The sequence below is a fragment of the Arctopsyche grandis genome, chromosome 12, assembly GCF_051622035.1.
Source record: "Arctopsyche grandis isolate Sample6627 chromosome 12, ASM5162203v2, whole genome shotgun sequence".
Lineage (NCBI taxonomy): Eukaryota > Metazoa > Arthropoda > Insecta > Trichoptera > Hydropsychidae > Arctopsyche > Arctopsyche grandis.
Window position 1 is genome coordinate 18453474 of NC_135366.1, and position 144179 is coordinate 18597652.

The 144179-nt window shown below is 37.9% G+C and overlaps 1 protein-coding gene across 1 annotated transcript; it reads left to right on the forward strand.

Annotated features, from left to right (window-relative positions):
* The first annotated feature begins 31658 nt into the window (after positions 1–31658).
* On the forward strand, positions 31659–106035 carry LOC143920451 (uncharacterized). The gene is made up of 2 exons (XM_077443341.1): positions 31659–32324; positions 105964–106035. The coding sequence occupies exons 1-2, from the start codon at positions 31659–31661 to the stop codon at positions 106033–106035; spliced, it is 738 nt and encodes a 245-aa protein (XP_077299467.1).
* Positions 106036–144179: the final 38144 nt, after the last annotated feature.

Consider the following 144179-nt stretch of genomic DNA (forward strand, 5'->3'; position numbering starts at 1 on the left):
TGTGAATATTTTGGCAATGTCGAATTCATTGATTTCGGTGATGGTTAGGTTAGGTTGGGTTAAATATGGTGAGGTAAGCACGTTTTTTGGATATTTTGGCAATGTCGAATTCTTTGATGTCGGTGATGGTTAGGTTAGGTTGGGTTGGGTTTGGTGAGGTTAGCACGTTTTGTGTATATTTTGCAATGTAGAATTTTTTGATTTCGGTGATGGTTAGGTTAGGTTGGGTTGGGTTTGGTGAGGTAAGCACGTTTTGTGGATATTTTGGCAATGTCGAATTCTTTGATTTTGGTGATGGTTAGGTTAGGTTGGATTAGGTATGGTGAGGTAAGCAGGTTTTGTGTATATGTTTGCAATGTCCAATTCTTTGATTTCGGTGATGGTTAGGTAAGGTTGGGTTAGGTATGTTGAGGCAAGCACGTTTTGTGGATATTTTGGCAATGTCGAATTTTTCGATTTCGGTGATAGTTAGGTTAGGTTGGGTTAGGTTTGGTGAGGTTAGCACGTTTTGTGTATATTTTGCAATGTCGAATTTTTTGATTTCGGTGATGGTTAGGTTAGGTTGGGTTAGGTTTGGTGAGGTTAGCACGTTTTGTGTATATTTTGCATTGTCGAATTTTTTGTTTTCGGTGATGGTTAGGTTAGGTTGGGTTAGGTTTGGTGGGGTAAGAACGTTTTGTCGATATTTTGGCTATGTCAAATTCTTTGATTTCGGTGATGGTTAGGTTAGGTTGGATTAGGTATGGTGAGGTAAGCAGGTTTTGTGTATATGTTTGCAATGTCCAATTCTTTGATTTCGGTGATGGTTAGGTAAGGTTGGGTTAGGTATGTTGAGGCAAGCACGTTTTGTGGATATTTTGGCAATGTCGAATTTTTCGATTTCGGTGATAGTTAGGTTAGGTTGGGTTAGGTTTGGTGAGGTTAGCACGTTTTGTGTATATTTTGCAATGTCGAATTTTTTGATTTCGGTGATGGTTAGGTTAGGTTGGGTTAGGTTTGGTGAGGTTAGCACGTTTTGTGTATATTTTGCATTGTCGAATTTTTTGTTTTCGGTGATGGTTAGGTTAGGTTGGGTTAGGTTTGGTGGGGTAAGAACGTTTTGTCGATATTTTGGCAATGTCGAATTCTTTGATTTCGGTGATAGTTAGGTTAGGTTGGGTTAGGTTTGGTGAGGTTTGCACGCTTTGTGTATATGTTTGCAATGTCCATTTCTTTGATTTCGGTGATGGTAAGGTTAGGTTGGGTTAGGTTTGGTGGGGTAAGAACGTTTTGTGAATATTTTGGCAATGTCGAATTCATTGATTTCGGTGATGGTTAGGTTAGGTTGGGTTTAATATGGTGAGCTAAGCACGTTTTGTGGATATTTTGGCAATGTCTAATTCTTTGATGTCGGTTAATGTTAGGTTAGGTTGGGTTGGGTTTGGTGAGGTTAGCACGTTTTGTGTATATTTTGCAATGTAGAATTTTTTGATTTCGGTGATGGTTTGGTTAGGTTGGGTTAGGTTTGGTGAGGTTAGCACGTTTTGTGTATATTTTGCAATGTCGAATTTTTTGATTTCGGTGATGGTTAGGTTAGGTTGGGTTAGGTTTGGTGTGGTTAGCACGTTTTGTGTATATTTTGTAATGTCGAATTTTTTGATTTCGGTGATGGTAAGTAAGGTTAAGTTAGGTTTGGTGGGGTAAGAACGTTTTGTGGATATTTTGGCAATGTCGAATTCTTTGATGTCGGTGATGGTTAGGTTAGGTTGGGTTGGGTTTGGTGAGGTAAGCACGTTTTGTGTATATTTTGCAATGTAGAATTTTTTGATTTCGGTGATGGTTAGGTTAGGTTGGGTTGGGTTTGGTGAGGTAAGCACGTTTTGTGGATATTTTGGCAATGTCGAATTCTTTGATTTTGGTGATGGTTAGGTTAGGTTGGGTTAGGTATGGTGAGGTAAGCAGGTTTTGTGTATATGTTTGCAATGTCCAATTCTTTGATTTCGGTGATGGTTAGGTAAGGTTGGGTTAGGTATGTTGAGGCAAGCACGTTTTGTGGATATTTTGGCAATGTCGAATTTTTCGATTTCGGTGATAGTTAGGTTAGGTTGGGTTAGGTTTGGTGAGGTTAGCACGTTTTGTGTATATTTTGCAATGTCGAATTTTTTGATTTCGGTGATGGTTAGGTTAGGTTGGGTTAGGTTTGGTGAGGTTAGCACGTTTTGTGTATATTTTGCATTGTCGAATTTTTTGTTTTCGGTGATGGTTAGGTTAGGTTGGGTTAGGTTTGGTGGGGTAAGAACGTTTTGTGGATATTTTGGCTATGTCAAATTCTTTGATTTCGGTGATGGTTAGGTTAGGTTGGATTAGGTATGGTGAGGTAAGCAGGTTTTGTGTATATGTTTACAAAGTCCAATTCTTTGATTTCGGTGATGGTTAGGTTATGTTGGGTTAGTTATGTTGAGGTAAGCACGTTTTATGGATATTTTGGCAATGTCGAATTCTTTGATTTCGGTGATAGTTAGGTTAGGTTGGGTTAGGTTTGGTGAGGTTTGCACGCTTTGTGTATATGTTTGCAATGTCCATTTCTTTGATTTCGGTGATGGTAAGGTTAGGTTGGGTTAAATATGGTGGGGTAAGAACGTTTTGTGAATATTTTGGCAATGTCGAATACATTGATTTCGGTGATGGTTAGGTTAGGTTGGGTTAAATATGGTGAGGTAAGCACGTTTTGTGGATATTTTGGCAATGTCGAATTCTTTGATGTCGGTGATGGTTAGGTTTGGTTGGGTTGGGTTTGGTGAGGTTAGCACGTTTTGTGTATATTTTGCAATGTAGAATTTTTTGATTTCGGTGATGGTTAGGTTAGGTTGGGTTAGGTTTGGTGAGGTAAGCACGTTTTGTGTATATTTTGCAATGTCGAATTTTTTGATTTCGGTGATGGTTAGGTTAGGTTAGGTTAGGTTCGGTGGTGTAAGAACGTTTTGTGGATATTTTGGCAATGTCAAATTCTTTGATTTCGGTGATGGTTAGGTTAGGTTGGGTTAGGTTTGGTGTGGTAAGCACGTTTTGTGTATATTTTGCAATGTCGAATTTTTTGATTTCAGTGATGGTTAGGTTAGGTTGGGTGAGGTTTGGTGTGGTTAGCACGTTTTGTGTATATTTTGCAATGTCGAATTTTTTGATTTCGGTGATGGTTAGGGTAGGTTAACTTAGGTTTGGTGGGGTAAGAACGTTTTGTGGATATTTTGGCAATGTCAAATTTTTTGAATTCGGTGTTGGTAAGGTTAGGTTGGATTAGGTATGGTGAGGTAAGCAGGTTTTGTGTATTTGTTTGCAATGTCCAATTCTTTGATATCGGTGATGGTTAGGTTAGGTTGGGTTAGGTTTGGTGAGGTTTGCACGCTTTGTGTATATGTTTGCAATGTCCATTTCTTTGATTTCGGTAATGGTAAGGTTAGGTTGGGTTAGGTTTGGTGGGGTAAGAACGTTTTGTGAATATTTTGGCAATGTCGAATTCTTTGATTTCGGTGATGGTTAGGTTAGGTTGGATTAGGTATGGTGAGGTAAGCAGGTTTTGTGTATATGTTTGCAATGTCCAATTCTTTGATATCGGTGATGGTTAGGTTAGGTTGGGTGAGATTTGGTGAGGTTTGCACGCTTTTTGTATATTTTGGCAATGTCGAATTCATTGATTTCGGTAATGGTTAGGTTAGGTTGGGTTAAATATGGTGAGGTAAGCACGTTTTTTGGATATTTTGGCAATGTCGAATTCTTTGATGTCGGTGATGGTTAGGTTAGGTTGGGTTGGGTTTGGTGAGGTTAGCACGTTTTGTGTATATTTTGCAATGTAGAATTTTTTGATTTCGGTGATGGTTAGGTTAGGTTGGGTTGGGTTTGGTGAGGTAAGCACGTTTTGTGGATATTTTGGCAATGTCGAATTCTTTGATTTTGGTGATGGTTAGGTTAGGTTGGATTAGGAATGGTGAGGTAAGCAGGTTTTGTGTATATGTTTGCAATGTCCAATTCTTTGATTTCGGAGATGGTTAGGTAAGGTTGGGTTAGGTATGTTGAGGCAAGCACGTTTTGTGGATATTTTGGCAATGTCGAATTTTTCGATTTCGGTGATAGTTAGGTTAGGTTGGGTTAGGTTTGGTGAGGTAAGCACGTTTTGTGTATATTTTGCAATGTCGAATTTTTTGATTTCGGTGATGGTAAGGTTAGGTTGGGTTAGGTTTGGTGAGGTTAGCACGTTTTGTGTATATTTTGCATTGTCGAATTTTTTGTTTTCGGTGATGGTTAGGTTAGGTTGGGTTAGGTTTGGTGGGGTAAGAACGTTTTGTGGATATTTTGGCTATGTCAAATTCTTTGATTTCGGTGATGGTTAGGTTAGGTTGGATTAGGTATGGTGAGGTAAGCAGGTTTTGTGTATATGTTTGCAATGTCCAATTCTTTGTTTTCGGTGATGGTTAGGTTATGTTGGGTTAGTTATGTTGAGGTAAGCACGTTTTATGGATATTTTGGCAATGTCGAATTCTTTGATTTCGGTTTTAGTTAGGTTAGGTTGGGTTAGGTTTGGTGAGGTTTGCACGCTTTGTGTATATGTTTGCAATGTCCATTTCTTTGATTTCGGTGATGGTAAGGTTAGGTTGGGTTAAATATGGTGGGGTAAGAACGTTTTGTGAATATTTTGGCAATGTCGAATACATTGATTTCGGTGATGGTTAGGTTAGGTTGGGTTAAATATGGTGAGGTAAGCACGTTTTGTGGATATTTTGGCAATGTCGAATTCTTTGATGTCGGTGATGGTTAGGTTTGGTTGGGTTGGGTTTGGTGAGGTTAGCACGTTTTGTGTATATTTTGCAATGTAGAATTTTTTGATTTCGGTGATGGTTAGGTTAGGTTGGGTTAGGTTTGGTGAGGTAAGCACCTTTTTGTGTATATTTTGCAATGTCGAATTTTTTGATTTCGGTGATGGTTAGGTTAGGTTAGGTTAGGTTCGGTGGTGTAAGAACGTTTTGTGGATATTTTGGCAATGTCAAATTCTTTGATTTCGGTGATGGTTAGGTTAGGTTGGGTTAGGTTTGGTGTGGTAAGCACGTTTTGTGTATATTTTGCAATGTCGAATTTTTTGATTTCAGTGATGGTTAGGTTAGGTTGGATTAGGTATGGTGAGGTAAGCAGGTTTTGTGTATTTGTTTGCAATGTCCAATTCTTTGATATCGGTGATGGTTAGGTTAGGTTGGGTTAGGTTTGGTGAGGTTTGCACGCTTTGTGTATATGTTTGCAATGTCCATTTCTTTGATTTCGGTAATGGTTAGGTTAGGTTGGGTTAGGTTTGGTGTGGTTAGCACGTTTTGTGTATATTTTGTAATGTCGAATTTTTTGATTTCGGTGATGGTAAGTAAGGTTAAGTTAGGTTTGGTGGGGTAAGAACGTTTTGTGGATATTTTGGCAATGTCAAATTCTTTGATTTCGGTGATAGTAAGTTAGGTTGGATTAGGTATGGTGAGGTAAGCAGGTTTTGTGTATATGTTTGCAATGTCCAATTCTTTGATTTCGGTGATGGTTAGGTTAGGTTGGGTTAGGTTTGGTGTGGTTAGCACGTTTTGTGTATATTTTGTAATGTCGAATTTTTTGATTTCGGTGATGGTTAGGTAAGGTTAAGTTAGGTTTGGTGGGGTATAAACGTTTTGTGGATATTTTGGCAATGTCAAATTCTTTGATTTCGGTGATAGTATGTTAGGTTGGATTAGGTATGGTGAGGTAAGCAGGTTTTGTGTATATATTTGCAATGTCCAATTCTTTGATTTCGGTGATGGTTAGGTAAGGTTGGGTTAGGTATGTTGAGGTAAGCACGTTTTGTGGATATTTTGGCAATGTCGAATTTTTCGATTTCGGTGATAGTTAGGTTAGGTTGGGTTAGGTTTGGTGAGGTTAGCACGTTTTGTGTATATTTTGCAATGTCGAATTTTATGATTTCGGTGATGGTTAGGTTAGGTTGGGTTAGGTTTGGTGAGGTTAGCACGTTTTGTGTATATTTTGCAATGTCGAATTTTTTGATTTCGGTGATGGTAAGGTTAGGTTGGGTTAGTTATCTTGAGGTAAGCACGTTTTATGGATATTTTGGCAATGTCGAATTCTTTGATTTCGGTGATAGTTAGGTTAGGTTGGGTTAGGTTTGGTGAGGTTTGCATGCTTTGTGTATATGTTTGCAATGTCCATTTCTTTGATTTCGGTGATGGAAAGGTTAGGTTGGGTTAGGTTTGGTGGGGTAAGAACGTTTCGTGAATATTTTGGCAATGTCGAATTCATTGATTTCGGTGATGGTTAGGTTAGGTTGGGTTAAATATGGTGAGGTAAGCACGTTTTGTGGATATTTTGGCAATGTCGAATTCTTTGATGTCGGTGATGGTTAGGTTAGGTTGGGTTGGGTTTGGTGAGGTTAGCACGTTTTGTGTATATTTTGCAATGTCGAATTTTTTTATTTCGGTGATGGTTAGTTTAGGTTGGGTTAAGTTGGGTGGGGTAAGAACGTTTTGTGGATATTTTGGCAATGTCAAATTCTTTGATTTCGGTGATGGTAAAGTTAGGTTGGATTAGGTATGGTGAGGTAAGCAGGTTTTGTGTATATGTTTGCAATGTCCAATTCTTTGATATCGGTGATGGTTAGGTTAGGTTGGGTTAGGTATTTTGATGTAAGCACGTTTTTTTGGATAATTTGCAATGTTGAATTTTTTGATTTCGGTGATGGTAAGGTTAGGTTGGGTGAGGTATGTTGAGGTAAGCACGTTTTGTGGATATTTTGGCAATGTCGAATTTTTTGATTTCGGTGATGGTTAGGTTAGGTTGGGTTGGGTTTGGTGAGGTTAGCACGTTTTGTGTATATTTTGCAATGTAGAATTTTTTGATTTCGGTGATGGTTAGGTTAGGTTGGGTTAGGTTTGGTGAGGTTAGCACGTTTTGTGTATATTTTGCAATGTCGAATTTTTTGATTTCGGTGATGGTTAGTTTAGGTTGGGTTAAGTTGGGTGGGGTAAGAACGTTTTGTGGATATTTTCGCAATGTCAAATTCTTTGATTTCCGTGATGGTTAGGTTAGGTTGGGTTGGGTTTGGTGAGGTTAGCACGTTTTGTGTATATTTTGCAATGTAGAATTTTTTGTTTTCGGTGATGGTTAGGTTAGGTTGGATTAGGTATGGTGAGGTAAGCAGGTTTTGTGTATATGTTTGCAATGTTCAATTCCTTTGATTTCGGTGATGGTTAGGTAAGGTTGGGTTAAATATGGTGAGGTAAGCACGTTTTGTGGATATTTTGGCAATGTCGAATTCTTTGATGTCGGTGATGGTTAGGTTAGGTTGGGTTGGGTTTGGTGAGGTAAGCACGTTTTGTGGATATTTTGGCAATGTCGAATTCTTTGATTTCGGTGATGGTTAGGTTAGGTTGGGTTGGGTTTGGTGAGGTTAGCACGTTTTGTGTATATTTTGCAATGTAGAATTTTTTGATTTCGGTGATGGTTAGGTTAGGTTGGGTTAGGTTTGGTGAGGTTAGCACGTTTTGTGTATATTTTGCAATGTCGAATTTTTTGATTTCGGTGATGGTTAGTTTAGGTTGGGTTAAGTTGGGTGGGGTAAGAACGTTTTGTGGATATTTTGGCAATGTCAAATTCTTTGATTTCGGTGACGGTTAGGTTAGGTTGGATTAGGTATGGTGAGGTAAGCAGGTTTTGTGTATATGTTTGCAATGTCCAATTCTTTGATATCGGTGATGGTTAGGTTAGGTTGGGTTAGGTATGTTGAGGTAAGCACGTTTTGTGTAAATTTTGCAATGTCGAATTTTTGATTTCGGTGATGGTAAGGTAAGGTTGGGTTAGGTTTGTTGGGGTAAGAACGTTTTGTGAATATTTTGGCAATGTCGAATTCATTGATTTCGGTGATGGTTAGGTTAGGTTGGGTTAAATATGGTGAGGTAAGCACGTTTTTTGGATATTTTGGCAATGTCGAATTCTTTGATGTCGGTGATGGTTAGGTTAGGTTGGGTTGGGTTTGGTGAGGTTAGCACGTTTTGTGTATATTTTGCGATGTAGAATTTTTTGATTTCGGTGATGGTTAGGTTAGGTTGGGTTGGGTTTGGTGAGGTAAGCACGTTTTGTGGATATTTTGGCAATGTCGAATTCTTTGATTTTGGTGATGGTTAGGTTAGGTTGGATTAGGTATGGTGAGGTAAGAAGGTTTTGTGTATATGTTTGCAATGTCCAATTCTTTGATTTCGGTGATGGTTAGGTAAGGTTGGGTTAGGTATGTTGAGGCAAGCACGTTTTGTGGATATTTTGGCAATGTCGAATTTTTCGATTTCGGTGATAGTTAGGTTAGGTTGGGTTAGGTTTGGTGAGGTTAGCACGTTTTGTGTATATTTTGCAATGTCGAATTTTTTGATTTCGGTGATGGTTAGGTTAGGTTGGGTTAGGTTTGGTGAGGTAAGCACGTTTTGTGTATATTTTGCAATGTCGAATTTTTTGATTTCGGTGATGGTTAGTTTAGGTTGGGTTAAGTTGGGTGGGGTAAGAACGTTTTGTGGATATTTTGGCAATGTCAAATTCTTTGATTTCGGTGATGGTTAGGTTAGGTTGGATTAGGTATGGTGATGTAAGCAGGTTTTGTGTATATGTTTGCAATGTCCAATTCTTTGATTTCGGTGATGGTTAGGTGAGATTGGGTTAGGTATGTTGAGGTAAGCACGTTTTGTGGATATTTTGGCAATGTCGAATTTTTCGATTTCGGTGATAGTTAGGTTAGGTTCGGTTAGGTTTGGTGGGGTAAGAACGTTTTGTGAATATTTTGGCAATGTCGAATTCATTGATTTCGGTGATGGTTAGGTTAGGTTGGGTTAAATATGGTGAGGTAAGCACGTTTTTTGGATATTTTGGCAATGTCGAATTCTTTGATGTCGGTGATGGTTAGGTTAGGTTGGGTTGGGTTTGGTGAGGTTAGCACGTTTTGTGTATATTTTGCGATGTAGAATTTTTTGATTTCGGTGATGGTTAGGTTAGGTTGGGTTGGGTTTGGTGAGGTAAGCACGTTTTGTGGATATTTTGGCAATGTCGAATTCTTTGATTTTGGTGATGGTTAGGTTAGGTTGGATTAGGTATGGTGAGGTAAGCAGGTTTTGTGTATATGTTTGCAATGTCCAATTCTTTGATTTCGGTGATGGTTAGGTAAGGTTGGGTTAGGTATGTTGAGGCAAGCACGTTTTGTGGATATTTTGGCAATGTCGAATTTTTCGATTTCGGTGATAGTTAGGTTAGGTTGGGTTAGGTTTGGTGAGGTTAGCACGTTTTGTGTATATTTTGCAATGTCGAATTTTTTGATTTCGGTGATGGTTAGGTTAGGTTGGGTTAGGTTTGGTGAGGTTAGCACGTTTTGTGTATATTTTGCATTGTCGAATTTTTTGTTTTCGGTGATGGTTAGGTTAGGTTGGGTTAGGTTTGGTGGGGTAAGAACGTTTTGTCGATATTTTGGCTATGTCAAATTCTTTGATTTCGGTGATGGTTAGGTTAGGTTGGATTAGGTATGGTGAGGTAAGCAGGTTTTGTGTATATGTTTGCAATGTCCAATTCTTTGATTTCGGTGATGGTTAGGTAAGGTTGGGTTAGGTATGTTGAGGCAAGCACGTTTTGTGGATATTTTGGCAATGTCGAATTTTTCGATTTCGGTGATAGTTAGGTTAGGTTGGGTTAGGTTTGGTGAGGTTTGCACGCTTTGTGTATATGTTTGCAATGTCCATTTCTTTGATTTCGGTGATGGTAAGGTTAGGTTGGGTTAAATATGGTGGGGTAAGAACGTTTTGTGAATATTTTGGCAATGTCGAATTCTTTGATTTCGGTGATGGTTAGGTTAGGTTGGGTTGGGTTTGGTGAGGTTAGCACGTTTTGTGTATATTTTGCAATGTAGAATTTTTTGATTTCGGTGATGGTTAGGTTAGGTTGGGTTAGGTTTGGTGAGGTTAGCACGTTTTGTGTATATTTTGCAATGTCGAATTTTTTGATTTCGGTGATGGTTAGTTTAGGTTGGGTTAAGTTGGGTGGGGTAAGAACGTTTTGTGGATATTTTGGCAATGTCAAATTCTTTGATTTCGGTGACGGTTAGGTTAGGTTGGATTAGGTATGGTGAGGTAAGCAGGTTTTGTGTATATGTTTGCAATGTCCAATTCTTTGATATCGGTGATGGTTAGGTTAGGTTGGGTTAGGTATGTTGAGGTAAGCACGTTTTGTGTAAATTTTGCAATGTCGAATTTTTGATTTCGGTGATGGTAAGGTAAGGTTGGGTTAGGTTTGTTGGGGTAAGAACGTTTTGTGAATATTTTGGCAATGTCGAATTCATTGATTTCGGTGATGGTTAGGTTAGGTTGGGTTAAATATGGTGAGGTAAGCACGTTTTTTGGATATTTTGGCAATGTCGAATTCTTTGATGTCGGTGATGGTTAGGTTAGGTTGGGTTGGGTTTGGTGAGGTTAGCACGTTTTGTGTATATTTTGCGATGTAGAATTTTTTGATTTCGGTGATGGTTAGGTTAGGTTGGGTTGGGTTTGGTGAGGTAAGCACGTTTTGTGGATATTTTGGCAATGTCGAATTCTTTGATTTTGGTGATGGTTAGGTTAGGTTGGATTAGGTATGGTGAGGTAAGCAGGTTTTGTGTATATGTTTGCAATGTCCAATTCTTTGATTTCGGTGATGGTTAGGTAAGGTTGGGTTAGGTATGTTGAGGCAAGCACGTTTTGTGGATATTTTGGCAATGTCGAATTTTTCGATTTCGGTGATAGTTAGGTTAGGTTGGGTTAGGTTTGGTGAGGTCAGCACGTTTTGTGTATATTTTGCAATGTCGAATTTTTTGATTTCGGTGATGGTTAGGTTAGGTTGGGTTAGGTTTGGTGAGGTAAGCACGTTTTGTGTATATTTTGCAATGTCGAATTTTTTGATTTCGGTGATGGTTAGTTTAGGTTGGGTTAAGTTGGGTGGGGTAAGAACGTTTTGTGGATATTTTGGCAATGTCAAATTCTTTGATTTCGGTGATGGTAAGGTTAGGTTGGATTAGGTATGGTGATGTAAGCAGGTTTTGTGTATATGTTTGCAATGTCCAATTCTTTGATTTCGGTGATGGTTAGGTGAGATTGGGTTAGGTATGTTGAGGTAAGCACGTTTTGTGGATATTTTGGCAATGTCGAATTTTTCGATTTCGGTGATAGTTAGGTTAGGTTCGGTTAGGTTTGGTGGGGTAAGAACGTTTTGTGAATATTTTGGCAATGTCGAATTCATTGATTTCGGTGATGGTTAGGTTAGGTTGGGTTAAATATGGTGAGGTAAGCACGTTTTTTGGATATTTTGGCAATGTCGAATTCTTTGATGTCGGTGATGGTTAGGTTAGGTTGGGTTGGGTTTGGTGAGGTTAGCACGTTTTGTGTATATTTTGCGATGTAGAATTTTTTGATTTCGGTGATGGTTAGGTTAGGTTGGGTTGGGTTTGGTGAGGTAAGCACGTTTTGTGGATATTTTGGCAATGTCGAATTCTTTGATTTTGGTGATGGTTAGGTTAGGTTGGATTAGGTATGGTGAGGTAAGCAGGTTTTGTGTATATGTTTGCAATGTCCAATTCTTTGATTTCGGTGATGGTTAGGTAAGGTTGGGTTAGGTATGTTGAGGCAAGCACGTTTTGTGGATATTTTGGCAATGTCGAATTTTTCGATTTCGGTGATAGTTAGGTTAGGTTGGGTTAGGTTTGGTGAGGTTAGCACGTTTTGTGTATATTTTGCAATGTCGAATTTTTTGATTTCGGTGATGGTTAGGTTAGGTTGGGTTAGGTTTGGTGAGGTTAGCACGTTTTGTGTATATTTTGCATTGTCGAATTTTTTGTTTTCGGTGATGGTTAGGTTAGGTTGGGTTAGGTTTGGTGGGGTAAGAACGTTTTGTCGATATTTTGGCTATGTCAAATTCTTTGATTTCGGTGATGGTTAGGTTAGGTTGGATTAGGTATGGTGAGGTAAGCAGGTTTTGTGTATATGTTTGCAATGTCCAATTCTTTGATTTCGGTGATGGTTAGGTAAGGTTGGGTTAGGTATGTTGAGGCAAGCACGTTTTGTGGATATTTTGGCAATGTCGAATTTTTCGATTTCGGTGATAGTTAGGTTAGGTTGGGTTAGGTTTGGTGAGGTTTGCACGCTTTGTGTATATGTTTGCAATGTCCATTTCTTTGATTTCGGTGATGGTAAGGTTAGGTTGGGTTAAATATGGTGGGGTAAGAACGTTTTGTGAATATTTTGGCAATGTCGAATACATTGATTTCGGTGATGGTTAGGTTAGGTTGGGTTAAATATGGTGAGGTAAGCACGTTTTGTGGATATTTTGGCAATGTCGAATTCTTTGATGTCGGTGATGGTTAGGTTTGGTTGGGTTGGGTTTGGTGAGGCTAGCACGTTTTGTGTATATTTTGCAATGTAGAATTTTTTGATTTCGGTGATGGTTAGGTTAGGTTGGGTTAGGTTTGGTGAGGTTAGCACGTTTTGTGTATATTTTGCAATGTCGAATTTTTTGATTTCGGTGATGGTTAGTTTAGGTTGGGTTAAGTTGGGTGGGGTAAGAACGTTTTGTGGATATTTTCGCAATGTCAAATTCTTTGATTTCCGTGATGGTTAGGTTAGGTTGGGTTGGGTTTGGTGAGGTTAGCACGTTTTGTGTATATTTTGCAATGTAGAATTTTTTGTTTTCGGTGATGGTTAGGTTAGGTTGGATTAGGTATGGTGAGGTAAGCAGGTTTTGTGTATATGTTTGCAATGTTCAATTCCTTTGATTTCGGTGATGGTTTGGTAAGGTTGGGTTAAATATGGTGAGGTAAGCACGTTTTGTGGATATTTTGGCAATGTCGAATTCTTTCATGTCGGTGATGGTTAGGTTAGGTTGGGTTGGGTTTGGTGAGGTAAGCACGTTTTGTGGATATTTTGGCAATGTCGAATTTTTCGATTTCGGTGATAGTTAGGTTAGGTTGGGTTAGGTTTGGTGGGGTAAGAACGTTTTGTGAATATTTTGGCAATGTCGAATTCATTGATTTCGGTGATGGTTAGGTTAGGTTGGGTTAAATATGGTGAGGTAAGCACGTTTTTTGGATATTTTGGCAATGTCGAATTCTTTGATGTCGGTGATGGTTAGGTTAGGTTGGGTTGGGTTTGGTGAGGTTAGCACGGTTTGTGTATATTTTGCAATGTAGAATTTTTTGATTTCGGTGATGGTTAGGTTAGGTTGGGTTGGGTTTGGTGAGATAAGCACGTTTTGTGGATATTTTGGCAATGTCGAATTCTTTGATTTTGGTGATGGTTAGGTTAGGTTGGATTAGGTATGGTGAGGTAAGCAGGTTTTGTGTATATGTTTGCAATGTCCAATTCATTGATTTCGGTGATGGTTAGGTAAGGTTGGGTTAGGTATGTTGAGGCAAGCACGTTTTGTGGATATTTTGGCAATGTCGAATTTTTCGATTTCGGTGATAGTTAGGTTAGGTTGGGTTAGGTTTGGTGAGGTTAGCACGTTTTGTGTATATTTTGCAATGTCGAATTTTTTGATTTCGGTGATGGTTAGGTTAGGTTGGGTTAGGTTTGGTGAGGTTAGCACGTTTTGTGTATATTTTGCATTGTCGAATTTTTTGTTTTCGGTGATGGTTAGGTTAGGTTGGGTTAGGTTTGGTGGGGTAAGAACGTTTTGTGGATATTTTGGCTATGTCAAATTCTTTGATTTCGGTGATGGTTAGGTTAGGTTGGATTAGGTATGGTGAGGTAAGCAGGTTTTGTGTATATGTTTGCAATGTCCAATTCTTTGATATCGGTGATGGTTAGGTTAGGTTGGGTTAGGTATGTTGAGGTAAGCACGTTTTGTGTAAATTTTGCAATGTCGAATTTTTGATTTCGGTGATGGTAAGGTAAGGTTGGGTTAGGTTTGTTGGGGTAAGAACGTTTTGTGGATATTTTGGCAATGTCAAATTCTTTGATTTCGGTGACGGTTAGGTTAGGTTGGATTAGGTATGGTGAGGTAAGCAGGTTTTGTGTATATGTTTGCAATGTCCAATTCTTTGATATCGGTGATGGTTAGGTTAGGTTGGGTTAGGTATGTTGAGGTAAGCACGTTTTGTTTAAATTTTGCAATGTCGAATTTTTGATTTCGGTGATGGTAAGGTAAGGTTGGGTTAGGTTTGTTGGGGTAAGAACGTTTTGTGGATATTTTGGCAATGTCAAATTCTTTGATTTCGGTGATGGTTAGGTTAGGTTGGATTAGGTATGGTGATGTAAGCAGGTTTTGTGTATATGTTTGCAATGTCCAATTCTTTGATTTCGGTGATGGTTAGGTGAGATTGGGTTAGGTATGTTGAGGTAAGCACGTTTTGTGGATATTTTGGCAATGTCGAATTTTTCGATTTCGGTGATAGTTAGGTTAGGTTGGGTTAGGTTTGGTGGGGTAAGAACGTTTTGTGAATATTTTGGCAATGTCGAATTCATTGATTTCGGTGATGGTTAGGTTAGGTTGGGTTAAATATGGTGAGGTAAGCACGTTTTTTGGATATTTTGGCAATGTCGAATTCTTTGATGTCGGTGATGGTTAGGTTAGGTTGGGTTGGGTTTGGTGAGGTTAGCACGTTTTGTGTATATTTTGCAATGTAGAATTTTTTGATTTCGGTGATGGTTAGGTTAGGTTGGGTTGGGTTTGGTGAGGTAAGCACGTTTTGTGGATATTTTGGCAATGTCGAATTCTTTGATTTTGGTGATGGTTAGGTTAGGTTGGATTAGGTATGGTGAGGTAAGCAGGTTTTGTGTATATGTTTGCAATGTCCAATTCATTGATTTCGGTGATGGTTAGGTAAGGTTGGGTTAGGTATGTTGAGGCAAGCACGTTTTGTGGATATTTTGGCAATGTCGAATTTTTCGATTTCGGTGATAGTTAGGTTAGGTTGGGTTAGGTTTGGTGAGGTTAGCACGTTTTGTGTATATTTTGCAATGTCGAATTTTTTGATTTCGGTGATGGTTAGGTTAGGTTGGGTTAGGTTTGGTGAGGTTAGCACGTTTTGTGTATATTTTGCATTGTCGAATTTTTTGTTTTCGGTGATGGTTAGGTTAGGTTGGGTTAGGTTTGGTGGGGTAAGAACGTTTTGTGGATATTTTGGCTATGTCAAATTCTTTGATTTCGGTGATGGTTAGGTTAGGTTGGATTAGGTATGGTGAGGTAAGCAGGTTTTGTGTATATGTTTGCAATGTCCAATTCTTTGATTTCGGTGATGGTTAGGTTATGTTGGGTTAGTTATGTTGAGGTAAGCACGTTTTATGGATATTTTGGCAATGTCGAATTCTTTGATTTGGGTGATAGTTAGGTTAGGTTGGGTTAGGTTTGGCGAGGTTTGCACGCTTTGTGTATATGTTTGCAATGTCCATTTCTTTGATTTCGGTGATGGTAAGGTTAGGTTGGGTTAAATATGGTGGGGTAAGAACGTTTTGTGAATATTTTGGCAATGTCGAATACATTGATTTCGGTGATGGTTAGGTTAGGTTGGGTTAAATATGGTGAGGTAAGCACGTTTTGTGGATATTTTGGCAATGTCGAATTCTTTGATGTCGGTGATGGTTAGGTTTGGTTGGGTTGGGTTTGGTGAGGTTAGCACGTTTTGTGTATATTTTGCAATGTAGAATTTTTTGATTTCGGTGATGGTTAGGTTAGGTTGGGTTAGGTTTGGTGAGGTAAGCACCTTTTTGTGTATATTTTGCAATGTCGAATTTTTTGATTTCGGTGATGGTTAGGTTAGGTTAGGTTAGGTTCGGTGGTGTAAGAACGTTTTGTGGATATTTTGGCAATGTCAAATTCTTTGATTTCGGTGATGGTTAGGTTAGGTTGGGTTAGGTTTGGTGTGGTAAGCACGTTTTGTGTATATTTTGCAATGTCGAATTTTTTGATTTCAGTGATGGTTAGGTTAGGTTGGATTAGGTATGGTGAGGTAAGCAGGTTTTGTGTATTTGTTTGCAATGTCCAATTCTTTGATATCGGTGATGGTTAGGTTAGGTTGGGTTAGGTTTGGTGAGGTTTGCACGCTTTGTGTATATGTTTGCAATGTCCATTTCTTTGATTTCGGTAATGGTTAGGTTAGGTTGGGTTAGGTTTGGTGTGGTTAGCACGTTTTGTGTATATTTTGTAATGTCGAATTTTTTGATTTCGGTGATGGTAAGTAAGGTTAAGTTAGGTTTGGTGGGGTAAGAACGTTTTGTGGATATTTTGGCAATGTCAAATTCTTTGATTTCGGTGATAGTAAGTTAGGTTGGATTAGGTATGGTGAGGTAAGCAGGTTTTGTGTATATGTTTGCAATGTCCAATTCTTTGATTTCGGTGATGGTTAGGTTAGGTTGGGTTAGGTTTGGTGTGGTTAGCACGTTTTGTGTATATTTTGTAATGTCGAATTTTTTGATTTCGGTGATGGTTAGGTAAGGTTAAGTTAGGTTTGGTGGGGTATAAACGTTTTGTGGATATTTTGGCAATGTCAAATTCTTTGATTTCGGTGATAGTATGTTAGGTTGGATTAGGTATGGTGAGGTAAGCAGGTTTTGTGTATATATTTGCAATGTCCAATTCTTTGATTTCGGTGATGGTTAGGTAAGGTTGGGTTAGGTATGTTGAGGTAAGCACGTTTTGTGGATATTTTGGCAATGTCGAATTTTTCGATTTCGGTGATAGTTAGGTTAGGTTGGGTTAGGTTTGGTGAGGTTAGCACGTTTTGTGTATATTTTGCAATGTCGAATTTTATGATTTCGGTGATGGTTAGGTTAGGTTGGGTTAGGTTTGGTGAGGTTAGCACGTTTTGTGTATATTTTGCAATGTCGAATTTTTTGATTTCGGTGATGGTAAGGTTAGGTTGGGTTAGTTATCTTGAGGTAAGCACGTTTTATGGATATTTTGGCAATGTCGAATTCTTTGATTTCGGTGATAGTTAGGTTAGGTTGGGTTAGGTTTGGTGAGGTTTGCATGCTTTGTGTATATGTTTGCAATGTCCATTTCTTTGATTTCGGTGATGGAAAGGTTAGGTTGGGTTAGGTTTGGTGGGGTAAGAACGTTTCGTGAATATTTTGGCAATGTCGAATTCATTGATTTCGGTGATGGTTAGGTTAGGTTGGGTTAAATATGGTGAGGTAAGCACGTTTTGTGGATATTTTGGCAATGTCGAATTCTTTGATGTCGGTGATGGTTAGGTTAGGTTGGGTTGGGTTTGGTGAGGTTAGCACGTTTTGTGTATATTTTGCAATGTCGAATTTTTTTATTTCGGTGATGGTTAGTTTAGGTTGGGTTAAGTTGGGTGGGGTAAGAACGTTTTGTGGATATTTTGGCAATGTCAAATTCTTTGATTTCGGTGATGGTAAAGTTAGGTTGGATTAGGTATGGTGAGGTAAGCAGGTTTTGTGTATATGTTTGCAATGTCCAATTCTTTGATATCGGTGATGGTTAGGTTAGGTTGGGTTAGGTATGTTGATGTAAGCACGTTTTTTTGGATAATTTGCAATGTTGAATTTTTTGATTTCGGTGATGGTAAGGTTAGGTTGGGTGAGGTATGTTGAGGTAAGCACGTTTTGTGGATATTTTGGCAATGTCGAATTTTTTGATTTCGGTGATGGTTAGGTTAGGTTGGGTTGGGTTTGGTGAGGTTAGCACGTTTTGTGTATATTTTGCAATGTAGAATTTTTTGATTTCGGTGATGGTTAGGTTAGGTTGGGTTAGGTTCGGTGAGGTTAGCACGTTTTGTGTATATTTTGCAATGTCGAATTTTTTGATTTCGGTGATGGTTAGTTTAGGTTGGGTTAAGTTGGGTGGGGTAAGAACGTTTTGTGGATATTTTCGCAATGTCAAATTCTTTGATTTCCGTGATGGTTAGGTTAGGTTGGGTTGGGTTTGGTGAGGTTAGCACGTTTTGTGTATATTTTGCAATGTAGAATTTTTTGTTTTCGGTGATGGTTAGGTTAGGTTGGATTAGGTATGGTGAGGTAAGCAGGTTTTGTGTATATGTTTGCAATGTTCAATTCCTTTGATTTCGGTGATGGTTAGGTAAGGTTGGGTTAAATATGGTGAGGTAAGCACGTTTTGTGGATATTTTGGCAATGTCGAATTCTTTGATGTCGGTGATGGTTAGGTTAGGTTGGGTTGGGTTTGGTGAGGTAAGCACGTTTTGTGGATATTTTGGCAATGTCGAATTCTTTGATTTCGGTGATGGTTAGGTTAGGTTGGGTTGGGTTTGGTGAGGTTAGCACGTTTTGTGTATATTTTGCAATGTAGAATTTTTTGATTTCGGTGATGGTTAGGTTAGGTTGGGTTAGGTTTGGTGAGGTTAGCACGTTTTGTGTATATTTTGCAATGTCGAATTTTTTGATTTCGGTGATGGTTAGTTTAGGTTGGGTTAAGTTGGGTGGGGTAAGAACGTTTTGTGGATATTTTGGCAATGTCAAATTCTTTGATTTCGGTGACGGTTAGGTTAGGTTGGATTAGGTATGGTGAGGTAAGCAGGTTTTGTGTATATGTTTGCAATGTCCAATTCTTTGATATCGGTGATGGTTAGGTTAGGTTGGGTTAGGTATGTTGAGGTAAGCACGTTTTGTGTAAATTTTGCAATGTCGAATTTTTGATTTCGGTGATGGTAAGGTAAGGTTGGGTTAGGTTTGTTGGGGTAAGAACGTTTTGTGAATGTTTTGGCAATGTCGAATTCATTGATTTCGGTGATGGTTAGGTTAGGTTGGGTTAAATATGGTGAGGTAAGCACGTTTTTTGGATATTTTGGCAATGTCGAATTCTTTGATGTCGGTGATGGTTAGGTTAGGTTGGGTTGGGTTTGGTGAGGTTAGCACGTTTTGTGTATATTTTGCGATGTAGAATTTTTTGATTTCGGTGATGGTTAGGTTAGGTTGGGTTGGGTTTGGTGAGGTAAGCACGTTTTGTGGATATTTTGGCAATGTCGAATTCTTTGATTTTGGTGATGGTTAGGTTAGGTTGGATTAGGTATGGTGAGGTAAGCAGGTTTTGTGTATATGTTTGCAATGTCCAATTCTTTGATTTCGGTGATGGTTAGGTAAGGTTGGGTTAGGTATGTTGAGGCAAGCACGTTTTGTGGATATTTTGGCAATGTCGAATTTTTCGATTTCGGTGATAGTTAGGTTAGGTTGGGTTAGGTTTGGTGAGGTTAGCACGTTTTGTGTATATTTTGCAATGTCGAATTTTTTGATTTCGGTGATGGTTAGGTTAGGTTGGGTTAGGTTTGGTGAGGTAAGCACGTTTTGTGTATATTTTGCAATGTCGAATTTTTTGATTTCGGTGATGGTTAGTTTAGGTTGGGTTAAGTTGGGTGGGGTAAGAACGTTTTGTGGATATTTTGGCAATGTCAAATTCTTTGATTTCGGTGATGGTTAGGTTAGGTTGGATTAGGTATGGTGATGTAAGCAGGTTTTGTGTATATGTTTGCAATGTCCAATTCTTTGATTTCGGTGATGGTTAGGTGAGATTGGGTTAGGTATGTTGAGGTAAGCACGTTTTGTGGATATTTTGGCAATGTCGAATTTTTCGATTTCGGTGATAGTTAGGTTAGGTTCGGTTAGGTTTGGTGGGGTAAGAACGTTTTGTGAATATTTTGGCAATGTCGAATTCATTGATTTCGGTGATGGTTAGGTTAGGTTGGGTTAAATATGGTGAGGTAAGCACGTTTTTTGGATATTTTGGCAATGTCGAATTCTTTGATGTCGGTGATGGTTAGGTTAGGTTGGGTTGGGTTTGGTGAGGTTAGCACGTTTTGTGTATATTTTGCGATGTAGAATTTTTTGATTTCGGTGATGGTTAGGTTAGGTTGGGTTGGGTTTGGTGAGGTAAGCACGTTTTGTGGATATTTTGGCAATGTCGAATTCTTTGATTTTGGTGATGGTTAGGTTAGGTTGGATTAGGTATGGTGAGGTAAGCAGGTTTTGTGTATATGTTTGCAATGTCCAATTCTTTGATTTCGGTGATGGTTAGGTAAGGTTGGGTTAGGTATGTTGAGGCAAGCACGTTTTGTGGATATTTTGGCAATGTCGAATTTTTCGATTTCGGTGATAGTTAGGTTAGGTTGGGTTAGGTTTGGTGAGGTTAGCACGTTTTGTGTATATTTTGCAATGTCGAATTTTTTGATTTCGGTGATGGTTAGGTTAGGTTGGGTTAGGTTTGGTGAGGTTAGCACGTTTTGTGTATATTTTGCATTGTCGAATTTTTTGTTTTCGGTGATGGTTAGGTTAGGTTGGGTTAGGTTTGGTGGGGTAAGAACGTTTTGTCGATATTTTGGCTATGTCAAATTCTTTGATTTCGGTGATGGTTAGGTTAGGTTGGATTAGGTATGGTGAGGTAAGCAGGTTTTGTGTATATGTTTGCAATGTCCAATTCTTTGATTTCGGTGATGGTTAGGTAAGGTTGGGTTAGGTATGTTGAGGCAAGCACGTTTTGTGGATATTTTGGCAATGTCGAATTTTTCGATTTCGGTGATAGTTAGGTTAGGTTGGGTTAGGTTTGGTGAGGTTTGCACGCTTTGTGTATATGTTTGCAATGTCCATTTCTTTGATTTCGGTGATGGTAAGGTTAGGTTGGGTTAAATATGGTGGGGTAAGAACGTTTTGTGAATATTTTGGCAATGTCGAATTCTTTGATTTCGGTGATGGTTAGGTTAGGTTGGGTTGGGTTTGGTGAGGTTAGCACGTTTTGTGTATATTTTGCAATGTAGAATTTTTTGATTTCGGTGATGGTTAGGTTAGGTTGGGTTAGGTTTGGTGAGGTTAGCACGTTTTGTGTATATTTTGCAATGTCGAATTTTTTGATTTCGGTGATGGTTAGTTTAGGTTGGGTTAAGTTGGGTGGGGTAAGAACGTTTTGTGGATATTTTGGCAATGTCAAATTCTTTGATTTCGGTGACGGTTAGGTTAGGTTGGATTAGGTATGGTGAGGTAAGCAGGTTTTGTGTATATGTTTGCAATGTCCAATTCTTTGATATCGGTGATGGTTAGGTTAGGTTGGGTTAGGTATGTTGAGGTAAGCACGTTTTGTGTAAATTTTGCAATGTCGAATTTTTGATTTCGGTGATGGTAAGGTAAGGTTGGGTTAGGTTTGTTGGGGTAAGAACGTTTTGTGAATATTTTGGCAATGTCGAATTCATTGATTTCGGTGATGGTTAGGTTAGGTTGGGTTAAATATGGTGAGGTAAGCACGTTTTTTGGATATTTTGGCAATGTCGAATTCTTTGATGTCGGTGATGGTTAGGTTAGGTTGGGTTGGGTTTGGTGAGGTTAGCACGTTTTGTGTATATTTTGCGATGTAGAATTTTTTGATTTCGGTGATGGTTAGGTTAGGTTGGGTTGGGTTTGGTGAGGTAAGCACGTTTTGTGGATATTTTGGCAATGTCGAATTCTTTGATTTTGGTGATGGTTAGGTTAGGTTGGATTAGGTATGGTGAGGTAAGCAGGTTTTGTGTATATGTTTGCAATGTCCAATTCTTTGATTTCGGTGATGGTTAGGTAAGGTTGGGTTAGGTATGTTGAGGCAAGCACGTTTTGTGGATATTTTGGCAATGTCGAATTTTTCGATTTCGGTGATAGTTAGGTTAGGTTGGGTTAGGTTTGGTGAGGTCAGCACGTTTTGTGTATATTTTGCAATGTCGAATTTTTTGATTTCGGTGATGGTTAGGTTAGGTTGGGTTAGGTTTGGTGAGGTAAGCACGTTTTGTGTATATTTTGCAATGTCGAATTTTTTGATTTCGGTGATGGTTAGTTTAGGTTGGGTTAAGTTGGGTGGGGTAAGAACGTTTTGTGGATATTTTGGCAATGTCAAATTCTTTGATTTCGGTGATGGTTAGGTTAGGTTGGATTAGGTATGGTGATGTAAGCAGGTTTTGTGTATATGTTTGCAATGTCCAATTCTTTGATTTCGGTGATGGTTAGGTGAGATTGGGTTAGGTATGTTGAGGTAAGCACGTTTTGTGGATATTTTGGCAATGTCGAATTTTTCGATTTCGGTGATAGTTAGGTTAGGTTCGGTTAGGTTTGGTGGGGTAAGAACGTTTTGTGAATATTTTGGCAATGTCGAATTCATTGATTTCGGTGATGGTTAGGTTAGGTTGGGTTAAATATGGTGAGGTAAGCACGTTTTTTGGATATTTTGGCAATGTCGAATTCTTTGATGTCGGTGATGGTTAGGTTAGGTTGGGTTGGGTTTGGTGAGGTTAGCACGTTTTGTGTATATTTTGCGATGTAGAATTTTTTGATTTCGGTGATGGTTAGGTTAGGTTGGGTTGGGTTTGGTGAGGTAAGCACGTTTTGTGGATATTTTGGCAATGTCGAATTCTTTGATTTTGGTGATGGTTAGGTTAGGTTGGATTAGGTATGGTGAGGTAAGCAGGTTTTGTGTATATGTTTGCAATGTCCAATTCTTTGATTTCGGTGATGGTTAGGTAAGGTTGGGTTAGGTATGTTGAGGCAAGCACGTTTTGTGGATATTTTAGCAATGTCGAATTTTTCGATTTCGGTGATAGTTAGGTTAGGTTGGGTTAGGTTTGGTGAGGTTAGCACGTTTTGTGTATATTTTGCAATGTCGAATTTTTTGATTTCGGTGATGGTTAGGTTAGGTTGGGTTAGGTTTGGTGAGGTTAGCACGTTTTGTGTATATTTTGCATTGTCGAATTTTTTGTTTTCGGTGATGGTTAGGTTAGGTTGGGTTAGGTTTGGTGGGGTAAGAACGTTTTGTCGATATTTTGGCTATGTCAAATTCTTTGATTTCGGTGATGGTTAGGTTAGGTTGGATTAGGTATGGTGAGGTAAGCAGGTTTTGTGTATATGTTTGCAATGTCCAATTCTTTGATTTCGGTGATGGTTAGGTAAGGTTGGGTTAGGTATGTTGAGGCAAGCACGTTTTGTGGATATTTTGGCAATGTCGAATTTTTCGATTTCGGTGATAGTTAGGTTAGGTTGGGTTAGGTTTGGTGAGGTTTGCACGCTTTGTGTATATGTTTGCAATGTCCATTTCTTTGATTTCGGTGATGGTAAGGTTAGGTTGGGTTAAATATGGTGGGGTAAGAACGTTTTGTGAATATTTTGGCAATGTCGAATACATTGATTTCGGTGATGGTTAGGTTAGGTTGGGTTAAATATGGTGAGGTAAGCACGTTTTGTGGATATTTTGGCAATGTCGAATTCTTTGATGTCGGTGATGGTTAGGTTTGGTTGGGTTGGGTTTGGTGAGGTTAGCACGTTTTGTGTATATTTTGCAATGTAGAATTTTTTGATTTCGGTGATGGTTAGGTTAGGTTGGGTTAGGTTTGGTGAGGTTAGCACGTTTTGTGTATATTTTGCAATGTCGAATTTTTTGATTTCGGTGATGGTTAGTTTAGGTTGGGTTAAGTTGGGTGGGGTAAGAACGTTTTGTGGATATTTTCGCAATGTCAAATTCTTTGATTTCCGTGATGGTTAGGTTAGGTTGGGTTGGGTTTGGTGAGGTTAGCACGTTTTGTGTATATTTTGCAATGTAGAATTTTTTGTTTTCGGTGATGGTTAGGTTAGGTTGGATTAGGTATGGTGAGGTAAGCAGGTTTTGTGTATATGTTTGCAATGTTCAATTCCTTTGATTTCGGTGATGGTTTGGTAAGGTTGGGTTAAATATGGTGAGGTAAGCACGTTTTGTGGATATTTTGGCAATGTCGAATTCTTTGATGTCGGTGATGGTTAGGTTAGGTTGGGTTGGGTTTGGTGAGGTAAGCACGTTTTGTGGATATTTTGGCAATGTCGAATTTTTCGATTTCGGTGATAGTTAGGTTAGGTTGGGTTAGGTTTGGTGGGGTAAGAACGTTTTGTGAATATTTTGGCAATGTCGAATTCATTGATTTCGGTGATGGTTAGGTTAGGTTGGGTTAAATATGGTGAGGTAAGCACGTTTTTTGGATATTTTGGCAATGTCGAATTCTTTGATGTCGGTGATGGTTAGGTTAGGTTGGGTTGGGTTTGGTGAGGTTAGCACGGTTTGTGTATATTTTGCAATGTAGAATTTTTTGATTTCGGTGATGGTTAGGTTAGGTTGGGTTGGGTTTGGTGAGGTAAGCACGTTTTGTGGATATTTTGGCAATGTCGAATTCTTTGATTTTGGTGATGGTTAGGTTAGGTTGGATTAGGTATGGTGAGGTAAGCAGGTTTTGTGTATATGTTTGCAATGTCCAATTCATTGATTTCGGTGATGGTTAGGTAAGGTTGGGTTAGGTATGTTGAGGCAAGCACGTTTTGTGGATATTTTGGCAATGTCGAATTTTTCGATTTCGGTGATAGTTAGGTTAGGTTGGGTTAGGTTTGGTGAGGTTAGCACGTTTTGTGTATATTTTGCAATGTCGAATTTTTTGATTTCGGTGATGGTTAGGTTAGGTTGGGTTAGGTTTGGTGAGGTTAGCACGTTTTGTGTATATTTTGCATTGTCGAATTTTTTGTTTTCGGTGATGGTTAGGTTAGGTTGGGTTAGGTTTGGTGGGGTAAGAACGTTTTGTGGATATTTTGGCTATGTCAAATTCTTTGATTTCGGTGATGGTTAGGTTAGGTTGGATTAGGTATGGTGAGGTAAGCAGGTTTTGTGTATATGTTTGCAATGTCCAATTCTTTGATATCGGTGATGGTTAGGTTAGGTTGGGTTAGGTATGTTGAGGTAAGCACGTTTTGTGTAAATTTTGCAATGTCGAATTTTTGATTTCGGTGATGGTAAGGTAAGGTTGGGTTAGGTTTGTTGGGGTAAGAACGTTTTGTGGATATTTTGGCAATGTCAAATTCTTTGATTTCGGTGACGGTTAGGTTAGGTTGGATTAGGTATGGTGAGGTAAGCAGGTTTTGTGTATATGTTTGCAATGTCCAATTCTTTGATATCGGTGATGGTTAGGTTAGGTTGGGTTAGGTATGTTGAGGTAAGCACGTTTTGTGTAAATTTTGCAATGTCGAATTTTTGATTTCGGTGATGGTAAGGTAAGGTTGGGTTAGGTTTGTTGGGGTAAGAACGTTTTGTGGATATTTTGGCAATGTCAAATTCTTTGATTTCGGTGATGGTTAGGTTAGGTTGGATTAGGTATGGTGATGTAAGCAGGTTTTGTGTATATGTTTGCAATGTCCAATTCTTTGATTTCGGTGATGGTTAGGTGAGATTGGGTTAGGTATGTTGAGGTAAGCACGTTTTGTGGATATTTTGGCAATGTCGAATTTTTCGATTTCGGTGATAGTTAGGTTAGGTTGGGTTAGGTTTGGTGGGGTAAGAACGTTTTGTGAATATTTTGGCAATGTCGAATTCATTGATTTCGGTGATGGTTAGGTTAGGTTGGGTTAAATATGGTGAGGTAAGCACGTTTTTTGGATATTTTGGCAATGTCGAATTCTTTGATGTCGGTGATGGTTAGGTTAGGTTGGGTTGGGTTTGGTGAGGTTAGCACGTTTTGTGTATATTTTGCAATGTAGAATTTTTTGATTTCGGTGATGGTTAGGTTAGGTTGGGTTGGGTTTGGTGAGGTAAGCACGTTTTGTGGATATTTTGGCAATGTCGAATTCTTTGATTTTGGTGATGGTTAGGTTAGGTTGGATTAGGTATGGTGAGGTAAGCAGGTTTTGTGTATATGTTTGCAATGTCCAATTCATTGATTTCGGTGATGGTTAGGTAAGGTTGGGTTAGGTATGTTGAGGCAAGCACGTTTTGTGGATATTTTGGCAATGTCGAATTTTTCGATTTCGGTGATAGTTAGGTTAGGTTGGGTTAGGTTTGGTGAGGTTAGCACGTTTTGTGTATATTTTGCAATGTCGAATTTTTTGATTTCGGTGATGGTTAGGTTAGGTTGGGTTAGGTTTGGTGAGGTTAGCACGTTTTGTGTATATTTTGCATTGTCGAATTTTTTGTTTTCGGTGATGGTTAGGTTAGGTTGGGTTAGGTTTGGTGGGGTAAGAACGTTTTGTGGATATTTTGGCTATGTCAAATTCTTTGATTTCGGTGATGGTTAGGTTAGGTTGGATTAGGTATGGTGAGGTAAGCAGGTTTTGTGTATATGTTTGCAATGTCCAATTCTTTGATTTCGGTGATGGTTAGGTTATGTTGGGTTAGTTATGTTGAGGTAAGCACGTTTTATGGATATTTTGGCAATGTCGAATTCTTTGATTTGGGTGATAGTTAGGTTAGGTTGGGTTAGGTTTGGCGAGGTTTGCACGCTTTGTGTATATGTTTGCAATGTCCATTTCTTTGATTTCGGTGATGGTAAGGTTAGGTTGGGTTAAATATGGTGGGGTAAGAACGTTTTGTGAATATTTTGGCAATGTCGAATACATTGATTTCGGTGATGGTTAGGTTAGGTTGGGTTAAATATGGTGAGGTAAGCACGTTTTGTGGATATTTTGGCAATGTCGAATTCTTTGATGTCGGTGATGGTTAGGTTTGGTTGGGTTGGGTTTGGTGAGGTTAGCACGTTTTGTGTATATTTTGCAATGTAGAATTTTTTGATTTCGGTGATGGTTAGGTTAGGTTGGGTTAGGTTTGGTGAGGTAAGCACGTTTTGTGTATATTTTGCAATGTCGAATTTTTTGATTTCGGTGATGGTTAGGTTAGGTTAGGTTAGGTTCGGTGGTGTAAGAACGTTTTGTGGATATTTTGGCAATGTCAAATTCTTTGATTTCGGTGATGGTTAGGTTAGGTTGGGTTAGGTTTGGTGTGGTTAGCACGTTTTGTGTATATTTTGTAATGTCGAATTTTTTGATTTCGGTGATGGTTAGGTAAGGTTAAGTTAGGTTTGGTGGGGTATAAACGTTTTGTGGATATTTTGGCAATGTCAAATTCTTTGATTTCGGTGATAGTATGTTAGGTTGGATTAGGTATGGTGAGGTAAGCAGGTTTTGTGTATATATTTGCAATGTCCAATTCTTTGATTTCGGTGATGGTTAGGTAAGGTTGGGTTAGGTATGTTGAGGTAAGCACGTTTTGTGGATATTTTGGCAATGTCGAATTTTTCGATTTCGGTGATAGTTAGGTTAGGTTGGGTTAGGTTTGGTGAGGTTAGCACGTTTTGTGTATATTTTGCAATGTCGAATTTTATGATTTCGGTGATGGTTAGGTTAGGTTGGGTTAGGTTTGGTGAGGTTAGCACGTTTTGTGTATATTTTGCAATGTCGAATTTTTTGATTTCGGTGATGGTTAGGTTAGGTTGGGTTAGTTATGTTGAGGTAAGCACGTTTTATGGATATTTTGGCAATGTCGAATTCTTTGATTTCGGTGATAGTTAGGTTAGGTTGGGTTAGGTTTGGTGAGGTTTGCATGCTTTGTGTATATGTTTGCAATGTCCATTTCTTTGATTTCGGTGATGGTAAGGTTAGGTTGGGTTAGGTTTGGTGGGGTAAGAACGTTTTGTGAATATTTTGGCAATGTCGAATTCATTGATTTCGGTGATGGTTAGGTTAGGTTGGGTTAAATATGGTGAGGTAAGCACGTTTTGTGGATATTTTGGCAATGTCGAATTCTTTGATGTCGGTGATGGTTAGGTTAGGTTGGGTTGGGTTTGGTGAGGTTAGCACGTTTTGTGTATATTTTGCAATGTCGAATTTTTTTATTTCGGTGATGGTTAGTTTAGGTTGGGTTAAGTTGGGTGGGGTAAGAACGTTTTGTGGATATTTTGGCAATGTCAAATTCTTTGATTTCGGTGATGGTAAAGTTAGGTTGGATTAGGTATGGTGAGGTAAGCAGGTTTTGTGTATATGTTTGCAATGTCCAATTCTTTGATATCGGTGATGGTTAGGTTAGGTTGGGTTAGGTATGTTGATGTAAGCACGTTTTTTTGGATAATTTGCAATGTTGAATTTTTTGATTTCGGTGATGGTAAGGTTAGGTTGGGTGAGGTATGTTGAGGTAAGCACGTTTTGTGGATATTTTGGCAATGTCGAATTTTTTGATTTCGGTGATGGTTAGGTTAGGTTGGGTTAGGTTTGGTGAGGTTAGCACGTTTTGTGTATATTTTGCAATGTCGAATTTTTTGATTTCGGTGATGGTTAGGTTAGGTTGGGTTAGGTTTGGTGAGGTTAGCACGTTTTGTGTATATTTTGCATTGTCGAATTTTTTGTTTTCGGTGATGGTTAGGTTAGGTTGGGTTAGGTTTGGTGGGGTAAGAACGTTTTGTGGATATTTTGGCTATGTCAAATTCTTTGATTTCGGTGATGGTTAGGTTAGGTTGGATTAGGTATGGTGAGGTAAGCAGGTTTTGTGTATATGTTTGCAATGTCCAATTCTTTGATTTCGGTGATGGTTAGGTTATGTTGGGTTAGTTATGTTGAGGTAAGCACGTTTTATGGATATTTTGGCAATGTCGAATTCTTTGATTTCGGTGATAGTTAGGTTAGGTTGGGTTAGGTTTGGTGAGGTTTGCACGCTTTGTGTATATGTTTGCAATGTCCATTTCTTTGATTTCGGTGATGGTAAGGTTAGGTTGGGTTAAATATGGTGGGGTAAGAACGTTTTGTGAATATTTTGGCAATGTCGAATACATTGATTTCGGTGATGGTTAGGTTAGGTTGGGTTAAATATGGTGAGGTAAGCACGTTTTGTGGATATTTTGGCAATGTCGAATTCTTTGATGTCGGTGATGGTTAGGTTTGGTTGGGTTGGGTTTGGTGAGGTTAGCACGTTTTGTGTATATTTTGCAATGTAGAATTTTTTGATTTCGGTGATGGTTAGGTTAGGTTGGGTTAGGTTTGGTGAGGTAAGCACGTTTTGTGTATATTTTGCAATGTCGAATTTTTTGATTTCGGTGATGGTTAGGTTAGGTTAGGTTAGGTTCGGTGGTGTAAGAACGTTTTGTGGATATTTTGGCAATGTCAAATTCTTTGATTTCGGTGATGGTTAGGTTAGGTTGGGTTAGGTTTGGTGTGGTTAGCACGTTTTGTGTATATTTTGTAATGTCGAATTTTTTGATTTCGGTGATGGTTAGGTAAGGTTAAGTTAGGTTTGGTGGGGTATAAACGTTTTGTGGATATTTTGGCAATGTCAAATTCTTTGATTTCGGTGATAGTATGTTAGGTTGGATTAGGTATGGTGAGGTAAGCAGGTTTTGTGTATATATTTGCAATGTCCAATTCTTTGATTTCGGTGATGGTTAGGTTAGGTTGGGTTAGGTTTGTTGAGGTAAGCACGTTTTTTTAGTCGGGTATGAGCAGCCGTGGTGAGCGGACGGGATAGCGGCGGTCTTTGCTGCTATTGCTGAAGCTGACTGCAACTGCTCTCCAACGTCGCATTGCGGTGTCCAGAGGACTTAATTGACTCCAAAGTAATGTATTAGCATTCTAATAGCATCTGAATCAGCTCCAGACGAGGTAAGGAATCGAGGTAAGTTTTCATTAAAAATCCGTTACGTTGCATAGATACTCTAACCTTGTTTACAGCTGGCTACGCTTGCGGTTGATCGTAATACCACTAACTCCGAACAAGTGAAGCATTGCGCATGCGCGTGTTAAAAAAAAAAGTAAATAAAAACCAACGGCTACGAAGAACTTTGCGTCGAAAAAATTGCAATCTGCGATCACATCGAATACATAGAAGACGTTGCATGGAAGCAATCAAGTTTATTTCATCATCGTCGCGGCGAATTTTGGGACTGTCAACTGGTGCTAAAAGGCATAGTTGGCGTTCACATCTCAATCACAACACAAACGCCCAACGAAAAGGCATCGATAACAATTGTGTTGCTAACAGCTGTTTTTTAACAGTGCAATCGAGTGCCGATTGAAAAATCAACGACCACGGTGAACGTTGTATCGGAAGGATTGGATTCGTTTTACATATTGCACAAAAGCACTTCAACTGTTGTAATTTATAGCTGGAATTGGAGGCAAGAGACAGATTTGGGTTTCATTTCCTCAGCACAATACAGGTGGCTAAGGAAAACTTATCGTTTCCAACAACAACTACGTTGCTAACGGCTTTATGCGCTTGCAGCAAAACGAAATAACATTAAATATGACCAATGCGCATGTGTGTGCTGTATAAATAATAAACGGCAACGGTGAATTTTTGCATTGGTTAGATTGGATTCGGCAAACGAATTAGACACATTGCTTTGAAAAACTCGAATTACTATCATTTACACACACCCACGGTGAATCGTAACACTGTTGACTGGAGTCAAGAGACAAAGTTAGTGTTAAAGTGTCCATCACAACATAAACGTCTTACAACAGCTCATTAATAACAATAACAACTACGTTGCTAACGACTTGTTGCGATTACGGCTGATCAAAGTACCACTAACAACGACCAAAATAAATAGTGTGCGAGCGCGTACCGATTGAAAAATTAACGATCACGGTGAGTTTTTTAGTCGGAGAAATTGGAATAATGACAACAATGGCTAGCATATCTTTGGAAATGTGTGAGATTACTGCTAAAGAAGCTCTCGAGCAGAAGGTATTCCACAAATTAGAATTAATTCTAATTGATCTCAATAGCAAAATACGTAAAAATACCTACGTTCCAATCAAGGATGGAATTGAAGGGGCAATGATAGCCTTTAATACATATAAAGACATAAAACTAGACCTGTTAGAGCATAGATTACAAACTAAAACACTAATAGAACTCAATCCCACCTCGAGCGATGTTTTAAAGAATCCTCCAAATGCTTTAATACCGGAAAATCCCGCAATCATGGACTCAGCATCCTCACTAGATCAACCAAAAGAGGATTCCTGGAAAGAAGTAAGGTCAAAAAGAAGGCGGGATAAAAAGAATAAAAGAACAAATGATACAAAGAACACCAACAACAACAACGATCGGCGTCAGCCAAACATTGAAAATAGCTTTCAAGATCGATATGCGCGATTTCCACCAGGCCCCAGAAATGAGGCTATAACAATAAAGTCAGACGGCACGGTGACATATGCAGACACCTTAAAGAAAATCAGAAAAGAAATTCCAATGGAGAATGTAGATGTTGCCGCTATTCGTCAAACAAAGGGTGGAGAAGTTCTTATAAAAATGCAAAAAGGAACAACAAAAACGGAAGAGCTAATGGGTGCGATTTCCGCGATTCTGGGCAATGGTGCGACTGTGAAGAAGCTCGTCCCTGGAGTCGTCATTGAAATACGGGACATCGATGGGGCCACGGATGAGACAGAATTGATGGAGGCATTAGCAAGCGCTTCACCACATGTGGTGAGAAATGCGCGATTGATCACGTTCAAACCGGCTTATGGAGGCACTCAGATTGCGATGGTCAAACTCCCGAGAGACGATGCCACTGAATTGATTAAGGCCGGAAGAATTCGAATCGGATGGGTCAATTGTCGTTTGAGGCCCCGAGTCCATATAATAAGATGCTTCAGGTGTCGGGGATTCGGACACATTGCGGTAGAATGCGCCAGCAAACAAGACAGAAGCAAAGAATGCAACAAGTGCGGCCAGGAAGGCCATATAGCTGTGATTTGTAAGAACGACCCACACTGCAGCATTTGTGAAGGAGAAAAAATAAGCAGCGGTCATCAGACCGGTAGTCGAAGCTGTGCAGCCCTCCGGACTGCTCTGAAAGAACGAACACAACAATGATCCGCATACTCCAGATCAATCTGAATGGATGCCAGGCGGCGCAGGATGTGATGATACAGACAGCAGAGGAGCGGCGAGCGGACCTCGTGATTGTGTCTGAACAGTACCGCAACATTCCTCATCGATGGTATTCGGATGCAAGCTCAAGATCTGCAATCTACACACCAACTGCCCACCTGCGAATCACGAATGCTGTTTCAATTGGCGTCCAAGGCTGGACGTGGGTGGAGATGAGGGGAGTGAGGTTCTATAGCTGCTATTTTTCTCCTAGTGCAACAATAGAGGAGTTCAAGAGAGATCTCGTCTGCCTTGAAGATGACATGAGAACATCGACCTTACCTGTTGTCGTTGCCGGAGATTTTAACTCAAAAGCTCCAGAGTGGGGCTCTCAAAAAACGGATCGCAGAGGTATTTTACTCTCTGAAATGGCATCGCATTTACATCTGCATGCGGCCAACGTAGGAAGTGCTTACACGTTCGTTCGGGGCAGCACCGGATCGGTCATCGATGTCACATTTGCAGGTGAAACAATAATTGGCAGGATCCGAAAATGGCAAGTGCTTGACAGCTACTCTCACAGCGACCATCGCTACATTGGCTTCGAGTTGGAAGATCGCCTCGCCGGGCCACAAATGTTACCTTCTAGTTCTGGCTGGGGAGCTCGTAGTGTGGACATCGTAGCTTTGGACGAAGCCGTTGCAGAACTAAGATCAAAAGTGACTGACGTCGCAAGCAGCGGGGTTGGAGCCGAAGACATTGCCAACTCATTAAATGACCTATTGAGTGAGAGCTGCGACGCATCGATGCCGAGACGCGGAGGTAAAAAGAGGCGCCCGGTCTTCTGGTGGACCGAAAACATCGCCATACTTCGCCGCGAGTGCTTAACCTGCAGACGCCGAGCACAACGACGGTCAAGCAATGAACAGCACAGAGTGAAATATCAAGAAGCCAGGATAGCTTTACGAAAAGCTATAAAATAAAGTAAAGAGAGATGCTGGAAAGAGCTCTGCAAATCGATTGATGTGGATCCGTGGGGGAGCCCATATAAGATCATAAGGAAAAAGCTCCGAATTGGAACTGTCGATCCATATCTTGAAAATAAGGCGAGTCTTGAATTGGTCATAGATGGCCTCTTTCCGCAACACCCAGTGATGGAAAGACGATCGGCGAGCAGTACTGGTGATGAGATGCCGATTTTCACGGAGGAAGAAGTCGTAGCAGCCGCCAAACGAATAAATATTGAAAAGGCGCCGGGACCGGACTGCATTCCAAACGCAGTTATTAAAAGAATTGCCTTGAGCGATCCTGCGTTGCTGTTGACGACCTTCAATGCTTGTCTGTCGGAAGGAACCTTTCCAAAACCATGGAAAAGACAAAAACTCGTGCTGATTTCAAAAGGAAAGGGAGGCCCACCAGGACCTTCATCATACAGGCCACTCTGCCTACTTGACGGGGTAGGAAAGTTACTAGAGAGACTTCTCCTACAGCGACTACAACAACAGCTAGAAAACAGCGACACAGGACTGTCATCGCAGCAATTTGGATTTCGACCCGGTCGCTCAACTATTGACGCGATCAGTGAAGTCGTAAACACCGTAAGACTTGCATGGCGTGGGAGCGTCAAGGCGAGCAAACATGTTGTGATGATCGCGCTCGACATAAAAAATGCATTCAACACTGCCAACTGGGGAAGGACTCTCGATGCATTAGTCACTATCAATGCTCCGGAAAAACTTATCAAGATGATCGAGAGCTATTTTTCGGACAGAATCCTTCTGTATGAATGCATGGGCAAAAAATACGAACGATCAGTCACTGCGGGCGTACCACAGGGATCGGTCCTGGGCCCGGCGCTTTGGAATGTAATGTACGACGGCTTGTTGAAGATCCCAATGCCAGATGAAACGAGCCTGGTCGCCTTTGCTGACGATGTCGCGTTGCTTGTCACCGCAAAGAACACAACATCTTTACGCCTAAGAAGCGAAGAAGCCATAAGAAGGGTTAAAAAATGGCTCGTGGATGCGGGCTTGGAGCTCGCCGTCCAGAAAACCGAAGCTGTATTCTTCACAAGACGTAGAAAGCTGCTGCCTCCTCAAATAACAGTCAACGGTTTTGAGGTGACATTCAGCAGATCACTGCGGTATTTGGGAGTGCAGTTAGATGACAAACTACGCTTTGCAAAACATGCGGAAAAAGCGGGAGCTAGGGCGGCCCAAATAGCAGAAGACCTCGCCAGACTGATGCCCAACATCGGTGGACCGAAACAGAGGAGAAGAAAACTATACTGTGAAGTAGTACACTCAGTCCTCCTGTACGGTGCTCCGATTTGGGCGGAAAAAACAAAGGTTGAGAGGACGAGGCTCAGCCTCGCTAGAGTACAAAGAAGAGCAGTATTAAGAGTCGCAGCGGCATACCGTACAGTATCTGAAGATGCCATCCTGGTGTTGTGCGCCATTCCACCGATCGACTTACTCGCTCTAGAACGACAAGCGATCTACAGAGGTGAAAAGAAGAGTACAGCCAGAGAGACAACGATGATCAAATGGCAAGACAGATGGAACAACTCAGAAAAAGGTCGATGGACACACCATCTCATCGGAGACCTAAAAGCGTGGTGCCAAAGAAAGCACGGCGAACTGAATCACCACACGACCCAAATACTCACAGGTCACGGGTGCTTCGGGACCTACCTACACAAAATAGGAAAGGAAACAACTCCGAAGTGCCACCACTGTGAAAACGAGAAAGACGACGCGGCCCACACAACCTTTGATTGTCCAGCATGGGAAGACGACAGATGAACATTCAGAACTGTAATCGGCGTAGAACACCTGACGCCGATAAACATAATCTTCGTCATACTGGATAGCGCAACTGCCTGGTCAGCGTGAGAAGCATTTGCTTCGATGATAATGAAAAACAAAGAAGAAGCAGAAAGAACCCGAGGACTCGAAGGAAGAGCCATAAATGGCTAAGACAAAACTGCTTTCCCGAAGCAAAACATGAAAATGTGTCCGGGGAGCAGAGGTGTCAAGGGGGTGGGGTTTGGTCGGTAAAAATCCGACATTATCCTCCAGTTCGGGCTGGAGGATGTCTTTGGAAGGTTCCCAACCTCCGACGATAAAAAAAAAAAAAAAAAAAAGGTAAGCACGTTTTGTGGATATTTTGGCAATGTCGAATTTTTTGATTTCGGTAATAGTTAGGTTAGGTTTGGTGGGGAAAGAACGTTTTGTGGATATTTTGGCAATGTCGAATTCATTGATTTCGGTGATGGTTAGGTTAGGTTGGGTTAAATATGGTGAGGTAAGCACGTTTTGTGGATATTTTGGCAATGTCGAATTCTTTGATTTGGGTGATGGTTAGGTTAGGTTGGGTTAGGTATGTTCAGGTAAGCACGTTATGTGGATATTTTGGCAATGTCGAATTCTTTGGTTTCGGTGATAGTTAGGTTAGGTTGGGTTAGGTTTGGTGAGGTTAGCACGTTTTGTGTATATTTTGCAATGTCGAATTTTTTGATAACGGTGATGGTTAGGTTAGGTTGGGTTAGGTTTTGTGAGGTTAGCACGTTTTGTGTATATTTTGCAATGTCGAATTTTTGATTTCGGTGATGGTAAGGTAAGGTTGGGTTAGGTTTGTTGGGGTAAGAACGTTTTGTGGATATTTTGGCAATGTCAAATTCTTTGATTTCGGTGATGGTTAGGTTAGGTTGGATTAGGTATGGTGAGGTAAGCAGGTTTTGTGTATATGTTTGCAATGTCCAATTATTTGATTTCGGTGATGGTTAGGTTAGGTTGGGTTAGGTATGTTGAGATAAGCACGTTTTGTGGATATTTTGGCAATGTCGAATTTTTTGATTTCGGTGATAGTTAGGTTATGATGGGTTAGGTTTGGTGGGGTAAGAACGTCTTGTGGATATTTTGGCAATGTCGAATTCTTTGATTTCGGTGATGGTTAGGTTAGGTTGGGTTAGGTATGTTCAGGTAAGAACGTTTTGTGGATATTTTGGCAATGTCGAATTCTTTGATTTCGGTGATGGTAAAGTTAGGTTGGGTTAAATATGGTGAGGTTAGCACGTTTTGTGTATATTTTGCAATGTCGAATTTTTTGATTTCGGTGATGGTTAGGTTAGGTTGGGTTAGGTTTGGTGAGGTGAGCACGTTTTGTGTATATTTTGCAATGTCGAATTTTTTGATTTCGGTGATGGTTAGGTTAGGTTGGGTTAGGTATGGTGAGGTAAGCAGGTTTTGTGGATATTTTGGATATGCCGAATTTTTCGATTTCGGTGATAGTCAGGTTAGGTTGGGTTAGGTTTGGTGGGGTAAGAACGTTTTGTGTATATTTTGCAATGTCGAATTTTTTGATTTCGGTGATGGTTAGGTTAGGTTGGGTTAGGTTTAGTGAGGTTAGCACGTTTTGTGTATATTTTGCAATGTCGAATTTTTTGATTTCGGTGATGGTTAGGTTAGGTTAAGTTAGGTATGTTGAGGTAAGCACGTTTTTTTGGATAATTTGCAATGTCGAATTTTTTTATTTCGGTGATGGTTAGGTTAGGTTGGGTGAGGTTTGGTGTGGTTAGCACGTTTTGTGTATATTTTGCAATGTCGAATTTTTTGATTTCGGTGTTAGTTAGGTTAGGTTGGGTTAGGTTTGGTGGGGTAAGAACGTTTTGTGGATATTTTGGCAATGTCAAATTCTTTGATTTCGGTGATGGTTAGGTTAGGTTGGATTAGGTATGTTCAGGTAAGCACGTTATGTGGATATTTTGGCAATGTCGAATTCTTTGATTTCGGTGATGGTAAAGTTAGGTTGGGTTAAATATGGTGAGGTTAGCACATTTTGTGTATATTTTGCAATGTCGAATTTTTTGATTTCGGTGATGGTTAGGTTAGGTTGGGTTAGGTTTGGTGAGGTGAGCACGTTTTGTGTATATTTTGCAATGTCGAATTTTTTGATTTCGGTGATGGTTAGGTTAGGTTGGGTTAGGTTTGGTGGGGTAAGAACGTTTTGTGGATATTTTGGCAATGTCAAATTCTTTGATTTCGGTGATGGTTAGGTTAGGTTGGATTAGGTATGGTGAGGTAAGCAGGTTTTGTGGATATTTTGGATATGCCGAATTTTTCGATTTCGGTGATAGTCAGGTTAGGTTGGGTTAGGTTTGGTGGGGTAAGAACGTTTTGTGTATATTTTGCAATGTCGAATTTTTTGATTTCGGTGATGGTTAGGTTAGGTTGGGTTAGGTTTGGTGAGGTTAGCACGTTTTGTGTATATTTTGCAATGTCGAATTTTTTGATTTCGGTGATGGTTAGGTTAGGTTAAGTTAGGTATGTTGAGGTAAGCACGTTTTTTTGGATAATTTGCAATGTCGTATTTTTTGATTTCGGTGATGGTTAGGTTAGGTTGGGTGAGGTTTGGTGTGGTTAGCACGTTTTGTGTATATTTTGCAATGTCGAATTTTTTGATTTCGGTGTTAGTTAGGTTAGGTTGGGTTAGGTTTGGTGGGGTAAGAACGTTTTGTGGATATTTTGGCAATGTCAAATTCTTTGATTTCGGTGATGGTTAGGTTAGGTTGGATTAGGTATGTTCAGGTAAGCACGTTATGTGGATATTTTGGCAATGTCGAATTCTTTGATTTCGGTGATAGTTAGGTTAGGTTGGGTTAGGTTTGGTGAGGTTAGCACGTTTTGTGTATATTTTGCAATGTCGAATTTTTTGATAACGGTGATGGTTAGGTTAGGTTGGGTTAGGTTTTGTGAGGTTAGCACGTTTTGTGTATATTTTGCAATGTCGAATTTTTGATTTCGGTGATGGTAAGGTAAGGTTGGGTTAGGTTTGTTGGGGTAAGAACGTTTTGTGGATATTTTGGCAATGTCAAATTCTTTGATTTCGGTGATGGTTAGGTTAGGTTGGATTAGGTATGGTAAGGTAAGCAGGTTTTGTGTATATGTTTGCAATGTCCAATTATTTGATTTCGGTGATGGTTAGGTTAGGTTGGGTTAGGTATGTTGAGATAAGCACGTTTTGTGGATATTTTGGCAATGTCGAATTTTTTGATTTCGGTGATAGTTAGGTTATGATGGGTTAGGTTTGGTGGGGTAAGAACGTCTTGTGGATATTTTGGCAATGTCGAATTCTTTGATTTAAGTGATGATTAGGTTAGGTTGGGTTAGGTATGTTCAGGTAAGCACGTTTTGTGGATATTTTGGCAATGTCGAATTCTTTGATTTCGGTGATAGTTAGGTTAGGTTGGGTTAGGTTTGGTGAGGTTAGCACGTTTTGTGTATATTTTGCAATGTCGAATTTTTTGATTACGGTGATGGTTAGGTTAGGTTGGGTTAGGTTTGGTGAGGTAAGCACGTTTTGTATATATTTTGCAATGTCGAATTTTTTGATTTCGGTGATGGTAAGGTAAGGTTGGGTTAGGTTTGTTGGGGTAAGAACGTTTTGTGGATATTTTGGCAATGTCGAATTCATTGATTTCGGTGATGGTTAGGTTAGGTTGGGTTAAATATGGTGAGGTTAGCACGTTTTGTGTATATTTTGCAATGTCGAATTGTTTGATTTCGGTGATGGTTAGGTTAGGTTGGGTTAGGTTTGGTGAGGTGAGCACGTTTTGTGTATATTTTGCAATGTCGAAAAATATACACAAAAGGTGTTTACCTCACCAAACCTAACCCAACCTAACCTAACTATCACCGAAATCAAAGAATTCCACATTGCCAAAATATCCACAAAACGTGCTTACCTCACCATACCTAACCCAACCTAACCTAACCATCACCGAAATCAAATAATTCAACATTGCCAAACAATCCACAAAACGTGCTCACCTCACCAAACCTAACCCAACCTTTCCAAACCATCACCGAAATCAAAGAATTCGACATTGCCAAAATATCCACAAAACGTTCTTACCTCACCATACCTAACCCAACCTAACCTACCCATCACCAAAATCAATGAAGTCGACATTGCAAAAATATACACAAAACGTGCTAACCTCACCAAACCTAACCCAACCTAACCTTGCCATCACCGAAATCAAAGAATTTGAAATTGCCAAAATATCCACAAATCGTTCTTACCCCACCAAACCTAACCCAAACTAACCTAACCATCACCGAATTCAAAGAATTGCGCATTGCAAACATATACACAAAACGTGCTAACCTCAACAAACCTTACCCAACCTAACCTTACCAACACAGAAATCAAAGAATTCGACATTGCCAAAATATCCACAAAACGTTCTTACCCCACCAAACCTAACCCAACCTAACCTAACGATCACCGAAATCAAAGAATACGACATTGCCAAAATATACACAAAACGTGCTAACCTCACCATACCTAACCCCACCTAACCTAACCATCACGGAAATCGAAGAATTCGACATTGCAAAAATATACACCACGTGCTTACTTCACTTAACTTATTGCAACCTTACCTAACCATCAACGAAATCAAAGAATTCGACATTGCCAAAATATCCACAAAACGTGCTTATCTCACCATAACTAAAGCAACCTTACCTAACCATCACCGAAATCAATGAATTCGACATTGCAAAAATAAACACAAAACGTACTTACCTCACCAAACCTAACCCAACCTAACCTAACCATCACCGAAATCAAAGAATTCGACATTGCCAAAATATCCACAAAACGAGCTTACCTCACCAAACCTAACCCTACCTAACCTAACGATCTCCGAAATTAAAGAATACGACATTGCCAAAATATCCACAAAACGTTCTTACCTCACCATACCTAACCCAACCTTACCTTACCATCACCGAAATTCTTGAATTCGAGTTGCAAAAATATACACAAAACGTGCATACTTCACTTAACCTATTGCAACCTTACCTAACCATCAACGAAATCAAAGAATTCGACATTGCCAAAATATCCACAAAACGAGCTTACCTCACCAAACCTTACCCTACCTAACCTAACGATCACCGAAATTAAAGAATTAAACATTGCCAAAATATCCACAAAACATGCTTACCTCACCATACCTAACCCAACCTAACCTTACCATCACCGAAATCAAATAATTCGACATTGCCAAAATATCCACAAAACGTGCTCACCTCACCAAACCTAACCCAACCTTTCCAAACCATCACCGAAATCAAAGAATTCAACATTGCCAAAATATCCACAAAACGTTCTTACCTCACCATACCTAACCCAACCTAACCTTGCCATCACCGAAATCAAAGAATTTGAAATTGCCAAAATATCCACAAATCGTTCTTACCCCACCAAACCTAACCCAAACTAACCTAACCATCACCGAATTCAAAGAATTGCGCATTGCAAACATATACACAAAACGTGCTAACCTCAACAAACCTTACCCAACCTTACCTTACGATCACTGAAATCAAAGAATTTCACATTGCCAAAATATCCACAAAACGTTCTTACCCCACCAAACCTAACCCAACCTAACCTCACGATCACCGAAATCAAAGAATACGACATTGCCAAAATATACACAAAACGTGCTAACCTCACCATACCTAACCCCACCTAACCTAACCATCACCGAAATCGAAGAATTCGACATTGCAAAAATATACACAAAACGTGCTTACTTCACTTAACCTATTGCAACCTTACCTAACCATCACCGAAATCAAAGAATTCGACATTGCCAAAATATCCACAAAACGTGCTTACCTCACCATATCTAACCCCACCTAACCTAAAAATCACCGAAATCAAAGAAATGGACATTGCAAAAATATACACAAAACGTGCTTACTTCACTTAACCTTATCCAACCTTACCTAACTTTCACCGAAAACAAAAAATTTGACATAGCCAAAATATCCACAAAACGTGCCTACCTCACCATACCTAACCCAACCTAAGCTAACCATCACCGAAATCAATGAATTCGACATTGCCAAAATATCCATAAAACGTGCTTACCTCACCATATCTAACCCCACCTAACCTAACCATCACCGAAATCAAAGAATTGGACAAAATATACACAAAACGTGCTCATCATACCAAACCTAACCCAACCTAACCTAACCATCACCGAAATCATTGAATTCGAGTTGCAAAAATATACACAAAAGGTGTTTACCTCACCAAACCTAACCCAACCTAACCTTACCATCACCGACATCAAAGAATTCGACATTGCCAATATATCCACAAAACGAGCTTACCTCACCAAACCTAACCCTACCTAACCTACCCATCACCAAAATTAATGAAGTCGACATTGCAAAAATATACACAAAACGTGCTAACCTCACCAAACCTAACCCAACCTAACCTTGCCATCACCGAAATCAAAGAATTTGAAATTGCCAAAATATCCACAAATCGTTCTTACCCCACCAAACCTAACCCAACCTAACCTAACGATCACCGAAATCAAAGAATACGACATTGCCAAAATATACACAAAACGTGCTAACCTCACCATACCTAACCCCACCTAACCTAACCATCACCGAAATCGAAGAATTCGACATTGCAAAAATATACACAAAACGTGCTTACTTCACTTAACCTATTGCAACCTTACCTAACCATCACCGACATCAAAGAATTCGACATTGCCAAAATATCCACAAAACGAGCTTACCTCACCAAACCTAACCCTACCTAACCTAACGATCACCGAAATTAAAGAATACGACATTGCCAAAATATCCACAAAAATGTCTTACCCCACCAAACCTAATTCAACCTAACCTAACCATCACCGAAATCAAAGAATTTAACATTGCCAAAATATCCACAAAACGTGCTTACCTCACCATATCTAACCCAACATAACCTAACTATCACCGAAATCAAAGAATTCCACATTGCCAAAATATCCACAAAACGTGCTTACCTCACCATACCTAACCCAACCTAACCTAACCATCACCGAAATCAAATAATTCGACATTGCCAAAATATCCACAAAACGTGCTCACCTCACCAAACCTAACCCAACCTTTCCAAACCATCACCGAAATCAAAGAATTCGACATTGCCAAAATATCCACAAAACGTTCTTACCCCACCAAACCTAACCCAACCTAACCTAACGATCACCGAAATCAAAGAATACGACATTGCCAAAATATACACAAAACGTGCTTACCTCACCATACCTAACCCCACCTAACCTAACCATCACCGAAATCGAAGAATTCGACATTGCAAAAATATACACAACACGTGCTTACTTCACTTAACCTATTGCAACCTTACCTAACCATCAACGAAATCAAAGAATTCGACATTGCCAAAATATCCACAAAACGTGCTTATCTCACCATAACTAAAGCAACCTTACCTAACCATCACCGTAATCAATGAATTCGACATTGCAAAAATAAACACAAAACGTGCTTACCTCACCAAACCTAACTCAACCTAACCTAACCATCACCGAAATCAAAGAATTCGACATTGTCAAAATATCCACAAAACGAGCTTACCTCACCAAACCTAACCCTACCTAACCTAACGATCTCCGAAATTAAAGAATACGACATTGCCAAAATATCCACAAAACGTTCTTACCTCACCATACCTAACCCAACCTTACCTAACCATCACCGAAATTATTGAATTCGAGTTGCAAAAATATACACAAAACGTGCATACTTCACTTAACCTATTGCAACCTTACCTAACCATCAACGAAATCAAAGAATTCGACATTGCCAAAATATCCACAAAATGAGCTTACCTCACCAATCCTTACCCTACCTAACCTAACGATCACCGAAATTAAAGAATACGACATTGCCAAAATATCCACAAAACGTTCTTACCCCACCAAACCTAACTCAACCTAACCTAACCATCACCAAAATCAAAGAATTAAACATTGCCAAAATATCCACAAAACGTGCTAACCTCAACAAACCTTACCCAACCTAACCTTACCATCACAGAAATCAAAGAATTCGACATTGCCAAAATATCCACAAAACGTTCTTACCCCACCAAACCTAACCCAACCTAACCTAACGATCACCGAAATCAAAGAATACGACATTGCCAAAATATACACAAAACGTGCTAACCTCACCATACCTAACCCCACCTAACCTAACCATCACCGAAATCGAAGAATTCGACATTGCAAAAATATACACAACACGTGCTTACTTCACTTAACCTATTGCAACCTTACTGGAAAAGACTTCGATAATGGTTTGATGTAGTTTATTGAAATGTAAAATCTGCACGTGGTGGTTCAGCGGAGCGTACGAGAACACCTTCTCCGTACGCCGTCTTTTCGCTGACTCACCGACCGTAGCGTTCTTCCGCTTGGGTCGACACTACTGCCAACTCGTCAATAATGCCAATCGACAATCAGTTAATAAGACTGTTTGCCATACGTCATTATAAAAGTCGGAACATAGTCCCACATAGGAAAACTGTTGAACAATACAGTTATTCTACAGAGTTACAGCATTACTGACGAGTCGTTTACAATAACTCATAGCTCTTAAATTAATTAAATAGAGGGTGAATAATGAAACCTTTGCCTCATCCAGTGTGAGGATAAAATCAATTTATTGGTTCAGTAATATTTCAACTTATAGGTATACCTCTGGTGAATGTTGTTTCTATTTACATTAAAATTTTTGAAATCTCCTTTGAAGCTGTGAATAAGCATTACAAGATAAGGTTACTTTAAAAAAGAGAGAGTGGACTGTATATAGTTTAAAACTTAAGCATTCCTCATCTTGAGGTTAACTTAGACAATACAATGTTGACACTATTACAGTTGTCAATACAGATCAGCTATTACCGATCAACTAAACTTGATTAGTGAGTGTAATGCTCCTAATTTAACTTGATTTCATCAACAAGTAACACAAACATTGCTAAATTAAAAGTAAATTGGAAAGTCATTCATTCATTCCTACAAGCAGGAAATGAAGGCGAAATATGATTATAGATGTCTCTACGTTAAACATCGAAATGTTCAGTATTATAATATTTACTTATTCTATGATTCACATAGATACTATAAACAGTAAGAGTTAACTTATGTTTTCATAACAAGAAACATAAGACCTGCGGATGACTCCCGGCAGGTTATAATTAAGTAGACATGAAATAATTTAAGATGCTCCATTAAGTTTGGATTGGAGACTAACATTAACAAATCATGAATATAATTTTAACTGTCAAATTTGAACAATTTATTTTAAACTCGGATATCCTTCCGAGTGATGACATGAGACAAGTCTTATATTATAAAGACAAAATGATTAGATTAAATTCGGAGATATATACTGCCGAATGTTAAAATGAAAATAGCTTAAATTATACACACAACACATTTAAAGTGAATTACGGAGTACTACTATTAACATTGAATGATTTAAACTCATGATTACATCTAATAAGTAATATGCGTTGGGGGTAGTGTCTTCGGGTTAAACTAAGCTACCGAAGTTGACGGAATTGAAGCTGCTGTTTCTCCTCCATCTTGCTGATCTTCCTTCCTGTCAAGTGGTCCTTGTGGTAGAATCGGCAATGGCGCCACTAGATGACTGGACCGACGAAACTCTCCGCTGGCAGTAAAGACGTCGACGACTCGAACTCTGCCATCTGGTCCGGGATACAATTTAGTGACTCGACCCAAGACCCATCGGGTTGGCAGCATGTGTTCCTCCTTTAACAGGACCATTTGACCCACACTCAGATTGTTGCTCGAGTCCTTCTTCCATTTGTGTCGTAACTGCAAAGAATGTAAATATTCCGCCGACCAACGTTTCCAAAATGCTGCTGTGGTCAATTGTATCTGAAGCAGATTGGCATGGACATTAGTGTTATATTTAACCTCCATTGGAAGAGCGAGTAAGGATCTGCCAATTAAGAAATGTCCAGGTGTGAGGGGTAAAAGGTCTAGTGGATCCGATGACAAGGGACTAAGAGGACGGGAATTCATGCAAGCTTCTATTTGAGTCAATACCGTACAAAATGATTCGAAATTTAAGGTGGTGGCCTTTAACACCTTGTTTAAATGAATTTTCATGGATTTAACCGCTGCTTCCCACAGCCCTCCCATGTGAGGCGCCCTTGGCGGGTTAAACTTCCAACGAATCCCTTCGGAGGCTACATACCGTAGTAGCTTCTCCTCATGAGGACGTTCGTAAATTAATTTTACTAAATTAACGAGTTCACGACTTGCACCGACAAAATTAGTAGCATTGTCGGAATATATCGTATTGGGCCTGCCACGTCTGGCTACGAATCTTCTTAAACAATTTAAGAAATTTGAACTCGTTAAGTCTCCGACAAGTTCCAAGTGAACTGCCTTACTGGAAAAACACACAAAGACACAAACGTAACCCTTAATTATCTTAGAATTCTTATTGCAACCACTCTTCACAGGAAAAGGTCCTGCGAAGTCTATCCCCACATGACTGAAGGGAAAATTAGCAGTGGTACGTTCGAGCGGGAGTAATCCCATTAATCTATTGTGTGACAGTGGTTTATTTCTGAAACAAATGACACATGAACGCACCACTCCTTTGACAGTATTATGTCCGGCCAATGGCCAATAGGTCTGCCGCAATAACGACAGTAAGGCTTGAGTACCCAAGTGAATATATTTCAAGTGTGCATCTCGGACAATCATGTGTGTAAGTTTATGCTTATTTGACAAGATAATGGGTGACGTTGATAGAGTTGTTCCCAGAGGAAGTCTACTTCCAACACAAATTAAATTCTCATGGAATAGAGGGGACAATTTAGCTAATTTACTGCTACTGGGAATTGGATGTCCCTTGCTCAGCAAATGATATTCCAATGGAAATGATTCCATTTGCGATAACCTAATCAAATTATTTAAAGCATCTTTTAATTCTAAAGCGGACGGTTCGTTATTTTCTTTAACGTTTAATTGTTTATTCCTTAGTGGCCGACGAACATATGATAAAACTCGAAGGAGTCTTGGAAGATGAGAATATTTATCTATCCAATTATTTTCCCTCACAAGGGTAGCGTTAGTGACTACCCTTCTCTCTGGAAGATCTATTGTGATCTCAGGAGGTCTTCGAGGCCATCGTGATTCATCTAATTTCAACCAACTAGGGCCGTCCCACCATAACGAATTATGATTTAATTCTGATGGTTGAGTCCCTCGAGAAATTAAATCTGCTGGATTGTCTGTAGAGGAGACATGGTACCACTCAATGGGTTGAGATATTGATTGGATTTCGGCCACTCGATTGGCAACGAAGGTAGTCCATTTACATGACTCTCCCCTAATCCAATGCAATGCGACGGTTGAATCCGTCCAATAATATTTTTCATTAATATGAATTGTTAATTGGTCTATTGTTGACTTCATTAACTTTGATAATAACATAGCGGAGCACAGCTCTAAACGCGGAATAGTTACAAAACTGAGCGGAGCGACTCTCGAACGAGAACACACAAGATGACATTTGGAATTTCCCAATTGATCAGTACATTTTACATAAATACAAGCACCATAAGCTTTCTCGGATGCGTCACAAAATCCGTGTGCCTGTATATTAATGGCATTATTTAGTATTATCAATCTAGGAATTTTATAAAGTTTCATGACTGTATTGGATAATTGGCAATCTTTCCATTTTTTGAAGATTGTCTGAGGAATGAATTCATCCCAACCAATGGTTTGTTGCCAGACAGATTGCATTAATATCTTATAATTAATTAACAATGGAGATAATAGTCCTAATGGGTCGAAGATCTGACTAATTACTGATAAAAAGTTTCTTTTTGTTATATTTTCAGTCTCGACTTCGGTTTGAACCTTAAATACAAAAACGTCTTCCCGCGGTTTCCAAAATAAACCTAAAGTTTTGTGTGATTCGTTAGAGAAGTTAAAATCTGAACAATCGTCAGCTTTAACATCCGTGATTATACAGGAGTTGTTCGATGTCCATTTGCTTAAGGGCATACCGGCTGATAATAATATGGTTTCCAATTGAACCTTTAATAATTTACCAGCTTCAATAGTATTAGTTCCCGTGAGCAAATCATCAACATAAAAATCACGTTCGATCACTTTACTAGCGATGGGATATTTGTTTCTATTCTCCTCTGCTAACTGATTTAGACATCTAGTAGCTAAAAATGGGGCTGAAGCAGTTCCGAATGTTACTGTATTAAGCTTGTAATGCTTGAATTTACTCTGGGGATCTGTTCGCCAAATGATTCGTTGTACATTTTTATTTTTCTCTGCTATTTGAATCTGTCGGTACATCTGCTTAATATCCGCAGTAATCACGTATTTATGGAGTCGAAAGTTGAGTAGTAAACTTAACAAATCTGATTGGACACTAGGTCCCACCATCAAAATATTATTTAGTGAGATATTGGACGTTGTCTTTGCGGACGCATCAAAAACTACACGATATTTAGTGGTAAGGCTAGACTCCTTAACCACGACGTGATGAGGTAAATAACAATGAACCTCATGTGCCTCCGGAGGTTCACACTCTGACATATGTCCTAAATTTATGTACTCTTCTAAAACTTTATTGTATTCCATTTTTAAATTATTATTGGCTAAAAAACGTCTTTCCAAAGTTTTGTGTCTTTTCTCCGCAATGTGCAATGAACTTCCTAATACTACCGGGGAATTTTTATATGGTAAAGCTACACAAAATCTACCGTTTTTATCTCGTGATGTGTGTGCTTGGAAATGTTCCTCACATCTTTTCTCCTCAAGAGATTGATGTTTTACCATAGGAACCTGGTCTATCATCCAAAAGTTTTGAATGTGACTGTCTAATTGACTTAAGCCTATGTGGCTCTTCCCTGGAGCATTATTTACTTCGGGATATGGACCAACTATTGTCCATCCGAATTCGGTATCCTTTAAGATAGGCATACCTTTTCCTAACTGGATGGTTCCTGCTTTCATAGCATGAACGCAAATCTCGGCGCCGAGCAATAAATCGATTGGCGTCGGTTTATTCCAAAGGGGATCTGATAACTTGATTCCCGCTGGTATTGAAATTAACTGTTGATCCAGTTTCACAGTTGGAATTTCGCCAGTAATTTCTGGTAATACCAAACACAACACTTTGGTTGAGTAATTAGTGGTTGAAGACCTTATGGTCACCTTGGTGATGTGACGAATGCTACTTTCTTGATTAGCGATACCTACAATTTTTTGAGAGATTTTCTCTAATTTGAAGTTATTCTTCTTAGCGAAAGATGTGGTAACATAGTTGACTTGTGAGCCGGAATCTAATAATGTGCGACCCTTAACGACCGTTCCATTGGACGTTATAATGTCTACTTGTACCGTGGGTAAAATTATCTCCCTTTGAGAGAAATGAGTAGAATGAGCATTAATTGACTTCCTTCCCGTATTATTTGAACTAAATGTATCGTCCTGATGCAACAAAGTATGATGGTTTTGTTTGCACCTTAAGCAATTATAGTTAGACTTGCAATTTGTTATCTTATGCGATGAATTTAAACATTTAAAACACATGTTATTAGATTTAACGAATTCATTTCTTTCCAAACTGGATTTTGCTTTGAATTTATCACATTTGCCTATGAAATGATTATTTCGACAGAATGCGCATGCGTTTACCTTACTTGATGGGTTTTTGTTCGCGACATGAGTTCTCATGATTCTTTGACAACTATGAGGGAATTCCTTCACCGTAGTTACAGATGCAGTAGATTGTAATACATTACATCTATTCTGCAAGAATGTCTCTAAACTTTCATATGGTGGCATTTCTCTGCTAACCAGCGATATTTCCCAGTCTCTTACTAGATTAAAAGGTAATTTCCTTAGAACTAAACATGTTACCCATGGATCTAAAATTTCTCTCGCGTAACCCAACGATTCAATGTTTTTAATACACACTGTTACCTGATTCAATAGATTTCTCAATTCGATATGTGATTCTCTTGTGATTAATTTTAAGTCACAAAGTGAATTAATCCTAGTTTTGAGATTAAGTCTTGGTAAATTATATTGCTTGTCTAAAATACTCCAAGCTATTTCGTAATTGTCTGAGCTAATATCTAAACCTGATACAGCTGCCAAAGCGGGACCGATTAAGGATTGATGCAAATATTGCAATTTCGTGACATTCGAATATTCCGTTTTGTTTCCTATTATATTCTTAAAAGCTTGTTGAAACGATTGCCATTCAGATGGATCTCCCTGAAATGTGGGAATGGTTAACGTCGGTAACTTATCTCTAGCAAATTTAATTGTTGCTTGCTCTACCTTTAGTTTACTATCTTGAAAGGATTGGCAATCTAATGCTGCTTTAAGATTTTTAATTGTCATTGTAATCATGTAGAACTCTTCGTCTATTTGATCCGCCTGCTCTATATCTGTGAGGTTGTCTAAATACTCATAATGGAGTTTTTGGAGATAGTCGTATGCTTTTTCAATAAATTGATACTGTCCTTCATTTATTTCGGAGATTCTGTCTATTTTCTCCTGTAGTCTTTTAAACGCGCCCGAATACCTTAATTCTATTGACGCCATTGTAACTTCTACTTTATTTTCTTTCGCTAATGTTTTTATCGATTGAGTCTGACTTCGAGTCTGATGTATTCTAGAGCTTGACCTGTCTCTAATAGGTTCTACGTCCCTAGTTGGATTTCGACCTTTATGCGACTGGGAAGTCGAAGCTTCTATTTCCTCGTTTTCAGCACTTGACATTTGTTTCAGAAAGTTGCACTATTTCGTCTCATAAATACAGTTATTCTCTACTATAGCTGTCAATTGAACTATTCGTAGAGATAAGGTAATAATATTCAATGATTAACCGTGAATCTTAATATTCTACTTTAACTATTATCACCAGAATCTATCCAACATATTTTGGAAGAAATAACAACCCTAAATTGGTGGGTGCTTGATTTAAACCACTTTGGGGCTACAAGTCTTGTGATTTATTTTAAATCACCACTGTTTCATCACACATTATGAAACAAAGAGATCTACCGATGTATGAATATACCGGTACGTACTTGGTTTAAGCCACTTTGGGGCTACAAGTGTAATTCCACATTTATCGTGGAGGGGGGGGGGGGGGAGGATGTTTCTACACACATTAAGAAACAAACAGATCTACCGATGTATGAATATACCGGTACGTACTTGCTTTAAACCACTTTGGGGCTACAAGTATAATTCCACATTTATTGTGGAGGGGGGGGGGGGGAGGGTGTTTCTACACACATTAAGAAACAAAGATCTACCGATGTATGAATATACCGGTATGTACTTGGTTTAAGCCACTTTGGGGCTACAAGTATAATTCCACATTTATTGTGGAGGGGGAGGGGGGAGGGTGTTTCTACACACATTAAGAAACAAAGATCTACCGATGTATGAATATACCGGTATGTACTTGCTTTAAACCACTTTGGGGCTACAAGTATAATTCCCCACGTGCTTTGCTAATTTTACACTACATCTGATTTTACACTTTTAATACGAAATTCGATGCGACCGATGAAACATTCCTTCGTAGCGCGATATTATTTTATACAATCGCGTTAATTAATTGTTATACTTTAAAACATATTTTAAAAACTGACCTACCCACATGATTGCCTTTTGAACAGATTGCCTGAGATTGAATACATTCACTTACTTGAATATCCTTTACGATGTTTATGTGATCGTTCCGATAATTTTGGATTACCTCTGTGTCCCATGCGTCTTTGTAGGTTATGTTTTTATTTATATATTTTCTGCGTCCAATCACGCGGTCATGTACCTCTGTACATCAATCAATATATTGCTGAAATAGAAGCAAACATGTTATTAGTATTGGAAAGGTACGGATAGTAACAAAGGAACGATACCGATTTCTTAATTGACATCCATTTTTTCTCGACCACGTTTTTTCCTATTGGTTTGTCCGTTTGGTGTTGTGGCCTAGGTTACTGGTGTCCGGTTCGAAATGACCATCATGGAAAAGACTTCGATAATGGTTTGATGTAGTTTATTGAAATGTAAAATCTGCACGTGGATATGGTTCAGCGGAACGTACGAGAACACTACTTCTCCGTACGCCGTCTTTTCGCTGACTCACCGACCGTAGCGTTCTTCCGCTTGGGTCGACACTACTGCCAACTCGTCAATAATGCCAATCGACAATCAGTTAATAAGACTGTTTGCCATACGTCATTATAAAAGTCGGAACACTTACCTAACCATCAACGAAATCAAAGAATTCGATATTGCCAAAATATCCACAAAACGTGCTTATCTCACCATAACTAAAGCAACCTTACCTAACCATCACCGAAATCAATGAATTCGACATTGCAAAAATAAACACAAAACATGCTTACCTCACCAAACCTAACCCAACCTAACCTAACCATCACCGAAATCAAAGAATTCGACATTGCCAAAATATCCACAAAACGAGCTTACCTCACCAAACCTAACCCTACCTAACCTAACGATCTCCGAAATTAAAGAATACGACATTGCCAAAATATCCACAAAACGTTCTTACCTCACCATACCTAACCCAACCTAACCTAACCATCACCGAAATCAAAGAATTAAACATTGCCAAAATATCCACAAAACGTGCTTACCTCACCATACCTAACCCATCCTAACCTAACTATCACCGAAATCAAAGAATTCCACATTGCCAAAATATCCACAAAACGTGCTTACCTCACCATACCTAACCCAACCTAACCTAACCATCACCGAAATCAAATAATTCGACATTGCCAAAATATCCACAAAACGTGCTCACCTCACCAAACCTAACCCAACCTTTCCAAACCATCACCGAAATCAAAGAATTCGACATTGCCAAAATATCCACAAAACGTTCTCACCTCACCATACCTAACCCAACCTAACCTACCCATCACCAAAATCAATGAAGTCGACATTGCAAAAATATACACAAAACGTGCTAACCTCACCAAACCTAACCCAACCTAACCTTGCCATCACCGAAATCAAAGAATTTGAAATCGCCAAAATATCCACAAATCGTTCTTACCCCACCCAACCTAACCCAACCTAACCTAACGATCACCGAAATCAAATAATACGACATTGCAAAAATATACACAAAACGTGCTTACTTCACTTAACCTATTGCAACCTTACCTAACCATCAACGAAATCAAAGAATTCGACATTGCCAAAATATCCACAAAACGTGCTTATCTCACCATAACTAACGCAACCTTACCTAACCATCACCGAAATCAATGAATTCGACATTGCACAAATAAAAACAAAACGTGCTTACCTCACCAAACCTAACCCAACCTAACCTAACCCTCACCGAAATCAAAGAATTCGACATTGCCAAAATATCCACAAAACGAGCTTACCTCACCAAACCTAACCCTACCTAACCTAACGATGACCGAAATTAAAGAATACGACATTGCCAAAATATCCACAAAACGTTCTTACCCCACCAAACCTAACTCAACCTAACCTAACCATCACCGAAATCAAAGAATTAAACATTGCCAAAATATCCACAAAACGTGCTTACCTCACCATACCTAACCCATCCTAACCTAACTATCACCGAAATCAAAGAATTCCACATTGCCAAAATATCCACAAAACGTGCTTACCTCACCATACCTAACCCAACCTAACCTAACCATCACCGAAATCAAATAATTCGACATTGCCAAAATATCCACAAAACGTGCTCACCCCACCAAACCTAACCCAACCTTTCCAAACCATCACCGAAATCAAAGAATTCGACATTGCCAAAATATCCACAAAACGTTCTCACCTCACCATACCTAACCCAACCTAACCTACCCATCACCAAAATCAATGAAGTCGACATTGCAAAAATATACACAAAACGTGCTAACCTCACCAAACCTAACCCAACCTAACCTTGCCATCACCGAAATCAAAGAATTGGACATTGCAAAAATATACACAAAACGTGCTTACGTCACGAAACCTAACCCAACCAAAAATAACCGTCACCGGAATCAATGAATTCGACATTGCGAAAATATACACAAAACGTGCTCATCATACCAAACCTAACCCAACCTAACCTAACCATCACCGAAATCATTGAATTCGAGTTGCAAAAATATACACAAAAGGTGTTTACCTCACCAAACCTAACCTAACCTAACCTAACCGTCACCGAAATCAAAGAATTAAACATTGCCAAAATATCCACAAAACGTGCTTACCTCACCATACCTAACCCAACCTAACCTATCCATCACCAAAATCAATGAAGTCGACATTGCAAAAATATACACAAAACGTGCTTACCTCACCAAACCTAACCCAACCTAACCTTGCCATCACCGAAATCAAAGAATTGGACATTGCAAAAATATACACAAAACGTGCTTACGTCACGAAACCTAACCCAACCAAAAATAACCGTCAGCGGAATCAATGAATTCGACATTGCGAAAATATACACAAAACGTGCTCATCATACCAAACCTAACCCAACCTAACCTAACCATCACCGAAATCATTGAATTCGAGTTGCAAAAATATACACAAAAGGTGTTTACCTCACCAAACCTAACCTAACCTAACCTAACCATCACCGAAATCAAAGAATTAAACATTGCCAAAATATCCACAAAACGAGCTTACCTCACCAAACCTAACCCTACCTAACCTAACGATCACCGAAATTAAAGAATACGACATTGCCAAAATATCCACAAAAAGTTCTTACCCCACCAAACCTAATTCGACCTAACCTAACCATTACCGAAATCAAAGAATTAAACATTGCCAAAATATCCACAAAACGTGCTTACCTCACCATACCTAACCCAACCTAACCTAACTATCACCGAAATCAAAGAATTCCACATTGCCAAAATATCCACAAAACGTGCTTACCTCACCATACCTAACCCAACCTAACCTAACCATCACCGAAATCAAATAATTCGACATTGCCAAAATATCCACAAAACGTGCTCACCCCACCAAACCTAACCCAACCTTTCCAAACCATCACCGAAATCAAAGAATTCGACATTGCCAAAATATCCACAAAACGTTCTCACCTCACCATACCTAACCCAACCTAACCTACCCATCACTAAAATTAATGAAGTCGACATTGCAAAAATAAAAACAAAACGTGCTAACCTCACCAAACCTAACCCAACCTAACCTTGCCATCACCGAAATCAAAGAATTTGAAATTGCCAAAATATTCACAAATCGTTCTTACCCCACCAAACCAAACCCAACCTAACCTAACGATCACCGAAATCAAAGAATACGTCATTGCCAAAATATCCACAAAACGTTCTTACCCCACCAAACCTAACTCAACCTAACCTAACCATCACCGAAATCAAAGAATTAAACATTGCCAAAATATCCACAAAACGTGCTTACCTCACCATACCTAACCCATCCTAACCTAACTATCACCGAAATCAAAGAATTCCACATTGCCAAAATATCCACAAAACGTGATTACCTCACCATACCTAACCCAACCTAACCTAACCATCACCGAAATCAAATAATTCGACATTGCCAAAATATCCACAAAACGTGCTCACCTCACCAAACCTAACCCAACCTTTCCAAACCATCACCGAAATCAAAGAATTCGACATTGCCAAAATATCCACAAAACGAGTATACCTCACCAAACCTAACCCTACCTAACCTAACGATCACCGAAATTAAAGAATACGACATTGCCAAAATATCCACAAAAAGTTCTTACCCCACCAAACCTAATTCAACCTAACCTAACCATTACCGAAATCAAAGAATTAAACATTGCCAAAATATCCACAAAACGTGCTTACCTCACCATACCTAACCCAACCTAACCTAACTATCACCGAAATCAAAGAATTCCACATTGCCAAAATATCCACAAAACGTGCTTACCTCACCATACCTAACCCAACCTAACCTAACCATCACCGAAATCAAATAATTCGACATTGCCAAAATATCCACAAAACGTGCTCACCCCACCAAACCTAACCCAACCTTTCCAAACCATCACCGAAATCAAAGAATTCGACATTGCCAAAATATCCACAAAACGTTCTCACCTCACCATACCTAACCCAACCTAACCTACCCATCACCAAAATCAATGAAGTCGACATTGCAAAAATATACACAAAACGTGCTAACCTCACCAAACCTAACCCAACCTAACCTTGCCATCACCGAAATCAAAGAATTGGACATTGCAAAAATATACACAAAACGTGCTTACGTCACGAAACCTAACCCAACCAAAAATAACCGTCACCGGAATCAATGAATTCGACATTGCGAAAATATACACAAAACGTGCTCATCATACCAAACCTAACCCAACCTAACCTAACCATCACCGAAATCATTGAATTCGAGTTGCAAAAATATACACAAAAGGTGTTTACCTCACCAAACCTAACCTAACCTAACCTAACCGTCACCGAAATCAAAGAATTAAACATTGCCAAAATATCCACAAAACGTGCTTACCTCACCATACCTAACCCAACCTAACCTAACCATCACCGAAATCAAATAATTCGACATTGCCAAAATATCCACAAAACGTGCTCACCCCACCAAACCTAACCCAACCTTTCCAAACCATCACCGAAATCAAAGAATTCGACATTGCCAAAATATCCACAAAACGTTCTCACCTCACCATACCTAACCCAACCTAACCTACTTATCACTAAAATTAATGAAGTCGACATTGCAAAAATAAAAACAAAACGTGCTAACCTCACCAAACCTAACCCAACCTAACCTTGCCATCACCGAAATCAAAGAATTTGAAATTGCCAAAATATTCACAAATCGTTCTTACCCCACCAAACCTAACCCAACCTAACCTAACGATCACCGAAATCAAAGAATACGTCATTGCCAAAATATCCACAAAACGTTCTTACCCCACCAAACCTAACTCAACCTAACCTAACCATCACCGAAATCAAAGAATTAAACATTGCCAAAATATCCACAAAACGTGCTTACCTCACCATACCTAACCCATCCTAACCTAACTATCACCGAAATCAAAGAATTCCACATTGCCAAAATATCCACAAAACGTGATTACCTCACCATACCTAACCCAACCTAACCTAACCATCACCGAAATCAAATAATTCGACATTGCCAAAATATCCACAAAACGTGCTCACCTCACCAAACCTAACCCAACCTTTCCAAACCATCACCGAAATCAAAGAATTCGACATTGCCAAAATATCCACAAAACGAGCTTACCTCACCAAACCTAACCCTACCTAACCTAACGATCACCGAAATTAAAGAATACGACATTGCCAAAATATCCACAAAAAGTTCTTACCCCACCAAACCTAATTCAACCTAACCTAACCATTACCGAAATCAAAGAATTAAACATTGCCAAAATATCCACAAAACGTGCTTACCTCACCATACCTAACCCAACCTAACCTAACTATCACCGAAATCAAAGAATTCCACATTGCCAAAATATCCACAAAACGTGCTTACCTCACCATACCTAACCCAACCTAACCTAACCATCACCGAAATCAAATAATTCGACATTGCCAAAATATCCACAAAACGTGCTCACCCCACCAAACCTAACCCAACCTTTCCAAACCATCACCGAAATCAAAGAATTCGACATTGCCAAAATATCCACAAAACGTTCTCACCTCACCATACCTAACCCAACCTAACCTACCCATCACCAAAATCAATGAAGTCGACATTGCAAAAATATACACAAAACGTGCTAACCTCACCAAACCTAACCCAACCTAACCTTGCCATCACCGAAATCAAAGAATTGGACATTGCAAAAATATACACAAAACGTGCTTACGTCACGAAACCTAACCCAACCAAAAATAACCGTCACCGGAATCAATGAATTCGACATTGCGAAAATATACACAAAACGTGCTCATCATACCAAACCTAACCCAACCTAACCTAACCATCACCGAAATCATTGAATTCGAGTTGCAAAAATATACACAAAAGGTGTTTACCTCACCAAACCTAACCTAACCTAACCTAACCGTCACCGAAATCAAAGAATTAAACATTGCCAAAATATCCACAAAACGTGCTTACCTCACCATACCTAACCCAACCTAACCTATCCATCACCAAAATCAATGAAGTCGACATTGCAAAAATATACACAAAACGTGCTTACCTCACCAAACCTAACCCAACCTAACCTTGCCATCACCGAAATCAAAGAATTGGACATTGCAAAAATATACACAAAACGTGCTTACGTCACGAAACCTAACCCAACCAAAAATAACCGTCAGCGGAATCAATGAATTCGACATTGCGAAAATATACACAAAACGTGCTCATCATACCAAACCTAACCCAACCTAACCTAACCATCACCGAAATCATTGAATTCGAGTTGCAAAAATATACACAAAAGGTGTTTACCTCACCAAACCTAACCTAACCTAACCTAACCATCACCGAAATCAAAGAATTAAACATTGCCAAAATATCCACAAAACGAGCTTACCTCACCAAACCTAACCCTACCTAACCTAACGATCACCGAAATTAAAGAATACGACATTGCCAAAATATCCACAAAAAGTTCTTACCCCACCAAACCTAATTCGACCTAACCTAACCATTACCGAAATCAAAGAATTAAACATTGCCAAAATATCCACAAAACGTGCTTACCTCACCATACCTAACCCAACCTAACCTAACTATCACCGAAATCAAAGAATTCCACATTGCCAAAATATCCACAAAACGTGCTTACCTCACCATACCTAACCCAACCTAACCTAACCATCACCGAAATCAAATAATTCGACATTGCCAAAATATCCACAAAACGTGCTCACCCCACCAAACCTAACCCAACCTTTCCAAACCATCACCGAAATCAAAGAATTCGACATTGCCAAAATATCCACAAAACGTTCTCACCTCACCATACCTAACCCAACCTAACCTACCCATCACTAAAATTAATGAAGTCGACATTGCAAAAATAAAAACAAAACGTGCTAACCTCACCAAACCTAACCCAACCTAACCTTGCCATCACCGAAATCAAAGAATTTGAAATTGCCAAAATATTCACAAATCGTTCTTACCCCACCAAACCAAACCCAACCTAACCTAACGATCACCGAAATCAAAGAATACGTCATTGCCAAAATATCCACAAAACGTTCTTACCCCACCAAACCTAACTCAACCTAACCTAACCATCACCGAAATCAAAGAATTAAACATTGCCAAAATATCCACAAAACGTGCTTACCTCACCATACCTAACCCATCCTAACCTAACTATCACCGAAATCAAAGAATTCCACATTGCCAAAATATCCACAAAACGTGATTACCTCACCATACCTAACCCAACCTAACCTAACCATCACCGAAATCAAATAATTCGACATTGCCAAAAATCCACAAAACGTGCTCACCTCACCAAACCTAACCCAACCTTTCCAAACCATCACCGAAATCAAAGAATTCGACATTGCCAAAATATCCACAAAACGAGCTTACCTCACCAAACCTAACCCTACCTAACCTAACGATCACCGAAATTAAAGAATACGACATTGCCAAAATATCCACAAAAAGTTCTTACCCCACCAAACCTAATTCAACCTAACCTAACCATTACCGAAATCAAAGAATTAAACATTGCCAAAATATCCACAAAACGTGCTTACCTCACCATACCTAACCCAACCTAACCTAACTATCACCGAAATCAAAGAATTCCACATTGCCAAAATATCCACAAAACGTGCTTACCTCACCATACCTAACCCAACCTAACCTAACCATCACCGAAATCAAATAATTCGACATTGCCAAAATATCCACAAAACGTGCTCACCCCACCAAACCTAACCCAACCTTTCCAAACCATCACCGAAATCAAAGAATTCGACATTGCCAAAATATCCACAAAACGTTCTCACCTCACCATACCTAACCCAACCTAACCTACCCATCACCAAAATCAATGAAGTCGACATTGCAAAAATATACACAAAACGTGCTAACCTCACCAAACCTAACCCAACCTAACCTTGCCATCACCGAAATCAAAGAATTGGACATTGCAAAAATATACACAAAACGTGCTTACGTCACGAAACCTAACCCAACCAAAAATAACCGTCACCGGAATCAATGAATTCGACATTGCGAAAATATACACAAAACGTGCTCATCATACCAAACCTAACCCAACCTAACCTAACCATCACCGAAATCATTGAATTCGAGTTGCAAAAATATACACAAAAGGTGTTTACCTCACCAAACCTAACCTAACCTAACCTAACCGTCACCGAAATCAAAGAATTAAACATTGCCAAAATATCCACAAAACGTGCTTACCTCACCATACCTAACCCAACCTAACCTAACCATCACCGAAATCAAATAATTCGACATTGCCAAAATATCCACAAAACGTGCTCACCCCACCAAACCTAACCCAACCTTTCCAAACCATCACCGAAATCAAAGAATTCGACATTGCCAAAATATCCACAAAACGTTCTCACCTCACCATACCTAACCCAACCTAACCTACTTATCACTAAAATTAATGAAGTCGACATTGCAAAAATAAAAACAAAACGTGCTAACCTCACCAAACCTAACCCAACCTAACCTTGCCATCACCGAAATCAAAGAATTTGAAATTGCCAAAATATTCACAAATCGTTCTTACCCCACCAAACCTAACCCAACCTAACCTAACGATCACCGAAATCAAAGAATACGTCATTGCCAAAATATCCACAAAACGTTCTTACCCCACCAAACCTAACTCAACCTAACCTAACCATCACCGAAATCAAAGAATTAAACATTGCCAAAATATCCACAAAACGTGCTTACCTCACCATACCTAACCCATCCTAACCTAACTATCACCGAAATCAAAGAATTCCACATTGCCAAAATATCCACAAAACGTGATTACCTCACCATACCTAACCCAACCTAACCTAACCATCACCGAAATCAAATAATTCGACATTGCCAAAATATCCACAAAACGTGCTCACCTCACCAAACCTAACCCAACCTTTCCAAACCATCACCGAAATCAAAGAATTCGACATTGCCAAAATATCCACAAAACGAGCTTACCTCACCAAACCTAACCCTACCTAACCTAACGATCACCGAAATTAAAGAATACGACATTGCCAAAATATCCACAAAAAGTTCTTACCCCACCAAACCTAATTCAACCTAACCTAACCATTACCGAAATCAAAGAATTAAACATTGCCAAAATATCCACAAAACGTGCTTACCTCACCATACCTAACCCAACCTAACCTAACTATCACCGAAATCAAAGAATTCCACATTGCCAAAATATCCACAAAACGTGCTTACCTCACCATACCTAACCCAACCTAACCTAACCATCACCGAAATCAAATAATTCGACATTGCCAAAATATCCACAAAACGTGCTCACCCCACCAAACCTAACCCAACCTTTCCAAACCATCACCGAAATCAAAGAATTCGACATTGCCAAAATATCCACAAAACGTTCTCACCTCACCATACCTAACCCAACCTAACCTACCCATCACCAAAATCAATGAAGTCGACATTGCAAAAATATACACAAAACGTGCTAACCTCACCAAACCTAACCCAACCTAACCTTGCCATCACCGAAATCAAAGAATTGGACATTGCAAAAATATACACAAAACGTGCTTACGTCACGAAACCTAACCCAACCAAAAATAACCGTCACCGGAATCAATGAATTCGACATTGCGAAAATATACACAAAACGTGCTCATCATACCAAACCTAACCCAACCTAACCTAACCATCACCGAAATCATTGAATTCGAGTTGCAAAAATATACACAAAAGGTGTTTACCTCACCAAACCTAACCTAACCTAACCTAACCGTCACCGAAATCAAAGAATTAAACATTGCCAAAATATCCACAAAACGAGCTTACCTCACCAAACCTAACCCTACCTAACCTAACGATCACCGAAATTAAAGAATACGACATTGCCAAAATATCCACAAAAAGTTCTTACCCCACCAAACCTAATTCAACCTAACCTAACCATTACCGAAATCAAAGAATTAAACATTGCCAAAATATCCACAAAACGTGCTTACCTCACCATACCTAACCCAACCTAACCTAACTATCACCGAAATCAAAGAATTCCACATTGCCAAAATATCCACAAAACGTGCTTTCCTCACCATACCTAACCCAACCTAACCTAACCATCACCGAAATCAAATAATTCGACATTGCCAAAATATCCACAAAACGTGCTCACCCCACCAAACCTAACCCAACCTTTCCAAACCATCACCGAAATCAAAGAATTCGACATTGCCAAAATATCCACAAAACGTTCTCACCTCACCATACCTAACCCAACCTAACCTACCCATCACTAAAATTAATGAAGTCGACATTGCAAAAATAAAAACAAAACGTGCTAACCTCACCAAACCTAACCCAACCTAACCTTGCCATCACCGAAATCAAAGAATTTGAAATTGCCAAAATATTCACAAATCGTTCTTACCCCACCAAACCTAACCCAACCTAACCTAACGATCACCGAAATCAAAGAATACGTCATTGCCAAAATATCCACAAAACGTTCTTACCCCACCAAACCTAACTCAACCTAACCTAACCATCACCGAAATCAAAGAATTAAACATTGCCAAAATATCCACAAAACGTGCTTACCTCACCATACCTAACCCATCCTAACCTAACTATCACCGAAATCAAAGAATTCCACATTGCCAAAATATCCACAAAACGTGATTACCTCACCATACCTAACCCAACCTAACCTAACCATCACCGAAATCAAATAATTCGACATTGCCAAAATATCCACAAAACGTGCTCACCTCACCAAACCTAACCCAACCTTTCCAAACCATCACCGAAATCAAAGAATACGACATTGCCAAAATATACACAAAACGTGCTAACCTCACCATACCTAACCCCACCTAACCTAACCATCACCGAAATCGAAGAATTCGACATTGCAAAAATAAACACAAAACGTGCTTACTTCACTTAACCTATTGCAACCTTACCTAACCATCACCGACATCAAAGAATTCGACATTGCCAAAATATCCACAAAACGAGCTTACCTCACCAAACCTAACCCTACCTAACCTAACGATCACCGAAATTAAAGAATACGACATTGCCAAAATATCCACAAAAAGTTCTTACCCCACCAAACCTAATTCAACCTAACCTAACCATCACCGAAATCAAAGAATTTAACATTGCCAAAATATCCACAAAACGTGCTTACCTCACCATACCTAACCCAACATAACCTAACTATCACCGAAATCAAAGAATTCGACATTGCCAAAATATCCACAAAACGTGCTTATCTCACCATAACTAACGCAACCTTACCTAACCATCACCGAAATCAATGAATTCGACATTGCAAAAATAAAAACAAAACGTGCTTACCTCACCAAACCTAACCCAACCTAACCTAACCATCACCGAAATCAAAGAATTCGACATTGCCAAAATATCCACAAAACGAGCTTACCTCACCAAACCTAACCCTACCTAACCTAACGATGACCGAAATTAAAGAATACGACATTGCCAAAATATCCACAAAACGTTCTTACCCCACCAAACCTAACTCAACCTAACCTAAACATCACCGAAATCAAAGAATTAAACATTGCCAAAATATCCACAAAACGTGCTTACCTCACCATACCTAACCCATCCTAACCTAACTATCACCGAAATCAAAGAATTCCACATTGCCAAAATATCCACAAAACGTGCTTACCTCACCATACCTAACCCAACCTAACCTAACCATCACCGAAATCAAATAATTCGACATTGCCAAAATATCCACAAAACGTGCTTACCTCACCATACCTAACCCAACATAACCTAACTATCACCGAAATCAAAGAATTCCACATTGCCAAAATATCCACAAAACGTGCTTACCTCACCATACCTAACCCAACCTAACCTAACCATCACCGAAATCAAATAATTCGACATTGCCAAAATATCCACAAAACGTGCTCACCTCACCAAACCTAACCCAACCTTTCCAAACCATCACCGAAATCAAAGAATTCGACATTGCCAAAATATCCACAAAACGTTCTTATCTCACCATACCTAACCCAACCTAACCTACCCATCGCCAAAATCAATGAAGTCGACATTGCAAAAATATACACAAAACGTGCTAACCTCACCAAACCTAACCCAACCTAACCTTGCCATCACCGAAATCAAAGAATTGGACATTGCAAAAATATACACAAAACGTGCTTACGTCACGAAACCTAACCCAACCAAAAATAACCGTCACCGGAATCAATGAATTCGACATTGCGAAAATATACACAAAACGTGCTCATCATACCAAACCTAACCCAACCTAAACTAACCATCACCGAAATCATTGAATTCGAGTTGCAAAAATATACACAAAAGGTGTTTACCTCACCAAACCTAACCCAACCTAACCTTACCATCACCGACATCAAAGAATTCGACATTGCCAAAATATCCACAAAACGAGCTTACCTCACCAAACCTAACCCTACCTAACCTAACGATCACCGAAATTAAAGAATACGACATTGCCAAAATATCCACAAAAAGTTCTTACCCCACCAAACCTAATTCAACCTAACCTAACCATCACCGAAATCAAAGAATTAAACATTGCCAAAATATCCACAAAACGTGCTTACGTCACGAAACCTAACCCAACCAAAAATAACCGTCACCGGAATCAATGAATTCGACATTGCGAAAATATACACAAAACGTGCTCATCATACCAAACCTTACCCAACCTAACCTAACCATCACCGAAATCATTGAATTCGAGTTGCAAAAATATACACAAAAGGTGTTTACCTCACCAAACCTAACCCAACCTAACCTTACCATCACCGACATCAAAGAATTCGACATTGCCAAAATATCCACAAAACGAGCTTACCTCACCAAACCTAACCCTACCTAACCTAACGATCACCGAAATTAAAGAATACGACATTGCCAAAATATCCACAAAAAGTTCTTACCCTACCAAACCTAATTCAACCTAACCTAACCATCACTGAAATCAAAGAATTAAACATTGCCAAAATATCCACAAAACGAGCTTACCTCACCAAACCTAACCCTACCTAACCTAACGATCACCGAAATTAAAGAATACGACATTGCCAAAATATCCACAAAAAGTTCTTACCCCACCAAACCTAATTCAACCTAACCTAACCATTACCGAAATCAAAGAATTAAACATTGCCAAAATATCCACAAAACGTGCTTACCTCACCATACCTAACCCAACCTAACCTAACTATCACCGAAATCAAAGAATTCCACATTGCCAAAATATCCACAAAACGTGCTTACCTCACCATACCTAACCCAACCTAACCTAACCATCACCGAAATCAAATAATTCGACATTGCCAAAATATCCACAAAACGTGCTCACCCCACCAAACCTAACCCAACCTTTCCAAACCATCACCGAAATCAAAGAATTCGACATTGCCAAAATATCCACAAAACGTTCTCACCTCACCATACCTAACCCAACCTAAACTACCCATCACCAAAATCAATGAAGTCGACATTGCAAAAATATACACAAAACGTGCTAACCTCACCAAACCTAACCCAACCTAACCTTGCCATCACCGAAATCAAAGAATTTGAAATTGCCAAAATATCCACAAATCGTTCTTACCCCACCCAACCTAACCCAACCCAACCTAACGATCACCGAAATCAAATAATACGACATTGCAAAAATATACACAAAACGTGCTTACTTCACTTAACCTATTGCAACCTTACCTAACCATCAACGAAATCAAAGAATTCGACATTGCCAAAATATCCACAAAACGTGCTTATCTCACCATAACTAACGCAACCTTACCTAACCATCACCGAAATCAATGAATTCGACATTGCAAAAATAAAAACAAATCGTGCTTACCTCACCAAACCTAACCCAACCTAACCTAACCATCACCGAAATCAAAGAATTCGACATTGCCAAAATATCCACAAAACGAGCTTACCTCACCAAACCTAACCCTACCTTACCTAACGATGACCGAAATTAAAGAATACGACATTGCCAAAATATCCACAAAACGTTCTTACCCCACCAAACCTAACTCAACCTAACCTAACCATCACCGAAATCAAAGAATTAAACATTGCCAAAATATCCACAAAACGTGCTTACCTCACCATACCTAACCCATCCTAACCTAACTATCACCGAAATCAAAGAATTCCACATTGCCAAAATATCCACAAAACGTGCTTACCTCACTATACCTAACCCAACCTAACCTAACCATCACCGAAATCAAATAATTCGACATTGCCAAAATATCCACAAAACGTGCTCACCTCACCAAACCTAACCCAACCTTTCCAAACCATCACCGAAATCAAAGAATTCGACATTGCCAAAATATCCACAAAACGTTCTCACCTCACCATACCTAACCCAACCTAACCTACCCATCACCAAAATCAATGAAGTCGACATTGCAAAAATATACACAAAACGTGCTAACCTCACCAAACCTAACCCAACCTAACCTTGCCATCACCGAAATCAAAGAATTTGAAATTGCCAAAATATCCACAAATCGTTCTTACCCCACCCAACCTAACCCAACCTAACCTAACGATCACCGAAATCAAATAATACGACATTGCAAAAATATACACAAAACGTGCTTACTTCACTTAACCTATTGCAACCTTACCTAACCATCAACGAAATCAAAGAATTCGACATTGCCAAAATATCCACAAAACGTGCTTATCTCACCATAACTAACGCAACCTTACCTAACCAGCACCAAAATCAATTAATTCGACATTGCAAAAATAAAAACAAAACGTGCTTACCTCACCAAACCTAACCCAACCTAACCTAACCATCACCGAAATCAAAGAATTCGACATTGCCAAAATATCCACAAAACGAGCTTACCTCACCAAACCTAACCCTACCTAACCTAACGATGACCGAAATTAAAGAATACGACATTGCCAAAATATCCACAAAACGTGCTTACCTCACCATACCTAACCCATCCTAACCTAACTATCACCGAAATCAAAGAATTCCACATTGCCAAAATATCCACAAAACGTGCTTACCTCACCATACCTAACCCAACCTAACCTAACCATCACCGAAATCAAATAATTCGACATTGCCAAAATATCCACAAAACGTGATCACCTCACCAAACCTAACCCAACCTTTCCAAACCATCACCGAAATCAAAGAATTCGACATTGCCAAAATATCCACAAAACGTTCTCACCTCACCATACCTAACCCAACCTAACCTACCCATCACCAAAATCAATGAAGTCGACATTGCAAAAATATACACAAAACGTGCTAACCTCACCAAACCTAACCCAACCTAACCTTGCCATCACCGAAATCAAAGAATTTGAAATTGCCAAAATATCCACAAATCGTTCTTACCCCACCCAACCTAACCCAACCTAACCTAACGATCACCGAAATCAAATAATACGACATTGCAAAAATATACACAAAACGTGCTTACTTCACTTAACCTATTGCAACCTTACCTAACCATCAACGAAATCAAAGAATTCGACATTGCCAAAATATCCACAAAACGTTCTCACCTCACCATACCTAACCCAACCTAACCTACCCATCACCAAAATCAATGAAGTCGACATTGCAAAAATATACACAAAACGTGCTAACCTCACCAAACCTAACCCAACCTAACCTTGCCATCTTCGAAATCAAAGAATTGGACATTGCAAAAATATACACAAAACGTGCTTACGTCACGAAACCTAACCCAACCAAAAATAACCGTCACCGGAATCAATGAATTCGACATTGCGAAAATATACACAAAACGTGCTCATCATACCAAACCTAACCCAACCTAACCTAACCATCACCGAAATCATTGAATTCGAGTTGCAAAAATATACACAAAAGGTGTTTACCTCACCAAACCTAACCTAACCTAACCTAACCATCACCGAAATCAAAGAATTAAACATTGCCAAAATATCCACAAAACGAGCTTACCTCACCAAACCTAACCCTACCTAACCTAACGATCACCGAAATTAAAGAATACGACATTGCCAAAATATCCACAAAAAGTTCTTACCCCACCAAACCTAATTCAACCTAACCTAACCATTACCGAAATCAAAGAATTAAACATTGCCAAAATATCCACAAAACGTGCTTACCTCACCATACCTAACCCAACCTAACCTAACCATCACCGAAATCAAATAATTCGACATTGCCAAAATATCCACAAAACGTGCTCACCCCACCAAACCTAACCCAACCTTTCCAAACCATCACCGAAATCAAAGAATTCGACATTGCCAAAATATCCACAAAACGTTCTCACCTCACCATACCTAACCCAACCTAACCTACCCATCACTAAAATTAATGAAGTCGACATTGCAAAAATAAAAACAAAACGTGCTAACCTCACCAAACCTAACCCAACCTAACCTTGCCATCACCGAAATCAAAGAATTTGAAATTGCCAAAATATTCACAAATCGTTCTTACCCCACCAAACCTAACCCAACCTAACCTAACGATCACCGAAATCAAAGAATACGTCATTGCCAAAATATCCACAAAACGTTCTTACCCCACCAAACCTAACTCAACCTAACCTAACCATCACCGAAATCAAAGAATTAAACATTGCCAAAATATCCACAAAACGTGCTTACCTCACCATACCTAACCCAACCTAACCTAACTATCACCGAAATCAAAGAATTCCACATTGCCAAAATATCCACAAAACGTGCTTACCTCACCATACCTAACCCAACCTAACCTAACCATCACCGAAATCAAATAATTCGACATTGCCAAAATATCCACAAAACGTGCTCACCCCACCAAACCTAACCCAACCTTTCCAAACCATCACCGAAATCAAAGAATTCGACATTGCCAAAATATCCACAAAACGTTCTCACCTCACCATACCTAACCCAACCTAACCTACCCATCACTAAAATTAATGAAGTCGACATTGCAAAAATAAAAACAAAACGTGCTTACCTCACCAAACCTAACCCAACCTAACCTTGCCATCACCGAAATCAAAGAATTTGAAATTGCCAAAATATTCACAAATCGTTCTTACCCCACCAAACCTAACCCAACCTAACCTAACGATCACCGAAATCAAAGAATACGACATTGCCAAAATATACACAAAACGTGCTAACCTCACCATACCTAACCCCACCTAACCTAACCATCACCGAAATCGAAGAATTCGACATTGCAAAAATATACACAAAACGTGTTTACTTCACTTAACCTATTGCAACCTTACCTAACCATCACCGACATCAAAGAATTCGACATTGCCAAAATATCCACAAAACGAGCTTACCTCACCAAACCTAACCCTACCTAACCTAACGATCACCGAAATTAAAGAATACGACATTGCCAAAATATCCACAAAAAGTTCTTACCCCACCAAACCTAATTCAACCTAACCTAACCATCACCGAAATCAAAGAATTTAACATTGCCAAAATATCCACAAAACGTGCTTACCTCACCATACCTAACCCAACATAACCTAACTATCACCGAAATCAAAGAATTCGACATTGCCAAAATATCCACAAAACGTGCTTATCTCACCATAACTAACGCAACCTTACCTAACCATCACCGAAATCAATGAATTCGACATTGCAAAAATAAAAACAAAACGTGCTTACCTCACCAAACCTAACCCAACCTAACCTAACCATCACCGAAATCAAAGAATTCGACATTGCCAAAATATCCACAAAACGAGCTTACCTCACCAAACCTAACCCTACCTAACCTAACGATCACCGAAATTAAAGAATACGACATTGCCAAAATATCCACAAAAAGTTCTTACCCCACCAAACCTAATTCAACCTAACCTAACCATCACCGAAATCAAAGAATTTAACATTGCCAAAATATCCACAAAACGTGCTTACCTCACCATACCTAACCCAACATAACCTAACTATCACCGAAATCAAAGAATTCGACATTGCCAAAATATCCACAAAACGTGCTTATCTCACCATAACTAACGCAACCTTACCTAACCATCACCGAAATCAATGAATTCGACATTGCAAAAATAAAAACAAAACGTGCTTACCTCACCAAACCTAACCCAACCTAACCTAACCATCACCGAAATCAAAGAATTCGACATTGCCAAAATATCCACAAAACGTTCTTACCCCACCAAACCTAACTCAACCTAACCTAAACATCACCGAAATCAAAGAATTAAACATTGCCAAAATATCCACAAAACGTGCTTACCTCACCATACCTAACCCATCCTAACCTAACTATCACCGAAATCAAAGAATTCCACATTGCCAAAATATCCACAAAACGTGCTTACCTCACCATACCTAACCCAACCTAACCTAACCATCACCGAAATCAAATAATTCGACATTGCCAAAATATCCACAAAACGTGCTTACCTCACCATACCTAACCCAACATAACCTAACTATCACCGAAATCAAAGAATTCCACATTGCCAAAATATCCACAAAACGTGCTTACCTCACCATACCTAACCCAACCTAACCTAACCATCACCGAAATCAAATAATTCGACATTGCCAAAATATCCACAAAACGTGCTCACCTCACCAAACCTAACCCAACCTTTCCAAACCATCACCGAAATCAAAGAATTCGACATTGCCAAAATATCCACAAAACGTTCTTATCTCACCATACCTAACCCAACCTAACCTACCCATCGCCAAAATCAATGAAGTCGACATTGCAAAAATATACACAAAACGTGCTAACCTCACCAAACCTAACCCAACCTAACCTTGCCATCACCGAAATCAAAGAATTGGACATTGCAAAAATATACACAAAACGTGCTTACGTCACGAAACCTAACACAACCAAAAATAACCGTCACCGGAATCAATGAATTCGACATTGCGAAAATATACACAAAACGTGCTCATCATACCAAACCTAACCCAACCTAAACTAACCATCACCGAAATCATTGAATTCGAGTTGCAAAAATATACACAAAAGGTGTTTACCTCACCAAACCTAACCCAACCTAACCTTACCATCACCGACATCAAAGAATTCGACATTGCCAAAATATCCACAAAACGAGCTTACCTCACCAAACCTAACCCTACCTAACCTAACGATCACCGAAATTAAAGAATACGACATTGCCAAAATATCCACAAAAAGTTCTTACCCCACCAAACCTAATTCAACCTAACCTAACCATCACCGAAATCAAAGAATTAAACATTGCCAAAATATCCACAAAACGTGCTTACGTCACGAAACCTAACCCAACCAAAAATAACCGTCACCGGAATCAATGAATTCGACATTGCGAAAATATACACAAAACGTGCTCATCATACCAAACCTTACCCAACCTAACCTAACCATCACCGAAATCATTGAATTCGAGTTGCAAAAATATACACAAAAGGTGTTTACCTCACCAAACCTAACCCAACCTAACCTTACCATCACCGACATCAAAGAATTCGACATTGCCAAAATATCCACAAAACGAGCTTACCTCACCAAACCTAACCCTACCTAACCTAACGATCACCGAAATTAAAGAATACGACATTGCCAAAATATCCACAAAAAGTTCTTACCCCACCAAACCTAATTCAACCTAACCTAACCATCACTGAAATCAAAGAATTAAACATTGCCAAAATATCCACAAAACGAGCTTACCTCACCAAACCTAACCCTACCTAACCTAACGATCACCGAAATTAAAGAATACGACATTGCCAAAATATCCACAAAAAGTTCTTACCCCACCAAACCTAATTCAACCTAACCTAACCATTACCGAAATCAAAGAATTAAACATTGCCAAAATATCCACAAAACGTGCTTACCTCACCATACCTAACCCAACCTAACCTAACTATCACCGAAATCAAAGAATTCCACATTGCCAAAATATCCACAAAACGTGCTTACCTCACCATACCTAACCCAACCTAACCTAACCATCACCGAAATCAAATAATTCGACATTGCCAAAATATCCACAAAACGTGCTCACCCCACCAAACCTAACCCAACCTTTCCAAACCATCACCGAAATCAAAGAATTCGACATTGCCAAAATATCCACAAAACGTTCTCACCTCACCATACCTAACCCAACCTAAACTACCCATCACCAAAATCAATGAAGTCGACATTGCAAAAATATACACAAAACGTGCTAACCTCACCAAACCTAACCCAACCTAACCTTGCCATCACCGAAATCAAAGAATTTGAAATTGCCAAAATATCCACAAATCGTTCTTACCCCACCCAACCTAACCCAACCCAACCTAACGATCACCGAAATCAAATAATACGACATTGCAAAAATATACACAAAACGTGCTTACTTCACTTAACCTATTGCAACCTTACCTAACCATCAACGAAATCAAAGAATTCGACATTGCCAAAATATCCACAAAACGTGCTTATCTCACCATAACTAACGCAACCTTACCTAACCATCACCGAAATCAATGAATTCGACATTGCAAAAATAAAAACAAATCGTGCTTACCTCACCAAACCTAACCCAACCTAACCTAACCCTCACCGAAATCAAAGAATTCGACATTGCCAAAATATCCACAAAACGAGCTTACCTCACCAAACCTAACCCTACCTAACCTAATGATGACCGAAATTAAAGAATACGACATTGCCAAAATATCCACAAAACGTTCTTACCCCACCAAACCTAACTCAACCTAACCTAACCATCACCGAAATCAAAGAATTAAACATTGCCAAAATATCCACAAAACGTGCTTACCTCACCATACCTAACCCATCCTAACCTAACTATCACCGAAATCAAAGAATTCCACATTGCCAAAATATCCACAAAACGTGCTTACCTCACCATACCTAACCCAACCTAACCTAACCATCACCGAAATCAAATAATTCGACATTGCCAAAATATCCACAAAACGTGCTCACCTCACCAAACCTAACCCAACCTTTCCAAACCATCACCGAAATCAAAGAATTCGACATTGCCAAAATATCCACAAAACGTTCTAACCTCACCATACCTAACCCAACCTAACCTATCCATCACCAAAATCAATGAAGTCGACATTGCAAAAATATACACAAAACGTGCTTACCTCACCAAACCTAACCCAACCTAACCTTGCCATCACCGAAATCAAAGAATTGGACATTGCAAAAATATACACAAAACGTGCTTACGTCACGAAACCTAACCCAACCAAAAATAACCGTCAGCGGAATCAATGAATTCGACATTGCGAAAATATACACAAAACGTGCTCATCATACCAAACCTAACCCAACCTAACCTAACCATCACCGAAATCATTGAATTCGAGTTGCAAAAATATACACAAAAGGTGTTTACCTCACCAAACCTAACCTAACCTAACCTAACCATCACCGAAATCAAAGAATTAAACATTGCCAAAATATCCACAAAACGAGCTTACCTCACCAAACCTAACCCTACCTAACCTAACGATCACCGAAATTAAAGAATACGACATTGCCAAAATATCCACAAAAAGTTCTTACCCCACCAAACCTAATTCGACCTAACCTAACCATTACCGAAATCAAAGAATTAAACATTGCCAAAATATCCACAAAACGTGCTTACCTCACCATACCTAACCCAACCTAACCTAACTATCACCGAAATCAAAGAATTCCACATTGCCAAAATATCCACAAAACGTGCTTACCTCACCATACCTAACCCAACCTAACCTAACCATCACCGAAATCAAATAATTCGACATTGCCAAAATATCCACAAAACGTGCTCACCCCACCAAACCTAACCCAACCTTTCCAAACCATCACCGAAATCAAAGAATTCGACATTGCCAAAATATCCACAAAACGTTCTCACCTCACCATACCTAACCCAACCTAACCTACCCATCACTAAAATTAATGAAGTCGACATTGCAAAAATAAAAACAAAACGTGCTAACCTCACCAAACCTAACCCAACCTAACCTTGCCATCACCGAAATCAAAGAATTTGAAATTGCCAAAATATTCACAAATCGTTCTTACCCCACCAAACCAAACCCAACCTAACCTAACGATCACCGAAATCAAAGAATACGTCATTGCCAAAATATCCACAAAACGTTCTTACCCCACCAAACCTAACTCAACCTAACCTAACCATCACCGAAATCAAAGAATTAAACATTGCCAAAATATCCACAAAACGTGCTTACCTCACCATACCTAACCCATCCTAACCTAACTATCACCGAAATCAAAGAATTCCACATTGCCAAAATATCCACAAAACGTGATTACCTCACCATACCTAACCCAACCTAACCTAACCATCACCGAAATCAAATAATTCGACATTGCCAAAATATCCACAAAACGTGCTCACCTCACCAAACCTAACCCAACCTTTCCAAACCATCACCGAAATCAAAGAATTCGACATTGCCAAAATATCCACAAAACGAGCTTACCTCACCAAACCTAACCCTACCTAACCTAACGATCACCGAAATTAAAGAATACGACATTGCCAAAATATCCACAAAAAGTTCTTACCCCACCAAACCTAATTCAACCTAACCTAACCATTACCGAAATCAAAGAATTAAACATTGCCAAAATATCCACAAAACGTGCTTACCTCACCATACCTAACCCAACCTAACCTAACTATCACCGAAATCAAAGAATTCCACATTGCCAAAATATCCACAAAACGTGCTTACCTCACCATACCTAACCCAACCTAACCTAACCATCACCGAAATCAAATAATTCGACATTGCCAAAATATCCACAAAACGTGCTCACCCCACCAAACCTAACCCAACCTTTCCAAACCATCACCGAAATCAAAGAATTCGACATTGCCAAAATATCCACAAAACGTTCTCACCTCACCATACCTAACCCAACCTAACCTACCCATCACCAAAATCAATGAAGTCGACATTGCAAAAATATACACAAAACGTGCTAACCTCACCAAACCTAACCCAACCTAACCTTGCCATCACCGAAATCAAAGAATTGGACATTGCAAAAATATACACAAAACGTGCTTACGTCACGAAACCTAACCCAACCAAAAATAACCGTCACCGGAATCAATGAATTCGACATTGCGAAAATATACACAAAACGTGCTCATCATACCAAACCTAACCCAACCTAACCTAACCATCACCGAAATCATTGAATTCGAGTTGCAAAAATATACACAAAAGGTGTTTACCTCACCAAACCTAACCTAACCTAACCTAACCGTCACCGAAATCAAAGAATTAAACATTGCCAAAATATCCACAAAACGTGCTTACCTCACCATACCTAACCCAACCTAACCTAACCATCACCGAAATCAAATAATTCGACATTGCCAAAATATCCACAAAACGTGCTCACCCCACCAAACCTAACCCAACCTTTCCAAACCATCACCGAAATCAAAGAATTCGACATTGCCAAAATATCCACAAAACGTTCTCACCTCACCATACCTAACCCAACCTAACCTACTTATCACTAAAATTAATGAAGTCGACATTGCAAAAATAAAAACAAAACGTGCTAACCTCACCAAACCTAACCCAACCTAACCTTGCCATCACCGAAATCAAAGAATTTGAAATTGCCAAAATATTCACAAATCGTTCTTACCCCACCAAACCTAACCCAACCTAACCTAACGATCACCGAAATCAAAGAATACGTCATTGCCAAAATATCCACAAAACGTTCTTACCCCACCAAACCTAACTCAACCTAACCTAACCATCACCGAAATCAAAGAATTAAACATTGCCAAAATATCCACAAAACGTGCTTACCTCACCATACCTAACCCATCCTAACCTAACTATCACCGAAATCAAAGAATTCCACATTGCCAAAATATCCACAAAACGTGATTACCTCACCATACCTAACCCAACCTAACCTAACCATCACCGAAATCAAATAATTCGACATTGCCAAAATATCCACAAAACGTGCTCACCTCACCAAACCTAACCCAACCTTTCCAAACCATCACCGAAATCAAAGAATTCGACATTGCCAAAATATCCACAAAACGAGCTTACCTCACCAAACCTAACCCTACCTAACCTAACGATCACCGAAATTAAAGAATACGACATTGCCAAAATATCCACAAAAAGTTCTTACCCCACCAAACCTAATTCAACCTAACCTAACCATTACCGAAATCAAAGAATTAAACATTGCCAAAATATCCACAAAACGTGCTTACCTCACCATACCTAACCCAACCTAACCTAACTATCACCGAAATCAAAGAATTCCACATTGCCAAAATATCCACAAAACGTGCTTACCTCACCATACCTAACCCAACCTAACCTAACCATCACCGAAATCAAATAATTCGACATTGCCAAAATATCCACAAAACGTGCTCACCCCACCAAACCTAACCCAACCTTTCCAAACCATCACCGAAATCAAAGAATTCGACATTGCCAAAATATCCACAAAACGTTCTCACCTCACCATACCTAACCCAACCTAACCTACCCATCACCAAAATCAATGAAGTCGACATTGCAAAAATATACACAAAACGTGCTAACCTCACCAAACCTAACCCAACCTAACCTTGCCATCACCGAAATCAAAGAATTGGACATTGCAAAAATATACACAAAACGTGCTTACGTCACGAAACCTAACCCAACCAAAAATAACCGTCACCGGAATCAATGAATTCGACATTGCGAAAATATACACAAAACGTGCTCATCATACCAAACCTAACCCAACCTAACCTAACCATCACCGAAATCATTGAATTCGAGTTGCAAAAATATACACAAAAGGTGTTTACCTCACCAAACCTAACCTAACCTAACCTAACCGTCACCGAAATCAAAGAATTAAACATTGCCAAAATATCCACAAAACGAGCTTACCTCACCAAACCTAACCCTACCTAACCTAACGATCACCGAAATTAAAGAATACGACATTGCCAAAATATCCACAAAAAGTTCTTACCCCACCAAACCTAATTCAACCTAACCTAACCATTACCGAAATCAAAGAATTAAACATTGCCAAAATATCCACAAAACGTGCTTACCTCACCATACCTAACCCAACCTAACCTAACTATCACCGAAATCAAAGAATTCCACATTGCCAAAATATCCACAAAACGTGCTTTCCTCACCATACCTAACCCAACCTAACCTAACCATCACCGAAATCAAATAATTCGACATTGCCAAAATATCCACAAAACGTGCTCACCCCACCAAACCTAACCCAACCTTTCCAAACCATCACCGAAATCAAAGAATTCGACATTGCCAAAATATCCACAAAACGTTCTCACCTCACCATACCTAACCCAACCTAACCTACCCATCACTAAAATTAATGAAGTCGACATTGCAAAAATAAAAACAAAACGTGCTAACCTCACCAAACCTAACCCAACCTAACCTTGCCATCACCGAAATCAAAGAATTTGAAATTGCCAAAATATTCACAAATCGTTCTTACCCCACCAAACCTAACCCAACCTAACCTAACGATCACCGAAATCAAAGAATACGTCATTGCCAAAATATCCACAAAACGTTCTTACCCCACCAAACCTAACTCAACCTAACCTAACCATCACCGAAATCAAAGAATTAAACATTGCCAAAATATCCACAAAACGTGCTTACCTCACCATACCTAACCCATCCTAACCTAACTATCACCGAAATCAAAGAATTCCACATTGCCAAAATATCCACAAAACGTGATTACCTCACCATACCTAACCCAACCTAACCTAACCATCACCGAAATCAAATAATTCGACATTGCCAAAATATCCACAAAACGTGCTCACCTCACCAAACCTAACCCAACCTTTCCAAACCATCACCGAAATCAAAGAATACGACATTGCCAAAATATACACAAAACGTGCTAACCTCACCATACCTAACCCCACCTAACCTAACCATCACCGAAATCGAAGAATTCGACATTGCAAAAATAAACACAAAACGTGCTTACTTCACTTAACCTATTGCAACCTTACCTAACCATCACCGACATCAAAGAATTCGACATTGCCAAAATATCCACAAAACGAGCTTACCTCACCAAACCTAACCCTACCTAACCTAACGATCACCGAAATTAAAGAATACGACATTGCCAAAATATCCACAAAAAGTTCTTACCCCACCAAACCTAATTCAACCTAACCTAACCATCACCGAAATCAAAGAATTTAACATTGCCAAAATATCCACAAAACGTGCTTACCTCACCATACCTAACCCAACATAACCTAACTATCACCGAAATCAAAGAATTCGACATTGCCAAAATATCCACAAAACGTGCTTATCTCACCATAACTAACGCAACCTTACCTAACCATCACCGAAATCAATGAATTCGACATTGCAAAAATAAAAACAAAACGTGCTTACCTCACCAAACCTAACCCAACCTAACCTAACCATCACCGAAATCAAAGAATTCGACATTGCCAAAATATCCACAAAACGAGCTTACCTCACCAAACCTAACCCTACCTAACCTAACGATGACCGAAATTAAAGAATACGACATTGCCAAAATATCCACAAAACGTTCTTACCCCACCAAACCTAACTCAACCTAACCTAAACATCACCGAAATCAAAGAATTAAACATTGCCAAAATATCCACAAAACGTGCTTACCTCACCATACCTAACCCATCCTAACCTAACTATCACCGAAATCAAAGAATTCCACATTGCCAAAATATCCACAAAACGTGCTTACCTCACCATACCTAACCCAACCTAACCTAACCATCACCGAAATCAAATAATTCGACATTGCCAAAATATCCACAAAACGTGCTTACCTCACCATACCTAACCCAACATAACCTAACTATCACCGAAATCAAAGAATTCCACATTGCCAAAATATCCACAAAACGTGCTTACCTCACCATACCTAACCCAACCTAACCTAACCATCACCGAAATCAAATAATTCGACATTGCCAAAATATCCACAAAACGTGCTCACCTCACCAAACCTAACCCAACCTTTCCAAACCATCACCGAAATCAAAGAATTCGACATTGCCAAAATATCCACAAAACGTTCTTATCTCACCATACCTAACCCAACCTAACCTACCCATCGCCAAAATCAATGAAGTCGACATTGCAAAAATATACACAAAACGTGCTAACCTCACCAAACCTAACCCAACCTAACCTTGCCATCACCGAAATCAAAGAATTGGACATTGCAAAAATATACACAAAACGTGCTTACGTCACGAAACCTAACCCAACCAAAAATAACCGTCACCGGAATCAATGAATTCGACATTGCGAAAATATACACAAAACGTGCTCATCATACCAAACCTAACCCAACCTAAACTAACCATCACCGAAATCATTGAATTCGAGTTGCAAAAATATACACAAAAGGTGTTTACCTCACCAAACCTAACCCAACCTAACCTTACCATCACCGACATCAAAGAATTCGACATTGCCAAAATATCCACAAAACGAGCTTACCTCACCAAACCTAACCCTACCTAACCTAACGATCACCGAAATTAAAGAATACGACATTGCCAAAATATCCACAAAAAGTTCTTACCCCACCAAACCTAATTCAACCTAACCTAACCATCACCGAAATCAAAGAATTAAACATTGCCAAAATATCCACAAAACGTGCTTACGTCACGAAACCTAACCCAACCAAAAATAACCGTCACCGGAATCAATGAATTCGACATTGCGAAAATATACACAAAACGTGCTCATCATACCAAACCTTACCCAACCTAACCTAACCATCACCGAAATCATTGAATTCGAGTTGCAAAAATATACACAAAAGGTGTTTACCTCACCAAACCTAACCCAACCTAACCTTACCATCACCGACATCAAAGAATTCGACATTGCCAAAATATCCACAAAACGAGCTTACCTCACCAAACCTAACCCTACCTAACCTAACGATCACCGAAATTAAAGAATACGACATTGCCAAAATATCCACAAAAAGTTCTTACCCCACCAAACCTAATTCAACCTAACCTAACCATCACTGAAATCAAAGAATTAAACATTGCCAAAATATCCACAAAACGAGCTTACCTCACCAAACCTAACCCTACCTAACCTAACGATCACCGAAATTAAAGAATACGACATTGCCAAAATATCCACAAAAAGTTCTTACCCCACCAAACCTAATTCAACCTAACCTAACCATTACCGAAATCAAAGAATTAAACATTGCCAAAATATCCACAAAACGTGCTTACCTCACCATACCTAACCCAACCTAACCTAACTATCACCGAAATCAAAGAATTCCACATTGCCAAAATATCCACAAAACGTGCTTACCTCACCATACCTAACCCAACCTAACCTAACCATCACCGAAATCAAATAATTCGACATTGCCAAAATATCCACAAAACGTGCTCACCCCACCAAACCTAACCCAACCTTTCCAAACCATCACCGAAATCAAAGAATTCGACATTGCCAAAATATCCACAAAACGTTCTCACCTCACCATACCTAACCCAACCTAAACTACCCATCACCAAAATCAATGAAGTCGACATTGCAAAAATATACACAAAACGTGCTAACCTCACCAAACCTAACCCAACCTAACCTTGCCATCACCGAAATCAAAGAATTTGAAATTGCCAAAATATCCACAAATCGTTCTTACCCCACCCAACCTAACCCAACCCAACCTAACGATCACCGAAATCAAATAATACGACATTGCAAAAATATACACAAAACGTGCTTACTTCACTTAACCTATTGCAACCTTACCTAACCATCAACGAAATCAAAGAATTCGACATTGCCAAAATATCCACAAAACGTGCTTATCTCACCATAACTAACGCAACCTTACCTAACCATCACCGAAATCAATGAATTCGACATTGCAAAAATAAAAACAAATCGTGCTTACCTCACCAAACCTAACCCAACCTAACCTAACCATCACCGAAATCAAAGAATTCGACATTGCCAAAATATCCACAAAACGAGCTTACCTCACCAAACCTAACCCTACCTTACCTAACGATGACCGAAATTAAAGAATACGACATTGCCAAAATATCCACAAAACGTTCTTACCCCACCAAACCTAACTCAACCTAACCTAACCATCACCGAAATCAAAGAATTAAACATTGCCAAAATATCCACAAAACGTGCTTACCTCACCATACCTAACCCATCCTAACCTAACTATCACCGAAATCAAAGAATTCCACATTGCCAAAATATCCACAAAACGTGCTTACCTCACTATACCTAACCCAACCTAACCTAACCATCACCGAAATCAAATAATTCGACATTGCCAAAATATCCACAAAACGTGCTCACCTCACCAAACCTAACCCAACCTTTCCAAACCATCACCGAAATCAAAGAATTCGACATTGCCAAAATATCCACAAAACGTTCTCACCTCACCATACCTAACCCAACCTAACCTACCCATCACCAAAATCAATGAAGTCGACATTGCAAAAATATACACAAAACGTGCTAACCTCACCAAACCTAACCCAACCTAACCTTGCCATCACCGAAATCAAAGAATTTGAAATTGCCAAAATATCCACAAATCGTTCTTACCCCACCCAACCTAACCCAACCTAACCTAACGATCACCGAAATCAAATAATACGACATTGCAAAAATATACACAAAACGTGCTTACTTCACTTAACCTATTGCAACCTTACCTAACCATCAACGAAATCAAAGAATTCGACATTGCCAAAATATCCACAAAACGTGCTTATCTCACCATAACTAACGCAACCTTACCTAACCAGCACCAAAATCAATTAATTCGACATTGCAAAAATAAAAACAAAACGTGCTTACCTCACCAAACCTAACCCAACCTAACCTAACCATCACCGAAATCAAAGAATTCGACATTGCCAAAATATCCACAAAACGAGCTTACCTCACCAAACCTAACCCTACCTAACCTAACGATGACCGAAATTAAAGAATACGACATTGCCAAAATATCCACAAAACGTGCTTACCTCACCATACCTAACCCATCCTAACCTAACTATCACCGAAATCAAAGAATTCCACATTGCCAAAATATCCACAAAACGTGCTTACCTCACCATACCTAACCCAACCTAACCTAACCATCACCGAAATCAAATAATTCGACATTGCCAAAATATCCACAAAACGTGATCACCTCACCAAACCTAACCCAACCTTTCCAAACCATCACCGAAATCAAAGAATTCGACATTGCCAAAATATCCACAAAACGTTCTCACCTCACCATACCTAACCCAACCTAACCTACCCATCACCAAAATCAATGAAGTCGACATTGCAAAAATATACACAAAACGTGCTAACCTCACCAAACCTAACCCAACCTAACCTTGCCATCACCGAAATCAAAGAATTTGAAATTGCCAAAATATCCACAAATCGTTCTTACCCCACCCAACCTAACCCAACCTAACCTAACGATCACCGAAATCAAATAATACGACATTGCAAAAATATACACAAAACGTGCTTACTTCACTTAACCTATTGCAACCTTACCTAACCATCAACGAAATCAAAGAATTCGACATTGCCAAAATATCCACAAAACGTGCTTATCTCACCATAACTAACGCAACCTTACCTAACCAGCACCAAAATCAATTAATTCGACATTGCAAAAATAAAAACAAAACGTGCTTACCTCACCAAACCTAACCCAACCTAACCTAACCATCACCGAAATCAAAGAATTCGACATTGCCAAAATATCCACAAAACGAGCTTACCTCACCAAACCTAACCCTACCTAACCTAACGATGACCGAAATTAAAGAATACGACATTGCCAAAATATCCACAAAACGTGCTTACCTCACCATACCTAACCCATCCTAACCTAACTATCACCGAAATCAAAGAATTCCACATTGCCAAAATATCCACAAAACGTGCTTACCTCACCATAGCTAACCCAACCTAACCTAACCATCACCGAAATCAAATAATTCGACATTGCCAAAATATCCACAAAACGTGCTCACCTCACCAAACCTAACCCAACCTTTCCAAACCATCACCGAAATCAAAGAATTCGACATTGCCAAAATATCCACAAAACGTTCTCACCTCACCATACCTAACCCAACCTAACCTACCCATCACCAAAATCAATGAAGTCGACATTGCAAAAATATACACAAAACGTGCTAACCTCACCAAACCTAACCCAACCTAACCTTGCCATCTTCGAAATCAAAGAATTGGACATTGCAAAAATATACACAAAACGTGCTTACGTCACGAAACCTAACCCAACCAAAAATAACCGTCACCGGAATCAATGAATTCGACATTGCGAAAATATACACAAAACGTGCTCATCATACCAAACCTAACCCAACCTAACCTAACCATCACCGAAATCATTGAATTCGAGTTGCAAAAATATACACAAAAGGTGTTTACCTCACCAAACCTAACCTAACCTAACCTAACCATCACCGAAATCAAAGAATTAAACATTGCCAAAATATCCACAAAACGAGCTTACCTCACCAAACCTAACCCTACCTAACCTAACGATCACCGAAATTAAAGAATACGACATTGCCAAAATATCCACAAAAAGTTCTTACCCCACCAAACCTAATTCAACCTAACCTAACCATTACCGAAATCAAAGAATTAAACATTGCCAAAATATCCACAAAACGTGCTTACCTCACCATACCTAACCCAACCTAACCTAACTATCACCGAAATCAAAGAATTCCACATTGCCAAAATATCCACAAAACGTGCTTACCTCACCATACCTAACCCAACCTAACCTAACCATCACCGAAATCAAATAATTCGACATTGCCAAAATATCCACAAAACGTGCTCACCCCACCAAACCTAACCCAACCTTTCCAAACCATCACCGAAATCAAAGAATTCGACATTGCCAAAATATCCACAAAACGTTCTCACCTCACCATACCTAACCCAACCTAACCTACCCATCACTAAAATTAATGAAGTCGACATTGCAAAAATAAAAACAAAACGTGCTAACCTCACCAAACCTAACCCAACCTAACCTTGCCATCACCGAAATCAAAGAATTTGAAATTGCCAAAATATTCACAAATCGTTCTTACCCCACCAAACCTAACCCAACCTAACCTAACGATCACCGAAATCAAAGAATACGTCATTGCCAAAATATCCACAAAACGTTCTTACCCCACCAAACCTAACTCAACCTATCCTAACCATCACCGAAATCAAAGAATTAAACATTGCCAAAATATCCACAAAACGTGCTTACCTCACCATACCTAACCCAACCTAACCTAACTATCACCGAAATCAAAGAATTCCACATTGCCAAAATATCCACAAAACGTGCTTACCTCACCATACCTAACCCAACCTAACCTAACCATCACCGAAATCAAATAATTCGACATTGCCAAAATATCCACAAAACGTGCTCACCCCACCAAACCTAACCCAACCTTTCCAAACCATCACCGAAATCAAAGAATTCGACATTGCCAAAATATCCACAAAACGTTCTCACCTCACCATACCTAACCCAACCTAACCTACCCATCACTAAAATTAATGAAGTCGACATTGCAAAAATAAAAACAAAACGTGCTAACCTCACCAAACCTAACCCAACCTAACCTTGCCATCACCGAAATCAAAGAATTTGAAATTGCCAAAATATTCACAAATCGTTCTTACCCCACCAAACCTAACCCAACCTAACCTAACGATCACCGAAATCAAAGAATACGTCATTGCCAAAATATCCACAAAACGTTCTTACCCCACCAAACCTAACTCAACCTAACCTAACCATCACCGAAATCAAAGAATTAAACATTGCCAAAATATCCACAAAACGTGCTTACCTCACCATACCTAACCCAACCTAACCTAACTATCACCGAAATCAAAGAATTCCACATTGCCAAAATATACACAAAACGTGCTAACCTCACCATACCTAACCCCACCTAACCTAACCATCACCGAAATCGAAGAATTCGACATTGCAAAAATATACACAAAACGTGTTTACTTCACTTAACCTATTGCAACCTTACCTAACCATCACCGACATCAAAGAATTCGACATTGCCAAAATATCCACAAAACGAGCTTACCTCACCAAACCTAACCCTACCTAACCTAACGATCACCGAAATTAAAGAATACGACATTGCCAAAATATCCACAAAAAGTTCTTACCCCACCAAACCTAATTCAACCTAACCTAACCATCACCGAAATCAAAGAATTTAACATTGCCAAAATATCCACAAAACGTGCTTACCTCACCATACCTAACCCAACCTAACCTAACTATCACCGAAATCAAAGAATTCCACATTGCCAAAATATCCACAAAACGTGCTTACCTCACCATACCTAACCCAACCTAACCTAACCATCACCGAAATCAAATAATTCGACATTGCCAAAATATCCACAAAACGTGCTCACCCCACCAAACCTAACCCAACCTTTCCAAACCATCACCGAAATCAAAGAATTCGACATTGCCAAAATATCCACAAAACGTTCTCACCTCACCATACCTAACCCAACCTAACCTACCCATCACTAAAATTAATGAAGTCGACATTGCAAAAATAAAAACAAAACGTGCTAACCTCACCAAACCTAACCCAACCTAACCTTGCCATCACCGAAATCAAAGAATTTGAAATTGCCAAAATATTCACAAATCGTTCTTACCCCACCAAACCTAACCCAACCTAACCTAACGATCACCGAAATCAAAGAATACGTCATTGCCAAAATATCCACAAAACGTTCTTACCCCACCAAACCTAACTCAACCTAACCTAACCATCACCGAAATCAAAGAATTAAACATTGCCAAAATATCCACAAAACGTGCTTACCTCACCATACCTAACCCAACCTAACCTAACTATCACCGAAATCAAAGAATTCCACATTGCCAAAATATACACAAAACGTGCTAACCTCACCATACCTAACCCCACCTAACCTAACCATCACCGAAATCGAAGAATTCGACATTGCAAAAATATACACAAAACGTGTTTACTTCACTTAACCTATTGCAACCTTACCTAACCATCACCGACATCAAAGAATTCGACATTGCCAAAATATCCACAAAACGAGCTTACCTCACCAAACCTAACCCTACCTAACCTAACGATCACCGAAATTAAAGAATACGACATTGCCAAAATATCCACAAAAAGTTCTTACCCCACCAAACCTAATTCAACCTAACCTAACCATCACCGAAATCAAAGAATTTAACATTGCCAAAATATCCACAAAACGTGCTTACCTCACCATACCTAACCCAACATAACCTAACTATCACCGAAATCAAAGAATTCGACATTGCCAAAATATCCACAAAACGTGCTTATCTCACCATAACTAACGCAACCTTACCTAACCATCACCGAAATCAATGAATTCGACATTGCAAAAATAAAAACAAAACGTGCTTACCTCACCAAACCTAACCCAACCTAACCTAACCATCACCGAAATCAAAGAATTCGACATTGCCAAAATATCCACAAAACGAGCTTACCTCACCAAACCTAACCCTACCTAACCTAACGATCACCGAAATTAAAGAATACGACATTGCCAAAATATCCACAAAAAGTTCTTACCCCACCAAACCTAATTCAACCTAACCTAACCATCACCGAAATCAAAGAATTTAACATTGCCAAAATATCCACAAAACGTGCTTACCTCACCATACCTAACCCAACATAACCTAACTATCACCGAAATCAAAGAATTCGACATTGCCAAAATATCCACAAAACGTGCTTATCTCACCATAACTAACGCAACCTAACCTAACCATCACCGAAATCAATGAATTCGACATTGCAAAAATAAAAACAAAACGTGCTTACCTCACCAAACCTAACCCAACCTAACCTAACCATCACCGAAATCAAAGAATTCGACATTGCCAAAATATCCACAAAACGTTCTTACCCCACCAAACCTAACTCAACCTAACCTAAACATCACCGAAATCAAAGAATTAAACATTGCCAAAATATCCACAAAACGTGCTTACCTCACCATACCTAACCCATCCTAACCTAACTATCACCGAAATCAAAGAATTCCACATTGCCAAAATATCCACAAAACGTGCTTACCTCACCATACCTAACCCAACCTAACCTAACCATCACCGAAATCAAATAATTCGACATTGCCAAAATATCCACAAAACGTGCTTACCTCACCATACCTAACCCAACATAACCTAACTATCACCGAAATCAAAGAATTCCACATTGCCAAAATATCCACAAAACGTGCTTACCTCACCATACCTAACCCAACCTAACCTAACCATCACCGAAATCAAATAATTCGACATTGCCAAAATATCCACAAAACGTGCTCACCTCACCAAACCTAACCCAACCTTTCCAAACCATCACCGAAATCAAAGAATTCGACATTGCCAAAATATCCACAAAACGTTCTTATCTCACCATACCTAACCCAACCTAACCTACCCATCGCCAAAATCAATGAAGTCGACATTGCAAAAATATACACAAAACGTGCTAACCTCACCAAACCTAACCCAACCTAACCTTGCCATCACCGAAATCAAAGAATTGGACATTGCAAAAATATACACAAAACGTGCTTACGTCACGAAACCTAACACAACCAAAAATAACCGTCACCGGAATCAATGAATTCGACATTGCGAAAATATACACAAAACGTGCTCATCATACCAAACCTAACCCAACCTAAACTAACCATCACCGAAATCATTGAATTCGAGTTGCAAAAATATACACAAAAGGTGTTTACCTCACCAAACCTAACCCAACCTAACCTTACCATCACCGACATCAAAGAATTCGACATTGCCAAAATATCCACAAAACGAGCTTACCTCACCAAACCTAACCCTACCTAACCTAACGATCACCGAAATTAAAGAATACGACATTGCCAAAATATCCACAAAAAGTTCTTACCCCACCAAACCTAATTCAACCTAACCTAACCATCACCGAAATCAAAGAATTAAACATTGCCAAAATATCCACAAAACGTGCTTACGTCACGAAACCTAACCCAACCAAAAATAACCGTCACCGGAATCAATGAATTCGACATTGCGAAAATATACACAAAACGTGCTCATCATACCAAACCTTACCCAACCTAACCTAACCATCACCGAAATCATTGAATTCGAGTTGCAAAAATATACACAAAAGGTGTTTACCTCACCAAACCTAACCCAACCTAACCTTACCATCACCGACATCAAAGAATTCGACATTGCCAAAATATCCACAAAACGAGCTTACCTCACCAAACCTAACCCTACCTAACCTAACGATCACCGAAATTAAAGAATACGACATTGCCAAAATATCCACAAAAAGTTCTTACCCCACCAAACCTAATTCAACCTAACCTAACCATCACTGAAATCAAAGAATTAAACATTGCCAAAATATCCACAAAACGAGCTTACCTCACCAAACCTAACCCTACCTAACCTAACGATCACCGAAATTAAAGAATACGACATTGCCAAAATATCCACAAAAAGTTCTTACCCCACCAAACCTAATTCAACCTAACCTAACCATTACCGAAATCAAAGAATTAAACATTGCCAAAATATCCACAAAACGTGCTTACCTCACCATACCTAACCCAACCTAACCTAACTATCACCGAAATCAAAGAATTCCACATTGCCAAAATATCCACAAAACGTGCTTACCTCACCATACCTAACCCAACCTAACCTAACCATCACCGAAATCAAATAATTCGACATTGCCAAAATATCCACAAAACGTGCTCACCCCACCAAACCTAACCCAACCTTTCCAAACCATCACCGAAATCAAAGAATTCGACATTGCCAAAATATCCACAAAACGTTCTCACCTCACCATACCTAACCCAACCTAAACTACCCATCACCAAAATCAATGAAGTCGACATTGCAAAAATATACACAAAACGTGCTAACCTCACCAAACCTAACCCAACCTAACCTTGCCATCACCGAAATCAAAGAATTTGAAATTGCCAAAATATCCACAAATCGTTCTTACCCCACCCAACCTAACCCAACCCAACCTAACGATCACCGAAATCAAATAATACGACATTGCAAAAATATACACAAAACGTGCTTACTTCACTTAACCTATTGCAACCTTACCTAACCATCAACGAAATCAAAGAATTCGACATTGCCAAAATATCCACAAAACGTGCTTATCTCACCATAACTAACGCAACCTTACCTAACCATCACCGAAATCAATGAATTCGACATTGCAAAAATAAAAACAAATCGTGCTTACCTCACCAAACCTAACCCAACCTAACCTAACCATCACCGAAATCAAAGAATTCGACATTGCCAAAATATCCACAAAACGAGCTTACCTCACCAAACCTAACCCTACCTAACCTAACGATGACCGAAATTAAAGAATACGACATTGCCAAAATATCCACAAAACGTTCTTACCCCACCAAACCTAACTCAACCTAACCTAACCATCACCGAAATCAAAGAATTAAACATTGCCAAAATATCCACAAAACGTGCTTACCTCACCATACCTAACCCATCCTAACCTAACTATCACCGAAATCAAAGAATTCCACATTGCCAAAATATCCACAAAACGTGCTTACCTCACTATACCTAACCCAACCTAACCTAACCATCACTGAAATCAAATAATTCGACATTGCCAAAATATCCACAAAACGTGCTCACCTCACCAAACCTAACCCAACCTTTCCAAACCATCACCGAAATCAAAGAATTCGACATTGCCAAAATATCCACAAAACGTTCTCACCTCACCATACCTAACCCAACCTAACCTACCCATCACCAAAATCAATGAAGTCGACATTGCAAAAATATACACAAAACGTGCTAACCTCACCAAACCTAACCCAACCTAACCTTGCCATCACCGAAATCAAAGAATTTGAAATTGCCAAAATATCCACAAATCGTTCTTACCCCACCCAACCTAACCCAACCTAACCTAACGATCACCGAAATCAAATAATACGACATTGCAAAAATATACACAAAACGTGCTTACTTCACTTAACCTATTGCAACCTTACCTAACCATCAACGAAATCAAAGAATTCGACATTGCCAAAATATCCACAAAACGTGCTTATCTCACCATAACTAACGCAACCTTACCTAACCAGCACCAAAATCAATTAATTCGACATTGCAAAAATAAAAACAAAACGTGCTTACCTCACCAAACCTAACCCAACCTAACCTAACCATCACCGAAATCAAAGAATTCGACATTGCCAAAATATCCACAAAACGAGCTTACCTCACCAAACCTAACCCTACCTAACCTAACGATGACCGAAATTAAAGAATACGACATTGCCAAAATATCCACAAAACGTGCTTACCTCACCATACCTAACCCATCCTAACCTAACTATCACCGAAATCAAAGAATTCCACATTGCCAAAATATCCACAAAACGTGCTTACCTCACCATACCTAACCCAACCTAACCTAACCATCACCGAAATCAAATAATTCGACATTGCCAAAATATCCACAAAACGTGCTCACCTCACCAAACCTAACCCAACCTTTCCAAACCATCACCGAAATCAAAGAATTCGACATTGCCAAAATATCCACAAAACGTTCTCACCTCACCATACCTAACCCAACCTAACCTACCCATCACCAAAATCAATGAAGTCGACATTGCAAAAATATACACAAAACGTGCTAACCTCACCAAACCTAACCCAACCTAACCTTGCCATCACCGAAATCAAAGAATTTGAAATTGCCAAAATATCCACAAATCGTTCTTACCCCACCCAACCTAACCCAACCTAACCTAACGATCACCGAAATCAAATAATACGACATTGCAAAAATATACACAAAACGTGCTTACTTCACTTAACCTATTGCAACCTTACCTAACCATCAACGAAATCAAAGAATTCGACATTGCCAAAATATCCACAAAACGTGCTTATCTCACCATAACTAACGCAACCTTACCTAACCAGCACCAAAATCAATTAATTCGACATTGCAAAAATAAAAACAAAACGTGCTTACCTCACCAAACCTAACCCAACCTAACCTAACCATCACCGAAATCAAAGAATTCGACATTGCCAAAATATCCACAAAACGAGCTTACCTCACCAAACCTAACCCTACCTAACCTAACGATGACCGAAATTAAAGAATACGACATTGCCAAAATATCCACAAAACGTGCTTACCTCACCATACCTAACCCATCCTAACCTAACTATCACCGAAATCAAAGAATTCCACATTGCCAAAATATCCACAAAACGTGCTTACCTCACCATACCTAACCCAACCTAACCTAACCATCACCGAAATCAAATAATTCGACATTGCCAAAATATCCACAAAACGTGCTCACCTCACCAAACCTAACCCAACCTTTCCAAACCATCACCGAAATCAAAGAATTCGACATTGCCAAAATATCCACAAAACGTTCTCACCTCACCATACCTAACCCAACCTAACCTACCCATCACCAAAATCAATGAAGTCGACATTGCAAAAATATACACAAAACGTGCTTACCTCACCAAACCTAACCCAACCTAACCTTGCCATCTTCGAAATCAAAGAATTGGACATTGCAAAAATATACACAAAACGAGCTTACGTCACGAAACCTAACCCAACCAAAAATAACCGTCACCGGAATCAATGAATTCGACATTGCGAAAATATACACAAAACGTGCTCATCATACCAAACCTAACCCAACCTAACCTAACCATCACCGAAATCATTGAATTCGAGTTGCAAAAAGGTGTTTACCTCACCAAACCTAACCTAACCTAACCTAACCATCACCGAAATCAAAGAATTAAACATTGCCAAAATATCCACAAAACGAGCTTACCTCACCAAACCTAACCCTACCTAACCTAACGATCACCGAAATTAAAGAATACGACATTGCCAAAATATCCACAAAAAGTTCTTACCCCACCAAACCTAATTCAACCTAACCTAACCATTACCGAAATCAAAGAATTAAACATTGCCAAAATATCCACAAAACGTGCTTACCTCACCATACCTAACCCAACCTAACCTAACTATCACCGAAATCAAAGAATTCCACATTGCCAAAATATCCACAAAACGTGCTTACCTCACCATACCTAACCCAACCTAACCTAACCATCACCGAAATCAAATAATTCGACATTGCCAAAATATCCACAAAACGTGCTCACCCCACCAAACCTAACCCAACCTTTCCAAACCATCACCGAAATCAAAGAATTCGACATTGCCAAAATATCCACAAAACGTTCTCACCTCACCATACCTAACCCAACCTAACCTACCCATCACTAAAATTAATGAAGTCGACATTGCAAAAATAAAAACAAAACGTGCTAACCTCACCAAACCTAACCCAACCTAACCTTGCCATCACCGAAATCAAAGAATTTGAAATTGCCAAAATATTCACAAATCGTTCTTACCCCACCAAACCTAACCCAACCTAACCTAACGATCACCGAAATCAAAGAATACGTCATTGCCAAAATATCCACAAAACGTTCTTACCCCACCAAACCTAACTCAACCTAACCTAACCATCACCGAAATCAAAGAATTAAACATTGCCAAAATATCCACAAAACGTGCTTACCTCACCATACCTAACCCAACCTAACCTAACTATCACCGAAATCAAAGAATTCCACATTGCCAAAATATCCACAAAACGTGCTTACCTCACCATACCTAACCCAACCTAACCTAACCATCACCGAAATCAAATAATTCGACATTGCCAAAATATCCACAAAACGTGCTCACCCCACCAAACCTAACCCAACCTTTCCAAACCATCACCGAAATCAAAGAATTCGACATTGCCAAAATATCCACAAAACGTTCTTACCTCACCATACCTAACCCAACCTAACCTACCCATCACTAAAATTAATGAAGTCGACATTGCAAAAATAAAAACAAAACGTGCTTACCTCACCAAACCTAACCCAACCTAACCTTGCCATCACCGAAATCAAAGAATTTGAAATTGCCAAAATATTCACAAATCGTTCTTACCCCACCAAACCTAACCCAACCTACCTAACGATCACCGAAATCAAAGAATACGACATTGCCAAAATATACACAAAACGTGCTAACCTCACCATACCTAACCCCACCTAACCTAACCATCACCGAAATCGAAGAATTCGACATTGCAAAAATATACACAAAACGTGTTTACTTCACTTAACCTATTGCAACCTTACCTAACCATCACCGACATCAAAGAATTCGACATTGCCAAAATATCCACAAAACGAGCTTACCTCACCAAACCTAACCCTACCTAACCTAACGATCACCGAAATTAAAGAATACGACATTGCCAAAATATCCACAAAAAGTTCTTACCCCACCAAACCTAATTCAACCTAACCTAACCATCACCGAAATCAAAGAATTTAACATTGCCAAAATATCCACAAAACGTGCTTACCTCACCATACCTAACCCAACATAACCTAACTATCACCGAAATCAAAGAATTCCACATTGCCAAAATATCCACAAAACGTGCTTACCTCACCATACCTAACCCAACCTAACCTAACCATCACCGAAATCAAATAATTCGACATTGCCAACATATCCACAAAACGTGCTCACCTCACCAAACCTAACCCAACCTTTCCAAACCATCACCGAAATCAAAGAATTCGACATTGCCAAAATATCCACAAAACGTTCTTACCTCACCATACCTAACCCAACCTCACCTACCCATCGCCAAAATCAATGAAGTCGACATTGCAAAAATATACACAAAACGTGCTAACCTCACCAAACCTAACCCAACCTAACCTTGCCATCACCGAAATCAAAGAATTTGAAATTGCCAAAATATCCACAAATCGTTCTTACCCCACCCAACCTAACCCAACCTAACCTAACGATCACCAAAATCAAATAATACGACATTGCAAAAATATACACAAAACGTGCTTACTTCACTTAACCTATTGCAACCTTACCTAACCATCAACGAAATCAAAGAATTCGACATTGCCAAAATATCCACAAAACGTGCTTATCTCACCATAACTAACGCAACCTTACCTAACCATCACCGAAATCAATGAATTCGACATTGCAAAAATAAAAACAAAACGTGCTTACCTCACCAAACCTAACCCAACCTAACCTAATTATCACCGAAATCAAAGAATTCCACATTGCCAAAATATCCACAAAACGTGATTACCTCACCATACCTAACCCAACCTAACCTAACCATCACCGAAATCAAATAATTCGACATTGCCAAAATATCCACAAAACGTGCTCACCTCACCAAACCTAACCCAACCTTTCCAAACCATCACCGAAATCAAAGAATTCGACATTGCCAAAATATCCACAAAACGTTCTCACCTCACCATACCTTACCCAACCTAACCTACCCATCACTAAAATTAATGAAGTCGACATTGCAAAAATAAAAACAAAACGTGCTAACCTCACCAAACCTAACCCAACCTAACCTTGCCATCACCGAAATCAAAGAATTTGAAATTGCCAAAATATTCACAAATCGTTCTTACCCCACCAAACCTAACCCAACCTAACCTAACGATCACCGAAATCAAAGAATACGACATTGCCAAAATATACACAAAACGTGCTAACCTCACCATACCTAACCCCACCTAACCTAACCATCACCGAAATCGAAGAATTCGACATTGCAAAAATATACACAAAACGTGCTTACTTCACTTAACCTATTGCAACCTTACCTAACCATCACCGACATCAAAGAATTCGACATTGCCAAAATATCCACAAAACGAGCTTACCTCACCAAACCTAACCCTACCTAACCTAACGATCACCGAAATTAAAGAATACGACATTGCGAAAATATCCACAAAAAGTTCTTACCCCACCAAACCTAATTCAACCTAACCTAACCATCACCGAAATCAAAGAATTTAACATTGCCAAAATATCCACAAAACGTGCTTACCTCACCATACCTAACCCAACATAACCTAACTATCACCGAAATCAAAGAATTCCACATTGCCAAAATATCCACAAAACGTGCTTACCTCACCATACCTAACCCAACCTAACCTAACCATCGCCGAAATCAAATAATTCGACATTGCCAAAATATCCACAAAACGTGCTCACCTCACCAAACCTAACCCAACCTTTCCAAACCATCACCGAAATCAAAGAATTCGACATTGCCAAAATATCCACAAAACGTTCTTACCTCACCATACCTAACCCAACCTAACCTACCCATCGCCAAAATCAATGAAGTCGACATTGCAAAAATATACACAAAACGTGCTAACCTCACCAAACCTAACCCAACCTAACCTTGCCATCACCGAAATCAAAGAATTTGAAATTGCCAAAATATCCACAAATCGTTCTTACCCCACCCAACCTAACCCAACCTAACCTAACGATCACCGAAATCAAATAATACGACATTGCAAAAATATACACAAAACGTGCTTACTTCACTTAACCTATTGCAACCTTACCTAACCATCAACGAAATCAAAGAATTCGACATTGCCAAAATATCCACAAAACGTGCTTATCTCACCATAACTAACGCAACCTTACCTAACCATCACCGAAATCAATGAATTCAACATTGCAAAAATAAAAACAAAACGTGCTTACCTCACCAAACCTAACCCAACCTAACCTAACCATCACCGAAATCAAAGAATTCGACATTGCCAAAAAATCCACAAAACGAGCTTACCTCACCAAACCTAACCCTACCTAACCTAACGATGACCGAAATTAAAGAATACGACATTGCCAAAATATCCACAAAACGTTCTTACCCCACCAAACCTAACTTAACCTAACCTAACCATCACCGAAATCAAAGAATTAAACATTGCCAAAATACCCACAAAACGTGCTTACCTCACCATACCTAACCCATCCTAACCTAACTATCACCGAAATCAAAGAATTCAACATTGCCAAAATATCCACAAAACGTGCTTACCTCACCATACCTAACCCAACCTAACCTAACCATCACCGAAATCAAATAATTCGACATTGCCAAAATATCCACAAAACGTGCTCACCTCACCAAACCTAACCCAACCTTTCCAAACCATCACCGAAATCAAAGAATTCGACATTGCCAAAATATCCACAAAACGTTCTCACCTCACCATACCTAACCCAACCTAACCTACCCATCACCAAAATCAATGAAGTCGACATTGCAAAAATATACACAAAACGTGCTTACGTCACGAAACCTAACCCAACCAAAAATAACCGTCACCGGAATCAATGAATTCGACATTGCGAAAATATACACAAAACGTGCTCATCATACCAAACCTAACCCAACCTAACCTAACCATCACCGAAATCATTGAATTCGAGTTGCAAAAATATACACAAAAGGTGTTTACCTCACCAAACCTAACCCAACCTAACCTTACCATCACCGACATCAAAGAATTCGACATTGCCAAAATATCCACAAAACGAGCTTACCTTACCAAACCTAACCCTACCTAACCTAACGATCACCGAAATTAAAGAATACGACATTGCCAAAATATCCACAAAAAGTTCTTACCCCACCAAACCTAATTCAACCTAACCTAACCATCACCGAAATCAAAGAATTAAACATTGCCAAAATATCCACAAAACGTGCTTACCTCACCATACCTAACCCAACCTAACCTAAATATCACCGAAATCAAAGAATTCCACATTGCCAAAATATCCACAAAACGTGCTTACCTCACCATACCTAACCCAACCTAACCTAACCATCACCGAAATCAAATAATTCGACATTGCCAAAGTATCCACAAAACGTGTTCACCCCACCAAACCTAACCCAACATTTCCAAACCATCACCGAAATCAAAGAATTCGACATTGCCAAAATATCCACAAAACGTTCTCACCTCACCATACCTAACCCAACCTAACCTACCCATCACCAAAATCAATGAAGTCGACATTGCAAAAATATACACAAAACGTGCTAACCTCACCAAACCTAACCCAACCTAACCTTGCCATCACCGAAATCAAAGAATTGGACATTGCAAAAATATACACAAAACGTGCTTACGTCACGAAACCTAACCCAACCAAAAATAACCGTCACCGGAATCAATGAATTCGACATTGCGAAAATATACACAAAACGTGCTCATCATACCAAACCTAACCCAACCTAACCTAACCATCACCGAAATCATTGAATTCGAGTTGCAAAAATATACACAAAAGGTGTTTACCTCACCAAACCTAACCCAACCTAACCTTACCATCACCGACATCAAAGAATTCGACATTGCCAAAATATCCACAAAACGAGCTTACCTCACCAAACCTAACCCTACCTAACCTAACGATCACCGAAATTAAAGAATACGACATTGCCAAAATATCCACAAAAAGTTCTTACCCCACCAAACCTAATTCAACCTAACCTAACCATCACCGAAATCAAAGAATTAAACATTGCCAAAATATCCACAAAACGAGCTTACCTCACCAAACCTAACCCTACCTAACCTAACGATCACCGAAATTAAAGAATACGACATTGCCAAAATATCCACAAAAAGTTCTTACCCCACCAAACCTAATTCAACCTAACCTAAACATTACCGAAATCAAAGAATTAAACATTGCCAAAATATCCACAAAACGTGCTTACCTCACCATACCTAACCCAACCTAACCTAACTATCACCGAAATCAAAGAATTCCACATTGCCAAAATATCCACAAAACGTGCTTACCTCACCATACCTAACCCAACCTAACCTAACCATCACCGAAATCAAATAATTCGACATTGCCAAAATATCCACAAAACGTGCTCACCCCACCAAACCTAACCCAACCTTTCCAAACCATCACCGAAATCAAAGAATTCGACATTGCCAAAATATCCACAAAACGTTCTCACCTCACCATACCTAACCCAACTTAACCTACCCATCACTAAAATTAATGAAGTCGACATTGCAGAAAAAAAAACAAAACGTGCTAACCTCACCAAACCTAACCCAACCTAACCTTGCCATCACCGAAATCAAAGAATTTGAAATTGCCAAAATATTCACAAATCGTTTTTACCCCACCAAACCAAACCCAACCTAACCTAACGATCACCGAAATCAAAGAATACGACATTGCCAAAATATACACAAAACGTGCTAACCTCACCATACCTAACCCCACCTAACCTAACCATCACCGAAATCGAAGAATTCGACATTGCAAAAATATACACAAAACGTGCTTACTTCACTTAACCTATTGCAACCTTACCTAACCATCACCGACATCAAAGAATTCGACATTGCCAAAATATCCACAAAACGAGCTTACCTTACCAAACCTAACCCTACCTAACCTAACGATCACCGAAATTAAAGAATACGACATTGCCAAAATATCCACAAAAAGTTCTTACCCCACCAAACCTAATTCAACCTAACCTAACCATCACCGAAATCAAAGAATTTAACATTGCCAAAATATCCACAAAACGTGCTTACCTCACCATACCTAACCCAACATAACCTAACTATCACCGAAATCAAAGAATTCCACATTGCCAAAATATCCACAAAACGTGCTTACCTCACCATACCTAACCCAACCTAACCTAACCATCACCGAAATCAAATAATTCGACATTGCCAAAATATCCACAAAACGTGCTCACCTCACCAAACCTAACCCAACCTTTCCAAACCATCACCGAAATCAAAGAATTCGACATTGCCAAAATATCCACAAAACGTTCTTACCTCACCATACCTAACCCAACCTAACCTACCCATCACCAAAATCAATGAAGTCGACATTGCAAAAATATACACAAAACGTGCTAACCTCACCAAACCTAACCCAACCTAACCTTGCCATCACCGAAATCAAAGATTTTGAAATTGCCAAATTATCCACAAATCGTTCTTACCCCACTCAACCTAACCCAACCTAACCTAACGATCACCGAAATCAAATAATACGACATTGCAAAAATATACACAAAACGTGCTTACTTCACTTAACCTATTGCAACCTTACCTAACCATCAACGAAATCAAAGAATTCGACATTGCCAAAATACCCACAAAACGTGCTTATCTCACCATAACTAACGCAACCTTACCTAACCATCACCGAAATCAATGAATTCGACATTGCAAAAATAAAAACAAAACGTGCTTACCTCACCAAACCTAACCCAACCTAACCTAACCATCACCGAAATCAAAGAATTCGACATTGCCAAAATATCCACAAATCGAGCTTACCTCACCAAACCTAACCCTACCTAACCTAACGATGACCGAAATTAAAGAATACGACATTGCCAAAATATCCACAAAACGTTCTTACCCCACCAAACCTAACTCAACCTAACCTAACCATCACCGAAATCGAAGAATTAAACTTTGCCAAAATATCCACAAAACGTGCTTACCTCACCATACCTAACCCAACCTAACCTAACTATCACCGAAATCAAAGAATTCCACATTGCCAAAATATCCACAAAACGTGCTTTCCTCACCATACTCAACCCAACCTAACCTAACCATCACCGAAATCAAATAATTCGACATTGCCAAAATATCCACAAAACGTGCTCACCCCACCAAACCTAACCCAACCTTTCCAAACCATCACCGAAATCAAAGAATTCGACATTGCCAAAATATCCACAAAACGTTCTCACCTCACCATACCTAACCCAACCTAACCTACCCATCACCAAAATCAATGAAGTCGACATTGCAAAAATATACACAAAACGTGCTAACCTCACCAAACCTAACCCAACCTAACCTTGCCATCACCGAAATCAAAGAATTGGACATTGCAAAAATATACACAAAACGTGCTTACGTCACGAAACCTAACCCAACCAAAAATAACCGTCACCGGAATCAATGAATTCGACATTGCGAAAATATACACAAAACGTGCTCATCATACCAAACCTAACCCAACCTAACCTAACCATCACCGAATTCAAATAATTGGACATTGCCAAAATATCAACAAAACGTGCTCACCCCACCAAACCTAACCCAACCTTTCCAAACCATCACCGAAATCAAAGAATTCGACATTGCCAAAATATCCACAAAACGTTCTCACCTCACCATACCTAACCCAACCTAACCTACCCATCACTAAAATTAATGAAGTCGACATTGCAAAAATAAAAACAAAACGTGCTAACCTCACCAAACCTAACCCAACCTAACCTTGCCATCACCGAAATCAAAGAATTTGAAATTGCCAAAATATTCACAAATCGTTCTAACCCCACCAAACCTAACCCAACCTAACCTAACGATCACCGAAATCAAAGAATACGTCATTGCCAAAATATCCACAAAACGTTCTTACCCCACCAAACCTAACTCAACCTAACCTAACCATCACCGAAATCAAAGAATTAAACATTGCCAAAATATCCACAAAACGTGCTTACCTCACCATACCTAACCCATCCTAACCTAACTATCACCGAAATTAAAGAATTCCACATTGCCAAAATATCCACAAAACGTGATTACCTCACCATACCTAACCCAACCTAACCTAACCATCACCGAAATCAAATAATTCGACATTGCCAAAATATCCACAAAACGTGCTCACCTCACCAAACCTAACCCAACCTTTCCAAACCATCACCGAAATCAAAGAATTCGACATTGCCAAAATATCCACAAAACGTGCTTATCTCACCATAACTAACGCAACCTTACCTAACCATCACCGAAATCAATGGATTCGACATTGCAAAAATAAAAACAAAACGTGCTTACCTCACCAAACCTAACCCAACCTAACCTAACTATCACCGAAATCAAAGAATTCCACATTGCCAAAATATCCACAAAACGTGCTTACCTCACCAAACCTAATTCAACCTAACCTAACCATCACCGAAATCAAAGAATTAAACATTGCCAAAATATCCACAAAACGTGCTTACCTCACCATACCTAACCCAACCTTTCCAAACCATCACCGAAATCAAAGAATTCGACATTGCCAAAATATCCACAAAACGTTCTCACCTCACCATACCTAACCCAACCTAACCTACCCATCACCAAAATCAATGAAGTCGACATTGCAAAAATATACACAAAACGTGCTAACCTCACCAAACCTAACCCAACCTAACCTTGCCATCACCGAAATCAAAGAATTGGACATTGCAAAAATATACACAAAACGTGCTTACGTCACGAAACCTAACCCAACCAAAAATAACCGTCACCGGAATCAATGAATTCGACATTGCGAAAATATACACAAAACGTGCTCATCATACCAAACCTAACCCAACCTAACCTAACCATCACCGAAATCAATGAATTCGACATTGCAAAAATAAACACAAAACGTGCTTACCTCACCAAACCTAACCCAACCTAACCTAACCATCACCGAAATCAAATAATTGGACATTGCAAAAATATACACAAAACGTGCTAACGTCACGAAACCTAACCCAACCAAAAATAACCATCACCGGAGTCAATGAATTCAACATTGCGAAAATATACACAAAACGTGCTAACCTTATCAAACCTAACCCAACCTAACCTAACCATCACCGAAATCAAAGAATTCGACATTGCCCAAATATCCACAAAACGTTCTTACCCCACCAAACCTAACCCAACCTTACCTTACCATCATCAAAATCAAAGAATTGTACATTGCAAAAATATACACAAAACGTGCTAACTTCACGAAACCTAACCCAACCTAAGCTTACCATCACCGAAATCAATGAATTCGACATTGCAAAAATATACACAAAACGTGCTAACCTCACCAAACCTAACCCAACCTTACCTAACTATCACCGAAAACAAAGAATTCGACATTGCCAAAATATCCACAAAACGTGCTTATCTCACCATAACTAACGCAACCTTACCTAACCATCACCGAAATCAATGGATTCGACATTGCAAAAATAAAAACAAAACGTGCTTACCTCACCAAACCTAACCCAACCTAACCTAACTATCACCGAAATCAAAGAATTCCACATTGCCAAAATATCCACAAAACGTGCTTACCTCACCAAACCTAATTCAACCTAACCTAACCATCACCGAAATCAAAGAATTAAACATTGCCAAAATATCCACAAAACGTGCCTACCTCACCATACCTAACCCAACCTAACCAACCATCACCGAAATCAATGAATTTGACATTGCAAAAATAAACACAAAATGTGCTTACCTCACCAAACCTAACCCAACCTAACCTAACCATCACCGAAATCAAAGAATTGGACATTGCAAAAATATACACAAAACGTGCTAACGTCACGAAACCTAACCCAACCAAAAATAACCGTCACCGGAATCAATGAATTCGACATTGCGAAAATATACACAAAACGTGCTCATCATACCAAACCTAACCCAACCTAACCTAACCATCACCGAAATCATTGAATTCGAGTTGCAAAAATATACACAAAAGGTGCTTACCTCACCATACCTAACCCAACCTAACCTAACTATCACCGAAATCAAAGAAATCCACATTGCCAAAATATCCACAAAACGTGCTTACCTCACCATACCTTACCCAACCTAACCTAACTATCACCGAAATCAAAGAATTCCACATTGCCAAAATATCCACAAAACGTGCTTACCTCACCATACCTAACCCTACCTAACCTAGCGATCACCGAAATTAAAGAATACGACATTGCCAAAATATCCACAAAAAGTTCTTACCCCACCAAACCTAATTCAACCTAACCTAACCATCACCGAAATCAAAGAATTAAACATTGCCAAAATATCCACAAAACGTGCTTACCTCACCATACCTAACCCAACCTTTCCAAACCATCACCGAAATCAAAGAATTCGACATTGCCAAAATATCCACAAAACGTTCTCACCTCACCATACCTAACCCAACCTAACCTACCCATCACCAAAATCAATGAAGTCGACATTGCAAAAATATACACAAAACGTGCTAACCTCACCAAACCTAACCCAACCTAACCTTGCCATCACCGAAATCAAAGAATTGGACATTGCAAAAATATACACAAAACGTGCTTACGTCACGAAACCTAACCCAACCAAAAATAACCGTCACCGGAATCAATGAATTCGACATTGCGAAAATATACACAAAACGTGCTCATCATACCAAACCTAACCCAACCTAACCTAACCATCACCGAAATCAATGAATTCGACATTGCAAAAATAAACACAAAACGTGCTTACCTCACCAAACCTAACCCAACCTAACCTAACCATCACCGAAATCAAATAATTGGACATTGCAAAAATATACACAAAACGTGCTAACGTCACGAAACCTAACCCAACCAAAAATAACCATCACCGGAGTCAATGAATTCGACATTGCGAAAATCTACACAAAACGTGCTAACCTTATCAAACCTAACCCAACCTAACCTAACCATCACCGAAATCAAAGAATTCGACATTGCCCAAATATCCACAAAACGTTCTTACCCCACCAAACCTAACCCAACCTTACCTTACCATCATCAAAATCAAAGAATTGTACATTGCAAAAATATACACAAAACGTGCTAACTTCACGAAACCTAACCCAACCTAAGCTAACCATCACCGAAATCAATGAATTCGACATTGCAAAAATATACACAAAACGTGCTAACCTCACCAAACCTAACCCAACCTTACCTAACTATCACCGAAAACAAAGAATTCGACATAGCCAAAATATCCACAAAACGTGCCTACCTCACCATACCTAACCCAACCTAACCAACCATCACCGAAATCAATGAATTCGACATTGCGAAAATCTACACAAAACGTGCTAACCTAACCTAACCTAACCCAACCTAACCTAACCATCACCGAAATCAAAGAATTGGACATTGCAAAAATATACACAAAACGTGCTAACGTCACGAAACCTAACCCAACCAAAAATAACCGTCACCGGAATCAATGAATTCGACATTGCGAAAATATACACAAAACGTGCTCATCATACCAAACCTAACCCAACCTAACCTAACCATCACCGAAATCATTGAATTCGAGTTGCAAAAATATACACAAAAGGTGTTTACCTCACCAAACCTAACCCAACCTAACCTTACCATCACCGACATCAAAGAATTCGACATTGCCAAAATATCCACAAAACGAGCTTACCTCACCAAACCTAACCCTACCTAACCTAGCGATCACCGAAATTAAAGAATACGACATTGCCAAAATATCCACAAAAAGTTCTTACCCCACCAAACCTAAATCAACCTAACCTAACCATCACCGAAATCAAAGAATTAAACATTGCCAAAATATCCACAAAACGTGCTTACCTCACCATACCTAACCCAACCTAACCTAACTATCACCGAAATCAAAGAATTCCACATTGCCAAAATATCCACAAAACGTGCTTACCTCACCATACCTAACCCAACCTAACCTAACCATCACCGAAATCAAATAATTCGACATTGCCAAAATATCCACAAAACGTGCTCACCTCACCAAACCTAACCCAACCTTTCCAAACCATCACCGAAATCAAAGAATTCGACATTGCCAAAATATCCACAAAACGTTCTCACCTCACCATACCTAACCCAACCTAACCTACCCATCACCAAAATCAATGAAGTCGACATTGCAAAAATATACTCAAAACTTGCTAACCTCACCAAACCTAACCCAACCTAACCTTGCCATCACCGAAATCAAAGAATTGGACATTGCAAAAATATACACAAAACGTGCTTACGTCACGAAACCTAACCCAACCAAAAATAACCGTCACCGGTATCAATAAATTCGACATTGCGAAAATATACACAAAACGTGCTCATCATACCAAACCTAACCCAACCTAACCTAACCATCATCGAAATCATTGAATTCGAGTTGCAAAAATATACACAAAAGGTGTTTACCTCACCAAACCTAACCCAACCTAACCTTACCATCACCGACATCAATGAATTCGACATTGCAAAAATAAACACAAAACGTGCTTACCTCACCAAACCTAACCCAACCTTACCTAACCATCACCGAAATCAATGAATTCGACATTGCAAAAATAAACACAAAACGTGCTTACCTCACCAAACCTAACCCAACCTAACCTTACCATCACCGAAATCAAAGAATTCGACATTGCCAAAATATCCACAAAACGTGCTTACCTCACCATATCTAACCCCACCTAACCTAAAAATCACCGAAATCAAAGAAATGGACATTGCAAAAATATACACAAAACGTGCTTACTTCACTTAACCTAATCCAACCTTACCTAACTATCACCGAAAACAAAGAATTCGACATAGCCAAAATATCCACAAAACGTGCCTACCTCACCATACCTAACCCAACCTAACCTAACTATCACCGAAAACAAAGAATTCGACATAGCCAAAATATCCACAAAACGTGCCTACCTCACCATACCTAACCCCACCTAACCTAAAAATCACCGAAATCAAAGAAATGGACATTGCAAAAATATACACAAAACGTGCTTACTTCACTTAACCTAATCCAACCTTACCTAACTATCACCGAAAACAAAGAATTCGACATAGCCAAAATATCCACAAAACGTGCCTACCTCACCATACCTAACCCCACCTAACCTAACCATCACCGAAATCAACGAATTGGACATTGCAAAAATATACACAAAACGTGCTAACGTCACGAAACCTAACCCAACCAAAAATAACCATCACCGGAATCAATGAATTCGACATTGCGAATATATTCACAAAACGTGCTAACCTTACCAAACCTAGCCCAACCTAACCTAACCATCACCGAAATCAAAGAATTCGACATTGCCCAAATATCCACAAAACGTTCTTACCCCACCAAACCTAACCCAACCTTACCTTACCATCATCAAAATCAAAGAATTGTACATTGCAAAAATATACACAAAACGTGTAACATGTCAATTACTTTTATCGTCTAAAAATATATATTTCCATTAATGTAAAAATCATACATATTCCATAAATAATCTAATAACATCATCAACTTACGTATTTTATATTAAAATTTTATTAATGTAAATATTTCAACACACGAACTCAAAACTAACAAAAAATAAAAGTCAAATTCTAATGACAGCTATACGCACGAACAATAATGTATTTCTTGACTAAAATGCAATGCGAAACTGAAACGAAATGTGATTGGCCATCGCGGGTCGAACGGGTCGAATGAATGCGTTAGCATGTACATTTTACATAAGTTTCTAATAAGATAATATGAACATACTTATAATTGTCTGCTATGTATTAACATCAGTATTTCAGAAACCTTTTTCAGAAAATTTCGGTAAATAAGAACATTTAGGTGAAGACACTCAGAGTGGTACGTAGCACGTGTTAAAAAATCGCTAGCACGCCTAATCCTTGACAAAAATCACCCCCTAGATCGTTTTTGGTGATATTTTTACTCAGGTATTAACATAGGTTTGATATTGATCGATAACGGTAATTCTTATAATATATTTTTAGAAATGTAGGTGAAACTTTGAAATAATAAGATCGTACAACTTAACAATGATTTAAAGATACGCCCATCACAGCTTGAAGCCACGAGCACGTTCCATGCTACACTTCGTTTTATTGCCTCCTATTATTATTATTGTATTAGACAATGAATTAAAGTTATTTAGCTTGTGTGCGAGGCTACAACAAAAGCCGTCGACCAATCAGAATCGAGATCCAAAATTCCGCCGAATGCTTAATATGTAATATGGAATAACTTATAGGATTTTACCGACTGGCAGAACATAATTTTGCGGCCGTTCCAACTAATTTACATAGTCGTCCGTCATTCGTCTGAAAATATTTGGGTACATCAACGAGAGGGATTGGGTTGTGTGTCTGTATGTCGGAGAGGGGGGCGGGCTGGGAGATGGGCCAATTACGCGTGACGGTAAATGCGGCCTGGAGCCGTAATCCAGGATCAGGCCAATCCGGAATTAAAGCGGCGCGATAATCCTGGAGCCGGCGCTGCTGTTTTCGGATTTGTCACGCCTTGCCGGACCGGAATGTCGCACATAAGGCGACGCATCGCTGCGTTCCAAAACGGCTTATGCGCCAAGGCTTAGCGCCACTTCAAAGATGACTTTAATCGCGTTGACGAACTTCCGAAACGCTTGTCTATTAATTGAGTTAATGCACTCGTGTGCACTCTTCCAATGTAGCATTCAATAATCAAGGAAATTCAGATGTTGTTTACTTTAGTGCATTATATATAAACTTTGACGAGCTTCAAGCGAAACTCTTCAATACACAATTTCTTGGAGTATAAAGCGTAAACTATTGCTTATGTCGTCTTAAATTTAATCATAGGGTGTTGTATTTATTTTTTGAGAAAAACCTTCAAAGGTGTCCGTCCAATGCCTTCTATTTCGTCTACGGTCTAAATTGGAATATCGTGAAAATTTTATGAAAACAAATTTAGTAGTCCTAAATTTTAAACTGAGGATTTGCATATACATATGTATGTATGTATTTACATATATTTTAATGTAAATAAAAACCATTTGAAAAACATTTTAGCCTCTTTTAATTTTAAATTTATGCTAAAATAACTACATATTGTAGCATATGCTAAAAGGAGCCGCCGTTATAATTGGTTTTCGAGGTTTGCCTCCATGCTTATGTGCTGTCGGCTTACAATGGAGACCCCCGATTGGACTTAGTGGTTGGTAAGGGCACCCAGCCACTTCCAGTTAGAGTTATCAGAACTGACGCGAGACCGTGTGATTGCATATCTGGTACGTGACTATAAAAATGGGTAAACAAATATGTTGAGGAAGATGAACTGAGCGACCTGCCCTTTATAAGCAGGTACTTAGTCAATACCAAGGCATTCTGGACGGAGCACTGGCTGTGCGTGTATCTTCTTAATCACCCAATAAATGCTGTGAAGTGACTTTGGCCTTTTATTTGGATCCTCTACCCACCCCTACGCAACAATATTTTATTTTATTTTTACATAGATATATAACGGGAAGGCCTAATAGGTAGACCCCAATGCGCCTTCCTAGACAATTAATTACAAACATTGCAGCATTTTTATTACATAAATCGCTGTATTTCGAGAGGCTGAAGAATACAAAATTAACAATAAATTAATCCATTAAGACATCTATGGATTTAGACTTGTACATACATTTTTACATATTGCATATAAATCGAATTCCGATATCTGTGACATAGCGGGTAGGATTATTTTTGCCAGTTTGAGAAACCGTTTCAACAATGAAAATCAGATAAATTGGCAAATTCTGAGAAGAAACGATCGACTTGAAGTCACAAATATCCAAGTCTGACAGTATTAAATATTAGCACGGGATCGAACTCGGTAGCCTCTAGGTGCTAAGCATAAACGCGACCACCGAGCCATACCATTGGCTGCATGTGTACATAAATGAATTTTTTTTTTATTTTAGTACATAATTAAAAAAACTTCATGAAGTAAAAGGAGTATACCGAATTTAGCAATTTTTCATATTATTTTGTACACCTACATATGTATGTAAAAGAAAAGTCAATAATGAATATATGTATCTCACGTACGACTCAATATATTTTTTTCTAATAAAATATCAAAGGAAGAAATTTCTTATTTAAAAGTATCTGAATATATGTATGTACATATAATATGTATGTGTGCATGTACATATGTTAGTACATTAGGCCGGAGAAAAAATGTGAATTTTGCATTTTCATCAATAAACCTAGTGGAAAACTTTCATCGAATCAAGGGAACGTTAAATAAAAAAAATCATTGTTTTTAAACAATTTCCTGCCTTCAATCAATCGATTTATATATTTTTTAAAAGTAGAATTTTTTCATATATATTTTATAAAAGAATAGTTTAGATTTTGTTACTATTCACAGAAAAAACATTCAATATTATAACATTACTCAATATTCACCTATTGAAGTTTATTTGGTTCGATTAAATAAGTTTGGACTGATAACGTCGAATTCAAAGTCGCCGTTTCGTGCGAAACTCAAAAGCTCGGAAAATGATGGACCTAGTGGAAAACTTGTGATGTTTCAAGAGAACAAAAAATAAAAAAAAACCATCTATTTTAAACAATGTTCTATACCTCCAGGCTCCGATCAATCGATTTATCTCGACAAAAATTTCGAAAAAGTGGGATTTTTTATTTATTTTTATTTTATGATTAATTATTTATTTATGTCGAAGAGGTTGGACTTTTTTACTATTTTAAGAGTAAGCGCTCAATAAACACATATTTCAATATAATTTATTCGACTGTGATGGCTTTTGACCGATTGACTTAAATTCAAAGTCACCATTTTGCCAGAAAATTCAACACAAAGCGCGGCAACCTACCAACAGCCATTTGTCGATCTTTTCAAAAAATCTAATTTTTTTTCATGTTCCCGTCATCATTGAATACAAAATTTTTTAAGAACTTCCTTGGGTATACTTCTTTATCTTAAGCATAACAAATGTCGAAAAATGTGCAAGTTTTATAAAATATAAGAAGGGCAAAATAACAAAATGACATGAATAGAACGTAAAAATTTATCGATTTTATAAAACCACCATTTCAAAAACATTCCTACAAGCGCTTCACCACAACTCTCCACGCAAATGTCTCCATCGAACGCATTCCGTCAAACCTTCCGATTGAAGAACTTCAAAACCACATACATACATTCGTGTAATTCGTATCGATTATCCAACGATATGGAAATTCGATTACCTGCCCAGATTACGCGTCGAGGTTACACGCGCCGACTATCTAGTTAACAGAGTCGCGTAATTAGTTACGCAGCCAGTTAAAATGCGGTTTCGGATAACCGGATATAAATGCTTTATGGTAGTGATTTTATCCGAAGAGCCAGGCTAATCAAACTGGCAAGTAAATGTCCCGCGAGATACTCGACATAATCCGGTTCATTTATAAGCGACACACCCAGTACTCGTACTCTTTCTCGCATAAAAGACAGATATGCTTGTATTCATGAGTATGTTTGTGTGCGTTGGGAAACAATGTACGAGCTTTGTATTGCGGTAATATACTGACGGTAAATTACCATGTTGACCGTCCAAAGACCGGACTGGTAACAAAGTTCGAGCTAATAATGTACCAGGTAAAACTGTTCATTGTGAGTGGAAAAGTTCTCTCGGCGAGTAGCGTTTAAAACTAAGTTCAATATTTATGAAAATTTTCAAGCAAATCCTTCATGTCTGTGAAGTACGCGTACACAGTGAAGTATCGAAAAGATGTAAGCTATCCTTAAGTGTATTTTAAGATTTATTAGAACTATAAATTATATTATAAATTATGATAAATTATCTTTATTAGGTGAGTTATGGTCATCAGGTTAACTAGACGAACACGAACACATGAAACGAAGAATATTTTTTTCAAGTCACTAGATATTCCTAAGTCTCTACCAAGTCTATCAGCCGTCTTGTTGATTGTCTCCATCTATCTTGACAATCCGCTAGCTAGCTAACTTCGGTTACCAGCAGCGACTTGGACCTGTCTGGTACATCGAGTAGGGATTCTTCCACTTCCGTGAGAATCCTCCACATGTCCAGTTACAAGTATTCTTTCCAAGCTATCTGAAGTACATATGTACATATTTATGTCTGAAGAAGCCAAGGATTCTTCGACGACGGATGATAGTATAGTCTATTAACATATACATAGTCTATTGATGATCTTAACTTATTAGAAGACAAACTTATTAAATATATGTAGCTATATGTAAATACAATTGATTAAATAATCACATACGTATAATATATGAAATTTGATATGAAACCTCATAAATGAACTTTATAGCCACAACATAGTGCACTGTTAGAATTATTGCATACCAGTAGAGAGGTCGAAGAGAAATTTTAGTCCTAGAAAAATAAGCTGTTAGCGAAATCTTGTGTAATTAAAAAAACACAGATTGACCAACCCCTGCTAGAACTTTCCGAATTTTCTAGTTTTATTGTTATGACGAATCCAATGAATCAATATTCTCCCACTCAGTTTCTCATAAATTCCTATCTTATATATTACCTACATAATTTATTTCAGGCAAATTTTATGTGTATTAAATTTTTTGTTGATTTCATTATTGTCTTCTTTGTTCTGTGTGTATTTTTTAGTGCTTATTTAGAAAAATAATGTAACCATTTGTGTAGTCGTGGGGTAATTCATGTCATGGCACGTATGATGTACACATACATATATGTAATAAAACAATATAAATAAAATAATAACGAAACTATCGTTAGTTCCAATGATGTTCACAAAGTAAATGTTTAATAATAAAACGAAAAAATAAATGAATCTTTGTAAAACAGCATCTCTGGTATTTTAATATCATCAAGACATTCTTAGCTTGAGTAGTTTTAAGTTTAAACACAGCAGATGAATCCACTTCAGCTACAGTATTTTTTAACGGAGTTATTCAAGCATGTAAAACTAAAGTAAAATACATGGCGTTAACAGAGTCAATATTATACTGGTTGCTAAGGATATATAAAAAATTAAATAGTAATCATTATCTCATAACGAAATAAGCATACTGCATGCATATACATATGTACATATGTACGTGCATTATATTCAAATGTAATAATTGTTAAATATATTTAAACAAAATCTAATCTATAATTTGGAAAGAGACTTTGTATGTATGTAAATATCCTTGGTCTTCGTCGTCGTCGTCGTCCGTAGATCGGTGACGTCATCGAACACGTGATTCGATTTTTTTTTTTTTTCGATCCATGGGCGCCGATTTGTTTTATTCGTTTCGCGAGTAGCTTCATGGGGCCCCGCCAGGGGCGCCACAAGGGGCGCAGCCCCGTGGGGCCCCGAAGGGGGCCCGGAGGGCGCAGCCTCATGGGGCGCCGCCTTATGGGGCGCTGCCTTATGGGGCGCTGCCTTATGGGGCGCCGCCTTATGGAGCTTAGCCGCATGGGGCCCCGAAGGGGGCGCAAGGGGGCGCAGCCTCCTGGGGCGCAGCCCCATGGGGCCCCGAAGGGGGCGCAGCCTCATGGGGCGCAGCCTTATGAGGCGAAGCCCTAAACGGCAACTAATCATGGGGGCGCGGAGGGGCGAAGCCCTAATAGGCATTAACTAAGGGGGGCGAAGCCCTAGGCGGCATTTAATCATGAGGGTGCGGAGGGGCGAAGCCCCAAAAGGCATTAGTTAAGGGGGCGAAGCCCTAAACGGCATTTAATAATGGGGGCGCGGAGGGGCGAAGCCCTAAAAGGCATTAACTAAGGGGGGCGAAGCCCTAAACGGCATTTAATAATGGGGGCGCGGAGGGGCGAAGCCCTTATCGGCAACTGATCATGGGGGCGAAGCCCTAGACGGCATTTAATCATGAGGGTGCGGAGGGGCGAAGCCCCAAAAGGCATTAGTTAAGGGCGGCGAAGCCCTAAACGGCAGTTAATCATGGGGGCGCGGAGGGGCGAAGCCCTAAAAGGCAACTGATCATGGGGGCGAAGCCCTAGACGGCATTTAATCATGGGGGCGTGGAGGGGCGAAGCCCTAAAAGGCATTAACTAAGGGGGGCGAAGCCCAAAACGGCATTTAATCATGGGGACGCGGAGGGGCGAAGCCCTAAAAGGCATTAACTAAGGGGGGCGAAGCCCTAAACGGCATTTAATAATGGGGGCGCGGAGGGGCGAAGCCCTTATCGGCAACTGATCATGGGGGCGAAGCCCTAGACGGCATTTAATCATGAGGGTGCGGAGGGGCGAAGCCCCAAAAGGCATTAGTTAAGGGCGGCGAAGCCCTAAACGGCAGTTAATCATGGGGGCGCGGAGGGGCGAAGCCCTAAAAGGCAACTGATCATGGGGGCGAAGCCCTAGACGGCATTTAATCATGGGGGCGTGGAGGGGCGAAGCCCTAAAAGGCATTAACTAAGGGGGGCGAAGCCCAAAACGGCATTTAATCATGGGGACGCGGAGGGGCGAAGCCCTAAAAGGCATTAACTAAGGGAGGCGAAGCCCTAGACGGCATTCAATCATGGGGGCGCGGAGGGGCGAAGCCCTAAAAGGCATTTACTAAGGGGGGCGAAGCCCTAGACGGCATTTAATCATGGGGGCGCGGAGGGGCGAAGCCCTAAAAGGCATAAACTAAGGGGGGCGAAGCCTTAAACGGCAATTAATCTTGGGGGCGCGGGGGGCGAAGCCCTAAAAGGCATTAAATAAGGGGGGGCGAAGCCCTAGACGGCATTTAATCATGGGGGCGCGGAGGGGCGAAGCCCTAAAAGGCAACTGATCATGGGGGCGAAGCCCTAAACGGCAATTGCTCATGGGGCGTGGAGGGGCGAAGCCCTAGAAGGCAAAGGCTCAGGGGGGTGCCGAGGGCGAAGCCCTAGAAGGCAAAAAAAAAATTTGATTTTTTTTTTTGATTTTTTTAAATTTTTTTTTTATTTTTTTTTTATTTTTTTTTTATTTTTTTTTTTATTTTTTTTTTAATTTTTTTTTTAAATTTTTTTTTTAAATTTTTAAATTTTTTTTTTAATTAAATTAGCTTAGTCATGTTTAAGCGGTTTATATTATAAACACTGAGCGAAGCCGGGTAATACAGCTAGTATATAATATAGAAGAGTCGTAATTATTTGTTTATTTTTCTGTCACAAGCTAACGTACCATATTCAATTTCTTGCCCTGTTAACAAGTCCTCCATAGCATATTTGCATTTTGAATCCTAGCGCCACTTCATCATCAAAATAACCTCATTTGCCGTCTTCAAATCCGGATAATCCGGTATTCCGACCGGTGATCCCATCGCGTAGTCTGGAATACGTCACTGCGTCAACCCTTTCGCTGCCGAGCGATACTTTGCCGCCATCCTCTTATTACGATTTTCTGCATGGGAAACGGGCGGCTGGGGGGTGGTGCTGATTAAACATACATTTGTTATGCAAATTTATTCGTCCTCCCCCACCCCAACACCTTCTTTCCCTTCGTCCTTTGCCTAGGTACGTATTTTCGTTCGGCAACGTGGATTGCAGTCGAGAGCCTGGAGATCGGGAGGCCTTGAAACTAATCTTGAGAATTGATTAAGGCAGGTAATACTTAATCAAACTTTCCTCATTTTCCTACCTTGCCTACCGCAAAATACCGTTACGACCTCATATTACGTGTACGTATATATTTTTGAAAAGTTTTCCTTGCCCCCTTCTCTTTCACCCTTGCCAATTTCCACCCGCTCTAATACGCACGAATTTTGACGTGTTCCATTATAGAACTTTGTCAGGAGTCAAAGCCTATCGTGCACTTATTGATGTACATAGTGTTCCCAAAATATGTACATATGTACATATATACAACTTAAACGATTGAAATACAAATCTTGTGACTTTACAAAGGATTTTTTTTTTTTGTAATACAAATCTGATTTTCTGCATGTGAGTATATATTTGAAAAAGAAACAAAATAAGAATAATAAGCGGCTTTGTACGTTTTAATAAGCCACGATGTTTTTTTTTGTTTTTGTATGTATCACGACAACGTTTTCGTTTAATGCGGAATCTTGCGTTAGACAAGATGAAAAATTCAAAGCAAATAATGCGAAGGATATAATAATATTTAATGAAAATTCCGTGGAAATGCCACCGATGGAGAAAATGTCTACCATTGAAACGAGAAATATTTTTTTGCTTTTATATTGAAATTGGTACATTGTAAAAGAAACATTTGTTTTACTCGCTATATTTACATATGTATGTACATATGTTTGATTATTATATTCAATAAAATAGCGTTTTCTTTTATAAAAATATTATAAAAAAAAAATCAAATACAAAAATAACGCATTTTAAAATGCTGATATTATCAAAGAAACTATAGAACATATACATACATACATATGTATAATATATGTAATATACAAAATCATAAGCATCTGATGGTACATCAAAGGAAATTAATTAAAGTGGAAGTTTATCTATATGCCGAAATATAAACATATATAATATTATAGCCAACAGCATAGACTAATGGTTAACATATAATGCTTTCGAACAAAGTGGTCACTAGTTCAATCCCTGCGGTTGCTGCTGGCCAGACCTCGGATATGTGACTCCAGGTCGATCGTTTCCAATCAGAGTTTTCCAATTTATCTGATTTTCATTGAACGGTTCCAGCAAAATTGGCAATCTTTTCCCATTTTCTCGTAAAATTTCAAGTTTTTCAACATCTATAATTTCACTGATTTGTATAAATGCTGTAAATTTGTCCATACATGTATCTGAGAATGTTAAACGATGTTTGTATTTGCATTGTATGTATAATAATACTTATTTGCAATTTTTGACCATAGATGTCGGGTTTAATATAAATATATGGGTGTATACCTGTATATATAATAAATAATTATTAATCTGTGTAATATGTTTACCGTCATAACAAGATTGCTCCAAAGCGACGAGTGTGCATTATTGATTCAATAAAATAAAATAATATTTCCCACAAAAAAATTTCCAAGCCAAGACAAACATTGTATTAACACATAACTAAAATGGATTACTGGGGCTCTAAGCCTTTAACTGTATGAGATTTACTTCACTCTTTGCATAATGGCATTCCTATATAATAAAATATCATATCTAATATATAATTTCGAAAGAGACTTTGTAAGGTTTAATGTAAGGTTTGGATGGTAGAATCCGTGAAGTTATAAAAAAAATATAATTTTCTACGACGACAATATCGATATCGATTTCGATTAATTTTTTTGCTCAGATTTCGATACCGATCTATGTTTCATTTCCGAATCCGGATTCCTGTTTCAGTTCCGGTTTCGGATTATTTTATCAGTTCCGGATCCAGATTCCTTTCCATTTCCGGATCCCGATTCCCTTTTCAGTTCTGGTTCCGAAATCCCTATTTCAGTTCCGAATCCGGATTCTTTTTTCAGTTCCGGACCCAGATTCAGTTTTTCAGTTCCAGTTGTGTGTGTAATTCACTTCCGATTGGCTGTCAGTAAATTTTATTTTTTCGATTCAACGTTTACTATTAGATTAGCCATGTTTAAGCGGTTTATATTACAAATACCAAGCGAAGCCGGGTAAAACCACTAGTAATCTATATAAGAAAATTTAACTAAGCTTAATTTATATGGGCGTTGGGGATTGTACTATTCTCCTCATCGTCTGGAATAAAAGCTATTATTATTATTATTATTACGAAATTCATAAATCACGGAGTGATTCCATTATATATGTAGGTAACTAGTGGTTTTACCCGGCTTCGCTCGGTATTTGTAATATAAACCGCTTACACATGGCAAATCTAATAGTAAACATTTTATTAAATATATTTGAATACTTTTATTTTATTTAAATTCATTTATTTTTTTATTAATTTTAACGTCACGGATTCTGCGAACCAATATACATACAAAGTCTCTTTTGAAATTATATATGTACATATATGTAGGTAATAAATTATAAATAAAATTTGGGCGGGTATTTTTAGTATTAAAAAAATAGTTTTAAAATCGGCATACATACATACATAATTCGAAAGCATCGCATATTTTAAACCATACTTTATCAAACGCTGTATGTTCGATATTAGACCGAAAGCCAATAGCGGTCGATCAGCCCGTCATCTTCCCCGAGTCAGAGAAAAACACACAAAAAAAACCCAAAATATTATTTTCGTATCAGGAAAAGATTTGAATAATCGCCCGGGAATAATGTATACACTTATAACGAGATCGTAAACTGGGGCCGGGAGAGTGTATATCGCGAGGAGCAGAGAGAACGCGAGCTCGCGCGAAGTAAGAAGTAAGTGGCGGATAACGAGCCGTTATTAGCCCGCCAGTATCGGATGGCGTTTTGCAAGTCTAATCCGAGCCGCGAATTTTCCCTAATTTTCCTTCGAAGGGGACCCGACGAGAGGAGGGGGAGGCTGGCGTAGGGGTTCGTCTTCGTTTTCACGGTTGAAATTATGCAAACACGAGTGTCTGTTGACGATTAACTCGCGCAGTCGCTTGGTTTTCTTCGTTCCGCGGGCAAAAAGTCGCCCCACCATTACCATAACATGCAAATGTCCGGTTGAATTATGACGCGTGAACGCCAGGGACGTGCGCGGTCTAAACTTTGCCACTTTTAGCTCCCAGGGCGACACTGTTAACCTTTTGCGGACCGAGCATACGCCCGAAAGTGGGCCGTATTGTAAGTAGTTGAGGTATCCACCAACCCTACCACAACTACATATGTTCATATTTACAAGCTATACATTTATTTGGAACAAAATTTAAATTATTCTAGAATATAATAAAATGATTTTTTTTTATCAACAAGAAATATGGATTTTTGCATTGTTTGCCGACTATTTCATTAATCCGAATATTAATGTAATGCGATTACAATGTCCATTTTTTATTTTATTTTATTTTTACATACATATGTATATATGTACATACATACATATATCAGACAGGCCAATTACAAAAATCGATATATGATTTTAGAATAATTTTAACAAAGCATCATAGAGACATCTATCTACAAGGTCTGGCTTGCAGCAACCAGTTGGACTCGAACACGTATCCAGTATGTTTGAAAGCATTATATGCTAACCACTAGTCTATGCTACTGGTACATACATACATAAGAGCCGTTTACATTATAAAGTGGAATAAAAACACTTTTCTTCATTTCGATAAATATTTCGCAAAACATTAGGTTAGTTAGCAGGTTTAAGAAATTTATTTAAATTTACTTTTAAGTATAAAAAGTAAAATATTAATATATAATTGTATTGTACGGCCTTATATTGTATATTGCGCTACAGTGCTCAATCTATTTTGTGGATTATGCATTGATAAACTGCAGAAAGTACAGAATAGGGCAATGCGTGCAATTTTGAATCTGAGGAAACGTAAGTATGTTAGATGAATTGAAATGATTGGATATTAGAAGTAGTCTTAAATTAAGCACTTTAAAATTTGTATATTAAAATTGTTAGATAAGGGTCTATTACCTAAATATTTTAATAATTACATATGTAGTTAGGAATAGAGATATACATAATGATGAAACTGGAAATAGGAATAATTTAACTATAAGTAGAGTTAAGAAAGCAAAACCTGCAGGAGGTGTTTTCCACAGAGGTTTTCAAATTTATAATGCCTTTCCTGAGGGCATTAGAAATGCTAATAAAAATGGTGCTTTCTTGAAGGTTGGTAATGGATACCTCTGTAGAAGATGATGTTATTGTATAAGTTTAATCAATGCAATGTTTGGCATTATATGTGTTATGGCTATTAATTATAGTTTTGTTAATTTTTTTATATTGTGGTTATAATTTTAGTTATTACTTTTGTTATTTGTTACATATTAACTAGCAATTTGCTACTAAATAAATAGATGTCTATATGATGCTCTGTAAAATTACTCTATAAATTGTATATCGATGTTTATAATTGGCCAGGAAGGCACATTGGGGGTTACCTGTTAGGCCTTTTTGTTATATATCCATATAAAATAAAAAATAAGAAAATTCGTAATAAATATTTATATGTAAAGAAAAATTTCACAATAAAAATCTATTTTCAACCAAAAAACACGATCGATTGTGAAATGTGCTATATTTTGAATACATTTATTATGATTTATTTCCCAAAGGGATACAGTCCGAAGATTATTATAAAGTAAAAGTAGTAGTGTGTAGTAGTCTTGGCGCTAAAACTTTTTTTATCTCAATGTTTCACAAAATGGATTAAAAGTTTCAAGGCCATCCTCAGCCGGAAAGCATTTAAATAGAGATATATAGCTCTTTTCGAACTTTTCACCGATAAATTAATACTTATGGCCAACATTGACGACAACGTTTCAAAAGTAAAACAAAACAAGCAGTTCTGAATATTTCGTCCGCATTTATATTAACTAATTATATTTGAGATTATACAATCACTATTGATACAGCCACTTTAAATATAAAACATCCCAACAACACAAATCCTAACGAAGCAATTAAAATGTACACCGAGCTATGTATGTATGTATATATTATAGATAAAACGAGCAATTTCAATATAATATTTACATTTCAATCACAATTTTAATAATATCGGGATTGGAAATTTTCCGCCAACCCTGCCTAATAACGTATGCAATTCAAAGAAGAAGAAGAGAACGGTAGCAAGCGTGCATCAGACAAGAGGCTGCTGAAGGGGACCCCCTGATTACTGATCTCGCTGTTCAACTCTCAACGAGGATAGCTCTGAGACTCGCCAACGCCATTATCTTATAACACACACATAAGGCTTACTGCAAAATGGATTTTCCTCTGACTTTCCGTGTGAAATTAATTCTGAAGAGCTTCGTAGATTTCGCCCTAGTCCAAAAATGACAAAGTAAATTGATGTCGAACATTCAACGGTGGCTTGCATGGAGAGGTCGGTTGATTAGCGGTCGGGTCAAATTCGAGCTGAGGGATGATTCAATGGATCAACAGGATCCGCGGTCGCCATTGTCGCGTGACGCGTGACAACCGGACAGCAACTAATGAAATTCCCTTTGACAACTGCGTACCGGATGCCATACACCCCCGGATATCCGGAATGTCGTTATGAGGATTACCCTAATCGACGATGACGATACTCGCAGATATGTCATGCGATTGTTTAAGCGTATAAATCGAATCTGAATTTGACTTTAGTACCTACATGTTTGAAAGCGGTCGTTTAATAAAGACGATCTACATAATGCGAAATGTAATCGTTAATTATTCCATCAATAGTCAGGCTACCAATCACAACCGTAATTCGCTCATTGTGTTATATTAATCGTATTATCGGATAATGCAATAATCCCTTTGGAGGTCTCTGGAAGGATTTCATTAGGTATATATGTGGTCAATGATTGGAAAATTACTTTATTTAGCTAATTATATACTGTATAGAAATTGTTATATACTCAATAAGGTCTCGCAATACCTATACTATCCATTTTCTTCTTGTCGTTGATTCATGTCCGAGGATTCAAACTCTTCCAATTTAATCTTATTTATTTACATATGCACATACCGGTCTCCGTGACGAGCCAGAATGCTAAATTACAGAAAACACAAATATCGGAAGGCAAATATCTAAAAAAGAAGGTGCATGGTAAACGGTACATACTCACGTACATACTCACTTAATTTGCGCGAGCAGGATACAACAGGAACAAGAGGAACAGGCTTTTCCTCCCGTATTAATGTGCGCGCGCAGAATACTGGAGGAAAAGCCTGTTCCAATTTGGTGAGATACCGTTTCAATCGTGAAATCAGATAAATTGGCAAACTTTGATAAGAAACGATCGACTTAGAGGTACAAATATCCAAGTCTGAAAAGCACCACTGCAGAAATACTCAGAATAAATTTTCAATCGATATGTACATATAATATATGTACATATGTGCATATGTAACAAAAAATGTTATGAATTCTTGTAATATTGAGTTGGTAGATTATAGCAAAAGTCTCTAAGAAGGACGTTGAGCATTCGCTATGATATCCCACGTACATATGTACATATAATACATAGGTCCATTTCGTTTCGTGTGTTTTCCGCTTGGGTAAAAAAGCGCGAATAAATTCGCATTAGGCGTTGTGTATATGCAAATCAGTGAGCAAACCGCGCCGCGCCGGTCATTTATCATCATCAGGGAAATTTTTGGCATGTTTCATCCAAATTCGACGAAAATCGACCCCTCCCGGTTTCGAGGAGTCAGTCGGTGACTTTGTGTTTCTCGCGTCTGCCTCAGCTTGCCGGCTGCTGCAAGTCATCCCACGGAAAAGGTTCGACCCTTCGAGAGGGGAAGCTGATTATTTCGGCTGAGAAAAAAATTACAATTTTCGGGTCTTCATTCAGACGAAACCGAAAAGTTTTGGGTTTGTTTTTTTAATTCTTTTCGGTAAACTTTTGGATGAAAGTCAATTCTAATATACATATACATATGTATGTACATATGTATAACTTTTCATTTACAATTTGAACATTTTTATTGGTAAGAAAATATTTTGACGAAGAGAGCTCAAATTAAATCGTGTAAATATAATTACATTTTCTAATAATAAATATTAATGCTGCATAAATTAAATATGTACATAAATATGCAACGCATACAAATATATTATAAAACTTTCAACACTATTCCTCTATCCTAAGTAGTGACATCTAGTTAAATTATTTAAAAACTGTATGTACATTTATGAGGAAATTCATTAATTTTTATCGAAAAAATAAGTTGCTGCTACATACAAATATTAGTTTAGTTTCAAACCACCCAATAATTTTTAAATTGAAACATCTGAAAATATAATTAAACGAAAAATGTTGTTTTGAAATTACAATTTTACGATACATATTTACTCAATTCAATCAAAATATTATTTTTAAATTAAATTAAAAAACTTAATCGCGACAAGCATTGAATGAAACTATAAAATTAAATATGTTTCAATTTTCGTGGGACAATAGTTGAAAAATATATCAATAGATGTCTCTATACATACATATTAAGAATAAATTTCCATATTGAATAATTTTCAATTTCAATTCGATGATTAAATTTTAGTCATTTTACAATAAAATATTTATGAAAAATGTATAATTTATAAAAATAATATAAATTACATTATATATAGAGGGATTTTTTAAAGCTTGTTTGGTAAATATATTTTTAAGTAAACAGTTTTCATAACTTTGGAATTTATTTCCCTAGTTGAGAGTGTAACAGATGTCGACTCCTGTTTATAAAATATTATATAATATTTCCACAAATATAATAAAGGTCGTCTGCAGACGATGTTTTAACTGCCGCAAGCAATGTACCCCCAATTTTTAGAGAAGTTTTAAATGAAGGATACGCCACTTATAAAGTCAATCTCGTCACGTTTATCCGTAAAATTTAAAAAATACGAGAAACATGTTTTATTCATCACAAAATATAATGAGCGCCGAAAGCGAAAACTTTCTGTATATTTTATCATTAGCGTCATTTTAACTTCGAAAATAAATTTTTACAATAGAAAAAAATAAAAATAAAATCTCAAAACAATATACCTATACCAAAAATGGATATGATAAACAATGGAGTGGAGAGAAGAGAACTTTTTTTTTTGAACGATAAAAACATCCCCGTAATTGCAGGTTTTCCCGGGAGGCTGGAAACTTTTAAAAGGTCGATATTTTTCAAGGGAACCGTCGAACCCACGCGCAAATTGAGGGAAAATTGAAATTTTAAATTGAAACGACGAAGGGTTGTGATGGACAGCATCAATTAGTGCAAACTTCCGAGGGCTTTTATGGATAAATCCCCTCAATTAATTTTTATAAATAATGAGCGTACACTCATTTGAACATTTAATTCACAAAATTCGACCACGGTTGATGCGAATTTATCATTACATAAAAGAGTACCCAAACTCGGTTTATTGTATGATGTATGATTCAAAGCAAACACGACAAGCTTACAATTAGTGATGCGATACGAACAAAGAGATAATTTAATTTAAATTCAACCACGCTAAAGCGTAACACTATAACACAATTTCAATTAAGTTTAACAACTACAATTTCTCTACAGCACAGAGGAGTACACACTATGTATATTCCATAACAAATATAAATTGACCGTTATTAAAATTTATATCTATGTATGTAAAAACATATTTGACAAAAAAGTTCTACATGAAAATTTATGTACGTTTTTCAGCGTCAGGACCGTTGACAAATGTATAATGAAAATATTATAGAGCGCAGCTAGTACATGAAGTGAGTCCTGGGATGCAAGTGACAGTCTCTCTCGACAGAGAAAAATGTGAAAAGAGGCACCTGTCAACTTGTCGTCATGTCCGGGGAGTCTTAAAGGGTTATAAGGACATCCCGCTACGGATACTTCAATATCCACTATATTTCACAACCCCCAAAAAATACATCTTGCAAATCTAAATAGTAGATAATTTTATATGGTTAGCAAAATATGTACATTTAAGGTGCATACACACATACAATGGTACACGGCACGTGTTTTTTACATTATCTAAATTTTAGAAAAAAAAAACGCCAGCACGCCTAACCTATGCCACCAGCCCTTGGAATGTTTCTGTTAGTGCTAACCACTGAGAAGTTGGCGAGTTTGATCCCTGGATTTAAAATAATTTATTCCGAATATTTCTGTAGTACTGCTGGTTGAACTAGGATATTTGTGACTCCAACTCGATCCTTTCCTATCAGAGTTTGCCAATTTATCTGAATTCATTGTTCAAACGGTTCCCCATCAAAAACCGTCCTACCCACTGTGTTACCACTACTTGAATATGATTGAAAAAAAATTCGGATGTGACCAACCCATGACTTTATCTATGTATTTGAGGAATAAAAGTAGATCACAAAACAAAATTCGATATTCGACACATTCACATATAGCGGCAACATTATGAAATACTAATAGCTATGACAGCATTTTCGATACAAAATGAGCGTAAACGTATGGAAACTTGCACAAGACAAAAGTTCTACTTCGGATTGTTCGGTTGTCGGATTTTGTTCAAAATTTTTTTTTTACTTAAAATCAGTATTGCACACAATAAATATCAAGAAAATTAAAATAATTCGAAAGGTCAAAATAAAATAATGAAATATTGTTTTAAAAAAAATACTACTTTCGGTTTACAAATTCTGACCAAAATCTTATCAGCTCTAAGCTAGTACATAAAAAATACAAGTATACATTTTCAGCTACGTTCAGGTACGTAGATACGTTCAGGGGTTAATGAATCCTTCTCAAAATATTTAAAGTTTTTAAATCGACGATTCTAAATATGATCATCGTTTTTAGATAGAATTTTTATTAAAAATATTAAAAGCACACTTTGAATTTTCATTGCCAAGAAAATTGTTACGGAATTGGGTACGCGTACATAAAGAACAGGCAGCTTAAAGCTCGTACAATTTTCCCCTTGTGAGCTTACGTTATCACAGACTCAGTGTGAGAAAATGCGCTTCAAAGCCTTATTATATTCAGAACACTTTCCAAAAGAAAATACAAAACTTTACCACAATTTTTTCTGAAAAATAAAAACCCATCTCACCAGAGAATATCCCTTATTGGTACACGTCAATAATATGTCACACGCTACAACCTTTCTAGCCGTCACGTGTCCTCCCTTCAGGAATACCTTTGCGAATTATGTACCCAGGTACATCGGTAATATTTTATGATTCCCAACGCCGGGTTCCGATTTAAAATCGTGAGCATCCGGCAAGCTCATTCCGGTTCGACAATATCGACGATGTCTACCGGATACGGTGGAGAGCATTTCCAGTACACGTCTCAGGTTGTGTTCGCCTCGAGAGCTTTCGAATGTGCATATGCATGGATGTATAGCAATCCACGTGTGTATCTACATACATGCAATGTCTCCAATCTCCCAGAGTCCCATCTCGTTAAATTATTAATAACAATGACGCTTTTTAGCAGGCCGAGCACTCGAGTGTCGGTTTCGAAGGAGGGTGGTTCATAATTTTTTAATTTTACAAATGCCACATACTACATAGTGCTTCAAATGGGCTTTGGGCTCTAAGTGAACTTTAGTGGAAAGAGCCCTACGCGTGAATTTTTCATTATTTCACTCACTCTCTATGCCTGGAAACTAAAGTGCAAACGTTGAATAATTTCTTTTCCTTTGAATAAATTATAAATGTGTGGATGGTAAGAGGATTCAATAGTTTGAAAGTACGCATAATACATTTTTCATACGTCATACACAAAGGGAGATAGTTTATCTTGAGTATTTTTAAAAAATTCACTAAGTTTTTTATGTAGATACATCGAACAGACCCAATTACCCAATTGAAAAGTTTGGAAACTAAAGTATAAAAAGCAATTTATTAAGATTTTTATTTAAATTGTCTAAGGTCTATGTATGTTAAAGTGCGATGAGAAGTTTTGATTCATAGATGGTACGATGAGAAGTTTTGATACATAGTGAACACATCTCTATTTATGTATATTTATGTCAAATTTGTGTCAATGACGTTATGTTTCAGGTTTTAAAGAATTTATATTTCATTTGGAAAATTAATTTTAGTTCATTAAAGTTAATGGATAAATGTACAATATGGAGGATACACAATGTGAAGAGTGCTGGACGAATGGAAAGGTGACATAACTACATATGTAGGACGGCAGAAAGATTTTCAATATAAGATTCGCGGATGACACGACGTTAATGGCCAGCATTGAGGACGAAATAGCTGAACTGCTTCGTGGAATAGAAGTAGAGAGAACACACTAAGGTCTAGAGATAAACAAAAACCCTCTTCGCTGATAGATTCAAGTCTCTCGTAAAGTACAATGCTTTAAAGGGCTTGAGGAAGTCAACGATTATATTGTCAACGCCAAGGTGCTTTGATCTACATAGAAGGATGCCAATCGGAAATACGCAGAAGAATAGGAATGGCGAAAGCGGCGTTGATCAGTCTGTCAAAGGTATGGGAAAACCGTTCTATAAAAGAAAAAAGTCTGGTGCGATCCTGGTAATACCCATTACGTTGTATGGAGTCAAGAAATAGATGCTAAAAAAGAAAAAAACGAGATGTTTGATGCCTTTGAATCGTGGTACTGGAGATGGATATTGCGCATTCCATGGAGCACAAGATGCACGATCATCATCATTAGGTGTCAGTTTCAGAGATACTCCGGACAATATCTAGAATAGAGTATTTCTAGGAAGAATGTGTAGAATCTTGAGAAGCTGGTGGTCACCAAAACACCAAAAGGGAAGAAGAGCAAGAGGATGGTCTCGCACAAGATGGTCAGATCAAATCAAAGAACTGACGAGATCATCCCTAAACACTACATTTAACTTGGAACAGGACCGGAAGGAGTGGAGGCAGATCGTCCACCGGATCCTAGATGATAGGAATGATCATGAAGCTCAGCATTGGGCAAAACGAGGAAAAAGAAGAAAAATAATACATGAAAATGTTTTATGATTTGTACCGTATGTAAAAAATAAAAACCGACAATAGACTGGACACGTGCTAATACTGGCGTTTAAGGTACGAGTGACAAGTTTCAGGTTTTTTTTCGTACCTTAGTAATGTGAAAAAACATCTAATGTGAGATTTTTTTAATGCAAAATTATTCCACGTATACGATGAGGTAAATTAAAAAAAAAAACTACTAAAACTAGCTTAAATTTAAAGAAAACTTACGATTTTCATAAACTTGAATGGGCTGCCAGGCAGTGCAAGTATATTTTTTACGGATTTCCCATGATACAGAGCATATTTTCCAACTAGAGGTATTTCCAAATTCTAAAATCCACTGATTTCAATGTAGATATGTATGTATGTATGTACCCTAATGTAGATTATACAATATTTGAAGACTTTTTATCAAAATACATAGAAACCCCATTTTTTTCGTTTAAATAACCCGATGATAAATAAGTTTTAATGTTTTTATTATTAACGACAAAATATGCAGATCATTTATTTCGTATTCCGAATAAACATTAGTCATCATCATTTTGCGTCAATTTGAATTGACTCATGAATAGCGATTAAACACAACATTAACCCCTAAAAATGAATGATATTGAAACATTAAACTTAATGCATTATTAAGTATCACATTACGACTGCAACTACCAAAAAACGATAACTATTTTTAAGATGTTTCTAAATACTTCCGGCACAATTAAAGCGAGACTAATGCGTATATTTTCGATCGTAATATTTCAGTTGACATTAATAACGCTAATAAAAATATTTCAGTTGACATTAGTGCTCTCATATATCAGAATACCATTATTTACAATACCCTAAATAAAATCCATCTTCAAGCAAAACGAATTGAAAGCACTAAGTCGAGAGCGCAAAAAGATGGAATTACATACATACATAAATATCAATCTACAACGTTGCAATGAGATGTTGAAATAGTACCTAAGAGAATAAAAAAGGATCTAAGGTTCATTGCAAATAGACGAAATATGGAGATTTCTTAAACAAGATAAACATCTTCATATATAACACAAACAAGCATCATAGAAACTCTACTTTATATTCATACATACATATATACATATGTATATACTATTGAAATATTCGAAAAAAATCACTTTACGGAGTTTTCTTAACCGTAGAAATGCTATCTGGGATACAGTGGAATATGAGCCGGATACATTTGCGGCGTTTCTAAACGTATTAAACATTTTGCGAAGATCGGTGAGAGGAAAATTCCTAAAGTTAACGCATAAGGCATATGTGACGATCGCTAAAAAACCGCAAATAGTTATTCGTAGAAAATTTTCAACCCAATCTCGTGACCGAGTTCGCACCCAATCGATATGTAACATCCACCTAGGATTCTGTATATACCTTTATGTTTGTACATATATTATGTAATGTATATTTTCGAATATAATTATTATTCACTGCATTAAAAACTAAATTTTAATTAATACCTATCACATAACACGTACATTAAATTTGCCTTAAATTCTTATTAAAGTAAGTGATCAATCTTGGGATCATTTTTTACGAAGCAACACGTTTATCGACGGATCTTAAGACGAGATCTTAAATACTTTTCTCGCTTTACTCGATATAACCTAACCCATCTCAATCACATGCTAACATCTACCCTAGATTATCCTCCGTAAGCAGCCGGAAAAATAAGGTTGGAATGCCGAAAAAAGAGGGTTAAAGTCAACTTTTCAAGAAAATATATTTCAGCAATGGTTTTTACGCACATATTCATAAGTAATTATTTGTTATAACAAAATATAAAATCTAATCATATATGTATGTACATACATATGTACATTTATGCTGCATATACTATAAATTCTAATAACAATCTTCTTTGATTATATAACCAGCAACATACATATATTTATTTTTTTTTTTTTTTTTACATATATACCAGGAAGGCCTTACAGGTAAATCCCAATACGCCTTCCTGGCCAATTACAAATACAAATGCAGCATTTTTATTATAAGTCGTTGAATTGCGAGACACTGAAAAAACTCGCAAATTAACGAGACATCTATGAATTGTACATAAATTTTTATTGTACATCCATCAAATTTCAAATAGTGGTGACATAGTAGGTAGGAAGGATTTTTAGCCATTTTTTTTTTTCCGGGAACCGTTTCAACAATGAAATCAGAGACAATTGGCAAACTCTGATAAGAAACGATCAACCTGGAGTCAGAAATCCAGGTCTGACCAACAGCATACTCTGAAAAATTCATTTTCATTCAGGGATAGAACCCGGCACCTTCTTGACGGTAAGCAGAAGCTTAACGTCCGAGCTATGCTGCTGGCTTATATATATATATACATAGGAACTCGTACATACATATGTAGATCAGTGATTAGAATGTAATTCTATCGCTTGTGTGGTCACAGGTTTTATTCCTGGCTTTGTTGCTGGCCAGACCTTGAACATATGACTCCAAGGTCGATTGTTTCGTTTCAACGTTTGCCATTTTAAATGATTTCATTCGAAATGATTCCAACAAGTTGGCAATCCTATTTTATTTCTCGCAAAAATTAATTTTACAGTCTAATTATTTGTTAATATTAAAGAATGATGCAGAAATTCATCCATATGACCTCTATGATGATTGTCATGTTTGATGATCGATATTTGAAATTGATTTTTTTATAATACTTATGCACAATGTTGACCATATATGTCATGTTAATAAAATAAAAATGGGTGTATACCTGTATAAATAAAAATGTATTTTATTGTTACTTTTATGACATTTTATTCGAACCAACTATGTATGTATGTGTGTATCATACATATAAAAAATACAAAATTTGTATTTTGATTCGAATTTCAAAGTGATATTCAAATGTATTTAATTTGAAATTAAAATGTATTTAATTGAGGCAGTTAAAATTGTCACAATATAAAATTACATCGGTATTTTAAGAAAATGTATTTTGAGAGCTAGGCGTTAAGATTTTCAACTCATTTTTGCCTATTTATATTGTATTCACCATTAAAAATCTGCATTTCATTAATTACAATAGCGTATTTGAATTAATTTTACACCGAACGCCCGCGAACATTGAATAAACAGACTGACGGAAAGACGAGCAGAAATTCTGGCATTTGAATAAAAATAAATATTCACATTTTCATCCACGCTCAAAGTGCTATTTCTCTGGTTTTAATTGGTCGGTCACCGCTTTGCTTCTGGTTAGGCAATAATTATCGATGTCGATGGGGAGGGGTTGAGGGGTTGTCACGCCACCACTGGAACGGGTGCAGGTGACGCGGGTGGCGGGGCGATTGCCAGTGGCGTCGGGTGAAGGGAAATTAATTAGTAGCTATTTAAAGGGGCCCGCCGTGAGAGCATTACCTCGTACCCTCACAGAGGTACCCGAAAATGCCCATGGCGACTAATGTACCTGTTTTCGCTCGCATTTAATTAACGATCCCCGCATTCACGAACACGCGCAAAAGGGTAAAATTGCTAAAATTTTACCAAGATAAATAAAAACCGAAATAAAATTAATCATATAACCTCAGCAACACTCAATAACGTAATTGGTAAAGCGATCGGATCGAACCCGAAACATCCAATCTTAATTTAATAAAGCACTTAATATTCAATTTATTATCAACCTATTCCATACAAATCACACAGATTCTATATAGGCATATTTGCCCAGCGGGACTGCTTTGGTATTCGCTAATTATTAAATTGCTCAAGACTGGGAATGATAGTGTGTTTTGTATTTCTTGTAAAATTTACTCAAAAGTTTGAGCTGAGTCATGTTTTGTGCCATTTTAATATTTTTAAGATGATTTTTAATAAAAAACAAAGTAGGGCTATGTTTTTTTAAAGAGGATTGATCCTCGAAATTATAATAAAAAGTACTATAACGTAGAGTATTAGTTGATTGGCGCTCGTCGGCTACCGGTTTACTAAAGCCCATCACCTGATCTCGCTTTCGTGCCAAAAATACCTCGACGTATGAACAAGCTGTATACAACAGCCAATAAGGTCTCGCGACCCATCGACCAATGATCTCTCTGTGCGGGGAGTACCCGATGGGTATAAATACTAGACGGTTTTGGGGCATGCTTCATTCGAAACTGGCAGGCCGACGGATCAAGAACAATAAACTACCTTCTCCACTACTGCTGCGTCTTTCACTGCGATCTCGGAAACTCCTCTAGACGTTCACGCTACCATTTTATTTATTTATTTATTTAATAGTTTTGGACCATTGTGGCATTACAGGAAGAACCTAATGCGCCACAATGGCCTACATTTGAAAAATATATAAAAACATGATATAAAAACAAGTAAACTGTAAATAAAGGAAAAAAGCAAAAGCAGAAAACATGGTAAAATATAATAATAAAAAAAAAGCAACAAAACGAAAATAATACATCATTCAGAGAGAAAAAAAATAACAAAAGTGTAAAAATTAAAAATAAAATCCATAAATCCCATTCTTTGTTTACACTGAGCAAAATTAAAATAGTATATAAAAATGTACAAAGGAGAAAGAAAAAGTAAAATAAAATAAAACAAAATATGAATAAAAAATAAAATCACAGCGAGGCCCAAATGGAAGAGAGTAGATTAAGATTCCACTCATTCATCACATTCAAATTAAGAAAGTAATGATGAGCGCAGGTTACCAGATAAATATGTTAAGATAATATCCGACAATCTACGCTCCCCAAGGTGGAAAATATCACATTCAGGGACAGCAGCAACGATTTCATTGAGAAGTCGAATAGCTCTTGGAATAGGAGCCATTCGATTATAAGTTTTATAAGTTTACAACGAGGACATCTATAATTATAAAAATTATTGAAGAACCAATACTTGGACGGTCATGAATGATGATTTTTAAATAATATAAAGTTTTTAAATATACATATGTATGTATTTCATGTGTCTCAGCTGAACCAGCAACATCAACAACAACTCAGTGGTTAGCATATAATGCTGACTGCTGAGGAGTCACGGATTCGAGCCCTGACCCGGTGCTGCTGGCCAGAACTTAGATATACATATGTATGTTAGACTGGTGTGACGCATTGAGACAACCTGTTAGGTCACATTTATTATTAATTTAATATTCATTTTTATGTATTTATTATAGTAATAAAATAGAAAATAAAATAAAATATTCATGAGATTCATCATGAGTCCATTTGAATTAGATAAATGATTACTAATTTCTTATTGTTATTTTTTTATTGTAAGACTGGTGTGACGCATTGGGGCAACCAGTCAGGTCACCTTGGTCATTAATTTTTTGTTGTTATTGTTATTCTTTATTAATTTTTTGTGTATTAATTATAATAATAATAAAATAAATATGTATGTGACTCCAGATCGATCATTTCCTATCAAAATTTATAATAATAATATTTTAAATTTATATAGTACATATTTCCAAATTTGGCCTTGGGGTAACCCAAAATGAGACCATGGTAAATATTAATTATATATTATTTATAAAATGTATGGAAAAAAAGTTTAATTTACGCCAAACTTTAATTAAAATACGTATACCATACGATATGTACATAAATGTATTCCTCTCTTTACGTAGTTTTGAACTAATTTGGTTTTGCAAAATCTAATAAATAATTTGGAAAGAGACTTTGTATGTATGTAACCTTCGTTTGTTGTTCGTTGTTTCGTAGTTCGTAGACAAATGCGATTTTTTTTTTCGATTCATAGGTGCAGATTCGATTTTTTCCGATTCAAAGGATTCGAAGTCCTCGGAGGCGAAGCCCTAGGGGTCGCAGGCGCCACTGGGGGGCGCAGGCACCGGCGGGGGCGCAGCCGCCGGGGGCAAAGCCGTAGGGCGAAGGCTCCGGGGGTGCAGGCTCCGGGGACGCAGGCACCGGATTCTGGTATACATATAATTTCGAAAGAGACCGTATATATGTATATATGCTTGTTCATGACAGTCAATTTAATAAAAAAAACAAACGAGTATTCAAATAAATTTAATGAAATTTTTACTATTAGATTAGTCATGTTTAAGCTGTTTATATTACAAATACCAAGCGAAGCCGGGTAAAACCAGTAGTGAACAATATTTAATTCAAAACTATTTCCTATGTCGTCTAGTGTATGTAGGATGTATGGTGAATAAAGGTCATCCGATGATCGATTTGATATATGTACATAAAATTCCAAAAGACGATGGTATGTATGTAGCTCCAAAATTGAAAGACGAATTCTGCCTTTCGTAGATCGTAACTACCGCGTTAATTGAGAGCCGGGTGTAATTTTTTATCCGAAAATTGTAAATGATGAACCGTTCTTTTTCCAAAATCCACAGACAAGCACAGAAAAAATAACACCCATGCCATGATATTTTATTGTATGATAGATATTTTATTATATGACACGTCATATAATAAAATATCTATCAAGATGACGAAGTAACACTCGCATTCGAGTATACACTACATACATACATACATACATACAAACGCATTATCGAAAAGATACAGTTACACAAATTCGACGAATATCTTCGAGTTCAATTAACAATTGGCCATTGGCGAGGTTTGACGTTTCGTACGTGTAACCCGAGCGGCCACTTAACACTGACGTAAAAAGGGTTTGTACGGGGCCGGAGCTCGTGGGACTCCAAATTCAATTACTCCTCCCACACTCTCAAGATTAGAGCTCGGCGAGTGAGAGGGAGCACGCCAATGGAGAACAGATCAAATGGCTCGTATGTGTGTGAGTCTGTCCCTGTCGAAAAATCGACGTGTTTGTTACCGCGCTAAAGAAACGTGTTTACGGGATTCGATTCGCGGTGATCCATTTATCGTGCAACCCAAGCGAAAATCCATGACACACTTTAAGCTAATACTATAAATAAAGCACTCAACAAATAACTTGAGAAAGGTAGTTGCATATGGTATGAAATATTAAATTTACTACCAAATTTTTATGAATTTGATCAAAAACTAATGGTAAGCAATAACACAAAAAATCTTTTAAAATCACTGATTTCATTAAATCCATGTAAAATAAAAACCATGTAAAAATGTATAAAATTTTGTCAAAAGTCAATTAGATTGACTTGTTTCAATAATTCTCAACTTTTTATGAGCCACGCCCCACTTATGTAAATACCTCAAAAATCTCCATGCTTATATGGCTTATCAAATTCTAACATAAATGAAGACCCATAAGTCATCAATATAGCCTCACTTTCTCTTATACTTGTTTCTTTGAAATTTCTAAGATTCTCAACTTATAAATAAATTGGTTTTTGTACATATTCAGATAATCACAATATTATTACTCGGTGCCATTTTTTTAACATCCTTTTCAAGATCACAATGAATTTATTATTGATCTGTAATAGAATTTCTCAACGCGATATCAAAAGTTAGTTTCGGCAAATATGATTTTTAACAAAAAATATAAACGATTTGCTCAGTGCCCTCCCCCAAAGCATTCAAATTGGCAAACACTGGCTTATTTCAATTATGTTTACAAAGCAAATGCACAAGAAAAGATGTAGCAACGATTGTTTTGGATAATAGCATTCATTTCCGCAGGAAATCTAACCTCATCTGGTAATCAACTTCATCTTTGGTACTTATTCATGATATGTGTTTTCATAGCATATTAACAAAAATATATTAAAATATCAGTACATTATTCCAATGTGTGAATATTCAATCAAATGCAAATTCAAACGTTATCAAAACAAAATTTTATTATTATTTAACAATAATTTATACAGTGAAATTATCTACATACTTATACAGAATTAATTAAAATTGCTATGAGCACATTTCGAAATACGAATTCGTAGAAAGATTTTATTTAATTTCATTTCTCACAGTATTTAATAATACGAGTGTTTGCTGAAAGTATACCTATCCAAAGTTTATTTTAAAAATTTACATATGAAACAAAATTCAAACGCGAAAACGTTCTCTCAAAAACGTTTACACAAACTTGAAAGTTATATATTTAGCACTTTGTTTGATTCAAGTTTGCAGCGAATTCGACACACATACGTTTATATAATTAAGCTGAATACACACAGATGACTGCATTTTATTATTAGTTTTACAGGAAACTTTCAACGAAACTACTCACTTAATAACAACTAAAAAACTGCATTCAAAATTAAAGTCAGACAACTGAATTTCCCTTGATCTTTTTCATAATGTTTAAGTACGTAAATGGTACGTGCGTTCATTACTAAATGTACCATTTTTTATTAATAAACACAATTAATGTATAATTTCAGTTATACACGTACATATAATCACCATGTTAGTATGCGTAATATATATTAGGTATATTATATGTACATATGTACATATAATGGTATTTTATACACGTGAAGAACTTGACGACATTGGCGTTGCTCTTAATGGCACCGAAGCGAACGCCTTTAATTGAATCAAATTCCGGTCACGTGACATTCAAGGCAATCTAATGGGACCATATTTCACCACCCCTGGCTAACGAGAAATCACCCCCCTACCACTTACATATATAAGAAATCCGTCTACATACTAACCCAATCACTACTAAAATAAATTTAATAAGATTATTATAATCACATGAAACCAAATTACTGTCCACATAACGATTCACTTTATACTTTAAAATCCACTGGTTTATTTTATATCAATATCGTCATCTACAGTCATTCACCATCCACTGCAGGACGAAAGACTCCGCAATACGCTTCCACTCGTATCTGTTTTGCACAACTCTCATCCATCTCACCCCACACATATTCCTAATTACGTCTACTCATCTTCCCTGCGGTTTTCCTTTTATCCTTTTGCGTTCTCTTGGGTACCATTCCAGCATTTATTTTTCCACCTTTTGTCCATCCCTCTAGCCACATTACCATTTCAATCTCATAACTCTATCCACCATATCCACTTCCCTTGTCATACTTCTCATCCACGTATTCCGTTTCCTGTCTTTTCTCGTTATGCCAAGCATACGGCGTTCCACACTTCTATGAGTGCATAGGATTTTGTGCAGCAACTTGGCGTTTAATATCCAAGTTTCACATACATATGTACGTCATCACTGGTAGAACACACTGATCGAATATCTTTTTCTTCAGACAAAATAGCATTCTTGATTTAAAAACCGCATTCATTCGTTCAAACGCACTCCATCTTAATTTCACATTTTTCTTTTTATTTTATTTATATGTATATAAAAAAATAAATAAAAATGAATAAAATTAATCTTTTGTATATTTACTGTATGTATTTTCGAAAGTATTTCGGTACAATCATCGCGCTTTGTATCAAAATGGCAAAGGTTGAAATTTTAGATATTTACCCTACACGCTTCCTCTCGTGTCAAGGGGATGCTGAGAGTGTATGGATCTCACAAAAGCGAAGAGAGCACACCCAAGCCACCCATTGTCGGATAGGGATGGCTTTACTCCACTTGTATGCTAGCTTTGCTGGACCAACAACACCCCGTATCGATAACCGTTACCCATATCAAATTACCGATTGGCCCACACACTGACACACACACACTCACACGTTTATATATATGTACATACATATATGTAGATAAGTTACATAGAAATTCGTTACAAAAATAAAAATAAAAAATATATATATATATATTGAAAAAATATAAAATATATGTATGTATATACCATGTATGTACATATATACCTACGTGCTACTCAATCTTAAGGTGTTTGTTTACACACGTGCTAAATTCAAAGGTAACTTAAGTGGTGAATCGTGTTTCTCTAATTTTACAGAGGGATGAAGCGGTTCGTTTCGTTTATCTCGGGGGGGAAAAAGTAAATGAACTTTGGTTGCGTTAAAGGAGGACGACTTGGCTGTCGACGAGCGTCTATTTGTGACTCTGAAACCGGAAGTTTTGCGTGTGGATGTAATTTATTTCGTTTATTTATTTTTCGTATTGTACATACACGGCAGGTGCGTTCCGTTTGAAAGAGGAAAATGTGATTTTCTTCTCCGCCGCGGCAAGATAAACCGAAACGTTCGTTCCGTAGGTACATACATACATTCGAACGAACAATTTCGCTCTCTATAAATTTGCACGCGTTATTTGATTTAAAACGACGAACGCTAGAAAGGTGAAAATGTCGACAGGAATTGTAGACTGATTGTGCTCACACGGTGAACCAAGCCTTCTCCAGGGAAAATTGGTCTAAACAATCATATTAAACTACATACATCAAAATAAATTGTATGCTATTTATTACAGTCAAATTTTTTGTGTAACCTGATTTACCTGTGATTAAGCTATACCAACTTATAGCAGACACATAGTGTGGTGCACAGTACGTATTTAGCACTTTCAACACTTTGAGACCCGCTCATTTTTGCATTAAACCTAGCCTAGGGGCCGCATAGTTTTCAAGATATTTGCAAACATTTTTTTCTGATGACAAAGTAGGCGTATGGTCCGTACGCCAAACGGCGTGAACGGTTCATAACAGCTGGCTTAAAAAATCACACCAAAAGGTGTGAACGGGTCTCAAAGGGTTAAAGGATAGTTTTGCACATGCAAAAAGGAGAACCTGAGGTGCCTCTGAAAAGCAACAACAAGATCAACAGTAGAGTTCTTGTTGTTATTAATAAAAACACAGATCAACCGTCACCTGCTAGAATTTTACGATTTTTCTAGCTTAACAATTGTGACGAGTACAAAAAAACAGTACCCTTCCCCTCAGCTTCTCGCAAATTCTAGTTATTAGCATCTCGAATTTGTTGAATCTAATAAAATACCTACATAATTTTCTGTATTTTTTTTTAGATATTTAGAAAATTTTTAGTACTTAAATATATATTTACAAAAATAATCTAACCATGTGTCATGTATAACCTTGGGGTAATTTCTATCATGATGTATGTATGTATGTAATAAAAGAAAATAAACGGATTTCATGAGAGCCCGGAGCCCTGAATCGAAGGGCTCCCGTTCAAACTTTGCTAAAAGTGGCGATTGTATTTGTCTGCTATATAAAGTAACAGTATTCAACTTACTAACTACCTCACATTACATTAATTAGACCATAGTTGGCTTTTGAAGGGGTGGAAATGTGAATTAAAGGTACTCTGTACAAACCTTCATGCGCCCGAGCATATCTAGTACAAATATATGTACATATGTATGTATAAGCAATTAAATGTCCACTATTGATTATTTTACATTGGACGATGCTAACTGCTAAGCATATGTTTATATACATATGTATTAAATTCAAATATTTCAATAATTCAATACCTGTAAAATTTTCACGTGTTAAATAGATGATCAAACACTGTAAGCGTCGGACGATAGCGAGCGAAAAATTCTTAGAATTCTGTAGAATTATATTAAAACAATTTTATCGAGCTTGAAACTTATTCTGTGGCCAAACCAAACAATGAAACTTTTCCAAAGCCACGATCGCGTACATGAAACTATTTATAAAGGTTTCCATCGAAAAGTCTCTGCCCTCGGATAATTTTCATTATTGTTCATTGAAATATTTGCACACCGCCGAATCGACAAAACCGAAAAGCCCACAGGGCTTCTTCTTGTATTTTTAAACTTTTATCCGGCAATTCCGTTCCGACCGTCCATCCCAATTATAATGAGTTTAAATATTGCGATCAAAATTTAATAGAAATATTTAAACGAAGTATTAAATTAGTCCACTGGCAAATTCTGAAAATATTTCCATTCAAAGGACCGTTTGAAAATTCACTGGAGGTGAAGCTCATTTTTATTTCACAAAGGCTGTTTGTGATGTGAATATGTATCGGTTCTTGTTATTTGATACGCAGTCGATGGAGAAATAATAAGAAGACTGTGAGAACATTCATTTTTTTACACTTTACATGAAACGAGAATAAATCACAACGTCATGCTTGATGGACGCCGAAGAAGAGAGTTTTATATTTCTTTTTTCCTCCTTTTTTTTAACGCATTTCGAATAACACGTACACAATGTTGCGAGCTCGTTATGCAGAGTGCACTTTGAAATATTTATGATGAAAATTGTAGATACATATGTATTACTTTTTCCACGATTTTGACCGCTTATTAATCAAAATATCTACTATATATAACCATCTGTTTTTTACAATAAAACTCACTTTATACGAATAAAATGTCAAAGATTTTTCAATGAAATATACATGTATTTTCACGTATCCCATGCTGCTATTTTTGAATAAATACAAGAATCTAATTTTGAATAAATACAAGAATCGTACATGTATCGAAATAACAAAACCATAAAGCGAGAAGATAAAATAATCGCTATAAGATATAATATATAAAGGTTTATTAGAAAATTCATACTACATCTACAAAATGTCAGTATCAAGCTGCTGCTTTAAATCCAAAATGATGGTCTATAAAAAAATGGTTAAATTTATTTTGAATGCATCATCATCAGACAATCAACATAAGAACAAATCAGTACAATCAAATGCTCTTAATAAACAGTTCTACGCGTCTCTCAAGTTCATCGTTTCAATATTAAGATCAAGCTCAAAAGTGCTTTTCGAATATACTAAAGTGATAGTTGAAAAGTTTGCATTTTGATTGATGAATGATTCAGTATTAAAAGAATATCTTCTCATATCAGAACTTAAATTATATTTTAAAAAAATATAAATAATCTAAATATGCAAATACATATATAAAAATCAATGTTTGTCGGTTTGTCTGTCACGTATGCGTTCCTATACCATTCAACTGATTGCAATGAAACTTACAGGAGCTATTATGTGTATGTCCGCGACAGTTTTTGTAAAAAAAATCGCCCAAAAACGGGAACAGAAACGGGAAAAACGGGAATGAGTGGCATTGCAACGCAATAATTTCAAATGTTTTCGCGTCTCCACCTGGGTTGTTAGGGTAAAATAAACAAACAATTGAATAATTTCAAATGTGTTCGCTGCTTGCGTTTTTTCGACAAATGGGAACGGGATCGAGAACGGGAATGGGAACGGGAATTGCATGCGCTATTGTGGCATTGCAACGCATGCCGGGTTCAGCTAGTATAAAATAAACAAATATATTCATTGGAATAGTGACTAAATCATCATCATCTTAATCAGCTTTTTCTAAAATACAAACGACCCCTGGAAGTGGCAGATATGTATAAAACTTAAATAAACACCGCCAATATTATACGACTTAAAACTATTTACAATTATGAGATGATTTATTTTAGAAATTCATTCGGAAATTGTATCATTGTAAATTTTGAAGATTGAAGTTGGAAATTACACTGAGTGAACCCTAATAATATTTGCAGATAAATGTGTGCGAACCTCATAATTTATTCAGTAATACGGGGTCGAGGGTTTCCGATGGTAAAATCTACTCAAGGTAAAACACAAACCCTTAAATTTAACAGCTCCGAAATAAATTAAAACGTCCAATAAAATGCAAACGGACTGATTAAGTTAACTGGAGGTGTATTTCAAACTGTCATCTATAAACTTGTCTCCTAGTCGTTGACGTCGAGCCCTTAATTGTTCAAAGAAATTAATGCGCGACGACGGGCTCCAAACCGAGAAGGCTTGAATAAAAAAAAAACGACGAGGAATTGCCCTACCCGATAATTTCAGGATGCGATGATAAGGAAAACGTTTTTCAAGACAGGCTAGGTCAAGGGGGATGAGAGGAGGAGATTACGATAATCGTCGGAGACTTTGATTGCACAGCACATTTCATTGTTTACTGACGGGGCACAATAAGGGCTGATGGGGGGATCTATTTGTTATTTTGGATAGCTTTCAAAATGGTTCCATTCATCTATCTTCACGTACGAGAAAGGTTTTAGTAGCAACAAAAGGTTACCTGAAACATTTTCAATCAAATAAAAACCATACATCTCAGGGCTGCACAAAAATTGCTTTAATTGAATACAAAAATTATTTTAGCTTGTAAATTATTAGGTCAGTAACATTAAGTGTCATTGTAATGAATTTTAGAATCTACATACATTATTTGTAGTAAATTTTCGTCACAAATACGTAAACGATTTATATAGTTCTATTGATTATTTCAAGTTGAAACACACGAATGATTTTCTAATTTTATAGAATGGACTATTGATGAATCCAATGAAAGCTTCTGAACCTACTGATCAAACTTGTATATAATTTTAATTATATACGAGTGATCAGTAGGTAATTTTAATTATATACTAGTCAACCAGCAGCATTAGTGCAGACTAGGGGTTAGCATATATGTATGTATGCTTTCGAACAAAGTGGTCATGGGTTCGAGTCCCACTAGTTGCTACTGACCAGACCTTAGTTTGTGTCTCCAAGTCAATCGTTTCTTATCGGATTTTGCCAATTTATCTGATTTTCATTAAAACAGTTCCAACAAATTGGAAACCTTTACTCATTTCTCGCAATTTTCGAATTTTCAGCATCTCGAATTTCGCTGATTCATATAAAAATGCTGATAAATTTGTCCACAAATGTCTCGCAAATTCGAACTCTTCATCATCTCAAAATAAAAATATGCTCGACGTTTCAGTGAAATCGTAAGCAGTTACATTTTCAGGGTTGGTTTTATTAATTTAAGATTAGATTGTAAGGGTTGGTATTATTTAAGGGTTAGGATAGGCTAGGTTAAGTGAGGGTTGGCCCTATTAATTTAAGATTGGGTTGTTAGGGTTAAATTTATTTTAATTTATTTATTTGGGTAATTTATAGAGTTAAACGTTGTAATTTCATTCGTTTGATACATTTTCACTGCTTGAATTGGTGAAAATATATTTTTACTGGTGAAAACATATTTCACTTGAAATATTCTTTCAGTATATGTATATGTACATATGTATGTAAAATAAAATAATAAATATGTAGTTGCCTTTTAAGAATACAACGGTTTATAACAAAAAAAATACAATCACTTATACACGGCACAATATTGTGCAGCTAAAAGCCGTATATTTTTTGCAACACAAAAGATTTTTTTTCAATACGAATCAATTTCATTTGAAAATGGATTGGTTATTGGTTGTTGCATTGTGTAGCGATAACAAAACTCTCATACAATATACGTACATATTCCATACAATAAAACGATATCGAGAGTTTCCTATAATCTCCCAGCCCCGCTTCGCCGTTCGCCTATCGACGACGTGTAATTATTGCCAAGGAATCTTCCACCCACAAGTGAGAGATAAATTCACCCCGATGGAGTATGGAGTCGCCACAAATTGGCGATTTTCAATATAGTACGCAAATCGTTCGATTCATCGGCCGACGCCAGACAAATTTAATTCCAGTCGATGAACATTCCGGGAAAATTTAATTTCATGCGTATTACACGACCGGGGTCGGTCTTGTTTATATTCATTAGTTCGTCTTCGACCCCTGCCGATATCCATAATCTCGCTTCAATAATAATTTCAATATGTTCGAGATGTTCTCTCGACCCGAGAGCACTTTTCAGATAATAATTCGAAACACGAGCACGGAGGTTTGTTATTGCCGCTGGATTTATTGGGTAGTCGACTGAAATTAGAATTCGTGCGGTACGCCGGATGTTAAGAGATCCTTAGTAAACCTTAATTAAATTTGTTTCTGTTTCATATATAATAAGCTGCCCGATTTTTATTTCGTTGTAAAATTGAGGAACCCTTTCCCTGCGAACAAACAAACATCGGGTTCCGGGTTCGTCGAGTGTTTACTCCGTCGCTTTTACGCATGTATTACATCATTGTTGTGATTTTAAGTATATAAATAAAATTAAGCTTAAGTAAGACGATAGAGTTTCTTACCTACATACATATATATCATATTAGAAAATTACAAATGTAATATTTCACATAACCGTAAAATACGTTGCTAATATTTCTAACATGTCTTGACTCAAGCCAACAAAGTATATTAATAAATGAAACTGAATTTAACTTTAATTAAAAATGGTAATTATTATTTGATTTTTATTCTTCAAAAATTATGAAACCGACATAATAATTAATTATTTATGTTCATTACTCTTATTAGCACGTATTTGTATTAGATACACGGCTCGCCTACTTTATAAATACACGTGTATTATAAACGTATTCAGAACTTTTAAATATTATTCAATACAATGTCTAAAATTGTTTTGGAATTTCAATTTCAGTCTAAAGCAGCTTTTAGAATTTCAAATATAAATATTCTAAATTCAATCACGGCTTACCTCAGTATTTAATGTATTCAACTATTGATTGACAGGTCTGGAGGTCAAATTCTTGACAATCAATTTATTATCTATACGATTTTGAGCAACTTAGATGAGATTATGTTATTATATAGGTATAAATACTAGTGGTTTTACCCGGATTCGCAAGTAATATTTAACGACAGTTAATCAGAAATGAATTGCACACACAATGAATGGTGACGGAAAGTGTTTCTCTCATGGTGACGTGCAGGTTTTCAAGGAATTTTACAAAAAAAATACGGCACCCTTAGTTGTTCCAATACATTTAAAAACTTATCTGGCTTTTGCTCTTTCGAATGGTATATCACGTATATACATACATACATAGGTATTACGGCAATTTTTAGAACTGTGATACAAAGACCGTTTAAACAAACACACCCGCAGAATTTTTGATTTTCGCAAACGAGATTTCGGGATTTTTTAAAAGAGGTAAAAAATCCAGATTATCTTGAATACTGTGAGACTTTGAATAGAGGTAATTGTGGCCAGATAGATTCTAAATGGCCTCCTAAAAATTTACATCGATCTGAAGTGCACCTGTATAACAAATATGTACTTCATTGAAAACCCACAGCTTTACTATAAACAAATTAGCCTACTTCCTTACTAACACAGTATCAAGTGTTATACTTGCATACCTATACAAAAATACCTTTGTAACAAAAATAGTAATACACGATTCTCCGAATAGCTACCGTCGTACAAAAAACACTGCTTCGACACAGAAAACCCTCGGCTTAAAATGCAATTTAATTTCCTCAATAAGCCGAAATTCGAATCCCGATGCGCGACAATTAACGAAATCGGCTAGGCGAACAATAATCGCTTAGATTGCGCAATAAAATCGGCGAGCGACGCACAGAGTGGTGTTTGGCCTGAAAACCTAGCCAAAAATGTTTTTTTTACCAGAAAATAGCTTATTGTACTATTACATGCGAGCTTTTGACGTTTGTACACAATCTTAAAATTGTTGGTAATTTTTCGAAATTCCTCAAGTTTCACAGGAGGGCACTTTGTTACAATTACTTGTTTTTACTTTATCTATGTACATAGTAACAATAGATGAAGTTTTGTGATCATGCGAAAATTCGAACTCGAGATTTTGACTGATTCGAACTCAGAATCGATTACTGATCACGTTTTCATGATCTAGAAAAAATTTGTGTGTGTCTGTATGTGTGTCTGTGTGTGTGCTGTGTGTGTGTGCCTGTGTGTGTCCGTGTATTTTGGGGATTTTTTCAACACCGTTTAGTCCTATCGAACCAAAACTTAGTATCGGTAACTGAAATTCTTATCGACACTACGTAAATTTTTTTCAAATTTTTAAGTTGACCGGAAATAGTACCTCCCCTTATAGATGTCCTCTTTTTTTTAAGTTTTTGAATTCGATTTTCTCTCAAACTACTAACTGAATTTTTTTTAAGTTTTTGAAATTTTTTTTACATGTACAAGAAATAATAATCTTTATAATTTTATATTTTTTAAATATTTTTATCTGAACCGGAAGAAGTACTTTTACTCTAGAGAATCAAGGTTTTTTATGTTTTTCTCCAAAGCCTTTTGATTTATCGAATTGAAATTTCATATCGATCAGTTTAAGCTTAATACCAAGTTATGTATAAAATTTGGTAAGCGTCCGTCGACCGGAAGTGGCAGTTTACTCTTGTTCGATTTGTCTTCCACTATTTTTTTCGATCCCTTAAACATGTGTGGTCTTCACAAAAAAATTCAAGTATAATTTTTGTATCAATGTGATTAAAATAAAAAAAAATCACTAAATTTAATAAACCGGAAGTGGGATTTTTTCCCTTCCGGAAGCTTCCGGAAGGAAGGTCAAAAATGTTGTCGCCTGGATCCTGTCTACACCCCTTAACGTATTAAGCTGAAAATTTATATTTGTATTCTTTATGTACTAACTTAGATTTGATAACGTTTTAGTCAGAATTTGTAAACCGGAAGTAGTATTTTTTTTTAAAACAATATTTCATTATTTTATTTTGACCTTTTAAATTATTTTTATCCTCTCGATATTTAATGTGTATAATAATTATACTGATTTTAAATAATAAAAAAAATTTGAACAAAATCCGGCAACCGGAAGTAGAACTTTTGTCTTGTGCAAGTTTCCATATATTTGCGCTCAATTTGTATCGCTATCATAGTTATTAGTTCAATATCGAATTTTGTTTTGTAACCTTCTTATATTCCTCAAATACATAGATAAAGTCATGGGTTGGTCACACCCGAATTTTTTTTTTCTAAATATTTGAATTTTTGAATAAAAAGCCTTTCGGTGCTTCCTCTTATTATATATCATGTAGATGCTTTCGGGTCGTAAACATGCCAGAATCCTCAGAAACTGGAATATAAATAAAGAATGAAAATAAGTAAAGACTTGGAGTTCCAAAATATGCATAATTATTCGGGCAAATTTTGTTTTACTAGAATAAAAGTAGAAATCCCAAAGTTATATTACATAAATTTGATTTGGCTATAATAAGCACACATGTGTACGTTTAAAAAAATCAATCTGTACAATTAAGTAAAGAAAACATAAGTGAAAATAGTAGGGTTTGTTGACAGGTCGAAAAATAATAATAATAAAATTTA

Excerpts from the sequence above, each read along its gene's own strand:
- LOC143920451 (XM_077443341.1), top strand. The coding sequence starts at position 31,659 with ATGATACAGACAGCAGAGGAGCGGCGAGCGGACCTCGTGATTGTGTCT. Across the intron at positions 32,325-105,963 it reads TTGCAGAACTAAGATCAAAA|CTTGTGTGCGAGGCTACAAC; the intron begins GTGACTGACGTC and ends AAAGTTATTTAG.